This window comes from Vicugna pacos, chromosome 19 (genome assembly GCF_048564905.1).
Source record: "Vicugna pacos chromosome 19, VicPac4, whole genome shotgun sequence".
NCBI classification, from domain to species: Eukaryota; Metazoa; Chordata; class Mammalia; order Artiodactyla; family Camelidae; genus Vicugna; species Vicugna pacos.
This window is the reverse complement of record NC_133005.1, coordinates 33,890,028-34,025,242: the sequence shown is the minus strand read 5'-3', so window position 1 is coordinate 34,025,242 and position 135,215 is coordinate 33,890,028. Positions and strand designations below refer to the sequence as shown.

Here is a 135,215-nt window from a genome sequence, read left to right as displayed (position 1 = left end):
ACTACCAATATTTCCATTTCACAGAGAAGTTAAATCTAAGTGCCCAAGTGTATACATGGGGGTAGAGGAGGGATTCTAACAGTCATTCTGCCTACCTGGTCTGATCTCTTAACCACCACTCTGTACAGCCCTTATTCTACTCTGTTAACATGCTTGTTTACTCCCTAAACTTCATCCTCCTTGAGGACAGGACTGTGGCCTTTTCCCTTTCTCCCCAGCCCCAAATGCACGGTCATTACCTTGCAGATAGTCAGCAATTGCATGGAGTGAATGGAAATAATAATAATCACACCCTCTAACACTTACTGCACTAGTTTCAGAAACCTAGATCGAACTGACTTAAACCAAAAAAGCTTTGTTGGTTCATGACACTGGGAAGCCAAGGAATGAACTAGAGGCCACGGGCTCAAATAGCCATTTCTCAGCTATTTGTCTCTGCTTGGCTTTCTTCCATCTGCAGCTGTTTCTCCACAGCAGCCCAGACTGCCTCTCTCCTCTTTGAGCAACCTAGCAGTAAAATCATTTTACTTTCTCCCAGGGGTTAATTCCAGGGAACACTCTGTATTGGTTGTGAAATACGGTGTAGGTTGAGTCCAAGGTAGGCCATGTGACCATCTGGGGAACCAAACACCATGATCACAGACCACATGGAGAGGCTTCCTAAGGCAGGCAAAGGTACATCCACCCTGGCCAGCATTTATCAGAACCAACTTAGTGTCAGGTTCTAAGCTCTGCGTGTCTCAGACATCTTCCAGCTAGGTGAGTTTTGGTTTGAGAGAGGGTCAGAATCAAACGGAGAGCTTGTTGGGACCCAGAATTTACATTTCTAACAGGTTCCAGATGACAAGTGGAAGGACAACTGCACGAGAACACTGCTCTATACCTTTAACTAGAGTGCAGCAGTAAAGATCAACAGGAAGCTGATGAGAAATGCAGGACCTCAGGCCCCACCCAGACCAACAGAATCAAAATTTGTTTATTTATAAGATCCCAGGCAGATTTACACGCATAGATTGAGCAACACTGGTCTAAGCCCCAAGGAGAGAGCCAACAGCACGCACTGAGATGACGAAACCGACTAGAGGTCATCGATTCCGATCCGAGACCTCACAACTCCAATTCTTTCCACATGTGGCTGCTGGTTGGTGGCAGGGGTGGGGGACATACAGGGCAGGAAAGGTCTAGACTGGCTGGAGTAAGAGTAAGGGGTGGGGGAGAACCTTCCTGATGGCCTCCCTGCCATCTCTGCCCCCTCCCCCAAGGCGTGCACAACCAGCTGCAGGCAGAGCTGACCAGGCTGGGTGAGGTCAAGACCCAGGCCTTGTTGGAGATATGTTTGTTACCTCAGGAGCTTCCTGCAGGACCTGGGCCAGACCCCTCACCTCAGCCGGCCTGGGCTCGGCTGGTCGGCACAGGGGTTTCCCCTCAGGGGCCTAAAGGGCTGTAGCAGGCCAGTGGAAAGAGCCCAAGGGGCTGGGGGCCGTTCACCCTTGGAGTGTGGAGCCATCTAAGGGGAACCTGGGGCCAGAGGGGAGTTGAGAACTCAATCCCTGATGGCTTTCCCTGGCTGTCTCCCCAGACCCTGGCCCTGCTGTAGGGTCACCTGAATGTCCTCTTTCCACTGGTCCCCCCCTACCCCGCCCAATTCCTTCCAACACATGCATGCGTGCCCACACACACACACACACACACACACTTTCTACAGCTCTGGCTGTTTCAGCCTAAGGTCTGGTTCAGCCTGTAACACAGCTGGGACAGCAACTATTATTTGCTAACTTTCCTGGTGCACTACTCCATATAAATTGGCGTTTTGTGACACCTATTTTATAGACTAGGAGACAAATGCAGAGTCATAAAATGACTAAGGTCACAAGGGAACAAATTCTGTCACCCCACTGCTCAGCCTATAGCCTATCAGCTGCTTCTATTCCCTGGAGAGAGGAGCAGGGCAAGAACCCAGATCCTAAACCTGTCAACCTGACCTCTGCCGATCCTGAACACTTTGAAAGCTACAAGACAGCAACTTGTTAAAAAAACCCCAAAATGTATTTATTTAATATATTCATCACAAGGGCTTAACCAGACACTTAATTTAAAAAACAGAAACAAAACAAAAATGACACCACAGGTAAGATACAGAGTCTTATACAGAAATCAAGGAAAGGACAGTCCATCTAAGGGAAAAAATGAGACGACGACACAAGGAGAGAGCTGGACAGCCTGGGTCAGGGCTCTTGGCTGGAGACCTGCTTTGAGTAGGTTTCTTGCAGGTACTTCTTAAAGGCTGGAAGAGAACAGGCAGGCTGGTGAGCAAGGGGACAGGGGTTAAGATTGGCAAGAGGGCTGCAAGGATACAAACAGTGGGAAGAGTTTTGGGGGGTTGGGGAGGGGTTTCCCAGCACAAGGGATTCTCCCTCTGCCGGGATGGGCTCTGCTTCCTTACTAGCAAGCAAGTGAGCAAGTCATTTGCACAAAGTTTTGCCTTCTACTTAAAAAGGCCTCCAACTGACATTCATGTGGAAAGAGTTAATTTTCTGATTTTATAGCAAATAGGCAAACCAGAAACACCAAGGAAGAGGTGGAACTGGGTTACTTGGGTGAACTCCCCCAACCCTGCTGTCAGCAGGACAGATTTCCAAGTCACTGGAATCCTTTTGTTGTTTGAGGGAGCCTCTGAAGATTGGGGAGGGATGGCCTGGTGCCCTGAGGGTAAAGGACCCACCTGTGGGGTTTTTCCAGAGCTCGGCTGCATGTGTGTTCAAAGGGCTATCGATGTTGGGTTCTGCGGGTGGAGAGAAAGAGAATGGTCAGGTGAGGGGAGAGGAAGCTGGCCTGAGGGAGCCCTGACAGGTCCCCAGGTTGCAGGGGAAGGGGCTGGTCTCAGCAGTCACCTCCGAGCAGGCTCTGGATGGAGAGCAGGATGGTCCTGACGTCGTACAAGGCGGACCACTTGTCCTTCAGAATGTCCAGGCAGATGTTACCCTGCGTGTCCACGTTGGGGTGGTAGCAGGGCGTGAGGAACTTCACTGTGGGTGCGTTGTAAGGGTAGCCACTGGGGAACTCCAGGGACAGCTTATACCTCAGGTCTTCGTATACCTTGAGAAGCAGATCGGGAGTAAGCCTCCCAACTCCCACCTGAGTTCTCAGTCCAAGCCCCAAGTAAGGGGCTTGCCGGGACTCCTGAGTTTGTCTGGGACTTGACAGAAGACAGAGCATTAAACTGGTCTGGTGCTTTCTCTCCTTTCTGGCGGGGACATCAGTGATCCTTTGGTCTAAGGCCCACAGGCCTAAGTCCTTGACTATCCTTCATTCTCTTCCTTGCTATCTGACCCCCTGTAGCCATCTTAAGATGGAGAGCCCTGCCTTAAACCCACCCTCTCACTCTGCAGAGGGAGATCAGGGCTACAGGCTCAGGGCACAGACATGGGGCAAAGACTTGGAAGCAGACCCAGCACTTGGGTGTCACCTCCCACCTCTTCCTAGACTTAGCCAAATCACACTTCCCGTCCCACCCACACTTACCGTGCCAGCTGCTCCATGGATGGTCCCCACCCACTTGAAAAGGTTGTCTGACTCGGGGAAGGCAGAAATCCCTTTGTCACCAGACATCTGGGGAGGAAACACAACACTGCTGGGCTGTGTTCTTGGGGGTCAGTGGGTTGAACACCCTCCTCTTAACCTCGTCACATTTTGACCCAAAATAAAGCCACCAGACCGAGTTGACAGGCTTTTCTGAGGGAGTGGCTAGATCCTAGCTGCTGAATATGCCCCTCTGGGGAATATTGGGATTAAGAGATCCATCGCCAGGCTAAGGAGGGAGGAGTGTGCAGGGACGCAGAGGGCAGCTCTGTACCCACAATTTTGCTGGTTGCTGGGAATTCAACAGGACATTTTTTTTACTCCCAATTTATCTCTCCCCCTATCCCCTAACATACTATTGAGTGCTGGTTATATACAAAAACCAGAGACTATTCACAGACCGGGAAGATAAACAATATGGGCATTGAAGGATGTGAGTTGAAATCCAGGGTTAAGGTATAAAGGGAAAAATTTATGTAAAAAGGGAACAGGATTAGAAATATTAAGAAGAGTGGAGTGTTGGGTGTGGATAAATCTCAGGGCAGGGAAGTAGGGCCAGGCAGGAAAGGAAGAAGGCCTTGAATGGCTTCTGGGAGCTGTATTTTATGGGTAACTTCATTGTGTGGGGATGGCACCTGGAGTAGACTGCTAGGAGAAAAGGTGTGTAGGTGGGGTGTATTAACTTCTTCCTAGCAGAGAGCAAACGGGACTCATCCTTTTACCTCCATGTCTATCAAAGACCCTGACAGAGGAAAGGAGGCTACTGATAAGTGACCAAGAGGTAGGAGGGCGGACCAGTTGGTTGGGGATCTGGGATTAGTCACTCACCATGAGGGTCATCAGCTCCTGCTGTAGCCTGCAAAAAGAGCATTCGGGGTCACCTGGGAGCCTAGATGGGCCAGGGCTCCTGGTGGTACACCTCCTCCCACCCCAATCTCTCTGGAGCAGCTGTCATGAGGCCTTCCCTTCACCCTAAGGTCGGACTTAGCTGGGGGCACGGTCACCCCCATTTCCACAGGAGAGTCCTAGTGAGTCCTCACTCTCCCCTAATTCCAGGTTCCCGTCCCGCAGGACAGCTCTGGCTTGTTCTTAACCCTCTCTTCTCTGGCGTTCTGTGCCGGATCTCAGCTTCTCTCCTCTCCCCCGCCACCGCCTTCCAGCCAAACCACTGAGGGTTCCCAGCGAATTCTCATCTTGGCTTACCCTCAGAGGATCCTGGCAGCGTCCCTACCAACCTTCTTCGGGGGGGGGGGTCCTCTAAGAGCAGACGAGCTCCTAGTGTGTCCCTCCACCTCCCATATCTTACCGCTCCAGGAGGAGGTGGGGGTCCCAGAAGTCTTCACTCTCTTCCTCAATGCCTAGGGCGTGCCAAGCTCGGAGAGTTTTACCTTCACACTACTCACCTCTTGCCCACGGGGCCCCGGGCGGCGCCCCCACTGGGCTCAGCTCCTTTACGGGCGGCGGCGACACTGGCAGCGGCTGGGTCACGGTTCTGGGAAGCCATCCGGACGGCGCTGGGAGAGAGACGGGAAACTCAGACTGTGACCACGGCTGCAACTGCGGGGCTGCGGGGACGCCCGCCCGCGTTTGAATTGTAACCCTCCTGCAGCGCTAGCCAGTCAGCGTCTCGCTTGGGTTTGATCCAGCCAATAGGACGAGCCAGAGCGCTCTGTCACCACGCATCTGCTAGACCCACCCACCAGTGCATCACTATTGGGCGGCGGGATCCTGCTTCTGAAGAATGATTGGCAAGAGACGCTGTCTTTAATTAACGGATCTGTAACGGATTGGTGGCCTTTGGAAAACGCCGACCATTAAAGGGTCCAGGAAAAGTCCACGTGGGATGAATCCCTTTAGGTCGAACTTCCGGCTAGGATGCCTACTCCCAAGGGAAGGGAAGGGTTCCAATCTTGTGGCCCTGTCACTCTTCCCTCAAACCAGAACCTGACCTCCCCAGCGTATTATTAATGTCCTGGACACTCTGGTTAGTGTCTGAAAATTCAGGCAATGGGAAAAACTAGGGGCTGATGGCCAGAGCAGGAGACTCCCTATTGGAAAACAGGTTGAAAGGCTGCGTCTCCAACGGTTTGCTGTGTTACCTGGGCACATATTTAGTGTTTTAACCTGCAAAATGGGGGTGATAAAAGTCACTCTACATTTTTATTCTGGTTTGTCATCAACCTCCCATGGTGCCAGCCATCACATTCTGCTACTTCCATACCTTAGTTGGGTGAGGAAATAAAAAACAGAGGGACTGGGAAAGCTGGCAAGGTACACGGTGTTCCCAGCTTCCTCACAAAACAGACATGCATGAGGCACTAGGCTTCCTGGGGCTAAGCAGGGATGGGGGAGGGGTGCCTCGTCATTTTTGCCTACACCCACTTCCTCCAGAGCCCTTGATGTTCTGTCAGCCCCCACAGGCAGACCGCACAGCAGGCTCACCATCTGTGTTTATTACAAACTGTTTAATTGCTTCTTATCCCAATAACTTTAAAAATATAGAACCACATGCCAGTCTGGGGGTGCTCTGCAGTGAGTCACTACAAACTAGCCCAGGCATAGCTTAATGCCGCTGAAATCCAATGGAGCAGTCCCAGCATTGACCTCAGCCATGTGGGTAAGAGGGACTTGGAGGAGGGCTGCCAAGAGTAGCTGGGGATGTGGGTTCAGGTCTGCGGAGGTGCTTCAACAGTGCGATGCTCATTTTCTGTCCGTAGTGTCTCCATGTACTTTCGCATCTTCTCAACCATCCAGGAGGGTAGGACAAAGGATTTCAGTTCATCTAACTTCAAGTCCAGGCATCCTCTGGAACAGACAGTGAGGAGGAGAGTTGGAGCAAGGGAGGATGCAGGTCCAGGTTCATCCCAGGGGCTACTGTGGGGCAGGGGGAGGGTAACGGACAGATCACTGGTTTTACCTATAGTCATCACTGGCAGCAAGGTCCCGGATGTCCTCCTCAATGAGAAGGTAAGCCTGGGCAGGAGCAAAGGAGAGTCATCATTGCTTGATTCATTTCAGTCCAATTCAACACTTTATCAAACATTTGCTTAATGTAAGGGCTGGAAGTGAGGGGGTGTAGTCATAGTTTATAATTTAGCAAGGGAGAGTAAGTAGGGGGAGACTGGGGAATAGTTCCCTGAGACAATCTTCCACTCAAGTAGAAATTTTATGGGTGGGAGAATGGGGAGTGGTGACTAATTTATTTATAGCCACTGCCTCTGTTGAAAAAGGACCCTGAGGTGGCTTAAAATGAAAGGGCCAGAGAACTAGCAAAATATACATGGAAACAGGAAATCAGGAGGAAACCATATGTGAACTCTCGAACTACTTTGGTTTTGAACTTTGTGGCAAAAGGGAAAACATGATAAATTGCACTGCTGTCTAGTAACTGGGCTGTGTTGTCCTGGGACCCACAGAACTGCTCTAGCACAATACCATGGTTTGCAGTGGGAGAACCCTCTTGTGACCTTACCATAGGGGGAGTGTGGTTCATCACAGGAGAGTCTTCTGTGTGAGAGACTTCTTTCCAGTGTTAGGGTCAGGAATCACTGTGTGTCCCTCGAGTCATCTGACTCTTCATCTTAGGGGCACTGTGAACTATGTAGCTGATTAGGTATTCCTGAGTAGGCCCTGGAGCTGAATTTGTGAAAACCTATAGGAGTGCATAGGTCTCCCAGGTCGGGAATTTAAAATAAAACTCGTTTTAAAACAAGTCTTGCTTGTGGCTTAATTTTAGATCCTGCTTTTCCTTTTTTCCCTGTTTCTTATTTATGTTATGTGTCAATGGTAAACTCCCTGAAATCTTTTTTGAAAGAGTATAGCATAGAGTAGAAAATACAATAAAAGCAGGGAGGGGTAGCTCAGCGGTGGAGTGCATGCCTAGCATGCACAAGGTCCTGGGCTTGCCATTGAAAAATAAATAAATAAATAAGCAAACCTAATTACCTCCCCCCAACAACAACAAGAAAAGATGGCTTTCATTGCCAGAAAGGAGATGGCACTCTGGCTTGCAAGGCCATGAATTCTAATAGGAGCAGTCCCAGTGGAGAGACTAAGTGAGTCTTCAGGTGGGGGACACTGCATGTGATGGACAAAGCCCTCCATGATAGTCCTGGAACACAGGCAACCATGATTTTCCTAAGGTTGTTGCTTGATATGGGCTGAGAACTCTTTAAGCAGAGATAGGTGATTCTGGAAGGAGCTGCCAAGTGTGGAAAATAAGTTCCATCACATGTGCTAACTCCTTCCGAAAAGGGGTGCTGCCTGAAGTGCTGTGCTGACAAGGGTTCCACAGCTGCGTCTGGGGAAGAGTGCTGTGATCCATGAGTGGAATCTGCCAGTGGGCAGCAAAGTGAGGGAAAAGTAGTGCTGTGTCTTGTACCTGCTATCCTTGTATACAGATAATATAGTATGACTATGAGGGGGTGAAGTGGGAGGGTGAGGGGCAGTGTGCGGGAGACTGAGGGGCAGGGAAGGGAAGCGGGGATTACAGTCTGGTCTTCAGCATGAAGGAAGGGATGGGTCCTCTCTACCGTTACAATGCTCTCTTTCCATATTCGTTGGGCCTGGAGAGTCTCTCATATTTGGAGGTAAGCTGTCACCAGTAGCCCAAACCCTGGTCCCTGGGCTGGGTGGCTCTGTGGCAGTGGCATGTGAGAACAATGCTTACCATCTTCCCCCCTGTTGCCCGCATGTGATGCTGCTCGGCCAGCCAGTGCTTGTCCTGGGGGTCAGCTGCATACTGTGAGGAAGTCATGGGGGAGACATTAGCCTGGTGTGATGGGCTTCTCGCACTTGATCCCAGAGCATACTCTCAGCCCTTGAGCAGTTCCTGCCAACAGGATCTCGTCTAGCCTGCTGGATGCAGAGTGCTCACCAGCCTCTGCAGAGCAAGTGGAGCTGAGCCCAGGCAGCCAGGGCATGGGACCCAGTTTCCAGACATGAGTATATTTCTAATTCCTGCCTCTTTCCCTTCTGAAAACACAGCATCTCTGGCAAACTGGTGAGCACTGGTGACTATTATTTTAGAGCTCCACTCCTCTTTGCAGAAACGAAGTAACTTACAACACATGTGACTACTATGGAGACCGTATTTTCTAAAACAAAAATCATACTTCATGCTCTGGGGGAGGCAGAACTTAGTTTTTGGGTTCAGAGCTCAGTCTACATGGAACGTGCATGGCGGGCAAGGGTTGTAGGCAGGTCGCATACTCCGCATGCGCGGGCAGCCAATCCAGCCTGGTGGGCTTCTAGAGGGTGGTGTGTAAAAAAAAAAGAAAAGAAAAGAAAAAAACTTGGTTCAGAAATTCTGGTTTCTGCTACTTATTGAATGGCGTAAATCTGGGCAATAATTTCCTCGAGATACAGTTTCCTTATTTGTAAAACAGAGAGTATTAACACTTAGAGGGTTGTTGTCAAGAGTAAACAAGACAGTGCATAGAAGGTGGTAAATAAAGTAACTGACACGTAACTTACTCAGTAAAGGTAGGTTTTACAAAATAAGCAGAACATCTGAAATGGAGACCAAACTGGGAAATCTATATAGTTACTACCTTTTGAGTTCAATTATTTCACTTCCCACGTAATATAAATATTAATGAAAAAATTTTTAAGTATGTACTTTCTGACTCAGGAATCCCATTTACAGAGATTTATCCTTCAGAATCACCCATACGTGTACACAAGGATGTTTGGTGTAGCATTCTTTCCAAAAGCAAAATTGTTGGAAAAACCTTAAAATGTCCATAAACAGGGGAGCAATGTAATAAATGATAAAGTATCTATTCTATGAATTCTACACAGCTGTTAGAAGTAAAATGAGGGAGACTTAATAACATGGACAAATCTCTAAGATATTATCCACTAGATTTACAGTGGTCAGCACACTTTCTGTAAAGGGCCAGTTAGTAAATATTTTAGGCTTTGCTGGCTGGCCATAACATCTTTGTCACATATCCTTCATTTAAAAAAAAAAACAACCCTTTAAAAATGAAAAAACCCTGAGTTGGACAAAAACAGGCAACAGGGTGGATCTGGCCCACAGCCCATAGCTTGTGCATTACAATGTAAGCTCTGTGAGGGCAAGGAGTTGTATGTGTCTGTTTCGTTCATTGCTGTATCTCTGGCACTTTGAGAATGCTTGGTACTCGATAAATATTTATTCAATCAATGAATGAATCTTGGGGGTGAAAAAAAAGTCAGAAAATCAGAGAAATACATATATCATATGAGCCCAATAACATGAACAAAATATCACTAAAGGACCAAGAAACACACATACGCACACGTAGGGAGGGGTCTGAAGGATGCTACCATGTTGTGGGGGAGAGGGGAAGTGATCTCTAAGAGCGGAGAGTCAGAGTCAAGAGTGAAAGGAAACTTTGTGTTTTGCTATTAGCTTCTGTGTATTGTCTGACTCTTTTTATAACAAGAATGGATTTGTATGTTATTTCTATAACTTAAAAAAATTAAAAAGGAAAATAAAAAATTGAATAATGCCTTTAGAAGGATAGAAAAATGGGCAGAAGTTATAATAGGCAATTTACAGAAGGAATACAAATATTGATTTTAAATGGATGAAAAGATGCTTATCTTCACTAATAGAGAATTAAAAATAAAACAGTAAAAAACATTTTCCCCCACTTAGTAGACTGGAAAGATTAAAATGAGAGGTAGCGTCCCCTGCTAGTGAGAGTGTGGGCTGGGAGTGTATTACAAACGATGGGTCTAAGACCTGGGGACGTATGCTGCTAATAATGATGGCCGCTTGCTGAGCCCTTGCTATGCCAGGCGCTGTGCGCGGTGCTTTACTGCCCTGTCTTAATTCTGCTAACCCTAAAGGTTGGTTTACATCATTCTCCCTTTATAGATGACAAGACAGGCTCAGAAATGTGCAGCCACTTGCCCACTATCACACAGCTAGTACCAGGACTGAAAGGATACTCTTAACCATCGTGCAACAGGAAGTGAAAGTGGGCCGAGGAGCATATCCATATGGGGGATGATGCAAGCAAGGGTCTTGAAGGCACGCATCTTACAGAATGTCAGGCAGAGAAAAGGGTGAGGGAGGAAGGTCATCAAAGGGAACCACAGGAGTGAAGACACTAAGAGAGAAAAATGAAGTAGCAGCAAGCAGGCCAAACTGGGTGTTGGGAATCCCAAAATTTAAGACCAAAAAATTAGAGGAAGTATGTCTGCCCTTCAAAGAACTTGAACTTGCACAGAATGTAGCAGACAAAGCTCATGATTCTGGGACCCCAAGGAGCTGTGTAGTTCTGGCAAGGGGCACCAAATCTGGAGTACAGGGGCAAAAAAACATGTCGTGAACACATGCACATTACTATTTTTCTAGTATGCTTGGACTGATAAAATATAAAAACTTTGAATTCATGCTCCCCCCACCTCCATTATTTTCTCAAATAGCGGCGACCAGAGCACAGCTCAGGAGAGGTGTCTTCTCTGAATAAGGTTAGGACTGCTGCCTTGCTCCAAGCTACTTTATAGACAACTGAATAAGGCCGTGGTTAAGAGCTCGGGCTTTGCTGAACACAGACCCGGATTAGAATCCTGACTCACCACTTATTAGCTGAGTAATTTTGGGCAAGTAACTTAGACTTTCTCAACATTTGTTTTGTTTCATTTTGTTTTAAATTTGTAAAATAAGGATAACAATACCTATCTTAAAGGACAGTTCCCTGAGATAATGTTAGTGGAGCACTGAAACCCTGTCTGGTACACAATAAACACACAAGGAAGGTAGCTGCCATCATGGAGGCACAGAGGCATTGAGTAAATTACAAAAGGCAAACGTTAAGGGCACAGGGGCAGCTAGACCCCAGGTGTCCTGACTCCTAGATCAGTGTTTATTCCAAGCTTCTCTGTGCCACTACAGCTCCCAGTGCCACCGACTCCACTGCAATGGCTTGCCTAGCTCCCGGCACGGCACTCACCTACCTTAAAGAGGTGTGGGTGCTTGATGTAGATTCTTCCTCTGGTGCCCCCCATTCCCAGGGCCCTGAAAAGTAAGAGATGAGTGGTAAGCATTCCAGCAGCTGCCATCCTAGTGGTGGACCCCTAAGCTTCCCCCTCCCTCAGCACCAAAGCTCTTTAGACTTACTTGTTGGCTCGAGATCCCAACACAAAGGTGGTCGATTCATTCAGCCGAGCTGGGTCCCACTATGCAAAAAATAGAGAGGCTCGAGGTTGAGGTTAACCTGGTGGGCAGGATAGAAACACTCCTCCCCTGCCCTCTCCGACAACGACCCTTGTCCATTATTTAACAAACAGTTGATTCAAGAAACTGAGTACTTCCAATATACGAAGCCCTGTGCTACATACTTAGGGTAAAGGAATGAGTAAGAGACAGTCTCTGTTCTCCAGGAGGCCTCAGACGTACATAAAGATAATCTACCATCCTGAGATGGGCAATGACACGAGGCGGGTGCAAGGTGTGAGGGGAGTCAAAGAGGCAGTAACAGGAAGAATTCCTTGAAAGGCTAATTCCTAAGTTGATTCTGAAAGGGTGAGCACCAGCTGGACAGGCTAGAGGGGAAAAGAGGGGGCAGCGTGAACAAAGGCTGGTAAGAGTTGGTTGGCTTGCTGGAAAAGCCACAGTGAGTCTGTGTTGCTGAAAGAGGGTGCAGATTAGGGAGTGGCGACTGATGAGGCTGGAGAGGGAAGCACAGAGAGGCTGGGGCCCTACTACACTACGTGGATGGGTTTTATTTATTCTGTAGGCAACTCTCCCTCTAAACAGGGGGAGCCAGATGTGTGTTAAAGAGAGCTCATTCTTCCGCAATGAGGCTATTGGACGAGAAAGCGCAAGACTGCAGGCAGGGTGAGTGGTTCAGAGACTATCATCATAGAGCAGTTTTGAAAGATGGGGGCCTGAGCTGGGACAGCAGTAGGACAAAAAGGGGACAAGAACTGTGACCACGAGGTAGGGCAGAATGCTCCTGAATCACAGAAGGGAAACAGAATCTATCTCATAGGGTTGTTATAAAGTTTAAATGAGATAATCCACACGAAAGATTTCGGGCAGTGCCTGTGCCGTATTAATACTGAGTAAATATTAATGACAACTAGCTTTTACAGGGAGAATGCATCAGCAAAGACCACTCCCTCTCTGTTTTGCTCCTAATTCCATTCCCTACTTAGGATCCTTCTGGAAGGCCAGCGTTGGCAGGTGGGGTGGGAAGGGAAAAATGGGACTGGATTGGTGTGCACACACCGTTCACCAGCCCCGGCCCCTTTCCCTCACGGTGGAGCCCACAGCCTGGGAGAGCGGTCACCGCCATGCTCACATGATCGTACCTTAGGGCCCTCCCGGCGAATTGGTTCACAGGATTTTGGCTTCCATCTGATTGGAAGGAAAGAAGAAGGGTGAATTTTCCAAGGTCAGGTTGAGGCCTGGAAGAAAGCCTGCTGCTGGTGGGAGTCCCTCCTACTCCCTCAGTCTGGCCCTGGGCGTACTGCCTCCTGGTTCCCATTAGAGGAGGTCCAAAGGGAAGAAAGCATGGCACTAGAAGCCATTAGGACTTGCTCTGACATCGCCTAGCTGTGTGCGCAAGTCCAGGAACCAATCTGGGCTGCAGTTTTTGCATCTGTCAAAAGGCGGTAACAGCAACTCCTTATCTTATCTAAGTTAGGAATGAACTTGCTTCAAGGAGGGGACAAATCTAAGGTATGAAGATTACTACAAGTCCATCTCCATCCCTCTTAACCAGACCAGTGTGGCTTTATCCGCTTTATATATTGGGCTTCCACATAAAGATCTGTTTGAAAAAAAAGATTCTGTTGCTTCAAAAATCTTCGAAAATGACCATCCTGGAGGCAATGTAGTACATTTTGCCCCTTATTAGCTGTGTGACTTTGGGAAGTAATTCTAAGTCTGTTTCTTTATCTGCAAAATTAATTATACCTTCATTAGAGAGTGGCTGTAAGGATTAAAAGGTAAAATACCTAAGGTGTTGAGCCAGTTACGGCACATTTATAAGCATTCAATACACACTACTAATAAAAAAACAAAAAATAAACCTCTGGTGTTTAATGAAGCTGGGCTGAACTGTTCTGGGGCAAAACCAGGATAAGACAACCTCCTCCTCACTGCCTTCTTTCCCCGCCACTCAAACCAGAGTAACTCTCCTCCACAGGGACCGAACCAGACGGATCTGATTTCACCAGACACAGAACTCTGGCCTCTTCCTCCAGGCCCACTCCCTCCCCACTCCTCTCTCTGGCTTTGCTGGCCTGTACTCACACCATGCCTGCGGCTGCCCGGTCATTTGACAGGATGTGTCCAGGAGGCCGTCCCTTCCTCTGCCACAAAGAACAGCTGTCAGAGGCCTGACCCTGTGGGAAGCCCCCACGCCACTGGCAGGTCCAGGGTCACTCGGTGGAAATGGTTTTCCAATGAGACCAAATGACACTTGCAAGTGAACGGGGAGGGTGACGGTTCCCAAGGTTCCTGCCTCTCATGCTACTTAGGCCCAAAGGTGCCCTGAGGAAGCCCACCCCTTCGGGAGCTGCAGGGCCTTTTCCCAGCCAGAAAACAAGGAGATGGTCTACCTTTTTGGGAACAGGGCTTCCTCGATGGGCACATTCTTCTTCTGTCTGCCGGCCACGCTGGAGGAAGAGGGGAGGGAGTCAGTGGGAGGCCAGTGCCCTGGAGCTGCGGGTCCCCTGGGGTTGCATAAGGCAGAGCCCCTGGACCACACCGTCTAGCCCTTCCGTGAGCCGGGACACAGATACCCTCCCAGCATGATGCTATTTGGACCTGATCCCACAAATGGGCAGTTCGTGGAGCCTCCCCAGAACCACGGACTTCACCTGTCTCCCAGTCTAATCAGTCTCCCCCGCCAAGACCCTAGGACCCAGTGACTCTGACCTTTATCCCTGGAAGCTCATGGGTCAATCTGGGTATTACTTTTTCTCCATCTGAAAACAGTAGTTTAGCCTGAAGAGGAGAGACCAAGTGTTAACAGTCGTTAGCTTGGTGCGTGAGCCTCTCTGCATCCATTTTTATAGACACAACTTCAGATTGGGTTAAAACTCTTTCGTGGTCAGTATAAAGGCACTCTGAGATATGCATATAAATAGGTATCTATTTTTAAAAAAGACATGAGTGATTAATGATCATTGTTGAAAAATTAGAAAAAGTAAGCATTAGAAAAAACTCAAGCCAGTTCTTGTGGCTATGGTTATGAAGAAATTTCCACCTCTGACATCTAATGGTTTCACAGTCAAGTACAGAATCTGGGTGATGCTGACAATTCCTATTAATAACAGCAGCTGACACATGAAAACAGGTTCACTACTATCTTGAGAACACAGCCATTTCTAGACCTGATGTCATGCCTCCTGACCACACCTTGAGAGGCAGGGAGGCAGAAAGGCTGCTAGTTCTCGTGATACCAAAAGGGGTTGTGACTACTTGGAGGATCAAGTCACCAAGCACTTGCAGAGGTGAGCCAGACCTTAGCTACTCTGCCTCTTGCTTGTTCTAAGCCACAAACTAGGCTTAGAAATTAGGGATGAAAACACGCCTTCTGCACCGGGTTTCTTCTGAGATGTAAATGAACTAATGCAGCCGAAAGCATCTACCACAGTACTTGGAGTTGCCACTTCCGTCCCCTTCTGGCAACAGCTCCAAGCCTGATCTAGATGTAAGAAGCTTGCTGGGCCTCCCCCCACAACATCACTGATGATGGGATCCCATTTCTTAGCTGAGCCCTGAGGGCCAAGCCTTGTGCCTACATCTCTTCTCTTCGGTCTCACCTGCTCCAGGCAGCTCCGACAGGCCTCCTGGATCAGCTGCTCTGTGTCCACTTCTTCCCCGATGTTGTCTCGTACGTTCAGTGCTGCTTTCTGGAAGAACTAGGGAGAAGTACGATAGAGGACAAGGTCAGAAGTCCTGCTGATTAGCATCAACTTGAAGGGAAGTGAATAAGAAAGAGAAGCTTTTATCCTACCCGAGCAAAGAGGGGAAAGGTAGTTATGAGCATGGCTTTGAGGTCAGCCAGACCAGGTTCATATCCCAGGCTCTACTTCCTCACTCGAGCCTCTCTTAAGGAGAATCATCACGGATGTGCCCAAAGGAGGGTCGTTACAGTGTTAATGTGTAGACAGTATAAAACTCAAAAGATAACCTAAATGTTCAAGCACAACTCAGGTAAATTATGGAATACCCACACCATGAAGAAATATAAAAATATTGGAAATCACAGTAAAGATGGTATAGGAGAATATATTTTTGACATGAAAAGGTATGCACGATATATCGCCAAGTAGATGAAAGTTATAAAATAGTCTGAGATAGTGTGAGCCTATTTATGTAAAATAGCAAAAAGCAAACACAGAGAGACAAAATAACTCTAAGAACATACTATATGAGAATAAAACAGGTGATACAGTGACTGTTTCCTTTTTTTTTCTTTTGCTTATCCATATCTACTCAATTTCTATACCGTATTTCTATAATGTCTTACTTCCATAGAAGAAAAATAAAGAATGGCAGTGCCCAAGATGAACACGTCAGGGTAGGCCAGAAAAGATCCAGAGAGTAGAAAAGCCTAATAGAATTCTGATTTTGCCCAATCTGAAAGAAACATCTGCAGGGTGGGAGGAGTATGACTTGGCCAGGGCCCCAGGATATCAGCAACCCCCACTGGCCAGGGATAGGGAAGGCAGAAGGTTCCTCCACTGGGTAAGAGGGAGAACTTGAGCCTGCAAACACCAATGGACAAGGTGATGTGAGGCCCCAAACCGAGATAATGGGAACACACTCATAATGCGAGTTCATGTCTCTAGAAGAAAGTGTCGGTTCTCTCTGGTGAACAGAAAAATCCTGGAACCTATAACCAGTGCTTCTCCTGCGAGAGACAACTATGGGGAAGTACTATCATTTTATATTTAGCAAGGTCAGACACCTTTGTTGTTGACATCAAACCAAGGAGAAGAGTGTGAAAGCACTGGATTGGAGATCTCAAGAATTCAGGAAGAAAATTCTGCAGGCAAAATTAAATGGAAACATCAGATGAGTTTGACTTCAAAACAAAAAACTAGAAACTGGAGATTAATACTGGTATTCAATGTTGACTACTGGCTAAGTGACAGCTAGTTAAAATAATTTGGATATTTTACAACCAACCAATGAGGTGGGCAGTGCAATGAATATACATGGGTGAGTGTAAGTTACTTCTGGACCTGAGGATGAAATCCAGTCATGAATAAGAAATTCTCAAACGCTACTGGCAGAAATGCAAAATGGCACCACCTTTCTGGAGAGAAATTTTCTTGAGGGAAGAATACCCCGACTCCATCTCCAGAAATTTATCCCCCAGAAGAATTCTCACAGGTTAACAAAGATATACATTCAAAGTGTTCAATGTAGCATTGTCCGTAACAGAGAAAAATTGTAAACAATCTGAATGTTCTAGGGGCTAGCTAATTAAACTGTGGTATAGCCATACAACAGATTACTTTGCAACTATTACTAAAGAATCAGGGTCAGCTATCATGTGCTGACCTTCAAATGGGACCATAATATACATATATATTTATGTACATATATACACACATATAAATATATATATTAGTATTTTTGCCCCCAGGGTAACGGACATGACAGGTCAGGCATTGCTGGTAGACTGTTTCTGGCATTCTACAGAAATCTTCCTGCCAATGTCTATTTACAATTGGAGTCATCTTAAACACACTATGGTGGGTGAAGGAATGCAAGGAGGTAAAAAGAAGTGAGGTTTATCAGGGAGCCAGGGGAAACTAAGACCAAGCAGCCTCTCGGGCCATGTCTCGGGTTTCCCAGAGCCCCGACTGTTTGTTTAATGGACAGAATGGACTTGAGCCATGGGTGCCATCATCTTTCAAGAGGATGCTGTGGCTGCCGTTGCATGTAAGTCAGTTAGGGCATCTTGCTGATACTCGGTTCAGTCCCCATTTTGATGACAGACAACACTTTACGCCAGGGCAGAGACTATCCCATCATTTCTGGAACACTTAGCATACATACCTGTACAGACACAAGCTAAAGAAGGGCTTCATGTTCCCTCTTATTTGACACACTTACCATGTCATTGAACCTACCAAACACCTACTTAGTTTTATCTCTCTCTTTTTAATGAGAGAGAACACATTTTTGAGCTATTTCAGGGCCCCCCTCATCCTATATCGTATCTCAAAGTGAGTTCTAAGTCAAAAAGACTTTACCTGTCGTTCAATTTTTTGGCAAGTTTGTCAAAAATATCAAAAAGATTATAAAGCTCTTAGTCATACAGGCCACTGTGAAACAATGCCTCACTAGCCACAAAATATATTGTTAAATGTAAAAATCGAATTGCAGAACAGTGTGTGTAAAATGACCCAATATATTTTTTAAACATGTGTGCCTGTGCACACACAAATAAATACAGGAGACTATGGTCACTGTTAACAGTTTGGTATCTATGGGAGGTAAGTATTAGTGACTTTTGGTTTTTACTTTTCAAATATTTGTATTATTTTTTTCCCAATATTTTATGAAAAATTTCAAACATATAGAAAAGTTGGAAGAATTATTCAGTCAGTGACTACTAATACCTACCTCCTTAGAGTCTATAAATAATATTTTGCTATATCTGCTATCAGATATCCATTTGCCCATCCCATTTATCCACCCATCAATCCATTTTATAAGCTACCTTACTAGACCGCTTTTTAAAAAGGGCATGTACTTAGTAATAACAGAAATAAGTCAATAAAATTAACAATGTCTTGGATAAGAACAGTTATTTCTAGAAGTTATTATTCTAAGGACTTTTAAGAAAATGGGTAGCTGGGATTTGGAAACATCATTAAACAAAGTCATCCGATGAGGTCAACCAAGAGTGCGGACTTATCCGAAGCTGTGATGTAAGCAAGTCATTTATCTCTTGTCTAAAAACAAGTGCGGCAAGTCGGTATCTTCACAGACTATGTGAAGCCACAAACTGTTTATCCAGCATTTGTCCAGGAGAGAAAGTTCCAGAATTGTGGTATCCACTACTGGGACAAGCAATAAGGAAGTGCTCAGAGGCAGACAACCCCAGACTGGATCCTGGTCTAGCCTTTTCCCAGTGGCTTAACCTCTTTATTGCTGCATATGTAAAGGTACAGAGGCATGAGAATACATGGTGCATCCTGAGATGTGCAAAAATCAGGGGTAGGAATAACTAGGGTATACAGTTGGGTGTGGCTGGGGTCTGATCACAGTGGGCCATATACGCCACGTTAAGGAATTTGGATCTCACCCAGAAGATAACGGAAAGCCATGGAGGGATTTTCAGTAGGGAAGCGGCACTGTTGGATTTACATTTTCGAGCTGACTGGTAGCCGTGTGGAGGGTGGGCCGAAAGAGGGGAAGAACAAGAGGCAGTGAGGGATTAGAGGGAGACTGAATGAGAAACCACGAAGGCCTGAACCAAGGCAGAGACAAGGAAGAAGGCACGCTGGACAGCGTGTGAGGCAGGATGTACAGGACCCCACGACTGGATATGGAATACGGAGGAGAGGGCAGAGCCGCTGGCTTCTGGTTTCTAAGTGAACAGTCATCCCATTCAAACTTGTTCAAAACCGAGCTCCTGATTTCCCTGCTCGTTCCCACCTTTCTCATATCAAGTCAGCGGCAATTCTATTTTTACTGTTGCCCCTGGCAAATAACTGGGGAGTTGTTTACCTCTTTTTCTTTTATTCTGCATAACTGAATCATTAACAAATCCTGTTGTCACCTTTAAAATACACAGACTCTGACTCTTTCCCATTATCTTTACTGCTAACACCCAATCCACTACCATCAAGCCTCCTCACTGGTCCTCTTGAAGACTATTCTCTATGTAACAGTGACTTGTTAAAAATGTTCAGCTCATGAACTCTGCTCAAAACTCTCTAAGAGCCTCTATTTTACTTGTAATGAAATCCAAAGTCCTTACCATGGCTTCAAAGTTCTGCCTGAGCTGAGCCCGTTACCTGCCTCATCATCTAGCCTACAGCTCTTCTTCTGGTTTCGTAAGCTCCAGCCACACTGGCCACTGTGCTGCTCTGCAATGTGGCAAGCACACCTGCCTCAAGGCCTTTGCCCTTGTTCCCTCTGCCTGACTGCTTCCCCTCTCCAAGTATCTGTATGGCTTGTTCTTTCCTCGTTCAAATGTCCTCTTACCAGCGGGCTTTCCTAGCCACAGCCTATGAAATAGCACCTCTGTTCCCTGTGGATCACTCTCATGCCCTTTGCTCTGGTATTCCCTGACAAAGTACACATCTGCTTAACGAGGGCAAGGACATTATCCATTTTATTCACTGCTACATCCTAGTGCCTAAAATAGTGCCTGCATTATTGTACACGCTCCCTAAATACTTCTGGAATGAATGAATAAACACAAGAGGAAGAGATTTTGGAAGAAAAACAGAGTTCAGTTCTGAATGTGTTCGGTTTGAAGCATCCACATGGGACATTCAGGGAGAGCCACAGAAGTTTATTTATAGGTCTTGAAAAGAATTTTAAATAGTAACGATGGTGATATTATTAAACAAGTAATAAAAACACTTGTTATGTTTCAAGCACAGTGCTCAGTACATTAAAGTCATTTCATTTTCGTAAGAGCTTGGCAAAAGAGGTATTCAAATTACTGCCAACAAGGGAAAAACGTTCTCAAGGGTTCAAGATTGGAAAACTTTACACAACATTGTAAAATGACTATAACTCAATAAAAAAGTTAAAAAAAAAAGATTGGAAAACTTTAGACATCCATGTGCACTCGAGTCAGGGAGACTGTGCTACAGGAAAGGACTACCCATGAATCTTTCTCCCTGTTAATTTTTTACCTTTTCTTCCTTCTCACCTTCATGTACTTGTTGAAGACAGTCTGGATCTCCTCATTGATGCTAGGCTGCAGGACAGCTCGGAGGAGATCCATGGAGATGGCAGGATCTGTGAAGCTGCATTCAGGAGGGAGACACAGGTCAGGAGGCATGTCCCAAACTTATCCTTTCCTAGTCTGTCCAGCCAACTATAGACATAGGATCCCTGAACAACAATAACAGACAGCTTTTACTGAAAACTACCTATTGTCCAGGTTCTGTGCAAACCACACAGATGCACCACTTCATTTCATTCTCATAACTCTAGGAAATGGGTATTATTTTAAAAGTGCTCTATGAAGTATATTAGTCATGCAGATAAAGTCTATATGCTTTAACAGTTTTAGTGAACATTCACTTAATCACTACCCAGGTCAAGAAATATATATAATCAGCATCCCAAAGACCCATCCTGTGCCCTCTCTTCTCCCTGAGATGAATATTATTAGCCCCCACATTTTTCTTGTTTTCTTTTTTAATTGCAGTATAGTGGATTTACAATGTGTGAGTTTCTGGTGTATAGCACAGTGATTCAGTTATACATATATTCTTTTTCAATATAGGTTATCATAAGATATTGAATATTGTTTGCTGTCCTATACAGTAGGACCTTGTTTATCTCAGCCCCACATTTTTCTTAACTTCCATGCTATTCTGACTCTTTGAAGCTTTCAAACACAGAGCCAGTGAATGTTAGGGATCTTAGGCATTGTTTAATCAACCTGCCCCCTCATTCTGTACATGAGTTCAGAGTGGGAAGTGACTTGCTCAAGGTCACACATAGAATTACAGAATCTGGGTCACGTCTTTCCTAGTCCGGTGCTCTTTCTACTGGCGGACGATCTCTTCTCAGCACTGCGCAGAGGAGACCTAAAAGCTGCCTTCCATGTCAGTGCCTGGGAGGGAAGTCCCAACCAAGGCCAGACTTACCTTGTCGTCATCTGTGAGCGGCGGCCCCTTCGCTGCACCTGCCGGTGCTTTATCATTATGTTCCAAGGGTTCTGTGGGGACCAAGGGGTCAGATGTCATAGAGGTCTGTGACACTGGGGTGAAGGTGGAGGGTGGGGATTATGTTAAACCCAGACATCCCCGCCTCTCAGGTTCTGTCACTACCTCTCCCACCTTGGGGAGAGGGCGTTGGTGGGCAGCGGTTGGAAAGCCCTGACAGAGAAGAGGAACTAAGGAAAAGTTTCCTCCCTCCAAAGTCCCAACCCCACCTTCTCAGGAACCTCTGGAGGAAGGGAACCAGTGTTTACCGAGGACCGACTCAGCGCCAGATGATGTGCTGGGCGCTTTACCGGCAGTTATATCCCTCCCCACAACAACTTTACGAGGCAGGCACTAAGCATCTCCATTTTCGAGAAGAGGAAACTGGAGCTCAGGGGCTCGACAGGACCGGCCCACGTCACCTAGCTAGGAGGGCGGCACCAGAATTTGAAGCCAGGTCGTCGGACTGAGACAACGCCAACCCCCTCGGCAGCACCAGCCACCACGTTCTCTCGCCCGCGGGCCAGGGTCCCCGGGAGCCCGAGGCCCTGCCCCGCCCGAGCCCAGGCCTGGCCGGGGCCTCCTCGGGGGCACCCTCACCGTGAGAACCAGCTGCCCAGCTGAGCCCGCGTCTCCCAGCTCGGGATCGCCCCGCTCTGCCCCGCCGGGTCCCCGCGGCTGCTCGGCGTCGCCAGTGGCCCCCATGGCGCCCCCGGCCCCCACAACTTCGGCGCGACTCTGCCACCGGCCGGAAAGTGGCCCTGTGACGTCATTGGAGCGCGCCGCCCGCCGGCCCCGGAAGCGCGATGCGGCGAGCAGCTGGGTTACCAGGGGAACCCAACCGCCGCGCCTCGCCTTGTCCCAGACGCTTAAAAGCCTTGAATGTCTAGGTGGCCGGGCTGTCTCCCGGGAGCGGCCGCGCCTCGGGTGTGGACTGTTGGGTGTTCAGTCAAGAAGTGTTCTCTGGCCCGGCTGCCCGTGGAGAAGCGCGGGGCAGGAGGAGGAGAGCAGGTTTCCACCGGCTGGGGTTGGGGAACAGAGGGCAGCGTTTCGTACCGTGGCGCCTGCATTTGTCTTTGAAAACGAGATTTTAATATGCCTGGCACTCAGGCCCCGGAATTGGATGGGCGTAACGCGGGGACCCGGAAACCCAACAAGAGGAGGTCTGGCCCATGCCATCCCAAACACTCACCCACCGGTCTCTCCAGGCCTTGACCCCAGCAGTTGCCTCTTGGCGTCTGAAGACATTAGAATGAAGGTTGAAACTTGGACCATGTACCCCCTCAATCCTCAGGGAGCTGAGTTTCATTCCCCAGACGGGTGATTCTGGGATGGGCTGAGAATGCAGGGGTTTAACAGCTGTGGAGTTCCCCAGAACCCCTTTAGCTCTGCGGTAGAGGTAAGACGTCCGTGAATAGAATTGGATCCGACTTATTGATGGTAGAGAAAGCTACTTTTATCAGGTCACAATTGGGAGTAGTAGAAAGTGCATGAATTTTGCAGTTAGAAAGATGAGTTCAAATCCAATGTGATATGGCGATTAAGACCATTGACTATCAGATTGGGCTGCCTATCTTTGTTCTACCACTCATTAGCTGTGTGATCCACTTTTCCTTCTGTGCCTCAGTTTCCCTATCAATGGAATGGGGATAACAGTACCTAACTCATAGGGTGCAGTGAGGATTAAGTGAGTTAATTCATGTAAAGTACTTAGAACTGCGGCACAAGTCAACCTCCAAACAGTGCTATGTCTCATTTACTATTATTAAATTCCAACAGCCACTACTTACTAGCTTAAAGACCTCAGGCACTTTCCCTTCTGAACCAGTTTTCTTACTTCTGGAAGATTATTATGCAGAATAGAATAAATAATGTACATAAAGCACATATTAGGTCATCAAGAAATGTTAATTATCTCTATGCTCCAATATCAGCCTTAAAACAATAAGACAACTTCCTGGGACCAAACTCTTTGGCCCTGTTAAGGAGGTTTTTTACCCTGAGTCTTGAATGTCCCCTGCTCTCTAACCTCATTAGGCAAAGCAATGCCAGTGGACACTATTTGGTATCATGGCTGACCGAAGTCATATGCAGGACAGATAAAGAAAAATTAAAAGAAATGTAGGAGGAAGCGATAAAGAAAGGGAGTAAGCGATAAAGAAAGGGAGTACATATGGTCTACATTACTACTTGAGTCATAGCCGCTATTCTTTTGGGTTTTGTCAACTAGCCTTCATACAGTCCAAGAATGACCTGTGTGGGCTAGAGGAACCAAGGTGTAGGTTTTTGGTACATTCGTATTAGTTCTGAACAAACTCAAATACTGCCTTTCTGTAGTTTTTGGATAGTTTCTAAGTAGTCTGTTCCATCTTCTCTCTTCTAGGTTGCTAGGATGGACAGGGGCCACAGTGCGTTTTATTATCTTTGGCTGTTTTCTTTAGTCATATCTCTAGTCCTTCCCTCTGTCGTTTTAGCTGTACCTGTGTCCTTACAAATCCCTTTAGGGCTCTCTTTGATCCTTTATCTGATGCCCATCCCCCCATTTTCCCAGCCTCCCACTAGATTCCTTATCTTTGTCCAGGGGTGTTGTGTATATTACAGAGTCTGATCATTTCCATCACATGTGTCTCTTGGTAGTGCCAGGAATTTTCCCACACACCAGCAACCAATCACTTTTCTTCTTGTCAGAAGAAGCCATCCTTGGGACTATTGTGAAAGGGAAGACTTTAAGGCTGGATTGAAGCTTAGCCTTTCCATTCCCTTGCTTGATACTCTGGGCAAGATGTACATGTCTGACCTGAACTGAATTCTCATCTCAACTCTCAGCATCATCACCATGTTGAGCTGCCTCTTCCTCCTGAAGGCATTTCTTGCTCTTGGGTCCCTGGCATTCTGGGCAGCAGGAGAGCATGGTGAGCTATCATTTGGGATCCCTGGCTAACAGTGACAGAAAATGACTTGAGCAGAAGTCATCCCTTCCCTCCTCCCAGAGTGAGGATCTTCATGTAGGGAGATGTTCTCTGTAGGACAGAACTGGATGCATAGATTCTCAGGGCAGTCAGGATAGGTCTTCCTGGCTTTCTTTATCTTCTCTGGATAAGGAGACAGGACTTCCACTCTGGCTTACTAGAGGTTCTGGTTTTTCCCTAGGGCTCTCACTATGGGTGAGAACAGGATCACCCCATCCTTTCTGCCTGTATCTGCAGAATGGTTGGTCCTTTAATGGTGCTGGGTGCCTGTTAGGACTTGTGTGGGAGGAGGGAAAAGTGGTTGCAGAAATATTATAGATAGGAATGTTGGAGTCAAAGTGCATTTGACTTCCATTCCCCATCTCTCGAAGCCTTGCCAGTTACCCTAACCTTTCATGATATCTTTTGCAGTGAAAGAAGGAGAATGCCCTCCGGATAAGAACCCATGCAAAGAGCTGTGCCAGGGGGATGAATCCTGTCCGGCCGGGCAGAAGTGCTGTAGCACAGGCTGTGGTCAGCTCTGCCAAGGAGGCATCCCTGAGGGTACGTTGGCTTGAGTGGGCAAAATCCAAGTGTGCCTTCTGATCTGGCCTATAGATTAGCTACACACAGTGAGCTTCCTGTCTCCTGGGTTGGCTCCTGAAATAGCTCACCTAGAGCACCTCTTCTTTCCCCTTTGGGGGTCTCTGCTCCCTTAATCACTGTGTTGTGTCCTCAGTTCTTTGCCTTCTAGCAGGAAAGGACTCACCATTGATTATCTGTGTCTTTTACTTCTGAACTCAGGGTTACTGTGAAAGGCTGGAGGGCAAAGTTGTAAAGGGAAGCCCGTTTCAGGGAGTGATGAGAAGAGTAGATCTTAGAGCCAGATAGACCTTTTTGAGCCTGAAATCAGCCTCAAGTGGCTCTTTTTAAGTGTTATGCTTTTAAAATGAGGATCATTGTTTGTACCTCATAGGTTTGTTGTGAGGACCAAACAAAAGGTTCCCGGTACAAGGGAAACGTCCGTGAATTGCTGTAAGTGTGAGATGTTACCATTGTGGTGGTTGTTGTCTCTTGGCTTTAGAACCAGGATCCAGAGTCTTAAATGGAGCCTAGGGCTTCCTTCCTCCGATTTTTCCCCTTTGCCAGGCCTATGAGTGTCACCAGGCACCCTTACCTCTTTTTTTTGTGGCTGTTTCCCTTTTTGCTGCAGGGAGGAAAGGAGACTGTCCCAGGGTTGCTCAGAAACAATCCTGTGTTAAAAGGTGCGTCACTGATGAGATGTGTCCAGGTGTAAAGAAATGCTGTGCATTTGGCTGCAGCAGGATCTGCGTCATCCCAATCCCTAAACAGAAGCTGGGTAAGAACCTCCCCCCGTACCCCACACTCTGTTTGCCCTGCTTGTTTCTTTCTCACTGATGCACGCACCATCTTACTGTTGGTCTTACTTTACTTCGAAAAACAATAATTAAGTGACTGCCATATTCTGAGAACTTTTCTTAAAAAAAAAAAAAGGTATAAAAGGGGTACCCAAGCTGTAATGATTTGTGATCTATGGTCTAGGCTGGCAATTTGAGAGCTGTTGGATAATTCCCAATTCCCATCATCTGTTCCAGTGTTCTCTATTCTGGTCTTAGCTCGAGGGTCTGCAAAGAGATAGCAAAATAGATTCTTCCTACTCATCTGCTCTGAGACTGTGTTCCCTCTGTCCACACATAGGACAGCCATCTTCTGTTGGAAATGTGTCCTATTTTATTCTGGTTCTGGTAGAGAAGTATTTGATAGAGATTTCTTCTCCCTCTTATAAGGTCCCCATGACCAAATTCTCCATTTATATATACTTTCTTCAACAAATACTTACTGAATGTTGACTCTTTGCCAAATTCAGCGATGGACTCTGGGTATATTGCAGTGAACAAAGTGGATCCCATCCTGATCTTCATGGAGCGCCAGTCTAGTGGGAGAGAAAGAGGTTTAACCAATAAGCATGCAGATAAATATGTAATTTCAAATATGATAGGGACACAAGCAAGAATTAAAGGATGCTGAGAGATAGGGTAACGGGGGACTTGCTTTAGATTTGGGTGGTCACGGAAGGCCTATCTGAGGTAGTGACATTTACCCTGCAACCTGGTGTTGAGGTCAGCCAGGCAAAAGGTGTGGTGAACATTCCAGGAAAAGGGGGAAGCAAATGCAAAAGGCTTAAGATGAGAAGGAGTTTTACCATGTTTGGGAAACAGCAAGAAAGCCAGTATGGTTAGAGTAGAGATAGGGAGGAAGAGAATGAGTCCAGGAGAGGCAGAGAATGAGTCCAGGCGAGGCAGGAGTCCAGTTAGACTAGGGAGGTGGCGATAGGGAGGGAGAAAACGTGGCACAGTTGAGAATTCGGAGGTAAAAATGGCAGAACTTTGTGCTTGATTCCTTGCCTCCTCCCTCGTCCCTGTGAGAGGCCCCCAAAGGTACTCATTTTTCTTTTGTTTCAGAATTTTCATGGCTACTTTTGCTTGTTTGTGTTTCCAAATATATTTTAGTATCATGTTGTGCGCCTGCCCCTCCAATACTGAGGCTACTTTTATTGGAGCGTGTTGGATGTATAAATTAAGTTAAAGGAGAACTGACATTTTTAACGTGTGGAACCTTTATATCTTCCCATTGTTCAAGGGTATTTGGTGTATTTCAGGGTGTTTTATACTATTAAATTATTTCTTGATAAGTTAATACTTGGGTTATTTTAGTTTTTTCTTTGTTATCTTAAATGGGATCTGTTTTTCTTTTTTTTTGTTTGTTTATTTTTAATTGAAATATAGTCAGTTTACAATGTGTCATTTTCTGGTGTACAGCATAATGTTTCAGTCATACACATGCCTATATTCCTTTTCATATTCTTTTTCATTATAGGTTACTATAAAATATTAAATATAGTTCCCTGTATAGTAGAAACCTGTTGTTTATCTATTTTATATACAGTAGTTAGTATCTGCAAATCTCAAACCTCCAATTTATCCCTTCCCACCCCCTTTGCCCTTGGTAACTGTAAGTTTATTTTCTACGTCTGTGAGTCTGTTTTGTAAATAATTAAACGGGGCCTTACATTCTTTCTTCCATTCCATTTCCTAAAGGAAGTGGAACCATTCTCTCATCTGAGTGCATGTGGCAACATGTTACAGGGGGAGAGCCTAGGTTTGATTGTCAGAGACCTGGGTTCAGGCCTGAGGCTCACCAGTTACTGGCCTGTGGGTCCCTGGTCAAGTTTCTTCTGCTTCTCTGAGCCTCAGTTACTTTGTCTGCAAAGTAGAAAGAATAAACCTTGGAGGCTGTTGTAATGACTCAAAGTAGGTACAGTGTTTGGCCCTGAGAGTACATTTGCTCCTCTCCCCTGGCCTCCTAGGGTGGGCTTCGTCAGGAGTAATTTCTAACCAGCCCCCTTTTTTATCGAGGACCAAGATTGTTTCTTCCTCCCCTGGTCGCTTCCTCTCTGAGATCCTGAAACTCCACGGCACATGATAACCTTCTCCTTCCAGCCAAACCTGCCCAGGTAGCCGGCCCCTTCCCTGTACCCAGTGAGGCTGTCTGTGCCTCGCCTAGGCAGCTCCCTTGGGCAACCTGCCCATAAAAGAGAATAGAGGATTGTAGTCTGTGCCAGGACTCTTGAGGCCCCACTTTGGAACCAGAGCCTGGGAATCTGTCTCACGCGGGTCACTCACTCTCAGCTTGTAGGGCCTGGTACAATCTTCCCAGTGTTTGAAGGCAGTGGCTGAATTGCAGGGGCTGAGGGTGAGGCTGGCAGCCAGGCAAGGCACCTTTGTGAGCTGCTCTGGGCCCTGGCCAGCCCAGATGGGGCTTCCCCTTTCCTTGGAGCTAGGCAGGCTGGAATAGTGATCTCCCTGCATGTCTCCCAGAGCCCACTAGCTGAGTAGGGTCCCTAGTCTGGTGGGAAGTGATATTGGCTGCTGTGCTATGAGTTAACCACTTTTCTGCAGTTCCAGTCCTAGAGGAAGGCTGGGCCACTTACCCCATGGGACTGGCCGCTCCACCTTCTGCAGAGGAAGCTCTCCTTCCCGGGCTATGAGCAATTTCCGCTTTCCTGAAGCTCTGATTTGCCAGAGGTTTACCATCACCTGTCCTGGTCTGTTTGGTCAGTTTCTCAAGGGCACAGAGCAGACACTGGGACCTGCTCCCCTGAGGCAGTTCTGGTCTGAGTTGGGGACTGAATCCCGGCTCCTTTGTTGGCTTGCTATGTGGCCTTGGGCAGGCCCTTTCCTTTCTCTGAACCTCATTTTTGTCATCCCTAAAATGGAAATAAGGATGTTTATCTTGTAGAGTGATAATGCAGTATCTGTCCACTTGGGCTGCGATAACAGAATACTAGGCTTGGTTGGCTTCTAAACCACAGAAACTCATTTCTCCCAGTTCTGGAGGCTGGGACGTCCGAGCTCAGGGTGCCACAGAATCGGTGTCTGATGAGGGCCCGCTTCAGGGCTCAGAGGGCCCTTCGTGGTGTAAGAAGTTTGAAATTTCACTCTTCTGCCAGCAGCTGGTGTCTTCCCCTCAGATATAGTGGAGAGTTGAGCTGGGCAAACAGTAAGGACTCTATGTGAGTATTTCCTAGGCTTCGGGTTTTTTATTCCACTTTTTCCTTGGTAGCTCGGAGTCTTGGGATGGGCGCATGTCTGGAGGCTAAGGATGACCATCTCCATTCTGGCCCTTATTCCTATTTCTCATCCTGATTCCTGCTGAGATAACTGAGATGACTGGAAGCCACGTGATATGAGGAACTGAGCTTACTTAGCCTGGCAAAGCCAAGACAGTGAAGGGCAGAGGATCCTGCCTAAAGGGATGACTCGGGCCACATATTTACAAGGGCCCTGGGGATAGGAAAAGGACCAATGGATAGAAGCAGATTTCAGTTGAGTATAAAGAAGGACTTCCTTACACGTAAGGCTGTTTAGCTTAAGGGTAAGGATGGCGTAGTCTGGCTTAGAGGCAGTGAGGCAACATCAATTCCAGATGTTCAGGCTGAGGATTGGGGATGGTTTGGCAGGGGTTCAAGCATCTGACAGGGTGTCGGACTGTGTGGCCCTCCTGGGCACTGGTCAGATGAGATGTGCTGTGACCCTCAGGGCATTAGCCTCTCCTCCAAGGGTCCCATCATTGCTTCTGATACTTGACAGAACCCCGGGAACTTCAAGAAAGCTCGGCCTTTGGTCTCTATGCCTGGTTCTGGGGGCAAAGGTAGCAGAGTGCTCCTGGCATTGCTTATGTCAGAGTCAGACCCAGCAAAATGGTGGAATTTGGGAAGTGTGGTACTCTAGGCCTCCACTTTTAGGGTGCAAGGTAGAACTCCATGAGAGGTTTATGTGGCTGGTTATTTTCCCCCTACCGGGGAGATTTTGTTTTTAATGCCCAGCCTTCTCAACGGTGGAATAAAAGGCTTTGTTCTTTGTTAGATGGATTTGAGTGTTTGTCAAGCAGGTGGGGAGGTGCAGGGTGGTACATCTGGTGGTTACAGGGACCATATTTTCTGAATTAAAAAAAAAAATCAAGACACGTAGTTTAGACAGGGGCATAAAATATTTGTAGTAGGGGCTGTTCAGGGAAATCCTAGGATGCCAGGTTATTGTACCTTTTTTTTTGAAAAAATATTTTGTTTATTTATTATTATATTTTAATTTTTTTTTATTTTGGGGGAGGAGGTAATTAGGTAATTATTTTTAGGGGAGGTACTGGGGATTGAACCCAGGACCTCGTGCATGCTAAGCATGTGCTCTATCACTTGAGCTATACCCTCCCCCCAGGTTATTGTACTTTGATTGTTTAGCTGTGTGTGTTCTCCTTGGAGTCCAATACTTGTTTTTTCCATCACGGCAGACTGCCCGGAGCCAGCTGTGTACAATTGGATGTTCCTTCTCAGAGGCACTGGGCCAGTCCCGCTTTGGTTTTCTACAAAGCCTTTAATTGCCTGTCATTACCCCTTCCATTTAAAAAATTTGACATAAACACTGTGAGGAATGAGTCACGGTGACTGGGTTGGTTTGGTTATGACTTCTTGGATGTGCCTGCTCCCTCGGACCTGGCCTGTCGCCCACGTGTTTTAAGGATGGTGTAGTAGAAACAGTGCTTCATTGCAAACCAAGAGGTTAAATTTTGTCCGGCTTCGCTGCTGACTCACTCGGCAGTTCTGGGCCAACCCCTTTTCTTCTCTGAGTTTCATTATCTTCGTGGGGGCCACAAGGGGCACATCAAGAATGTGTTCAGCTACCTGTAGCAGAAAGTGAACTAAACAGGGGTTCTTCTTTCTCACATAAGAAGAAGTCCTGATGGAGGCACCAGGGGTGGTGTGGTGGATCCACAGTGAGGCTATTTTTCTTTCTGCTTTGCAGTTCTTGACTTTGTCCTCATACTAGTTGCCTCCTGCTTGAAAGAAGGCTGCTCTGATGCCCTTTGATATGTCTGTCTTGGGACTGGAAGAAGAAAGAAGCAAGGGGGCAGTTTGGCAGGTGTATTCCCTGACTCAACAATGCATAAGTTTCCCCAATTTATGTCCTAGTTCCCTAGTTATAAGGGAATATGAGGGACACAAGTCACTTTAGCAAGCTGAGCTCATTGCCTCTCAGAACAAGCCTGAGGTTCTGTTAACAAGTGTTTCAGTTATCTTTTTGCCACATGACGAACCATTCCAAAACTTAGTGGCTTGACAGAACAACAGTTCATTCTTTCTCACAGTGTGTGGGTTGGCTAGGCTTAGCCGGGCAGTTCTCATACCCAGTGGCACAGCTGAGTTCCCTCCTGCTGCTGGGAGCTCAGTGGTGAGCTCCACTGTAGCTGGGATGTCCAGGATGGCCTCTCCTCCTCCAGGTTCTCTCTCCAGGGGGCATCTCATCATTTCGCAGCCCAGCCCAAGCTGCTTTCCAGCATGGCGGCTGGTTTCCAAGAGGGAGTGTTCTAAGAGGACAAGCCCTGGTAAGCAAGTGTTGATCAAGCCTCTGCTTGCATCACACTTGCTGATATCCTGTTGGTCAAGACAAGTCACACAGTCAAGCCCAGAGACAGTATGGGCAGGGGCCACCCCAGGGCGTGAATTCCAGCAGCCACCAGTGTTGATGTCCACTACAGTAAGCAAGGAGGGAGGATGAATATGGGGGTGGCAACTAGTATGTTTGCTGCAATGGATTGGATCTCAAAGATACTTTTTAAACTGTGAGTCTGGAAATCAATTTAGTAAAGTAAATAAAATTATGGCCAGCATTAAAAAAAGAAAAAAATAGAATATAAAGTATCAGCATTGCATATACATATGTACATAAATATGTACCTTTTAAACCTAAGTGTATATTAAATACACATAGGAAGCAATGGGAAATGTATTTTGTACTTGGAGTCCCAATAGAAATAACTGGAAGCACTGGGCTTGAGCACCTCTGGACCCCAGTGCACTGATTCTGTCGCAGAGTTTGAAGGTGAATGTCCTGCTGACCCACTTCCGTGTGAAGAGCTGTGTGATGGAGACGCATCCTGTCCCCAGGGGCATAAATGCTGCAGCACCGGCTGTGGCCACGCCTGCCGTGGTGACATTAAGGGAGGTATGTCAAGCTGTTTGAGGAGGACATCCTTGAGTGCTCCCTGGGTCCCAGAGTTGGTTTGGGAGGGAGCCATCTGTGGCCTTCTCTTCCTGGGAGGAATCAGAGTTCTCACTCTTCCTGCCCTCCCAGCCCCCTAATCCAAAGCAAACCTCTTCCTAGGGCCAAGGGGCCCTGTGTTGGCATTAAAAGAACTAGGGGAGAGCTGTGTGGGGTAGCAGGAAACCCAAGCATATGGGGAGAGGGTGGTGGTCTGGGAGCCTTGCTCCTTCTTCACCCCACCCAGTCCCATCCCCAAACTCACAGAGGTATCAAACTCCTAGGTATCTCTAGGGAACTCCCTGTGGAGTTTGGAAACCGTTAGCCCACATGTCCTCTTGGGGTCCTACAGGTGCTTAAATCTTCCAGTTTCAAGGTTTCCCAGCCAGATCTTTGGTTGAGATCTAAAGTCAAGGGTTGATTCATCTGGAGCCTCCCTGTCTAAGTTCCAGATGGGAACCTGGAGTCATTGGAGCTGACCGTCCTGTCTCTATACCTGTGCCTGTTTACCCTGCAGGGCGGGGTGGCGACTGTCCAAACATCTTGGTGGGCCTGTGTATTGTCAGCTGCAGGGTGGATGAGAACTGCCAAGCTGGGGAGAAGTGCTGCAAGTCAGGCTGTGGCCGCTTCTGTGTCCCGCCAGTCCTGCCACCCCAACTGGCCCTGAACCCCAACTGGACCATCCGGTCTGATTCTGAATTAGGTGAGCACAGTCCATCGTTACCTGTAACAATGGACTTAACTGCTGTGTACAAAGCCCTGGCTTAGGTGCTAGGTGGGGACTCCGGAAGGTCAAGGCAAAGTCTGTGCCCTGGAGAGAAGAAAGATCAGATGTCACAGATCAGAATCCTTGTATAGACAGTCCGGGCTTTCGGAGTAAGTGTAGCTTCTTGGGAAGATCCTTCTGCTAGAAGTAGGATTTGACCTGGACCCTAAAGGCTAGGCAGGATGTGACAAAGGGAGGAGAGCAGAGAGAACCTGCTGGGCAGATGGTCTGGTGGCTGTTAGCAAAGGCACAGAGGGTGGAAGGTGTGTGACATGCTTGGGGAGCTGGGACGGGGGTGGTGTGAGAGTGGGTAAGGGAACAGACAGGCTGTTTTTATAACAGGAAATAGAAGGTTGATAACTGAATGATAAGAATCTTCCATGCCAGTTTGGACTGGATTATCTAAGAAGCAGGGAGCCATTTAAGGCCATGAGATCAGTATATGGCAAACTTCTCCAGGGTGGAAGGGGAAAAAAACCATGTTGGGGAGCTGGAGCCAGGAGGGCACAGTGTGACTTGATGTTTCTTCTTCTTGCAGAGATCCCAGGGCCCTCGCTGTCCTGATATGTCCTGAGCTTCTTTGGTGACTCCAGGGAGCTTGTCCTGCCAGCCAGGAGAGGATGCTGTCCTGGGGCTTGTGACCCTCCCAGGGGCTTTCACTGCCCTCTCTGCTCTGCTTCTGTTCCTGCCGCTGCTCTGAGCATGGGAAACACAGCCCTGGGCTTGGGCACTGGGGGTGTGGTGCTTCTTTTCCCTAATAAAGGCTGGTGCTGACCCCCTGGTCTGTGCTGTTGGAAGGCTAAGACGAGGAAAGAGAGTAAGGGGTTCTGACCATGGCTGTGGGATTATGGGACTGACTTCTTTAGGAAGGAGAGGGGACCTGAGAACATCGAAAATGGGCTGGTTGGGTGTGGCCAGAGAGGAGATGGGTGGAAGCCAAACCCAGGGTGACTTGCCACAGATGTCTAGTTCAGGCTCCAGGAGTGGGATAGTCAGGCCTCTTTTGAGACCTGCTGACCTTTCTTTTGTTGGAGAATGTGGGCTGGGGATGGAACTGGGCTAGTTTTTGTGTTTTTTTTGGTAGTCTCTTGGATGTTCCCACCCTGGGCCATCTTCCTTGAGGGGCCAGCCCTTGGCTCCAAGATAGGTGGTTTGTCCTCTCCAGGTAGCTTTGCTATAAGGAGGGGATGTCTTTTGGCTCTCGAGACCAAGATAATTTTTAAAAATTGTATTTTTTTATGTATACAAAATGGATCATATTCTGTCTTGGAGCTCTTTTATGTCATCACATACTTTCTTTTAATAGAACTCGATGAAAATAACCAACTAGTTATCTCTTGTTGGGCATTAATATCCTTGAACATGTAAAAATCTTGGCCTACTTTTGCAGGTAAATCTGGGTAAAGTCTTAGTAGTAGAATTCTAGTTTCTTAAATAGAGCCTGGCAAAAAGCCAGGCTCTCAGTAAATATTGGTTGAGTAAATGAAAAATGAATGTAATTCCCAAGTCTAGCCCATGAGGAATTTGTTGCTGTGCAATTCATTGAAAACCCAACTGACAGTGGCGTAGCCAACAGAGACATTTAATTTTCTCATGTCTGAGTCTGGAGAGGCAGTGAGGCTGGTTCAGCAGCTCAACCACAACACTCAAGGCCAGACTCATTCCTTCCTTCACCATCCTCAGTGTGCAAAAGCCAGTGTGCTGGCTTTTGTCCTTGTGCTGGTCACCTCACAGGTGTGAGAAGGTTCCTCTTGATGTCACAGCAGGAAGAGGGTGTGTGAAGAGCACAGTGGCGAAAAGACCTTGACCCCAAATGTGCTCTCCGTTTAATGATGAAGGCTGTCTTCCCCAGAAACCCACCCTCCACACACTTCCCTTGTCATTGCAATGGCCAGAACTCTTGCTGCAAGGGAGGCGTGGAAAGAAAGTGTCTGCCAACACCAATGGGAAAGTGACCATCTTAGAGGAACCTTGCATCATCCCTGAAGCTGAGGGAGGTGCCCACATGGCTGTAAATTTCAAGGTTCTGTTAGGAAGAAGGAAGGGAATGTTTGGGGGATAGGTAGGTAATATACTGGGTCAAAGGATATAATGCATTTATTTTTTATTTTAGTATTTTTCCTGGGCAAATTTTTAAACAACTTTATTATATAATTTCTGTAAAGTACACATATTTCAGATGTACAACTTGACGAATTTTAATAGATGTATACACCTATGAAACCACCACCACAACCAAGATACCTAACATTTCCATCGCTTCCCAAGAGGTGGAAATTTTAAACTCCCAATTTATCCCTTCCCACCCCCTTGACTCCCGGGTAACCGTAAGTCTGCACATATGCATTTAAGATTCGAACAGAAATTGCTAAGGAGGCAGAGCAAAAAAGATATCACTGCTCACAATGAATGCTGCAAAATATTTTTGTAATTCCCAACTTTAATGGAAAAAGGTGAAGTATAAATTTTAAAAAATTTCTCACCACTGCTGGGGTTTTGTGTCCCCTTTCCCGCCTGTTTTTCTGCTGGCATGTGGTATTCTGGTTTCTGCTGGTCTAGAACATTCACCTCTGTGTAGAGGAGACATTTTCCAGCATTTCCTGATTTGAAAAAAAGCAGCTGGCACGAGCCTCGCGGTGGTTGTTCAAGGGACACCCACACCTCCAGGCTCACGTTGCAGGGAGCTGGGAAGGATGGGGGACCATGTGATCGGCTGCTGAGCATTTTGGCAGCCCCGCCCCGCCCCGCCCCTCCCCTCCCATTGTTTTGCTTATTGTTTATTTGATAATGTTTAGGTATTTTTTAAAATTAAAATCAAAATAATACATGTACTTAACTCGGAACATAAGAGCTTTTAATGAAAGAACAGTCTGGGGAATCTTAAAATACTGTAGGATGATTTTCTGCTGGATGGGGAGTTGAACTTGAGAGGGAGGTGCAGCTCAGGCTGAGCACGGGGAGAGGAATCCCTTCCAGATTTTTCCTTCTCATCTGGAGCAGCCTGTCTGCCTTGGAGCTGCTGACTTGCCTAGTTGCAGCCGTGAAATGAGAGAGAGAAAGAGAGAGGACATGAGCTGAAAGGCTGAATTTGAACTTGGAATTGTGTTAGAGCAGGAGGTCAAGGGCTGAGACGGGGCCAGATTCTGTGCTTTCCCTCACCCCTCGCTGCCTTCAGGCCTTTCTAGACAGCTTTTCCCACTGTTGTACTGTTGCGGAAAAATGTGTTACAGCTCAGTTGTGACAGCAACCTGCATCCAGCAAGAGACCAGGACTGGGAGAGTTGGAGAATTCAGGTTTATTACGCCAGCAGGCACAAAAGAATCAACACTTCAGGCTCTTGACCCCATCTGTATGGTTACACAGGCCTTTATAGGCTGCCACTTTTACCCTTTGCAACATCGTATGCAAATAAAGTATAACAGAAGTTGACCAACCAGGAACAAGCTTTGTAGAAATAGGCCAATCAGGAGTGAGCTCCATGCAAATGAAGTACTACAAATGGACCAATCAGAAGTTAGGGAAGTAGACCAATCAGAAGTAAGAGTAATAACCAATCAGGAGTGAGAGTAATAACCAATCAGGAGTAAAGGAAATAACCAATCAGAAGTGAGCTCAGGGAACCAATAGAATTCTAGGTGTAAGTTAGCTGCTTTAGAGGCAAAAAGTGAGATTAAAGCCTCTGGGCCAGGGAACTGGACGGTGCTCGGAGGAGTGCAGCGGCCCTGCGTAGGGGGACTGCCGGTCTTTTTATGGGGCTTCCCACCTCAGTACCCTAAACCAAAGAAGCCACCTGAGCCTTTTCTCTCAGAGTTTAAGGCCTCAGTGGACCCTGGTCCTACTCCCTAACCTTGCACCCTGAAATTAGCTTCTTATCATGTAGAAAAGCCACACACCTCCCCGTCTCTGATCCCAGCTTCCCGTTGGTTGACCTTGGGAGCTTCCCCGGGTGAAATCTGAAACCAGCCTCTCATTCCAGAGGGCACACAGAGGGCAGGGAGAGGAAGAAGAAAGAGGCAGACCACTCTCCTCGGCAGGTGGCAGTTTTAATAAGCAAAGGAACTGACACACGATGTTTATTTTGGGCAGCCCAAAGATGAGCGGATTTCTGCACCTGCCTCCAGGAGCTGAAAATGTTATAGAAATGCCTTAACTGGGTTCAGATGTGCACACCGTGCACAAAGTCTCAACAACATTTTTCTCTCAAGGCTACGTCCTTGGAACAGTTCCCACTGTGAAACTGGTGGGCAGAAGGTACATTCCAAGGACTAGGGAAGGGGTGGGGAGCCTCCCGTAGCCGAGGTCCAGCTCACGGGTCAACCAGCGGTCACATCCTCTCGATGACCTCTTTTAATCGCTCCTTGCGGTGGGCAGGAATTTCTGGGGCTCCGAAACTTGCTGTCCTCAAGTGTAGGTCAACCAAGGCCTGTTCTTTGACGAGAGCCAGAGGGGTCTCAGCTCCTCCCTTCTCCGTCCCTTTCCCGGCCATCTGGCAGTAGAAATCTCTGGTGCCCTCAGCCCCAGTGGCACCATGGACCCGTGCATCCTCTCCCCGTTGCTGTTCTGGATTTCACTGCTCTCCGGTGGGGCACAACGTCATTGGTAAGTGGGGTATGTGGATGAGAGGGGCAGGAGGCTCAGCCCATGTCCCTGGCAAGGGGCCCTCTTGTCCAGGGGATCAGTGCACAGAATGCCAGCCCAATTTAGATTCACAAGCATAAGTAAAGAAGGAAGCCCCCATAAAAGTTATCAGTGGACACTTAACTGCGCACCATGTCCCAGGTGCCGAGCTAAGGACTTTCCATGCACTATCTCATTTAATCCTGAGCGGCCCTGTGATGTTCCTGCGTGTTTCAGCTGAGGAAACAGAGTCAGCAAGTTTAAATAACTTGCTCGAGGCCCTGGAGTAAGTGGCAGGGCTAGCTTGAACCTTGGTCTGTTTGACCTCAGAATTCTTCTAACTTTGATATTCTTTCTCTCCCTATAAAGTTGTGGTAGGCTAGTGGTTTGGGGTCAGCTGACAGTTTGGTAAGTAAGAAAAAGACAGACAGGCAGGGGTAACTCTGGGGTCTCGTCAGGATTGGCTGCATCATACTCTCCCTTTCACAGTTTCCCATTCATACTCTGTCATCATGTTCCTACATACTGCCCATCAGATAACAGCTCTTGAGTTGTTTTCTTCCAACAACGACCTGGACCCCAGCTCCAGCCTGGACCAGGATGCCAGTGCACCCAGGACAGGAAAATGAAATGGAATTTGTGAGGGTAGGGGCAGAGCCCAGATACTGAAGACGAGGTGAGGGTGTTCAGTGAGAGCTCAAGACCTATTGGAGTTGGTGGGGGGCTCAGGTGCGTCTCCTCTGGGACCCCAGACCCCAAGATTTTGGGGCTGGGACTTTTGAGTGTATTCTTTGCTGGTGCTTTTATGCTCAGAAGCACCAGAGGGCAGCAGAGGCCTGTCAAGAGAACATTTCCAGACAAGAGAAGTGATGTTCTAGAAGCCTAGTTAAGACCAAAGTCTGAGTTCCTCCCAACTTTTTCAATCCACTTTGAGAAAAAGTTACCTAGCTGGCTACACCCTAGATCCCTATGGAATTACACGTAATGAAGTAAGACCTAACATTATGCTCTTCCTTTTCATGTGATGTGGAATGCTTCTGCACTTTTGGTGACATTTATCCACAGTGTTGTATCAGTGTTTCTTGTACAAAGCCATGGGGCATAGTCCTTGTGGAGCTGGAGATCAGGGCAGTTTCCCTCTCATGATGAGCTGTTATGATTCGGGCAGGGAAAGAACTTGTTGGACGTCACTTACGTTGCCGGCCCCTGTGATAGGTTCTGTCTAGAGGTGGTGTTTCATTTTGGTTACCAGGAAGCCAAGAACTTGGGTTGTGGAGTGGGGTCTGGGTTTGAACTTAGACTCTGATGCTTACTATCTTGGTGCAAAATGAATAAGGATAATAAAATTATCACATTGCCTACCTCAGAGGATTGCTGGAAAGAGTCAGTATATAAAGAAATGCTGAGCACAGAGCCTGACAAAATGCACGCTCAATAAATGTTAGCTATTGTTACTTGATTTCTTTAACAAAATTAATCTCTTCCTGTGACTCTCTTTTATTACTTGTCTCTGCTGGTTTTTTTTTTTTCTTTACTCTTGGTTCAGTGATTTTCAGTTTCAGGCAATCAGTTTTACGGTATTAAGTTCCTCAAATCCTGTTTGAAAGAAAGTGGGGTATACATAAGTGAGAGGTTTTTAGGCAGAAATATCTGGAGCAGCACTCTCCAATAGAAATACCATATGAGCTACATATATAATTTCAAGTTTTCTAGTAGTCACATTAAAAAGTAAAAAGTTTGGTGGTTCCTCAAAAAGTTAAACATAGAATCACCCTATGACCTAACAATTCCACTCGCTGGCACATACCTAAAGGAATGGAAGACAAGGGTTCAAATAAAAACTTGTATATGAATGTTCATTGAAACATTATTTGTAATAGCCAACAAGTGGAAGCAACCCAAATGTCCATCAGTGGATAAATGGGTAAGCCAAATGTAGCATAGCCATCTAATGGAATATTATTTGGCCTTAAAAGGAGTGAAATAGTGATATATGCTACAATATGGATGAACCTGGAAGACATTATGCTCAGTGAACGAAGCCAGACACAAAAGGCCGCATATTCTATGATTCTATTCATGTGCAATACGTAGAATAGGCAAGTCCATGGAGACAGAAAGCCCATTAGTGGTTGCCTAGTCTGGTTTTAGAACAGAATTACTGTTGACCCTTGAACCACATGGGTTTGAACTGCGCGGGTCCGCTTATACGTGGATTTTTTTCGGATGGGAAACTCTATAGTGCTGGCTGGTTGAATCAGACCATAGGGACAGAGGAAATGCGGAGACAGAGGAACTGTATATGGGGAGGGCCGACTACAAGTTATATTTGAATTTTTGACTGCTGCGGAGGGTTAATGGAGGAGACAGTTAGGCTTATTTATTTAATGGAGGTACTGGGAATTGAACCCAGGACCTCATACATGCTAGGCATGCTCTCTACCACTGAACTGTACCCTTCCTTCTTCGAGTGAGCTCTTTAATATGCAGATTCCCAATCCCTTCCATTCCAGGTATTTTGATTCAGTAGGTCACAGCTGGGGCAGGCCCAAGAAGCTGCTTGTTTCTTTATTAGTAGCTATTTTGTTTTTAAACGCTCCTCAGGGGATTCTAACAGGTGATCTGGTTTGGGATCTCTGAATTAGAATTGTATCAGGATTGGGAACTGATGGCGCCCTGCAGGGTCAGGGGGGCGGAAAGCATCATGTAGGCAGGAAGGTCATCTAGGCTGGGTCCTGGTGGTACTGTTGTGGGCAGTCTGCTGGGCGTGGCTGGCCCTGCTCTGGTTGGTTGCCAGGCCCTGCCTTGTGTGGAGGCTGCCAGCCCGTTGGTGGGTGGGGCTGGGTCTCAAGGCAGTTGGCTGTCCGGTCCAGGGGATCTCAGGGCTGGTGCCAGCCTGCTGGTGGGTGGGTAGCCCCTGGAGAGATGGGGGATTCTGAAATGGTGCTTGCCTCCTGGTAGACTGAGCTCCAAATTGTAGCTGCTGACAGTGTCTGTATCCCTACAGGGAGTCCCAGTTGCCTCCTGCCTTCTCTCCAGGAGGCTCTCCAAGACCAGCAAGTGGGTCTGACCCCGGCTCCTTTCAAATGACTGCTTCTGAGCTAGGACTCAGAGCATGTGAGATTGTGTGTGTGCTCTTTAAGAATGGAGTCTCTGTTTCCTGCGGCCCTCTGGCTCTCCCGTGGGTGCGCAAGCCCTGCTGGTCTTTAAAGCCAGACATTCTCGGTGCTCATCTTTCTGATGCAGGACCCCCCCAGGCTAAGAAGCCTGATGTGGGGCTCAGACTCCTCACTTCTGGGGGAGAACCTCTGTACTTGTGACTATCCTCCTGTTTGGGAGTCGCCTACCTGGGAGTGGGGGTCTTGACTCTCCTGTGACTCCGCCCCTCCTACCCACCTCATTGTGGCTCCTCCTTTACATCTTTAGTTGCGGAAAATCTTTTCTGCTAGTATTCTGGTCTTTCTCATCAATAGTTGCTCCATGAATAGTTGTAATTTTGGTGTGCAACATGGGAGGAGGTAAACTCAGGGTCTTCCTATTTTGCCATCTTGGCCACACCCTCCCCAAACCTTCACCCTCATTTGTGACAACCAAACATGTCTCCGGATGTTGACACATGTCCTCTGGTGGAGAAATGGCCCTTGGTGGAGAACTTAGGTCTTTAAAAAATTTAAAAAAATTTTTTTGTTGGAGTATAGTCAGTTTACAGTGTTGTGTCAATTTCTGGTTTACAGCACAATATTTCCGTCGTATAGGACCATACATATATTTGTTTTCATATTCTTTTTTTACCATAAGTTACTACAAGATATTGAATATAGTTCCCTTTGCTATACAGTATAAACTTGTTGTTTATCTATTTTATGTAGAGAACTTAGGTCTTAACTCATGTGCCGCCCCTTCGTGGTGAGATGTATAGACAAAAAGTTCTGGTTCCTTGCCTTCTGACATCTGTTGTGATTAGCAGACACCACATGAGACATTGTAGAATGGAGGAAGAGAATTCCCCGGAAGGAAATGGGCTGCTAATGGGAAAGAGAAAGGGCTACGAAGCAGCTTGCTCTTAGCCCTTAGGGGCATAGCGGTCCCTGTTAAGAGTCTTTCACTTTTTATGGGTGGAAGTCATAGACAGCTGATGCAGAAGAAAGCTTCATTCTAAGAGGCTGTGTCAGGTAGACCTCCTTTTCCGACAGCCTCGTGGTCTTTCATAGGCTAATGCTTGTGACAGGAGAATACACCTCACCAAGGGGTCTTGTTAAAATGCAAATTCTGGTTCAACAGTAGTCAGATGGGCCCAAGAGCCTGCATTTCTAACCAGCTCCCAGGGAGTGCAGATGCTACTGGTTTTCTATTTTTAAATCATTTTCCTTCTTAGGTTATAGTCTTCTCCCCCCCCCCCCCATGTAGTTAAAAATAATTCACAGAAGTAATTCTTTGGAATACCAGAGTATAGTTCTGAAAAACTTCCAAGGAAATTATGCTTGAGTCGTGTTTCTATAACACTGTGTTTCACAATAGTTGGAGGGAGGAAAATCTTCTGAATCCATGAGTGGGCGCCAGGTAGGTTATACCCATGATGTCAGGCCTAGAACAGTGTTTTATATGGACTCAGAATGGTTGGGAAACTAGACTCTGACTCAACAGAGGCTACTTTCCTGTTTCATTTGTCCCTTTTTGCACAGGAGTGATTCCTGGGTGAGGGGCTAGGATGACATCTCTAACCTATGCTTTTTGCCAGGTCCAACTTGGATTTCTTCAAGGCTGTGCCTATAGTCCAGAGGCAGGGGTTGCCATTGAGGGAACTGAACTAGAATGTTCACATCCACTGGGGCTTTACCCTAATACAGTTTCCTCTACTGTTTATGGTCCTTAGAATATTGGCCTAGTTTGCTCATATCTCTGAACTCATTCGTGAGGCCGAGTCCTTGATAAGAATATGCATCAGGCCGTTAGGGCAAAGGGGAATGATCCTCTCTACTCTGACTGTAGAGGTTCAGCTTGGTTTAAGACTTGTATCTCCCAGCTGTAAAGTCACAATTTCTGTATTACTGGCACTTGGGGCACTGGGGACATTCCCCTAGAATATGAGCATTACTGGGAGTTGAATGGTCATTGATTTGGGGCAGATGAAATAATTCAACGATGATTGTTTTAGTGCCACTTCCATGGGAATCCACTAGGGTCAGTGACAAAATACAGAAACAAAGTCCTCAGTTTTGGAAGGTCAAGCCAAGGAGATAGCAACACTGATTGCCTTTACACAGACTGACTAATTACATGGGTAGGTTGGTGCCTTCAGAGAGGTCATTTGTAGTTTATGTTGGTGGATTCTAGGATGGAAGAGAGGAATGAATTTAGGCCAGAGCTGACATACAGAAATTTTTCAGTTAAAATTTTCTCTCTCTAATCAGTGTGAAAGGCAAATCTGGACAAGGAAATAAGGAAGAATTTGAATTCAAAAAACTTCTGGCAATAGTCTAATTTATTTACTCAGAATAATTTGGGCATACTTTTTTTCATAAAGAACATTTCTTTCTCCTTGTTGCTTCTCTCTGTCATATGAAGAACGGTTAACCATCAACTCTGTCCCTGTTAACAAATAAACAAATTTAGTGATTCATAAGGTCATTGGAAGAATCAATGGGTCTTTTATGTGTCCACAGGGCTTCAATACTAATAGCTCTCCGATCCACACATCCATCTATTAAACATTAGTGAGCAGATATAGTACTGGACCCTGAGGATAGTCAAATTAATAAAGTGATGTCTCTGCTCTTGAGCATAAGTCCATTGTTTAGACATTCACTATGGATACTGGACCATGATGCTAGATTTCCCCTGCTCTCCTGACACTTCCAAAGCTTCTCTTTTAACTGCGCAACAATAAGGTGTTGGGCAGGCTCTCCAAGACCTGAGGCCATCGTGGTAGTAGTGAGATGCTGATTGGAGAGCTAAGAGGGTCTGGATCAAAGTCCTTCTTCTAAATGAGCTTGGCAAGTCATCAGCCTCTCTGGTCTTCTATTTTCACAATTTTAAAAGAGTTGCATTGGACTGAGTGACTTGAGACATTGAAATTTGTGCTTATAAACGTCCCCAACCCAAGTATAAGTTCTGGTCCCCTTGCTCAATTTCCCCTGACCTCTCATTTGATTCTTCTTGAAAGACCATGGTTCCTAGTATTTGGTGTCATTGGAGGTGAAGGAGGGAATTGTTGAGAGATTTACCTTTTAGAAATACAAAATTTTTCACAGATATATTTGTATTTAAAGTTGTTTCTGTTGCCTCCACAGCCAGAGAAGATGAAGGGCTCACACAAAAAAGTCAAGGTGTTGTAGTAGAATCTGGTCAACTTTAAATGGCAGACACCCATCTTTGGAGGATAGTTACAGATTTCTGCACACGAAAATGTCAGAGTCAGGTGATCTTTCCACAGCCAAGTTGGCATTTTTCTCTTCATTGACTCTGGCTATTCACACTCATCAACCCATGCGACTCTGTCTGATCCTTTAACCCTGGGAGAGTCCCTTGAGCATAAATTTCACTGTATATGTGATATGGGGCAATGATTCCAGACTCCATCTTGGGTCCGTGACTCCAATACACAGCTGGAGGACAGCAAGGTAGCTTCATCACTTTAGAGATGAAAGCAGGAAAGACCTGGGGGAGGGTGTATAGCTCAGTGGTAGGGTGCCTGCTTAGCAAGCATGAGGTCCTGGGTTCAATTCCCAGTACCTTCATTGAACAAAAATAAATTAAATAAAAATAAACTTAAACACCCCTCCCCCCAAACAGAGACAATGTGAAAAAAAATCTTAAAAAAAAAAAGCAGGAAAGACCTGAGGCTGCTTCCATTCATTACAGTATTCCTTCTGGATATGAAGTCTGTCACATTTCCTGATTCTCCACATGCTTTCCCAAGTCACCAGAGGTGAACATCTCATCTGTTCCCCCAAGGACAGAGGTCAGAGCCCTTGCTTCACCTCCGCAGAGTCTGCAAACACATAAGCTAAAACGGCCTTTGACTCTCTCCATCTACTGCTGAGGGATAGGCTTAAAATGTCTAGTCTGGCAGAAGAGCTTCCTTTCTTCCACCAGAATCTGTGTCCTCTTCCATCCAGCCCCCCTTTTGAACTACCCATTCAGACTCACCTTGTCTCACTGAGACCATGGAGATAGGTGGTTAGAGCAGGAGCGATGGTGACCACATTGGAGACAAAGAAGGAGTTCTTGTCAGTCTTCTTGAAGTTCAACTACAGCCCTTATCCACAACTGGGAATTTGCTGTTTACCCTGAATTTGCTCTGTTCATCCATGTCCGTTATAATGTGAAAGGAGCAAATTAATTTAAATTAATAGAGTGTGAGTGTCCTAAGCATGTGAATGGTGGCCTCTGCTTCTCTGTGTCTGTAGAATGTAACACAGTGGTCCTGTGTATATGTGATAAATAGAACTGAAACTCATCTAATACACACACTCACTCACTCACTCACTCACTTACTCACTCACTCACACACATACATATCCACACCAAATAAAAGAACTTCCTGGACACTCCTGACATCAATCCAATTTTCATAATCCCCACTCCTCTGACACCAGAATCCCTTGGAAAAAACATAAATAGATTCTACTTTCTGTCTTCCTCCTTCTTGCATCTGTAGGCGGAACTCAATGTAACTCCTGAAATCAGATGCTCTAGGACCATACGGATTGAGATAGAAGAAGGACTTGATTCCTGCTTATTGACAGCAACTGTTCCCCCGGCTGCCTAGACCCCCCTTCCCCTTCACCATGCCCTCCCAAGTTGCCCCTCCTACTTTGCCTTACTTCCAAGATGTCCACTATCACACGTTTGTTCCTTGAAAGTTTTAGGAAACAGGACACCTGAAAGTGTATGGAGGGGCATGGAAAAGAGGAGGCACAGAGAAAAGTAGGTCCATTCAGACTTCATGGTGTTGCAGATAGCAGATAAGGAGAGTCCTGGACTGGGCTGATATTGTATCTTAGGGGTGGAGCACGTATTCTTGAGAGGAGTTGAACCCATCTCTGATTTCATCTCCCCAGGGCCCAAGCCTGGGCAAGATTTTGGTGCATCTAGAATCAGCCTAGTGAGCAGGACAGTAAGTACCTGGGTACCCAGCCATGGAGCTTGCCAGGTCACAGTTTGTCAAAGCTCTGTGGTGAACCTCAGCCTGCCTTCTCTCCACATCCAGGGATCATGACAACTCATGGCTCAGAACATCAGCAATCACATCAGCATCTCAATAATGAATAGTTGTAAATGAATTATTATCAGCACTTTAATATATAAATGGAAACATTGGAAAGTAAGTTAACGTAGCCTTGAACTTAAACTGGAACAGAAACAGCAAAATAAATATAAAAGAAAGTAGACAAAAGATACTGATGAGGATAGTTAAAATGAATTAGAAAAAAGAAACAGTAAAATTGCCAAATGAAAATTTGTACTTTAAAAACACATTTAAAATGACAAAACACGATGGGAGGTATAGCTCAAGTGGTAGAGCACATGCTTATCATGCATAAGGTCCTGGGTTCAATCCCCAGTACCTCCTCTAAAAAATGAATAAACCTAATTACCTTCCCTACCTACAAAAAAAAAAAGTCAAAAGTAACAAAACGTTAGCAAGAATGGCCAAGAAAAACAGAAGAAATAAATATCTTCAATAATAAGAATGTGAAAAGGCTAGAACTCTACCGTGGAGGAGATGAAAAATTCGCTAGGAAATAGTTTGTGTGGCTTTTTTATGGTTAAAAGTATAAAAATCTCTATAAAATGAAATTACTTGAAAGGACTCAGTAGCAGGATGCCTGAGTTCATTAATAAACATACATGCAATTTAAATAAATGCTGATTTTACTGGTGTGATGATTATACTGTTAAGTTCTATCAGACGTCTGTTAATAATTTTCTGTCTTTAAAACCTTACAAGAAAAATATTTAAAATTACAGGAGAACAAAAATGTATCTATCCCTATCAATTTCTTTATTGAATTTGAGAAAGTAAAGAAAGTCACTTCTCTCAGTCCCTTCATCCAATCTCCAAATTTTTTCCACGTGCTCAGAAACCTTATTTCCAGGTGACAGTGTTCTTTGCTCCTCCAAATGCTAGAATCATACTTTTGAGGATTAATTTTGTTTTAGCCATCTACTACCCATGCCTCTCAAGGTGGGAACAATATATTTTGTATAGGAAATGGAATGCCAATTAATTCATATATCAGTTTGTTTCTGATAATCACAAATAATACTGTAGTGAATATTCTTATACATGGGTCTTTATGTACAATTATTTCTGTAACATAAATTTTTAGAGGTGGGCTTCTAGGTCAAAAGCATATACATTATAAAATTCAGCATATTACCCAATTCACCACAGCCTTGCTGACACTTACTTATTTGTAAATTTAATGGGTAAAAAGTGACAGGTCATTAATTTGTATTTCCCTGACTACTGGTGGGGGTGAGAATATTTTAGCATGGTTATTGACATTGTGAATTTTTCACTTGCCTTACCTCTTCTTACACTTTGGTTATTTTTATCTTGGGTTATGTTTTTCTCATTGATTTACAGGAGTACTCTATAAATTATGAGTCTCAAACAAACATACGGGCTTCTGAGTTTTCTGTCTTTCTCAGAAAGTCCTCCATCACCCCAAATTTAGAAAAATGTTTTCTTATATTTTCTTCTATTAGTTCATCATTTTATTTTTTTATGTTAATAACTTTAATGTGTTTGAAATTTATTTTTATTGAATAGGGATCTAATTTGACTACCATATCAAATGAATAGCAAATTTCCTATCATTTATTGAAGAATATAAAATTTCCCTTGATTTGAAATGCTACTTCATCATATTCTTTGTTATACTTGGCTCTATTTCTGGATTTTCTATTTGATTTATTTATGAATATTTCTATTCCTGTATAGGTACCACACAATTTATTTTTAAAATTGAGATATAATTTAAAATTCACAAATCTAAAGTGGTTTTCAAGATAGTCACAAAATTGTGCAACCATCACCACTATCTAATTTCAGAACATTTTTACCACCTCAAAAATAAAACTCATATCCCATTCTCTCACTGCTTCAGCCCCTGACAACCAGTAATCTACTTTCTGTGTCTATAAATTTGCCTTCTCTGTACATTTCATATGAAAGTAATCATTCAATTTGGAGTCTTTTGTGTCTGGATCCTTTCACTTAATCTTTTCTTCTCTTCCCCTCCCTTCCCTTCTTTCCTTCTTTCCTTTCCTTCTCTCTCTCTCCCTCTCTCCCTTCCATTTTTTTTTTTTAGAAATTTGTAATAAAACTATTCTGATTCTAAATGAAAAGGAATGGGAATGGTAGTAACAAGATTTCATCACTGAATATCATGATGTGATGGTAGCAGTTTATATCTGAAACTAAAGGAGTAAACAGCGGCGTTCTAAAAGACCTAAATATGCAGCTTCAAAAAATGAAGCCTTTTTTTTTTTTTTTTAAAACTCCACATTCACTCTGAAGCCTGTTCCTAGTCCTCATTGTTGGGCCAGGAGACTAGAGGTGGCTTGCTCCACGGTTCCAACAGAGGTAACATTTTTGTTTAACATGCTAACTAGCCCAGCTCCTGATAAGGAGAAGCCTGGGTGATGGCAAAACTGAATGGGAAGTGGGTCAGGAGGATATAGCTCAGTGGTAGAGCATGTGCTTAGCATGCGTGAGATACTGGATTCAATCCCCAGTACCTCCATTTAAAAAAAAATAAACCTAATTACCTCTCCCCAAAATTAAAAAAGAAAAGCTGAATGGGAGAGGGCCTAGGCTATAATGAGCTAAATAAACATCTCCCAGGATGCTGGATACCTTAGTGTTTTGCATGAAGTGTCTCTCTACTGTCATGTATAAATATGGCAGTGGAACTCCTGCACTGCAAGTCTCTGGGGGGAGAAAGTGAGATATTCTATTTCAGTGGGAGGCATACACTGTAAAACTTAAAATGAAAGAAAAATGAGACAGAAAGCAATGAGGGTCATTAACTTTCCTTTATTCTTTTTTTTTTTTTTGGAATTGCGTTTTCTGCTCTGTCTGGTAGAAAACTAATAGTTGAAGTTCTTGAGAAATGCTTGAGGCACCCATGTACCCAGTAGCATTCCAATAGAGAGAAGAAGGGGTTTATATTGGACTAGGAAATTTCATTGTAGGTGTATTTCACTTCCGGCTATTCCTGTTTTTGCTGTGTTGTCACAGCTTTCTTAATCCACATGGATAGCCTCAGTGGGAATTCTCATGTACCTGGTAAAGCAGGAAAAGAGGGGTAGTGTTTTTACCTAAAGTGAATGAGCCTGACTGTGAAGGGGGATATGGTTAATGCTTCACTGAAGGAACCCTGAAGCCCTAAAGCATGTATTGTACATCATTCTTAGTGATCAAGTTTCATGGAAGCTAGAAAGCATGAAAGCCTGAAAGATGAAAAGATTAAAAGCTACCCAGGAAATCCCACAATGAGCTCATATTTCTTCTGTCTAGAATGTTAATTTGGGTTACCCAAGATGAAAAGAGCCCTGTTAAAGAGAGGTTCTGGCCAAAGATGGGGTGTTATTAAAACTAGCTAGAACCTTATAAGATATAGCACAAAGATGCTACCTATTTTCCTTTGCTTGTATTACAGAATTAAGTGAAATTCTCTCTTTTGTTCCATTTAACCTACTGTTTTATTAAAGACATGTTGGTTGATACTGAAACTTGTCATTTGATATAGTGGTTGCACAATTTCCTGGCAGGATTCAGACTGTGCTAAAAGAGAAGGGACTTTATCCTTAAGACCCTAGGCCTGAAGTTAGTTGAGGTAGTGAATGGGATTTTGATGGTCTCTTTGGTTGTGGGTAAATGCTTTTGGCTGTGTTAATCATAAACTTTAAAAAAGCTTATGAATGGAAAGCAGAGCATATGAGTTGAAGAGTCAAGGGGTGGACTGTAGTATGTTTGGTTTTGTCTACTATCCTCCATCTGGTAGTAGCACCCCAATTTTTCTTTGTAGAACTTTTCCCTTCACATATTGGGCTCTAACTCATGATGTCTTTTCTTTCTGGTAAGTGTGGGCAGGAACAACTCATGACTGAGAGAATTGGGAGCAGTGAGTATTTGGGGAAGAGTCAGGGAATCTAGGGTTTTAATGTTCAGGAATTTTGGTTCATATTGGGCAAATCTTCATTTTATTATCTCATTGGTGCCAGGATATTTTCTCTTTTCTAAGGTAATAAATTATAATTTTGTACCTGGACATTGTAAATGGGAAAGGATTAAAACACTTCAGCTTGTAATGCATAAACTATATGAATTCTGTTATATATTATGACTCCACATGTCCATATGATTAATAATATATATTTTATGTGGCAACAAATCTAACCTCAATATCGATATAGGTAGAAAATTATTTTTGAAAAATGTTAAACTTACATATTAAAATTTCTGGTAACCTTTAAATGCCTTGCATATTTGATTTCTATTGTGTAGTTATGATCCAGGCTTGTGTTGATAATGTAATCAACATACAATAATACATAATTACTTATTTCTCTGCTGTGCAAGGTCATTTATTGTTAGAGGAAGCCAAATGGGACATCGTTCTTTTTTTTAAGGCTTTCATAATGAAATTGTGTAAAGGACTTGGAACGTGATTTAATAGTTAATAGGTAGAGGCTAGGTGTCTTGTGTTGGCTGGAGTACATTCTCCACACCATGGAGAGAGATCAGGGCCAAAGGCTGGAGTAAAGGGAATCTGAAGGTTCTGGTTCCGTGTTTCCCAATAAGGTCTACATCTTTGCTTCTGATCACAAGCTCCATTGTCCCTATTAGGACAAGGCTGAATAGTGGCAGGGCTGAGTGGGAGAGGCCCTAGGCTATGAAAGAGGAATAAATATGTTCCAGAGTGCTAAATGCCTTGCATTTTCCCCCATGTGTTCAGAAGAAGAGCTACCGGATGACACTATTATTTAAATATTGGGTTCCTGAAGTTCCCGTATGGTCATGCACGTGGGAGTGAATGTTCTGAACTGCAGGCCCTCAGGGAGAGAAGATGAAATGTTCCATCCCAGTGTGTGGGGTCAAAGACATTGAGTGAAAATGTTATGGGGTGGAAAACAGTGAGGGTCATTAACTTTCCGCTTTGTCTGGAAAAAGCTTATGATAGAAGGATGCTTGAGAAAAGCTTAGAGTTCTTAGTAAACTTATTAAAAGTCCATCTAAATAAGGAAGGAATCTACATTAGACCAGTTATGAGATGGCCCCAAAGGCACAAGTACATTTTATGAGCAGGCAAATTACACTGTCAGCCCATGAAATGTACTATTTTTTTTGATGGAGGTACTAGGGATTGAACCCAGGTCCTTGTGTATGCTAAGCATGCACCCTACCACTCACCAAAATACACTCTTCTTGTTGTGTTGTGTTGTCACAGAATTTGAAATCCACACTTATGGCTTCTTCAGGAATTCTCAAAGACCAGATGACTAATGGTGAAAAAACTGTCTCATTTGCACAGTCCTTCTCTGTATGTGTGTTAGGACCAACTGGAAACAACTGCTTCAACATTTATAGCTCCATTACCCTGAAGGACAGTGAGGAATGGACGTTTTCCCAGTAAGCAGAACTTGAAGAAATATCTCTTTGTCCACTTTACCTGGAAGCAAAGACAGCCTAATTCATGGATTTATGGGCAGTTGTAATGATCTGCCTGTATTGCAAGAGCAGTGAAATAAGTAACATTAAAAGTACGTGAGAACTAGATTTAGAGAAGGAAATAAAAATGAAACTTTCATTTTGACACATAGTTGCCTGTCAAGAGTAATTTATTGAATAAATGGATCCATAACATGAGACTACTCCTGTCCATTAGAGATCCTCAACACAGAAGGTATTCCTAATAGTCTAATGGACCCGATATGTCACTTTGTAAATGTCATGATCTTCTGCTTGAGCAGCCCATCACTTGGTCAATAGACGTAATAATCATAGCCATAGTCTTTTATGTGGAAACTATGCATAAATTTAACCAAAGAGACTTCCAACCTCCAAGTGTCCTGTTTGCTATGTATTATTTTATTATGATTCTACAATAGGACCAAATACTAGATCATTTGGGACATATGTTATATACATACTGTTATAATGAGCTTGGGTTTTTATTGTGGTAAAACATACATATCATAAAATTTCCCATTTTAACCCATTTTACATGTACAGTTCAGTGAATTAAGTACATTCACATTGTTGTGCAACCATCACCAGTTTCCTTCTCCAGAACTGTTTCATCATGCCATTTTGGTCCATTATATCTTTGTTAATACCAACCTTAATGGACTTAATGAATGCCTTATAGTCTTCCTAGTAAAGAGTATTATATTGTTCCTGACTATTTAGGAATTTATTTCCCAACACAAGAAGTAAGAAAATATAATAATGCCTGTAAATTCACTTACTTTATGTTTTCCCATCTCTAGAGTCATCTTGTCTTCTCAAAACTTCCTCCTACTCTTCTTTCCCCTACCTTGTGGAGCTTAATTTAGTTTCTTATACCCATCACTTTCTCTTCAACCACAGGGTTTTTGTAGATGGTGTTCTCTCTGCTTGGACTGTTCTTCCATATCTCATTACTTCTCTGCTTCATCCATCAGGTTTTAGCTCAATTGTCCTTTCTTCCATTAACCCTTTCATGGCTTCCCTGATCAGATCAAGCCCTCTTTTCTATAAATTTATAGCATTGTGTCTATCATTGGTAACACTTATGAAAGTTGTACTTTTATTTATATTGTATTCATTTATAGACTGCTTGATTGTCTAATTAATTATTTGATTATTTGATTCTGTCTCATCTACTAGAATAAAACTGAAAAATTATGATGATATCACTAGCTAAAAGACTTTGCAACTAAGGATATTTTCCCTTATTTTTTTTATCAGCCTCAGAACATGGAGGGATTCCTTCCAGATGTATCAATTCTTCTGATTTAATCTCTGATGGGCTAGGTATGTCCTAGGTTTAGAGGAATGGAGAGTGGGTAGAGGAACACCGAAGACTTAGATGACATGGTCTCATCACTCATGGACCCCAAATTTGGCTATGGAGGATATATTTATATTTATATTTAATCTATAAGTATACAATGCTAGAAAAACATTCTATTAAAATTGCTTAATAAATTCATCTTTGGTGCAATTCCTCTATTCTAAATACATAACAATAACAGATAAAATATTAAAAAGAATGTTGGAAGGATTGTAAGTGTCTCTGTGGACCACAGATGGGATAGAGATACAAGGAAATACAAACAGGGTGTGTGTCCCTGGCTTAAAGGCCCTGGGTCTGCAAACAGGTAGTGGGGCCAGAATTGGGTTTTTTTGAAGGTAATAGGGCCAAAAATACTCCCACCTTACACCGGGCATCAGTCCTGTGAACATTGATTGGATCCAGGGTCTTGGATAGGGTTTCTTTCCATGAAAGAAAACTCTAAAACTACTCAAAGATAGTTGACCAGGGCTGACAGGGAAAATACTAAGACAGAGACTCAGGACGAGAAAATAAACAGACGCCTGCTTGATCATCATTGCCTCCAGGCTGTTGTTTAAACTCTGGATGGTTCCAGGAGGGCACCACTGAGCCACTAGTCAAGAAGGAGGTAAGAACAGAGGAAAAGCTAAAACATACCACAAACTACCAACTCAAAAAAACTTGGGATCAAAACTCCAAAATACATAAAGATACCTGATGCTAATAGCAGCCAGTAAAATCAACCAGAGAAATGTAAATTCATGTCAGATGAATTATAATTTTTTCAGAACAGTCTAAATATTAAGCATTTTAGGAGGCTTAAAGTGATAAATGAAGGAATAGAGTTATGTAAGAGGAATAGAAATTATAGGAACGGACTCCCAGCCAGATATGAAAAAAAAATTACAAAATCTCAGAAATAATAAATGACACTGAAATAAAGTAAAAACAACCTAGTCATCGGAAACCAAAAAATGTTCACAGTCAAAAAGATGATTGAATTAGAGGAATTTATCCAGATTTCTAGAGGGAGAGAGAAAAAGAAAAAAAATTAGAGTAGTTAGGATACGTGCAGTATATGCTGAAAATCCAAGACATGGTCATAGTTCCTAAAAAAGAGGATGGAGCGAACTACAGAGAAATGATATTTGAAGTGACAGTAGCTGAGACTTACCTGAAAATATCTGTTCTTTCACTTATTAGTGAATGACACATTCACCTAGTTGACCAAGATCAGCTAGGAGTCATCCGTACTTCTCTCCATAATCCTGGGGGATTACAAATCCTTTAAATTTTATCCTGAAATTTGTCTCCCCTGTGTTCAAGTCTCCCCTCTCTGCTGCCCCTCTGTAGCCCATGCTATGGTTATTCAGCATTTGGATGTCTACCAGAGCTCTCAACTGGTATCCCTCATTCCAGTCTTGATCTGCTTTAGTTTACTCTCCATATAGAAGCCAAAGTGATGAAAAAAATAACATTTTTTTTTTACACTCGCAGAAGCATTATAAGCATTGTATGGAGAATTCTCTTATGCCCTGTGTCTGGAGGACAATTTGCCAGTTGTCCCAGGATCCTCCTTTTTAACAGAAAGGATCAATCCAGGATCATGAATTTCATCTAGTTGTCACGTCACTCTAGTCCTTTTCAATCTAAATCCATTTCTTGATGTTTCTGGACTTTCATGACCTTGAAGTTTTATAGACTATATAGGCCAGGTGTTTTGTACAATGTTCCTCAATTTGAGTTTTTCCAATGTTTCCTCATGACTGGACCTAGGTTAAATATTTTGACCAGAATATTACAGATGCTATGTTCTTGTCATTGCATCATATTAGGTGGTTGACAATGTCCATTTGCCCTATAATTGGTGCTAATAATTTTGGTCACTTAATTCAGATTGTGCCTGCCAGGTTTCTCTTCTGTAAAATTGCTCTTTCCTTTTGTTATTAATAAATATTTTGTGGGGGAGATATTTAGAGATTATGCAAAAATTAAATTTCTCATTGCACTTGTGCTGACAATAATATTTTTTCTCCATTACCTTGTCAATCAGATTTTGGCCTGTATCCAAATGTGAGAGTGTAGATGTAACAAGGGTAGTTTGGGTGACAGCTAGATTTTGTGTAATGTTGCATGACCCTAGCCCTATCCAATCCTTTCCCTTGGGGGATCTTGGAAATATCATCATTCTTTTTTTTAATATTGAGATATAATTGACATATAACATTGTGCAAGTTTAAGGTGTACAACTTGTTGATTAGATACATTTATATATTGCAATATGACTACCACTGTGCTGTTAGCTAACATCTTTATCATGTCACATAATTACCATGTCTTTTTTGTGGAGAGGACAATTAAGATCCAGTCTCTTAGCAACTTTGAAGTTCATAATACAGTGTTGTTGACTGTAATCACTATGCTGTGCATTAAATCTCCAGGACTTATTTATCTACTGGTTTCAAGTTTATACCCTTGAGCAGTATCTCCCCAGTTCCCCAACTCCTCAGCCCCTGATAACCACCATTCTACTGTCTGTTTTTGAGTTCAGTTTTTTTAGATTCCACATGTAAGTGATATCATACAGTATTTGTCTTTCTCTGTCTGACTTATCTCACTTAGCATAATGCCCTCCAAGTCCAGCCACATTGTTGCAAAAGGTGGGATTTCCTTCTTTCTCATGGCTGAATCATATTCCATTGTGTGTGTATGTATATTTGTGCATGTATATGATATATATATTTATATTATATATAACCTCACATCTTCTTTAGTCATTTATTTTTGACAGATTTGTGTTGTTTCCATATCTTGGGTCCTATGAATAATGCTACAGTAAACACGTGAATGCAGGTATCTCGTTGATATCCCGTTTTCATTCCATTTGGATGTATACCCAGGGGTGGAATCGTAGACTACAGGGAGATGGTAGGGGAGGTGTCCACTGGTTTCCCTGGTCTCTGGGGAGGATCATGGCCAGCCCCTCGATGTGTGCTAAATTATAAGCCTACCATTCAGACAGTGGTTTTCAATGTACGCAGATGGACACCTTTCAGGGAAAGACTGGGAGGAAGCGATTTTGCCTGCTCCCTCTGCTCTGAGCACTGGAGGGATAGTCCCAGTGAAATGCGCCCATGAACAGCTGCGTTTTTGTTTGCTTTGGTCCTGTGGGTCTCAGGGATACAAGCTTCACTGGCTTTCAGAGCTACAAGTTCTGGGGGCCTATCCCTCAGGTGGGAGTCTTAGAAGCTGGGGCACTAAATTTGAGTTCTAAGCACTTTGCTCCTCAAGGGGAAGCTGGGAGTTGGGAGTTCCTTCCAGATTGTATGGCCCTGTGCTGGGGATGGGGTTTATGAGAGTGTGTCTCAGGCTTTTCTGCCTGCTTCAATATGGGTATTTCCTCGTTCATGCAGTGTGTAAGTCACTCAGCTAGTCTTGGGGTTTCTTTCAGAGGTAATCGTTCCACGTGCAGTTGTACTTTCAGTGTGTTTGCAGGAAGAGGGGAATTCAGGAGCCTCCTATGTTGCCATCTTGGTAGATTCCCCTCCTCCCTCACTTTTGAAAGACAGTTTTTCCAGATATAGGATACTCAGTTGAAAGGTTTTTTGTTGTTGTTTTTTTTTAAATTCCTAGCATTTTGACTATATTGACCCACTGCCTACTTACTTCTAACGTTTCTGATGAGAAATCTGCTGTTACCTTATTGACAATCCCTTGTATGTGAGATGTTGCTTCTCTCTTGCTGCTTTCAAGATCATCTTTGTCTTTAGCTTTTGACAGTTTGATTATAATGTCTCAGTGTGCATCTCTTAGAGTACATCTTGCAGTTTATTGAACTTCTTGGGTATTTATATTTATGTCTTTCACCAAATTTAGGAAGTTTTCAGTCATATTTCTTTATATATTCTCTCCCCCTCTCTCTGTCACTCACCTCTCCTTCTGGGACCCCCACAATGAGTATGTTAATATAGTTTGTTGATGTCCCACAGGTCTTTTTTCCTTCTGTTCTTCAGACTTGATAATTTCCATTGTCCCATGTTCAAGTTCACTGCTTTTTTTTCTTCTTACTTAAATTTGCCTTTGAATCCCTCTAATGAATTTTTCATTTCAGTTATTGTACTTTTTAGCTCCAGAATTTCTTTTCTGTTTTTATTTAGTTAAAAAAATCTCTTTATTGATATTTCCATTTTGTTCAAACATTTTCTTGACTTTCTTCATGTTAGTTCTTTGAGCATCTTTAAGACAGTAGTTTAAAAATCTTTGTCTAGCAGATCTGCTATCATATCTTTTTCAGAGACAGTTTCTATTATTTTATTTATTTGAATGGGCCATACTTTTATATTTCTTTGCATGCCTTGTGATTTTTTTTTTTGATGAAAACTGGACACTTAAATCTAGTAATGTGGTAATTCTGGAAGTCAGATTCTCCCCAAGGTATTCTCTTTTATTTTGTTACAGTTTTTGTGAGTTTTGTTTTCTGTTTGCTTTCAATTGCTTTAGACTGTTCCTGTGCTGAGGGTCAGCCTGAAATGGAAACTTAAGGTATTCTCACATGTTTTCTGAGCCCTTTCCTGATCATGCATGCTCACTTTCTAATTTTCCATACATATACAGTTGTTTTTTTGAATGTCCTAGTCTTTAATGTCTGGCTCCCAAAAAGAGGAAAAGAGAAAAATGAAGGGTAGGGAAAAGGGCACTGGCCCTTTAAATTCCTGGAAGTCACTTTGGCCTGAAGGGGAGGTGCTTATAACAATGAGAGGAGGTGCTTCTTTATGTGATCAGAAGCAGTGGTCAGCAGTCAGAGCATAGATCCCTGATATGTGGAGAATAGAATTCTTTTTGCCCAAGTTGGCTGTCACAGCATGTCTCCCGCAGCTGACGGGGCTAAAGAATGATTATAATTCTAGGGCCTTCACCAAAGTTGGAATATACACATGTTCAGAGTAAACTCTATCTGGACAATGATCTGATCTGGAAGTAAGCAGAGTTTTTGCAGAAAATCATCTCAGTTTAGGGGATTGGTTTTCTTATTTTTAAAACTGAGTGGAGACCAGGCTTGCAGGACTTGCTGTAGGATCTCGCTGGTTCACGAGGCCTCTGATGCTGGCCCTGGCTGCCAGTAGTCCAGAATGTGATTCACAGGTGAGAGGCTGAATTTTGTCAATAAGATGGACAAGGAATGTGTGCAGAGAAGGGATGCCTGAAAACATTCAGACATGAAGTGATCAAGCTGAGTATCCTACAGCTGAGAAGATCATGGCCATGTCGAACCATGTCGAACCAAGCATTATATTCAGAAGACTTGGCAGACAGTTTTAGAATGATCATTCTCTTGGTAGCTAAGACACTGTCACTGAACTGAAGTTGAGGGTTCATTTCCCAGAAGGACTGAGAATAGCCAAGTCCAATGTCAATGACTGAGGTACTAAAAATATGTCCAAATAATTACGATAAATAGAGATTACACCAGCAGGTTAATTAAACTAGTTGTGACTCATGGCTTGGTGAACATGAATCAGGAACCACCACAAAGAAAAAATTATTATGAGTGCAAGAACATTTCATTTGAATGGGAATTTCTTCTCGGTTTCATTTCAAGGACAAAGAGTAGCACAGATTTGGTGCTTTGGTTCTACTTAATAGCTCAACCTAAGAGGGGAGGTGATTCAAACCTGTATAGATTTGGCTTGTCACACCTGTAACAGTGAAAGCATCGACTGCATGCATGAGGAATGGTTCAGGAGGGAGTGGGGAGTAATGGATAGGGTCAGCTGAGATTCCAGCCCTGGATAAAGTTGAGGAGGGGAGGCAGCGAGATACTCAGAGAGGATGAAGGGCTGACTTGTAAAGTTCTTTCATTTTAATGGCCGTACAGATATTTTTCAGCAAAGACAAAACTAAAGTCAGGAAAATAGAGAACGGATGAAAATTTCAAGGATTATCAAAATATTTATTACAAAGATCTTAAAATTGGTCTGATTTTTCCTACATCTATGTTTCAGATGGTGTATCAAGTAGATCCAGTTTTTGCTGTTCCTGTTCAAACAAAAAAACCACAGATCTGTGTTAAAGGTTTTGGAAAAATCTCCCTGGACTAATTTAAGTCATTTTGATCTCAGGGGAAGCCCAGACAATGCCATCTCTTTCACTGTCCCTCCTGTTACATCGATTAATCTCTCATTCTTTCATTCTCTCAAAACTTAGTTATTGTCTTCTATGTGACAGGTACTGCCAAGAGTAACGAGGAAGATTAAATAAATAAAATAAAATTTCTGCTTTTGGGTTACTCCCAAGGCCACTCTCCATCTCGCTCTGCTGGAAATCAGCCACACCATAGCCCTGTTACTTCCATGGATCTTCTTCTATTTCCTATGACTGGGAAATGGTGAAGTGCAGGCTGGGAGCTTAGTTGTAGAAAACAGCATGTTGCTATGGAAAGTTCACAGGCCTAGCAGTTAAGGATTGGGTCTGGGGGATTTTGTGCATGTGAGATGATCCAGCCCTTGGTGACCAGATTTAGTTAGAAATCTTGCCATGCCATTTAATTATGTGACCTTGGGCCGACTGGTTACCACTACTGGGTTTGTTTTCCTTATCTGCCACATAAAAATAATGGTGCATATCTATCTTAGGGTGATTTTAATTTAAAATTCTATCAACATATGTAAATTACTTAGGGTAGTACCTGGCACATGGTAATTGCACAATAAATGATGGCTTTTTCTCTCACGGCTTTTGATTTCCTAACTGCAAAATGACAAGTGATTCTGAGATCCAACCCAATTATTAAACCCTCGATTTTGACATTCCTCCCTCTTCCCATCCCAGGGTTTGTCCTGGAGTCTCAGAGCCTCTCCTTTTCCTCTCCCCAAGGATCAAGGACAAAATTGAATTCCTTACGTGTTTTGTATGTTTTGTCGCAGGCTACTTGACATTCTATTTTAAGCTTGTAGTTGTTAAGGTTGCCATCACAGCCAGAGTAGATAAAATATTCACAACGTTTGGAGGTTTTGTTGTAGAAAAATCTAAAGTGAATTTCAAAGCAGCTGCCGTATTTGATGTCCAAAATGCAGGGATCTGCAGGAAAGGTTTCCATTGAGTTAGGGGGGAATTGAAGATCTTGTCTTCATGGGCCCTTAAAAATTTCTCACATTAGTCTAGAAATAATCCCATATTCAAAGTCACTGAAAGACTTTTGGTTTTCTCTTGGATTTAGGATCACTTGGCAAGATTGCCTTTGGGCATGCAAACTGATTAAACTCCAGGTTCTAGCAGTGACTTGCAGAGATAGTGAGCAGTGAAAAAGGAGATTCTACTGGTATCTTTTACAGAGTGATGAGGTTCACCTTACACGTCTTACGTATTATTAAAGCACAGCCTCCTGCTTCTCCATGCTTTCCTCTTTTTCTCCTCTTAACTGCCCGCATAGGACATACAATGCAGAATGCTCACGCCCCAGTTTTCATAGACTCATTGTACTATCTGTGCCCCCCAAATTCAGGTGACTGTGACTGCTGCTCTCCTCAAAGGAGGATACATGCCAAGATGCATAACCCTGAGGGTGATACTCTTTTACCCTCATCTGCTGTCATCCCCCGCTCTGTCCCCTTCCCAGAGGCAAACAGGGACCATGTGTTCAAGGGTTCAAATGTTCTCTACTCACCGAGAGCCCAGATATTGAAAATGCCTCAGTTTTCTCAGTTTTCCTCTTTTTCTCTCATCTTAGTAGATGTGCTTGAATGGCCTGGGATCTTTGAAATTTGCTGTGAAACCCTAATTCAGAATACTTCTAGGTCTCTGCATCTCCTACAAAAGAGACTCCTATCTAGAAAGGAGTTCTTTGCATCATAGTTTGTTTTTTTCCCATCAGACATCCACAGGATGCCTAGTAAGTAACACCCCAAGCCAGGGAACTAAGAGTTTATGGGTACTGACATAAAAGGAGAGCCTTCCTGGACCACCTGGATATCAAATTTTTTCTTCCTCCGTCATTCATAATTGGTCTTTGGATTTATTTTCTGCTTCAAGTTCATACCTTTTAATGCTCCACATATCATGTCAGCAAGTTTAGAAACCCCACCCATCAATGGGGTCGTCAGCACGAAGAAGACGAAGAGCCCCAGGAGAACTCCCAGCTCAGGAGACTTCATGGTACAGCCAGCAGCAAGGAGGAGAGTCTTGGTATCAACTGATTCTATATTTTGGGTCTGATACTTGAGAGGGCTGAGCCCACTTACCCCAAGGGCCAGGATTGGGCATTTCTAGGTATTGAGTTGGACAGAGAGTGCTTGAGTATTCAGCCATGAAACTGAAGGTCCCGGGCTGATTCAACCCTTGATAGTGAGTTCCATGTTTATCTAGAATGCAGAGCTTCTGTGTATGTTTAACCACGGAGGGTAGAGCCATCAGAGCATTGAATTAAAAAGGGATTGCTTCTTTTCCTCACTTCCACCTTCTACAGCAAGGAAGAGACTGATCCTGGTACAATAGAAAGAATGTAATAAACACAACAGTAATGACAGTAACTAACCTCTATAGTAATTCCTTCAAGTAAAGTACTATTTAAAGAGATTCTCTCTCTCCTTCACTGAATTATCACAAATACCCCATGAGTTAGGTGCAATTGTTATCATCATTTACAGATGAAAAAAACTGAGGCTGAGGTTAAGTTATATGTACAAGGTTACACATCTATTATGTTGTGGAAGCAAGATTTGAACTCATGACACTGCATTACCTAGGAATGTGGGACAACTTGATTCTGCCTTCTTGTAAGACTTTTGAAATTTTGACTTTCACATTTGCACCTTTAAACCACCTGAAGTTGATTGTTTTTTGGTAACGTATAAAATAAAGGTAAAATTACATTTTTTCAATGGTTCCAAACCCATGTATTGATGAGTTCCTCTTTTATCCTATTTCTGAACGCTTTATTTCACTCCACTGTATATTCCTGTTCCAAAGTCATTCTTAATTGCTTGAATTTTATATTATTTTAGGATTTTGCATTTTCATATACATTTTAGAGTCAATCTGTATCTTTTCAAATTAGAGTTCCCTCCGGATATACGCCCAGGAGTGGGACTGTAGGATCATACATTAACTCTATTTTTAGTTTTTAAAGGAATCTCCATACTGTTTTCCATAGTGGCTGCACCAACTTACATTCCCACCAACAGTGTAGGAGAGTTTCCTTTTTTCCACACCTTCTCCAGCATTTATCATTTATGGACTTTTTTTTCATTTTTCAGCTTTATTAGGTAGAATTGTTACAGTTTGACTGCACATATACAATATATTGCATGTAACTACATATACACAATATACTGCACATATTTTAAAAAATTTACATACATGTACTGTTCATTGTTTTTAAGAATATTTAGAGCTTTAGCTTTTTATTATTTTTTTCTTTTGGAGGGGGTGGTAACTAGGCTTATTTATTTTTAATGGAGGCACTCGGGATTGAACCCAGGACCTCATGCATGCTAAGCACACATTCTGCCACTGAGCTATACCCCAGAGCTTTAACTTTTTAAACTTACATAGTTACCAGAGGGATAAAGCCAAACACAAAATAAGAATTAATTCAAAAAGATACATACACCACGCTATTAACAGCAACATTATTTATAATTGCCAAGATATGGAAGCATTCTAAGTGCATGTCAATAGATGAATGGATAAAGAAGATGCAGCATATATATGTAAAGGAATACAACTCACCCATAAAAAGGGTATTTTGCCATTTGTGGCCCTTCATTCACTTTTTTTTTCACTTCAAAAACCAGAATTTTATAATTGGCATAAACATTTCCATTGCATCAAAAACAACAAAACACTAAGAAATAAACTTAGTCAAGGAGGTTACCTATACTCTGAAAACTGTAAGACATTGATGAAGGATGATACAAAGAAATGGAAAGATATCTTGTGCTCTTGGATTGGAAGAATCAACATTTCCAAAATGGCCATACTACCCAAAGCAACCCACAGATCCAATGCAACCCCTGTCAAAATACTCACGACATTCTCCACAGAACTAGAGCAAACAATTCCAAAATTTATGTGGAACCATTAAAGCCCCTAAACTGCCAAAACAGTCTTTTATAGGTCTTTTTTTCCCCTCTTTCTTCTTTTTTGTTCTCTTTTCTTATGATTTGATGACTAGAGAAGTTCCTTTAACATTTATTATAAAGCTGGTTTGATGGTGCTGAATTCTTTTAGCTTTTGTTTATCTGTGAAGCTTTTGATTTCTCCATCAAATCTGAACAAGAGCCCTGTTGGATAGAGTATTCTTTGTTGTAAGTTTTTCCCTATTATCACTTTAAATATATCGGGCCACTCCTTTCTGGCCTGTAGAGTTTCTGCTGAAAAACCCTTGTATGTTATTTGTTGCTTTTCTTTCACTGATTTTAATATTTTCTCCTTATGCTTAACTTTTGTCAATTTGATTACAGTGTGCCTTGGTGTGTTCCTCTTTGGGTTGATCCTGTGTGGAGCTTTCTGTGCTTCCTGGACTTGGGTGACTGTTTCCTTTCCCAAGTTAGGGAAGTTTTCAGTTATTATCTCTTCAAATTTTTTCTCAGGTCCTTTTTCTGTCCTCTTTCTGGGACCCCTATAATGTGAATATTAGTGAACTTCATGTTGTTCCAGAGTTCTCTTAAACTATCCTCATGTCTTTTCATTCTTTTTTCTTTTTTCTGTTCTACAGTAGTGATTTCCACTAATCTGTTTTCTAGCTCACTGATCTGCTCTTCTACCTCATTTAGTCTATTCTTAATTCCTTCTATTGTGTTATTCATTTCAGTGACTTTTTTCTTCAACTCTGGGTGTTCTTTATATTTTCCAACTCTTCGCTAAAGACTTCACTCCATGCATCTGTACCCCTCTTGAGTTCTCTGAACATCTTCACTATCATTACTCTAAACCTTGTAGCTTATTTTATACATAATAAATGCATTGCAAGCCTCCTGTGTTTTGATGCTCTATTGTTAGGTGCATACACATTAAGGATTGTTATGCCTTCTTGGAGTATTGACTCCTTTATATGTAATGTCTCCCTTTATCCCTAATAGCTTTCCTTGATGTGAGATCTACTCTGTCTGAAATTAATATAGCTACTCCTATTTTCTTTTTTTGAAGTTGGAATATAATTGACAGATAACATTGTGTAAGTTTAAGGTATACAATGTGTTGATATTTATGTATTGCAATATGATTACCACAATTAACATTAGCTATCACCTCCAAAACATCACATAATTATCATTTCCTTTTTTGTAGTGAGAACATTTAAGATCTAGTCTCTTGCTTTCTTTTGAGTAGTGTCAACGTGATAAATCTTTCTCCATGTATTTACTTTTAATCTTTATGTATCTTTATATTTAAAATGGTTTCTTGCAGACAACAGGTTGGGTCTTGCTTTCAGTCCACTCTGATAATCTCTGGCTTTTAACTAGTGTATATAGTCCATTTACATTTAAAGTGATTACTGATATATTGGATTAATATCTACTATATATATTTATTGTTTTCTACTTGTTTTCCTTGTTCTTTTTTCTTATTTTTTCTTTCACTTTTTTGTTTTAATCAAGTATATTATATAATTCCATTTTCTCTACTTTCCTTAACATATCAGTTGTACTTTTTTTTTAACCTTTTTTAAGTGATTGTCCTAAAGTTTGCAATATACATTTACAACAATCCAAATCCACTTTCAAATAACACTATAGTAATTCACAGGTAGTGTGAGTACTTTATAATAACAAAATAATCTTACATCCTCCCTCTTATCCCTGGTATCGTTGCTGTCATTGATTATACTTATTATATAATTACATGTTGAATACATGTATAAATTGAATGCGTTGTTGCTGTTATTATTTTGAACAAAGTGTTTTCTGTTAGCTCATTTTAGAGTAAGGAAAAGAAAAGTTTTTGTTTGACCTTAACTTAGTCCTTCTCAGATACTGTTCTTTGTGTAAAACCAAGTTTCTGACTTACATAATTTTCCTTCTCTCTTGAGAACTTCTTTTGCCATTCTTGCAAGGCAGAGCAAATTCCTTCAATTTTTTCTTTATCTTAGAAAGTCTTTATTTCTTCTTCATTTTTGAAGGGTAATTTCACAAGGCACAGAATTCTAACTTGGTGGGTTTCTTTTTCTTAACAACTTCCTCCCAGGTGACAGGGAAAAAAAAAAGTCTCTTCATTCACTCTGTCCCTCAAGTCTCATGACTGACTTGAGATAGCCCCCCTGAGAACTGAGGGTGTGTTGATCTTTCACTGTCTCTGCTGGCGTGGACTGGGAAGAGAACTCCCAGGAGTAATCTACAATATATTCATAAGCATCATTGTCTTTCTTGGCCCATTTTATTCTGGCCATTATTTTAGCCAAACTCTTGTCCCCCAGCTTCCCAACCTATCTTCTTCTTCTCCGTCTTCTCCCAGATTCCCCATTCTTGCACTGGTTCTTTAACAAATTAAATAAACTCAGGCTTGGGTGAAACATCCCTTCAAGAGACTCCATCCCGGAAGTTTAGTCCATTTTTGGTGGTATATGTGCCAGGTGCTTTCCAGTCCAGTCTTGTCCTCCTCAAAGCAAGTCATGGTGCTCAGACTGTATTCATTGAGGGAGGGGATGATAATCCATTTTCCTTCTTCCTTAAAGCCATTCTTTGTATCCCATCCTTTTCCATAAATTCTCAAGTTTTTAATTTTGATGATAATCATAACAACTCATATTTCTTTCACAGTCAGTAGTATACAATGTATTTTTATGCTTATTAATTTATTTGCTCTTTCTCTTTGCTTAATCCTGTGGAAGAGGAAGAACAGAACTGCTCATGCCATTTTCTTAAAGATGACACAGAACTCAAAGAGACAAAGTTGGAAGTGATGGAGCCAAGCAGAGAAAAGAACCCTATTTTAGAAAAACAATGTAAAACTACAAATACAAAATTAGGTATATAAGTGAATATTTATTTGGAATGAGAAATGACAACAAATCACAAATGTACAAAAGCTTACAAATGCATCAAACATCATGAATCTCAAAAAATAACATCATTATTACTATTTAAGACATCTTTACAATACCCTTTCCCCACATTTTGTGGCTGATTATTCTTTGATCGCTTCGTCTTATGAAAGTGATTTTTACACCTCTCTTCTAGAACTGAAAGAGAATTCAGTCTTTGCTCTAGCATGGTTGAGCAAAATTTTAGTTATAGTTCTGGAGAGCTAATGCACAGCATAGTGATTATAGTCAACAATACTCTTATAATCTCCAAGTTGCTAAGAGACTAGATCTTAATCACTCTCACCACAAAAGAGGAATGATGACTATGTGACTTGATGGCAGTGTTAGCTAACATTATGGTGGTAATATTGCAATATTTAAATGTATCAAAACATGTTGTATAACTTAAATTTATACCATGTTATAGGTCAATTATATCTCAATAAAAATTAAGTTATTGATTGTTTAGAAAAGATTCTTTCTGGGCTCATAAGATTGGTAATTCCATATCTGTAGCTTTCTCCATAGTTTCTGTCTCAGGTGGTGCTACATGCCTGGGGTAAGACCTTGGAGAATTATATAGCGCTTTAGTCTGGACCTAATAGACCAAATAGCCACTGATCCAGCTCTACCAAATCTTCCCCACCCCCATTCTGCCTGTCCTTGGTTCATGGAGAGGCAATGTCCATGAAGCCTTGAAGGCTGGCCCCAAGCAGGTTGCAATGTAGCATCTGATTCATATTTCTCCCTGAGGTCAAATATGGGGTCAGTTTGCTCCATGAGTGCAACCAAGGGCAGAGTGTCAGTCAGGGTTGTCCAGACGTGAGCACAGTAGTACCTTAAAGCCACCATTAGGACATGCAGCATACCCCCAGGGTTGGGGTAATGCTGCCTGCCTCCATTGCTCCTTCCCTACCTCACTGGGAGGCACTGAGCCTTGAGAGGAGCAAGGGAGGGGCCTGATGCTTAAGCTTCCTTAGTTTCATGGTAAATTAGCCTTTACAGCCAAGTTCAAAATCTATTTGCTAACCAGATCTTGTTGGGGAGAGTGGTCTCAAATTTATTGCGTCTCAATACCTTCCTAAAAATGGACTATGAAAAACAATATTGTGGAAACCTATGGGAAAAGGGGGATTAGTAACCAATTTTTTCTTCTGGATTCTTTAAACACATTCATGGATTATACCATGTAGGGTGTCCCAAGAACTATTGAATTGTGTGTTGTCAGCCTGTGTCACTGGATTGTGTGTTGTCAGCCTATGCTTAATAACCTTTAAAGAAGTAGCCACAGGAAATTCTTTCTGGAATCTAAGGGAGTCTGTCTTGGAGAGTGGGGTTCACCTTACCACGCAGCGCTTCCTCTTGTAGAACATGTAGAAGAGCTTGTCTCTTTCACCATTTATTATCATAAACATTTCTACTTTTCTTGAATGTCTTCTTAAGTGAACTCGCGCTTACTCTTCACTTTGTAACAGGTGGTTCTCCCCTTATTGTGCAGTTGTTGTAAAAGCTTAGAGCCAATTTTATGACATCTCATAGCTAGTGTAACTTGCATTCACTGTGCTAGTCTCCTTCATGGTTCTACCCTACTCCATTATCCTTATATCTCCTTAGTTCTATCTTTTTTATATAGGCTAAATTTATTTTTAAAAAATATGATGTGTTATGAATCTTGGTAAACTGTCATAAATCCTTCTGAAACAAGATTGAATATCAGTGAGTAAATGAATAAACCCAGAAACTGACTTGAACCCAGGTCTTCATATTGAATTAAATGATTCTTTTACTAGGACACCATGCTGCTTTGGAGGTGGAAACGGTGAGAAGGGGCTTTGGGAACACAAGGTCTTTGGTTCATTAGCTTCATGGCTGGGTACCTGGCACATCCTGTCTTGCCCCAGTGGCGGAAAGGTAGTGAGGTGGGGGACGATGAGAACTAAATGCAAGCGGAGCTACCAAGGATTTAGATCACAACTTAAAAGAATAGTCTCATCAGAGACGATATCTCCCTCCTCCCAATATCATCAAGCAGGAGGTTCATCTGAACCCTTCTTTGTGCTTTACTTGCTGCTCCAGATGACTAGGAAAGATGGTAAGAGCAGTAGTGAGACACTAGGAGGGGCTATCTTCCTGCCTTGTTCTTTACCCTGAAAGAGAATTAGAATACTACAAGGCTAGACTCCAGGTGAGGGTGTCCTAATGCCCTAGGAGGTTTACTCTTCCTGAAGTCAAAACCCACCATTGTGTTCCCAGTTCAGGAGGGAGCACCTAAATGATGAGAAAAGATTATGGGACCTATCTCTGAATCTACTGAGTTTTCTCTGAGTTTCTACTGAGCATAGTTTTCTACAGAATGGTCCAGGGGAGTAAGTAGGTACTTTGCGTTTGATTAGAGCTTAATAAACTGGCACTAGTCGATGGCAAGAACAGAGACGCCAACGGCACAGACAAATCCACCTGAGTCAGGAAACGTGTGCCTGGAAAGGACCACTGTGAAGCAAAAGCTGTTAGAACTTCATGGAATCCCATCTGCTGCCCTGCCCACTGCTCCTGATACATCATCTCTCTTTCAGCATAAGAGTTCCCTGATAAGTCTTGAAAGCTGGGCTATGGGCAAAGTGGTCAGGTGACATTTTAAAACAGGATTGTGCTGTGAGTACATGCCAGAGATGGAGGAGCTCTGCCTGTTAGAGTACGGACACTGTGTGATAATAGCAAGGGGAGTGAACTACACGCTTCTGTGTTAAATGCTGTGCCAGGCCCATCAAGCTCATTAGAACAAAACAAGACCCAAGATGTACTTTTTTTTTTGGTAAATTAAAGTGTGGTTGATTTACAATGTTAGTTTCAGGTGTACAGTAAAGTGACTCAGTTATACATATATATGTATATGTATATGTGTGTGTATATATATATATATGTATTCTTTTTCAGATTCTTTTCCACTATAGGTTATTACAAGATACTGAATTTAGTTCCCTGTAAGCATAAAATTGTCACTATATGCAGATGACATGATACTCTATATAGAAAATTCTAAAAACTCCACACAAAACCCACTAGAACTCACAACTGAATTCAGCAAAGTGGTGAGATACAAGATTGCTGTACAGGACTGTGTGTGCTGCATCCCATAGATTTTTGTATGGTTGTGTTTTCATTGGCATTTGTCTCACGGCATTTTTCAATTTCCTTTGATTTCATCATCAACCCATTGGTTTGCTTGTTTGTTTTTTATGCTGGCAATATCTTTTACCCATTGGCTTTCTTAGTAGCATACTGTTTAGCCTCCATATAATCAAGATGCTATAGTTTGAGTCTACCAATGCTCCTTTTTTTTTCTAAGTGGCCTTGAATCCATCCTTTCCCCTGGACTTTAATTATTGTAACTGTAAAATGCAGGGATTAGACTAGATGATTGCACAGAATCCTTCTGATTCTAAAACTGGGGGAAGAAGGGGTGTGAATTGTGTCTGTGTCCGACTACAAGTTTGAGAGTGAAAAAGAAAATAAATCTGGTATGGTGGGTAATAAAGGCAAAAAAAAAAAAAAGAATAGAACAGTAGGCAAGTGGGTTTAGAGGAATATCTCGGCTGTTTGGCATTGTTATGCTGGAGATTAAGGGCCCAGATACGGATAAGACTGACCATGAAAATCCTGATGCCAGTTTGTTGGCTGCATCAGGAGAGATGGGGATACAGATTTGGCTTTAGGTGGAATCATGAATTCTTTATAGTCAAGGGGTCTGAGGCCAGCTTCGGGCTGTTGTGGGCCTGGTCTCCTTCTCAGACCCTGGTACATGTATCTCCTCTTCTTTGGCAAATCCCAGGCCCTTGGAGTTGGCTGATAACGTGTACAATATCTGACCCAAAGTTAGCATTTAATATCTTAGTTGTCGGGATTTTGCTTGTTTTATTGTGGGTTCTTTTCTGAGTCTTTTAGAGAAAGGGACCCTTTGGGTTCCAGCTTCTTCCCCACCAAAATAATACTTCCCGGCTTTCTTCCTGTAGTACAATGTGCTGAACCCAAGGAGACTGGCCATTTCTCTGAACAGCTATCCAGATGCTACTTCGAACTTGATATCCTCAACTTCTGGAACTTCACAAAGGAGGATGTGGTGGTTATAACTACAGCTTTTTCACCAAAGAGGTATGTGAGGACACCTGTGCATTTCCTAAGTAGGAATCTCATGATATACAGGAATTCAGAGGCTGAGAATCACCTAATGTCCCACCTCTGGGCTGTTAGGTTATAAGAGCTGTGAGTAAATAAGCCAAAAGATATGGGTTTGATAGGGGGAGGGACTTAACATGAGTGACGGCCCTTTGATTTCTAAGTGAACAGGGACATCTAGTGCCAATTGTTTGTAAAATTTTGGCAAACTCATGAGTATAATTCCATGTCTCTCTTCATATCTCTTCCTATTAAGGCTGCTTGAGTTGTGTTGCTGTCCTTGTAACTGCTGAGATTTCCAAGCGCAGGAGTTCATCCTCAGATCCTTAATTCACTGTTTACCCCACAACTCATCCCTTGTGCCACCATATATTATATGACTACAGTGAATGAGGGAATTCCAAGCAGACATCCATGAACCCAGGGAGATTTCAGCATTTGAGCTTCAGAACGAAGCTCCTTGATTTTCTGTGGACAGGTCTAACTTTCAGGAATATTCTTAGCTCACAACTGCACCCATATTGTATACACCCTATATATTTCTCCCTTAGGACTGTGTCCCTGGGCTTCTCTCCTTCTTCCATCAAATGTCATCTGGAAACTTTCCAGGCGGGGTCACTAGAAGCAGAGCACACAAGGCTAATTGGGAAGGGATCTAAGTTCATAAACTCCATACAGAGTTTCCTCCCCATCTCACTGTGACTTCTTTCCGCCCCCTTGCAGATGCAAGATATTTTATTTATTAATTTTATCTATGAGCCTAATACTGCTTACTGACTTCAGGTTAAATAGCTCTCTCCAGCACTGCTCCAAAGATTCCCTGAATTTGTCAAATGAAGTTTCAGCCATCAGCTCCTTCCTTGGACATCCACCTTCCGGGACCAGGTTCCCTGATTGGTTACTGCATTAGCGTTTTCTTAAGCAACGCAGCCATACAAATACACTACTTTACTCATCTATCTTGAATCAATACATGTTTTTCAAAATCTTCAAGTTATTTCACAGTTTTATTATATGACATTCCTGTACAGTATTCAACCTCCCATCTAGGACCTTTAACTGAAGTAGTTCTTTGTACACAAGCAGTTATTCACTTAGCTCTGGCTGCACTGAAGTAGGAAGTTTGTTCCCATAAGGATGTGCTGATGGGACATGAAAGGACTTAGTGAATGTTCCCATCAGGAGAGTCCCAGATTCTAGCCAGGGCTAAGACTCTGACCCCTCTTTTTGGTTTCACCACCTTCCCTTTACTCTTAGTTTTGCTCTTTTCAACTATAATTTCTTTCATATTCCACCACTACTCACCATCTCTACACAGAATACCTTGTCAGCTTTCTTCTTTGTCGTTATTTCAATGGTGGTTATAAGAAGTACAACCTTCTTCCTTGTCTTCCTGCTTCAGTCTTCCTCACTCCCCTCCATCCTACCCATTGCTTCTGGTATAATGTTCATAAACACTGTTTCGACTATCATAATTTTCTGGCATGTTCAGAGTCATTCAAAAGGGACATTTCTCAGTTTTGAAAAGAAAATGTGAGGACATTGGATGCATTATGCTTCTGTAGTATTTAAGTTACTCTATTTATTTTTAAACCTGATCACATTGATATTATTATACATCTGCTTTCTTACAATGACCACTAGGTGGACAGACTGTACTTCCTCTGTACTTCGTGTCTTCTTGACTTTGGACTTGGTCCTGTTACTTGCTTTGGTCAAGTCTGAAATGGCCTTGCAGGGTTAGATTTCCTCTTTTCTGACTTCTGCATTTTGCCATGAGAAGAGTGTTTCTTGAGAAACCACTGGTCGAAGAAGAATGAGAGACACGTGGATCAAAGTGAACCCTACCCTCAGCCTGCTTCTAAGCTCAGCCAAATCCAACTTAGATTAGTTGGATCTCTGCTTTTCTGCTGATGTGTGAGAGAGAAATAGATGTTTACTGTTGCCTGCCACTGCGATTTTATTGGTGAGGGATTGTTACTCATGCTGACTAAAATGCTGACAAAAACACTCATAAAAAAACTATGATTTCAACATTACATACACCCATATATAATAGGAGGTAGAAAAGAACCAAAGTAAATACACCCCTACATCACATGAATGACAATTACATACATCCATGACACAGGAAGGAGGAGAATGTTATGGTCCTGTTTTCTGACCAGAAAGTTGTGACTGTTATTTATGATTTTTCTCCTCAAACTATTCATCCACATTCCTTTTGCTTCCAGCCAGCAATGGATCAGCTGTTGTTGTTGTTTTAAACTTAGTAGAATGTTTCAAATTCTCCTCTGAGGCGTGTGAGCTCTTCATGGTCCTGTCTTTATTGGTTACTCTAATCTATTACACTAGACTAGAAGGTTCCTATGTTCTAGGTCTGATTCCTGTTTTCATTGTTTGTAGCAGTCCAATTTCTCCTTTGTTTGTTTCTGTTTCTTTTTGAGGGGGTGAGGGAGTTAACTGAGCTTATTTATTTATTTATTTATTTTTTAATGGAGGTGCTGGGGAATTGAACCCAGGACCTCCTGCATGCTAAGCATGCACTCTACCATTAGAGCTATACCCTCTCCTCCACCATTTTTCCTTTGTAATGGCAATTTATCACTACAGCCAGCAGGGAAACCCCTCTTGATTTGTTCAGTAAAATGAGGAGTATGAAACGGCCATTTGGCCGTCTTACCCCATAATCCAGGGATAGTTTTTGTGATACTTCCTGGAGGAAGTGCATCCTGAGATACTAAAAAAACAAAACAAAACAAAACCGCAAAACAAACAAACAAAAAACCCCATACTGGTAGATCACAATTGCTATTGCTGGGGACATTCTTGGGGCTTTGAAAGAAAGATCTGTGTTAAAACAGAAGGGGAACAGGGCATCTTGGTTGATGAGTTTTTGGAAGCCATTCAGTCTGTCCTTCCTCAAGGCATGTTCATATCCAATCCCCATCAGTCAAAGGGACATTTTTCATTTTCAGACTGTAGCCTTCCCTGTATGGCCACCCATGTTGTTGTAAATAGCAAGATTTCATTTTTTATGGTTGAGTAATATTCTATTAGATAGATAGATAGATAAAGAAGATGTGGTACACATATACATGTACGTATACATATGTATAGATATGTATAGATAAAGAAGATGTGGTTTTGCATTTCCCTGAAGATTAGTGAAGTTGAGCATCTTTTCATATGCCTCTTGGGCATTTGCATTTCCTCTTTGGAAAAATGTCTGTTCAGGTCTTCTGCCCTTTAAGAACTGGCTCTTTAAAAAAATGTTGAACGGTATGAGTCTTTGTATATTTTGGATATTAACCCCTTATTGGATTTTTTGTTTGCATATATCTCCTCCCATTCAGTAGGTTGTCTTTTTGTTTTGTTGGTAGTTTCCTTTGCTGTGCAAAAGCTTTTTACTTTGCTGTAGTCCCATTTGTTTATTTTTGCTTTTGTTTCCCTTGTTTGAGGAGACCTATTCGAAAAGATACTGCTAAGACTGACATCAAAGAGAGTACTGCTTGTGTTTCCTTCTAGCAGTTTTATGGTTTCAGGTCTTACATTTAAGTCTTTAATCAATTTTGAGTTTATTTTTTTATATGATATGAGAAAGTAGTCCAGTTTGATTCTTTTGCATGTAGCTGTCCAGTTTTCCCAACATCATTTATTAAAGAGGCTCTCTTTTCCCCAGTGTATATTCTTGCCTCCTTTATCATAGATTAAGTGACCAACTAAGTGTGAGTTTATTTCTGGGCTCTCTATTCTGCTCCGTTAATCTGTGTGTCTGTTTCTGCACCGGTACCATACGATTTTGAATAACTATAGCTTTGTAGTATTGTATAAGTCAGGGAGTGTGATACCTCCAGCTTTGAACTTCTTTTTCAAGATTGTTCTGGCTATTTGAAGTCATTTGTGTTTCCGTACAGATTTTAGAATTATTTGTTCTAGTTCTGTGAAAACGCCATTGGTATTTTGATAGGGATTGCATTGAATCTGTAGATTGCCTTGGGTAGTATGGACATTTTAACAATATTAATTCTTCCAAGCCATGAGCACATCGTATCTATCCATTTGTTTATGTCATCTTCAGTTTCTTTCATTGAAGTCTTATGGTTTTCTGACTGTATGTCTTTTATCTTTTTAATTAGATTTATTCCCAAGTATTTTATTCTTTTTGATGCAATTGTAAATGGGATTGTTATATTAATTTCTCTTTCTGATAGCTATTGTTACTGTATAGAAATGAAACAGATTTCTTTTTATTTTATTTTACTAATTTTTTTTATTTTTTAAATTAAAAAAATTTTTTTATGCAACAGATTTCTTTACATCAATTTTGTATCCTGCAGCTTTACCTAGTACATGGCTGCTTTTTATGAAGTTTTTTTGGTGGCATCTTTAGGATTTTCTATGTATAGTATTATGTCATCTGCAAACAGTGACAGTTTTACTTCTTCCTTTCCGATTTGGATCCCTTTTATTTCTTTTCCATGTCTGATTGCTATGGCCAGGACTTCCAATACTGTATTGAATAGAAGTGGGGGGAATGGAGATACTTGTCTTTTTCCTAATCATAGAAGAAATGCTTCCAGCTTTCCACCATTGAGTATGTTATCTGTGGACTTATATATAGTCTTGATTATGTTGTGGTATGTTCCCTGTATACCGACTTTGTTGAGAATTTTTTTTTAATCATAAATGGATGTTGAATTTTGTCAAAGGCTTTTCTTGCGTCTATTGAGACAACCATTTTCATCATTCCATCTGTTAATGTGTTGTATCACATTGATTGATGTGGATATTGAACCATCCTGGCATCCCTACAATAAATCCCACTGGATTATGGTCTACAATTGTTTTAATGTATTGTTAAATTCAGTTTGCTAATATTTTGTTAAGGATTTTTGCATCTATGTTCATCAGTGATATTGGCCTGTAGTTTTCTTTGTCTTTGTCAAGTTTTGGTATCAGGGTGAGGCTGGCTTCATGGAATGAGTTTGGAACACTGATGATTATCTTTAGCTATGAAATCTCAGCTAAGATCTATGAGATGACGGAAAAAGTCCCATCTGTAGCCTATCGTAAGTATGTTTGTTTCACACCAGGGATCTACTATGATTTTCCTAAGTAGTCTCCTACTGTTGAATATTAAAGTTGATTCAAATATTTTATATTCATAAGTAATATTGATGAACATCTTTGCCCACATCATTATTTCATTAGTGTATCTTTTAGTTATGATCTTCACTTGATGTGACTCCTGTGGGTCCTCCAGTCCAACACCCACCTAATCCTTCAAATATATGGGTCCATTCCTGTATCATCTCCAATTCCTTCAGTTGAAAAAACCCATATCGTAGGTGCCTGTGAAGCAAGAGATCTCCAATTCCCCAGGTCCCTTCACTGCCTGTTCCTGCCTCAGGCTCTGTTCATATCACACTCGTATTATACCCTGTGTAAAAAATTCAGATACATGCTTCGACAATTAGTACATATCTTGAAATTTTATTCCTTTACAAATAATTGGAATTAAATAAATTTATCTTGAGAAAAGTCCAGTTGGAGAGGATGGAGGATGTGATTGGAGGAAAGTGGAATCACGGGACTAGGTGACCACAAATTTCAAGTTGGTAACGTTCACATGCGACTTGCAGAGGGAAGCAACATCTTCTGTAGTTTCTGGCAGTTTAGTTGAGGAATCAGAATCATTGTTAAATTAGCTGATCATTCACCATTTGATTTAATCACATGATGTTTCAGGGATGGAGTACTTTCTGCAACTATGCCTAGTTCCATCTTAGAAGACATCTCAAAGATCAGAGACGGGATGCTTGTCTTCTTTGGGAGCTAATTTAAATGGAACCTAGAGAAAAATTTTAAAACATAGAGTTTAAGCTGGTATGTACACCTTGTTTATTTTATAAAACAAGAATTTTGGATAAAAGAAGGATTGGGAAGACATGAATAATAATAGTAACATTTTCCTTGGGCTCTCTGCCAGGCACTTTGGTATGTATTTTCTCTCTCCCGTTTCATTTTGTCTCATGACACAACTGGGAGTAGCTGTTATTCAGCTCCATTTACAGATGAAGAGGCTGGGGCCCTGAGGACTTGGGGATACCCAGCATCCCCAGGCCAGCAAGGGCAGAGCTAGACTGAGTCCCAGAGCAGACAGGACCCTTAGCACGTACTCTGTCCTAATCCCTCTTGTGAATAGGATATTCCCAAGCTGCTTTTTTGTTTGTTTTTCAGTCTAAGTTTTCAAAATCAAATATAAGTTAGTCTTCAAGAAACATAATTTGTAAAACCCCTGAGTCCAGCAGACCAACTTGAAGCAGGCAGCTGATACCTGACGGGTTCTGGCCTAGCCAGTGAAGATTTTCTTTGTGAGAACAATTCATCAAATGTTAGAAGCAGTCTCCTTGCCAGCCTCCTTCTCATCCCCTTTGAAAAGTCAGAATTTTGTCCTCACTGCGTGCAAGGCATAATGTTAGGTTCTAGGGTGCTGTGGTAAAGGGGTCAGACCCCGTTCCTGCTTTTGTGGGACTCATGTTCTACACAGAGAAGATGCTAAGTCAAACAATTACAGTATAGTGTGATAAGGTTTAAAGTAGAGCCAAGAGAAGGTTCTGTGAAGAGACAGAGACAGCGAACCGGTCTGTCTGCTGTGGAACAGTGAAGCTTCCGCGGAAATTTGTGTTTAACATGTGACTTGAAGCGTGAGTGGAAGCTCACAGACAAAAGGGGGAGAAAGACCCTCAGGGCAGAGAGAAGAGCTCGAGTCAGAGGACAGAGGAGAAAGCCCAGGTTCAGTGAGGCGGGTCTCTAAGTGTGGAAGGGAATGAGGAGTTCCAAAGCCTGATCTGAACGCAGGAGGAAGAGCATCAGTAGAAAAATTCAGGGGAAAGAGGGAATGTGAGAATGTGCTCAGCAGAAGGCGGCGAGCCTTTGGGACTCAGGCATCCTGAACCTTGGGTTTATACTCTAACCCCACCATTGACCAGTTGGCTAACGCTGGGCATCTTCCTTTAACTCTTTGCTTCTCAGTTTCCTTGTCTGTAGACTGGGTATTGTGGTTGCTGGGAGAGCCCAATGAGATGAGGCACGTCCCGGCTAAAACAGCTCACGTCGACAAAGTCGGACGCCCTTGACGACACCCTAGTGTCGTTCCTGGAAGGCTGTGGTAGCATCTGCCTGGACACCTCCATGCTCGGCCGCCACAGGAAGTTGGACGCTGCACTTTCTGGCAATAAGATCAGCATTTTTTTCCCAGGCTCTCACTGGCACTGCCACCTCCTAGCTCATCGGACCTTCCCAGCCAACACCGGGGTCTCCAGAGCAGTAATGGCCAGTTGAGGGGAACCATCTGCAGAGGACAGCCTGCAGGGTCAGGGCAAGCAAACGCTGTGACACGTGGACCTAACAGCTATTACAGTCAAAGCTGCACGGGCCCGGGATCTAGGTAGCGATGCTGATGCATTGATTGATGGCCAGTGTGTGACCTGGACAGTTAGTTAGTTATTCTCAGGTGCAGAGGAAGTTAGCATGGCTGACTCATCAGGGCCCAAGCAAGGGTGCAAGTGGTACCCAGGCACTTAAACACCTCCACTAGCTTCCGCTTGCTACCATTTATTGAATTCTTTTGTACAGGGTTTCTAAACTGAAATACCAGGGTTCTAATTCAGACACTCTGGTGACTTCACAAATTGAACAGTTGAAACAAATCCTACCAAGATATGAATAGCAGCTTTGCTTTGGTGGTGGAGTTACAGAAGGCTGCATTTTGCCCACCTTTCTTGTAACATTGGTAACATAATAAAGATAACCCCTCCCCCCCCTTTTTTAAGAGGAAAAATCTGGAACCCGGAAAGAGCAAGTTCCTGGCAACTTCTAGCCTTTTGCAGTCTTTGCAACGACCGAGTTCTTCCATTCCACATGGCCTCATGTAATCCTCACAAAATGCAAAGTATAGATGTCCACTTCATCTTTCCCGTGAGGAAGCTGACGGTCTCAGAGACACAGAGTGAGCTGACCAAGGCCACACAGTGTGAAGGGCTCAGCTCGACTCTCTGCCCAGGGCGCTGTCCACCGGGAGGCTGGCAGACCCTGTTCCCTGGCAAAGGCTCAGATCTAAGTGTTCTGTGCTCCCCCTGGGCCATGACTCTTCCTCCTTAGGTTGCTCTGTGTTGCAGAACTCACCCTGGACCACATCCTCCCCCAGGGAGCGAGGACATAGCCCCAGGAGGGAAGCCACGGTGCAATCAATGATGGAAGGCTCTTTGGGCCTTGTGGGAATACTTGTGTCCTTAGGTTGGAGAAGGAAAACTGCGGAAACCTCACCTGGGACTGTAACCCTAAGAGTTACAAAATGCTCCGGAAAACATGCTTCAGTTGCCAGCCATGATGTTTTTCAAGACCTTGTTTTTGGGTCTGTAGAAGAGAAATATTTTCAAATACTATGTGGTGAAGTTTTGTTCTTAGAGATATAATTGTTAAACAAATTTTCCATTATTTCCATCATTAAAACTAGACCATGAAGCTAAGTCCTCACGCCACAGGGAAAGTAGGACCTCAAAGAACCCAGGGACAAGAACAAATCAGACTTCTGCTGGGCCTTCCAATGTGGAGCCTTGGAAGATGCGGAGTTGAATTGCAAGGGCCAGTCTTAAGAGAGAAGTGGTTACCTAATTGCTAAAATTTACTGAGTAGTTACCATGTGGCAAGCAGTGTTTTTAGTGATTGCATGGGTTATCTAATTTAAGCTCACTCATGTTGTTCCAGCCTCAAAGATGAGGAAGCTGATGCCCAGAGAGAGGCTGATTAGCTTGTTGCTCAGCTAAGAAGCGGGAGAATCAGGATTTGAGTCCAGTATCTGGTTCTGGGCCCCTACTTCATCACTCAGTTCCTTGTCTCATACGTTGGCTGCCAGAGCAGGAAATATAGCAGAGAACGAGACAGCTTAGAAGCTCACTGGTTGAGTCTCCTGCCTTGTGGGTCTTTTGAGACCTCATTTGGGCCTTACTAACAATCTTGCAAGGCTGGAAAAGAGTCCTCATTTTATTCATGAGAAAATAAAAGACAAAAAAGGGGAATTGTCTTACTCAAGGTCATAGAAAGACATTGTTACAAGATAGGATTGGAAACCAGACATTTCATCAGCACTGGAACGCCCTTTCTCTGCTCTGAGAGTTCGCCCCATTCAGCAGAGTGGGGACCAGTTGGGTAAGTCACCAAAGCGTCTCTTGGGCTGGAGGATCTCCAGGGTCCAGGAACACTGGGGCGCAAAGGACGGTGTTTGGTGAAAGAGGGCCAAAAACAGAGAACAAATTTGCTTTGGGATTCTGGTGATGTGGCTTCAAATAAAGTGTCCCAGACCGTGGATTAAGGTGGATTCTGAAACAGGACAGGGTGTGTGGATGGAGTAGCTTATCGGTGTATTCAGAGAGGCACATTCAGAGATTGAGAGATGCGGTGATGAAGAGAGAATGATTAGGTAGTTTGGGAGTGGAGGAAGGAGGCTCTTTTAATCAGAACACTTATAGAAATTGTACTTTGTAAAGAGAAGGATGTTAGAGAGAAAAAGAGATCCATTGTAGTGGCTGGTAAGAGACTCTTCTGTTGAGCTCCCACTGGCAGCCCTAAGGCCAGGGACTGGGCACGAGGGGCCCCTTACCTTTTGCGGCTTGTATTTTTGTTCAGTGTACAGACTATCCCACAGAAGGCAGAACAGCACTGAAACCCGCGGTGGCAATCTTCCTGCAATGTGCAGAAATGAGTACAGTTTTCAGGGTCCGATCTGCAGGGTGGAGGTTCCAAGATATATCCTGAAACACAGAACAGGAAACAGAAGGGCTTAAACCACCGGCTGGAGTGACATTCAAAACTCCCAAAGCCCAAGGAACTCCAGCAACGCAGCCACTCACATCCCCCGTGTGTGGACCCCAGGTGGTGGAAAAAGATTTGGTCCTTAGCTCTTGCTTTCCTCTGAGTTCTCTGCAGGGAAAACCAGGGCTTGGATATTTGATCAGTTTGGCAGAACCCTGCGCCCACTGGTCATTCATCAGCCTTGCAGATCAGATACCAAGTCCCCACAGACCCTGCTTGGGTACAGTTCAAGGGAACGAACAGGGTGTGAGCAATAGAGGGGTGTGGACGTCTGTTTGCGCTGACTCACGTGTAGTCTCAGGCAAGACAGCCTCTCACTAACAATACAGTTTATCCCAGGGTTTGACCTAACGTGTGTTATTTATGTATAGGAAGAATGAGTGAAAGGGATGATTTTTCGCTTTGTTCTACACGTGAAACTAACATTGTAAATTGACTACACTTCAATTTAAGAAAAAAAGAATTAAAAAAAAAGAAAGGGATGATTTTGGGAAAGGATGAAGACTGCACGCTACATTAAAGTTACAGGCATCAGAATGCTAGAACCCACATCACAAATGAGTTCTGGGGGTAACAGCAAATAGCACTGGAGACGGGGTGAGAGAAGCCAAGCTGTTGACAATTTGGCAGAGGTCAGTCCTCAGCTCTCACCCAGGGCCGCCCAGTCACCCCGTGGCTCACTGGGTCAGTGCAAGATGTTGGAGAGCTTGGGGCTCAATAGAACAGTGTGGTGAAGGAGTCCATGAGCCAGGAATCTCAAAGAGGTTGACCTTCTCAAGTTTTGCCTCTTCTTCTGGGTATCTGGTCCCAGTCTCACCATGGTACTTACAAGTCTTTCATAAAACCTCTTGTGTCTCTCTTCAATTTTTAGCCCTTGGTCCTCTAATGAAGTCTACCCTGGATACCCCCGTTCTCTGGCAGCTTGTTCAGCCTTCCTCAGTCAAACCTGCGTGCCCTCTCTGAGATCCCTAAAACAAGACCTTGCCTCCCTCCACACATGAGATACCAGGCATAGCCCTCTCCTGAGCTGCCAATATTCTGAAGATGCTCTCTCCCCAGAAGAGTGCGGATGTGGTAAATAATAGCTCATTTTCCACTTGGTTATTGTTGTCAACGTAACTGTGGCCAGAGCTCTGGCTGGGGGGGGGGTGCTGGGCAATGGTGGCCGCCGAGACGAACTTTGCACCATCCTGTTGATGCTCGTGACTGATAATTGTGCCGATACCTCTGAATTTTTAACACTTGAAGTGAAATGCAAAACTTGGTTTCCTTGCCTCCCCAGACGTCCTCCAAGGCTGAGATTATGTAGGTTCCAGTTTGAGTTCTACCAATTTAATTTTTCTCTCTGTTTTAACGCATGAAAAGTTGACCCAAGCATCTGTGAAGGAGCCAAGGGTAGCAGGTATAAGCTGGATGATGAAGCTGATAACATTTGCAGTAGTTAATACTTACTGAGCTTTTACTGTGGTCCAGGAAGAACACGCTGTCTGCAAGCATTATCTGAGTTTCTCCTCCCAACTACCCCACTGTTGTTATATCCATCACAAAGATAAAAGCCAAGGTCCAGACACTTTGCCCAAGATCACTCAGTAAGCGACTGAGCAGGGATTCAAACCTAGATCTTGTTGACAATAAAATTTGGACTCTTGAACAAGATGCTGTATTATTTTTTTTTTCCATGAGATGCACCCAGGCTGTCAGCTCTCAGATTTTCTCATCTCTACAGATGCTTCGTCCCTCCCCTGGGCCCAGACCCAGCACCTACTCATAAAATGTTGCTTGGGACTCCCAGACACCAGCAGCTGTGGTGCTAAGTGAGTCAACAACAGGAGCTGGAGAAGCAGCGCGGGCTTCATGCTGCTTGTGGGACAGGTGGGTAGGTCCTGGTTGAAGCTGTGACCAGGCACAGCTTAGAGGAGGAGGCAAAGTGAAGGCCTTTCACTGTGTACTCTGATCAGGAGGGGTTGGCAGAACCCCAAGCACCTCCCAGCGATGCCCGCTCCAGGCCCAGGCAGTGTTTTCAAATCCACACCCCTATCATCTCCCTAATCTTGACCTTGTTAATGTCTCTCATCTTTCTAGGTCTTGTTAATATAAGACCCTTTCACAAAATTTTAATAATTGTTTCCATGTAGAGTTCTGGCATGTCTTTGCTATATTTATTCCTAGAGGTTTGACTTTTTTAAATAAAATTGTAAATAGTAGCGTAACTTTTTAATTATTTCTTTTCGTTGGTTGCTCATGTAGATAGATAAATTTTGTGCATTGATCTGTAGCTAGTTACCTTACCAGACGCTCCCAGTGTTTATCATAATTTCTTGGTGTGTCCTTTTCGGTGTTCTTTGTAGTCAGTCATCATCTGCAAATAATGACACTTGTATTTTTCCTCTTTGAACTTGATGCCACTTATAATGCCACGTGGTGCAGCCCAGGACCTCCAAACATGGTTGTGCAGGCATGGTAACAGTGTGTGTTTTCATCTGATTTCTGATTTAAAGTGAAAGCTTCTTAAATCTCCCCTTTTAAGATGGTGTCTGTTTTATGTTTCTCACAAACGTCTTTCATCGGATTTAGAAAGTTCTCTTTCTTCCCTGACGTGGAAAGAAAATTTTCATTAATTTGTGCAAAATTATATCTGTTCTTTCCTACGTCTGTTGAGATGATAGTATGATTTTTCTCCTTGAATCTGTTCATGTATTGAATTACATTTCAGATTGTCTAACATGGAATCGTTCTTGCATTTCTCCAGGAATCTGCTTTGATCGTTGCATATTACCATTTTTATATTTGTTTGGTTCAGTTTGCTATTTTTATGAAATTTTACATCCATATTCATAAGGGAGCTGGGCCTATAAACTTTCTTATACTGTCCTTGCCTGGTTTTGTAGCAAATTTACATCGACCTAGAATGTGTTGAGTAGTAACCCTTCTTTATCAATTATTTGAAAAGTTTTATATAAGATAAAGATAATTAGTTACTTAAATCCTTAATTTTGCTTTTTTCTTGTACAAATATGCTCATTTACACCTTGTTGTTTTCATTTAACAATATATCCTGAAAATTACTTTAAGGCAATTCATATATTTCCCCTTTATTACAGCTGTATTCTACACCACCATATGCACACACCTTAGTCAGGCAACCAGTCTCCTAAAAATGGGCATTTTCTTTTTGGATTGTTCATTGCTGGTGTACAGAGACATAACTGATTTTTGTGTGTTGATTTTGTACTCTGCAACTTTGCTGAATTCATTTATTAGCTTCACTAAGTTGTTTTGAGGATTGCTTGGAAATTTCTTTGTATGGGATCATGTCATTTGCAAATAGAGGTAGTTTTATTTCTTCCTTTCCAATTTGGATGTCTTTCATCTCTTTTCCTTGCTTAATTGTTTTGGTTAAAACGTCTAGTACAGTGTTGATGAGCAGTGATCAAAGTTGCATCCTTGTCTTATTCTTGATCTTGGGGGAAAGCTTTCACTCCTTCACTGCTAAAATTTATGGTAGTTGTGTATTTTTCATAGGTATCCTTAATTGTGTTGGGTAAGTCCCTTCTATTCCCAGCTTTGTGAAGGTGGAGGGTTTTGTGAAATGGTTTTTCTATATCAATTGAAATAATCTTGTGATTTTTTCCCCCTTTATTCTATTAAAGAGGTGTATTTCATTATGTTCTAATACATATTTTCATGTTTAACCACCCTTGCTTTTCTGGTATAAATCCCACTTTGTCGTGGTGTATCATTGTTTTAATATTGTGTGGGACTCAGTTTGCTAGCATTTTATTGAGAATTTTTGCATCTATATATTCATAAGAGATACTGACCTGTAGTTTTATTTTCTTGTGATGCCTTTGTTTGGCTTGGTATCAGGATAATGCTGGTATCACAGAATGACTCAGGAAGTGTTCCCTCTTCTTCTATTTTTTAGACTTAAAAAAAATGTGAACAATAATAGCTTTATTTTATATAACTTTTTTATCTATATAAAACAATATAAGTAAAGAAAACGTGAGATTACATAGCTGATTATATTACAAAGGGGGAAAAGATTAATGTTAATTCTTCAAACATTTGGTTAATGATCACTTCCTCCTGGAGAATCCGCCCTGAGCCCTTAGCTAACAGGTCCCTTTGAGCTCTAAGAATTGACTGTACACCCCTATTCTTCCCGTGTCCTCCTCTAGTGTTTCTTTCTTTGATATATTAATTAATAATACAGAAATTATATTTGATGCATTAATTAATAATAAAACTTATATAGTATTAATTAACCAATCACATCATATGCATTACATTATATTAACAAAGCTGGAAAATATGTATGTGTAATATATACATAATTATATAGGTAATATATTAAGTTTTCTAGCTTTATTAAGATACAGTTGACACAGAGCATTGCGTAAGTATAAGGTGTATAACGTGTGGTTTGATACACTTATATATTGCAAAATGATTACCAACGTAGCATTATTGAACACCTCCATCACAGCACATAATTATCATTTCTTTTTAATGGTGAGAATATTTAAGATCTACTCTCGTCACCACTTTCAAGTATATGATACACTATTATTAGCTGTAATCACCATGCTGTACATTACATCCCCAGAATCTATTCATCTTATAACTAGAAGTTTGTACCATTTCCCCAACATCTCCTCTTGTCCCCCAGACTCCAGTAAACCACAACTCTGCTCTGTTTCTCTGTGTTCCGCTTTTTTAGATTACACATATGTGACATCATACAGTATTTGTCTTTTTCTGTCAGCACTTATCATAATGGCTTAGGTTTCATCCAAGTTGTCATAAAGGCCAGGATTTCCTCCTTTCTCATGGCTAAATAGTATTGCATTGTATGTGGATATACCACATCTTTTTTAAAATTAAAAATTTTTTTTATTGAGTTATAGTCATCTTACAATGTTGGGTCAAATTCCAGTGTAGAGCACAATTTTTCAGTTATACATGAACATACATATATTCATTGCCACAATTCTTTTTCGCTGTGAGTACCACAAGATCTTGTATATATTTCCCTGTGCTATACAGTATAATCTTGTTTGTCTATTCTACATTTCGAACTCCCAGTCTGTCCCTTCATACCCTCCTTCCCCTTGGCAACCACAAGTTTGTATTCTATGTCTATGAGTCTGCTTCTGTTTTATATTTATGTTTTTGTTTTTAGATTCCACATATGAGCGATCTCATATGGTATTTTTCTTTCTCTTTTTGGCTTACTTCACTTAGAATGACATTCTCTAGGAACATCCATGTTGCTGCAAATGGCATTATGTTGTCAGTTTTTATGGCTGAGTAGTATTCCATTGTATAAATATACCACCTCTTCTTTATCCAGTCCTCTGTTGTTGGACATTTAAGCTGTTTCCATGTCTTGGCTGTTGTAAATATTGCTGCTATGAACATTGGGGTGCAGGTGTCATTTTGAAGTAGGGTTCCTTCTGGATATAAGCCCAGGAATGGGATTCCTGGGTCATATGGTTAAGCCTATTCCTAGTCTTTTGAGAAATCTCCATACTGTTTTCCACAGTGGCTGCCCCAAACTGCAATCCCCCCAGCAGTGTAGGAGGGTTCCCTTTTCTCCACAGCGTCTCCAGCATTTGTCATTGATATACCACATCTTTTTTATCCATAGATCTATTGATGGACTTAGGTTGTTTCCATGTCTTTTAAAAAATGTTTCTTTCTTTAATTTTTCTATAAATTTTTTTATCATTATAATATAGAAATGTTGTTTCCTTCAGGAAAATACTCTGTTTGCAAAAGGAGAGGGTTGGCTATGTGACAGGAGGAGTCATCTCTGCAGAAGCCCAGGTCCCACATGAACACGCCACGGTGCAGGGCAGGCAAGGGGAAAAAACAAGGACTCCTTGCTCTTCCCTGGCTTGGCCAGCAGAGACAGGGAGGAGCCCAGGAAAACCTCTTCCTTCTTTCCTGCTCTGTCCACACGCAGCTCGCCAGGGGAGTCCGGGCAGACTGAGAGTTCACTACTCTGGTCAGAGCCATGCGAGCCCAGGCTCTGCTACCCACCCTGCTTCTCTGTGTTCTGCTGTTGCAGGCCCAGGGAGGGCACCGTAACCTGAACAGGAATCAGAGTAGGTGATGGATGAGGGATAGGGATGGGGAACAGGGAAGAGCGGGCTGCGTCCAATCTCAGGAGAACCTGGGAATCGGAAACTTTCAGCACACTGTGCTCCGACCACAGCACTGTCAACATGCTGGTTCCTCCCAGACCATGGTCCTCCAGCCCCTTTATCTGGCCTTGGAAATAGTGATGATGATGGAAAGGAAACTGACATCTTTTTATTCTCCATCCCTCAAATCCAGAGACAGATGGTACCTACAGTAGTGAAAGAGACACTGGAGCTGAGAATCAGGAGGGAAAACAAAACAATTCTTTGATTTATGCCCACATGTGGTGGGTGAACATCCAGAGATGTTCACCAGAGTAGGCACAGAATGAAAGGACATTGGGAGAGCAAAGTTGGGGGTACACAAGTCAAGTTAAAATTCTCTCAGAGGGCGCAGGACAGTGGCAGTGAAAGGGAAATATTGCAAGTGGTATTTTCTGGGAAGGGCCAGGGATACTGCAGACAGTGACAGTATGAGAGGAGAGAGAGGGTGAGGAGGCATGTTCATCTACCTCTCCTGTCCCTGCAGATCCTGGAGAGTTGGCAGGATGTCCTAGACTTCGTTGAGTTCTCAAGGTCAGGGTGTAGATGGATGTGGGGAGTGGGTGGAATTCACCAAGGCCATGATTGATGGGGGAGACCGGGTCCTGGTGGCAGGGATATGGAGGGTCTGGGAAGTCCAGGCATTGAGGTCTACTGGGGGAGGAGGAGGAATAGGATTTAAGATATAACAGATCACCAGGATTTGGTGAAGGACAGAGGGCGAGTTCCCTGAAAAGTCCTAGAGTGTCATGAGTGGGACCTGAGTTCTCAGGTCTTTGAGGAGGCTTTAAACTTGAGAAGACTGCTCTGTTGAACCTGGTTCCCTTGACCCTCCTCCTTCTCCTGCTCCTTTCAGATATGAGAGCCTGTATGAAGCGACCCGACCAATATCTTTGCAGCAAACACTGTTCATATTTCCTAAAGTGTCCAACCAATACCACGTGCTGTGCCACCTTCTGCGGGAACGTCTGCATGAACATCCTGTGAGTCAGGACGCAGGCTGGGCTGTGCATCCTGCTCCCCGAGCCCTCCATCCAGAGACTGTGCCTGTGATGGAAGCACAAGGACCTCACACCCGGGCACGAGGATGTCAGTAGGAATGCCACCCTCCCCACCGCCTGAACTGCTTGTTCCTGTTTAATAAACCACAACAAATGCGCAGGGACCTGCCTGTTTCTTTCCCAGTGCTTGGGATCATTGAGCACCTGGCGCAGACCCCAGAGCGCACCCCCCCAACCCAGGTCCAGGTCTCTGATCTCTCCCCTTGTCATGCTTCCCTGCTCTCGCTCCCTTCGGCCTCCCTCCGGGCCCCTGCGGGCTCAGCTCCCTTGTTGCTCTGCTCACTGAACCAGTACTCCAAGGGAGAAACTGCTCATGGGTGGCATCTCCCAGTGCCAAGGAGAACATTCCTCACCCTGGAGCCACAAGCACAAGTTCAATGTGAGGTGGGTGGAGGTTGAGACCCTGGAGCCCAGGGTGGGAGGCCCCTGAGGAGGACTCTTTTTAAACTTGGTCCACCCCCATCCCACTCTCCTCATCCTCCTTGGGAGTTCCGGTTACTGTCTCTTTCCAGTGAAGGAAATGAATCCCAGGGAAGTTAAGCGGCAGGTCCAAGGCCAAAGGAGAGTGAGAAGTCATGACATGGCCAGAGGAGGATGTTTCCTCTGCCCTCCCTGCTTGCTTACTTCCTCTCCATTACGGTGAGACCATGGACATGGAAGCGAGTGCCTGTGCTCGCCCTAGATACCCCTCAACTCCATCACCCACCAGTGTGGTCACCCTCATAATGGGGTGGTGCCTTCCTTTAACTCAGTGGTCCCTACCTTTCCCCTTTCCTTACAGTCACATTCTCTCTCTCTCTGTTTTTAATCCAGAGGGAAGCCATAGAGTGGAGGTACAGGTGGTTCATGGTGAGGTGGCTAAGGATGAATTGGCACAGGCTGGCTGTGGGATTTCCTGTGGTTTCATGATGGGTCAGTGGGAATTAATCACTGGGGTTCAGGGCCCCCACTACTCTGTGCAACCATAACTTCCCTGAAATGGTCCTGGGACTAAATCCAGAGACCGGGTCACATGTGGCCAGTGGGGACCTGGAGTCAAGTGTGAAGATCTCAGGCAGGCAAGCAATGCTGGATGTGCAGTGTTTTGCTCCAGGCCAGTGCTTCCTGCCGAGCATCAGTGAAGGAGACACCAGAGGCTGAAGATGCCTCCGTCAGGCCCCTCTGACCCACCTCAGAAGCATCACAGGGCTCCTGGTGTTGGAGAATCTCCTCCACTTCTGCTAAGAGCTACAATTGGACAAGGGGCCTTAGGAAAGAGACCATGACCCACCACCAAAACAGATATTATTAGAGGCAGTTGAGTGGTAAGGGCCTGCTCTATGGGAACTCTTTATTTGCTTCACACTTCAAGCATCTTCCCAACCCTTGGCCATGTCCCAAACACCCCGGGAGAGACTGTTAAGAGAAGCAATCTGCCAGGGGCCACATGGGGAATGACCTCCCACAACCTAGTCTGGTACTCCCTACCGTGTGTGCGTATCATAGGTGCCAGGCTGACCTATTCCTTGCCACTGGTAGGAGCACCAAGGACCATGAATTTTACTAGAAGCAGTGACCCTTCTCCCATGTGGTAACTGGTACCCTGACACTCTCTGGACACTCCACTCTGCCTTCAAGAACTGAGGCTACACCTAGAATGCTATGGCTAGGAACAGTGCTTGTCTGGACATCAGTGCATGTTCTGTTTATTAGAATAACTCTGTGCTTCCATGTTACATAAAGGAGAGGAGTGGGGACCCCCAGAAAACCTTGAAACTAATGGTGGTGAAGGGGAAGCAAATGCAGATTCTGCCATGATCTGGGCCTCTGAAATGTCAAGTCCCAGCCTGCAGAGAATCACAGATCGGGGCTGGTCTGTCCATGACCAAACACAGCCTCATGATTGCTGTGGCTTTGCATGATTTGTTGTTTTCTCAAGCTCCTGACCTGTTCCTAACAAGTATTTTTCTTCCTATTCCTATCAACCAAGATAATCAGAAGTAGCTTTCTCATGTATATAGATCTAGCAATGTACCTTCATTGCCTTCCCTCAGGACTAAGTCTTCTCTTTGGTTCTTTGACTTAATAGCCTGAAGAGACTTTGATCACTGCTACCCTGGAGAACATCATGCTCTTTCATCACGTTTATTACGTTATGCTCACTGGCCCTAGGGAGTGGAATTAGCAGGTAGCCTAGGTGCTTAACCACATGCGTGCCAGAGGGTGGGAGATACGCCTGCTACTAGTCCAGGACTTGTTAGATTGGTGACATTTCCAGAGATCCAGTCATCCGGGACATATAGGGATAGTCCCTCAGAGGCAGGCGACAAGTGGCTGCACCCTATACTGCCCACCATGAAGAAGGACACAACGTTTGGTGGGGCTCTTTGGAGTTTGGAGACAACAAAAGGCCCCTTTGGGGCATTCCCCTCTTAGCTATTTCCTGCTGGTTTTGTGTGGAATCCAGATTAAGAAAAAATTCTGCAACAGGTCCAGGATGGTTTGAAAGTTGCCTGCCCATTCCATTGAGACTTAATTTGCGGTTTAAAATATGGTCTCTCATAGAAAATGTCCCTTGTGCCCTTGAGAAGAACGTGTGTGCTGTTATCGTTGGGTTGGGTGATCTGTACGTGTCTGTTGGATCTTGCTGTTTTACTGTGTTACTTAAGTCCTCTATTTTCTAACTTACCTCCTGCCTAGTTGTTCTGCTACTGAGAGTGGGGGATTGAAGTCTCCAATTGTTATTGTAGAACTGTCTCTATTTCTCACCTCAATTCTGTCAGTTTTTGCTTCATGTATTTTGATGATTACTAGGTACATGAAAGTTTATAATCATTACAGCTTTGTGCTGTATTGAACCTTTTATTAATGCAGAGCGTCCTTCTTTGTCTCTTGTAACCTTTTTTGATTTAGGCTCTATTTTGTCTGCTTTTAGTATAGCTACCCCTGCTCTCGGTTTCTATTTGCATGGAACATCTTTTCCTACCCTTTCACCTTCAATCTGTTTGTGTTTTTGGCTCTGAAGTGACTAGATCATGTGCTTTTTTTAAGTCTATTCTGCCAATCTCTATGTTTTGATTGGAGAGTTTAATCTGTTTATATTTTAAGTAATTAATGATAAAGAGGGGCTTATGTCTGTCATTTTGTGTTTTTTATTTGCCTTATAGCTTTTTGGTCATATATATGTAATACTTATATACGTATATACACAAATATGTGTGTATATATAATATATGGATATACACAAAAATGTTAGCACAGTGTGACAAAATTAAAATTTTAAAATTTCTTTGTCATTTGCATAGATTTGCAAGAGTTATGCACTAATCTATGGCTTGCTCTTTTAATAGCACGAAAGCAACAAATGATACTCTGGAAAGAAACCATCTTTTTCTATAGAGAGAAGTATATGGGATGAAGTGATAAGGGGCCCCGTGAAGAGGTTGAAGCCAAGGATTTGTTGTAAAGTGGGAAGAGGCCAGGAAACAGACCCAGAGAAGAAGATGTTTAGGCAATCCATAAAACTTTGCTTCCCTCTTGCTCTGCATCCTTCCCATTCTAGCCACGCAACTCTGGGAACACACCGAGACACAATCAGAACTCACACAGAGGTATCCACAGTTGGCTTGGCCCCTGGACTTCCTCTTCCCATTGTGCTCCTTGCTAGTGTTATAAAGGCAAGTGGAGAGAGTGATGTTGGTGATGGGAAATGGGTCCAAGGAGCATCATGGCTCCCAGTCCCAAGAGATCTGGGGGCTGCACCGTCTGGCTCACATGGCTCTAGATTCACTTCTTTTAAATCCTGTACCTGGCATTTACTAGCTGTGTGGCCTTGGGAAAGTTGCTTAACTCCTCTGTGCCTCAGTTTCTGCATCTGTAAAATAGGAAGTAGACTAGTATGAAACTCATAGGGTCATTGAGAGTATTAGTTAATACATGTTAAATATCTGACGCATAGTGAATTTGGTATTAAACTGGGTGATGCTTGACGCTTCACTGGGTAAATGTTTCATTTGTTTATTTAATAAATCTTATAGTACTGCCTGTATGCCAGACATTAGCTCTAAGTGCTTAACAAATAATCATTCATGGAACCCTCACAACAACCCTCTGAGGGAAGTACTGTTATATCCCCACTTTGCAAAAGAAGAACTGACACCCAGGGAGGGTTAGTGACTCGCCCAAAGTAAGTGGGAGTTGGATTTGAATCCAGGTTAAGTTGTGTTTTAAATCTCCTCAAATGGCCTTTCTAAGCTGTCTTGACAGAGCCCTCTCATTTCATCAGCTCAAAAACCACAAGGCACTGGTGATAAGGTAGAGTTAGGCTGATGCTAGCAATGGAGAAATTAATATAGAGATAGACGGGACCTTACAAAAGTCATCGCACAAATGTTAGAGAAAAATAGCCCTACAGATCCCCCCACCTCCGCAGTCACCCAGACACCCAAGAATGGGGAGAGGGGAACCCAGACACCCAGGAAATGTGTGTGCTGGGGGAGGGGAGGCTCCTGCAGTTCTACAGTGTTCTGCTTCTGCCTATATTAACTGCAGCAAAAAGCAAAACAGAAAGTACTCCTTGCATAGGAATTCAGTGATAATATTCTGTGTGTACCCAAGTTATGGCTTGGGGCAGAACCCACAGATCTGCCACAACCAGAATCGTGATTACATTTTGAGTCTTTGAACTCGCTTCTGCTCATCAGCTTGCCCCTGTGCAGAGGCTCTGCGGTCCGCAGAGACCAGGAAGAAGGGTCACCAAACAAATAACCGGCACTTCCAACTTAACATCTTCTGAGGTAGGTGGAGATCAGAGTTCTGGGGCTGGAAGAGCGAGCTTGAAAAATGGCTTGATAGGGTGACTTCCCTGTGCAGATCATGCTTCCAGATCATGCCAACACCATCCCTCTATAAAAGAGATGATTGTCCTTGTTGTTCGAATGGAGAAACTGAAACAGAGAAAAATGACGCGGATGGACACCGGGTCCATTTTACAAGTGATACCCCGAGGACACTATGTGTTGCCTACAGAGTATTCCCACTGAGAATGCCTGACCTGAGTGTAATCATGAAGAAATTTCAGACAAGCCCCAGATGATGAATGTTTATTTGGAACAAAAAGTTGGCTGTGTTCTTCAAAAGTTTCAATGTCATAAAAGACAAAGGGCATTATTGGGTGAATTTATAAAATGGGAAACTCATGGTTGATTGGATAAAAGTATATTTTATAAATGTTAAGCTTAATGAAGTTGATAGTTGTGATCATATAAGAGAATGTCCCTATTGTTAATACTCACTGAAGTATTATTCCTTACTAAGGACCGTGATATATAACACTTACTGTCAAATGGTTTAGAAAATATGTATATATATGTATATGTGAAAGAGAGAGGAAGCAATAATTAGGGGTCAGTTCCTAACATAGGTGGATCTGAGCAAATGGTATACAGCTGCTCTTTGTACTGTGCTTACTCTTGTAACTTTGAAATTATTTCCAAATAATAGTTTTTTAAAAGTTAAAGGCGACCCATCTAATGGTCCACATGCCTCAAATTTTGTTTTCCTATTTTATAATCTTTTACATAAACCAAGAGGAGAACAAGCTAGAGAGTTTTGCAAATATTAAAATGTCTCAGGGTGTCATGCCTGCTTTTGAGCATTTGAGAGAATTTTAACCGATGCATGTGGGTTTTCTTTTGCTTGGTTGAAAATGCTGAAGCGAGAATAAAGACTTTGATGGAAACTTGGTTATTGGCAGGGAAAGAGACAATTACTCCACTGTGACTGTTTAATTCACAATTACCAGACTTCTCCTTTGATTTTGCTTCTTGTAGCTTCCTTTCTGTTTGGCTTCAGGAGCGTGAAGCACCAGGTTGGGAGTGAGAGAGGAGTGGGCAAAGGGCTGGGAATTTTTTTGAATGGTACTTAACCTCTTCTTTCAGAATCCCAAATCTCACTACCATGATAAAATAATAATAAAATAAAATAATAGCCTAAAATAATAGCCAGAACTATTTTGGCATATTCTGTGTTCCAGGGGCTGAGACCTCCTCTTATCTTCTCTCCTACGCGTTGAGCACCATCTGTTGTTACGCATTTCTTTCATGTATCTTGTTTATTGTCGGAACCCTCTACTAGGATTAAGCTTTATGAGGGCAGGGGTTTTGCCAGCTTTGTTCAGGACTATATTCTCGGTACTTAGAAAGGTGCCTGGCTTATAGTAGTCACTTAATATAAATCTTTGCAGGACAAATAAATTTAAGACAGATGAATGAAGGATAGAACCTCATCCACTCACCAGAATTAATTCCAAATAGGTTAAATAGTTTAAAAAAATTAAAAAGACCACAACAAAGTTAATAAAATTAAATAAAATTTGAACCTAGAGATTATTATATTGAGTGAATTAAATCAGACAAAGACAAGTATCATATGATATTACTTATATGTGAAATCTTAAAAAAGTGATACAAATTCTACTTATAAACCAAAAACAGACTCATGGATGTAGAAAACAAACTATGGTTACAAAAGGGGAAAGGGTGGGGAGGGATAAATTAGGGTTTGGGGGTTAACAGACACACATTATTATATAAAAAATAGATGAACAACAAGGACCTACTGTATAGCACAGGGAACTATATTCTATTTCTTGTAATAACATATAATGGAAAAGAATTTGAAAAGAAAAAATACATGTGTATGTATGTGTGTAACTGAATCACTTTGCTATACACCTGAAACTAACATTGTAAATCAACTACATTTCAATAAAATTGTTTTAAAAATTCAATAACTCCCTTTGGAGAGGAAAAGAGAGTCTGGGCATCATCATCATCATCATCATCATCATCACAATAATAATAATAACCAACATTTATTTTGCACTTTCTGTGTGCCAGTGTGTTATATAGTCAACATTTGTTATGAAGCTGCTGTCACCCCATATTATAGGTAGGGAAACTGAGGTTTTGAGAAGTTAGGTGATTGACCAATCACATAGCTAATATTAAGCTAGATGTGTTGGGGTTGGTTTCAAGCCCAGGTCTCTCTGACTCCAGTGCCCATGTTTTGTTCACTGTCTTCAGTGTGGTAGCAAGTGGGAGAGAGTTTCCCTCTTACGGTTAAGACCACATGTGTAGCCTGTTGGTAGAATAAACCAGTCTTAATGGAGGAAAAACTGACAACAACCCTACCTAGGGTTTGAAGTAGGTAGTATCTTTGCCTAGGACCTCTAGATCTACAAATTTGTGCTCTGAAGCTAATAATGGATTTAATCACATTTTAGTTGCAAGGAGGTTTCCAAAGACATTTTTCCCCTCTAAGGAAGAGAAATCAGATGTCTTATGATCCATGGGGAAATAATGATATGTGTAACTAGTATGTTGGGGAAATATTCATGGGGAGAGTTACTGTTAATATGTTGAAAGGCTAGTCCTTTGTCTCATTTAAATTTATTCGAAAGAGCTAGTTCTTTCCCTGACTCTGTATGAGGGCTTGGGTATAGAACTTGACTTTTTTAGTCACTGCCTAAATTTAGATAACAATATTTTATATTATTAATTGATAGAATATAATAAATTTAGAAAAAAAAGTCGAAACCCATGTAATAGTCAAAACACTAGGCTTGAATTTAAATTGTGGCTTCCTCCGCACCCAGAAACCTGCAGTTGGGGAAGAGAATGGTCGATTTCCTTGCTCTTTCCTCTCCTGCAGTTGGCTATGTGCCACTTTACAGGTGGAGGAGGGAGACAAGACAAAGGGGTCAGGACAGCTCTTTCTGGCAGGCAGTGTTGTAGCTTTGAACTTGGTACTTTCTGGGCTTGATATTGCTTAAAGTTGACTCTGTTGTGATTTCATAAGTTGAGTCTCCCCCAGTCCAACTGATGGAAGTTTCTCACCTGTGGTTCTCTTGATCTGGCCGAATCCATCTCCTTTCTGGCTGGTTTATTGTGACACCTTTCCCTGGCCACTCACTTTCTACTTTCTTCTGTTGAGTTTCCATAGCTTTTCCAAGCAGCCTGTCTGGAATGAATCTGGCACAAACCCACATCGGCTCTTTCCTGCATCCTTTGCCCTATCAAATTCTGTCGTGCAGCCGGTAGCCCCTCTCTTGTGGCTGTAGGTCACTTCAGAGAGCCTCCTTCCCTTTTGTGCTCTTGGATGTGACTTAGACACTAGCCTCCTGTGTCTCCACAAACATGTAGGGACACATAGGGAGCTCCATGGGAGGTCTCCTTGAAGCCTTTCCAGTGACTTGGAATTAAGAGAGCTCAGTATTCTTTAAAGAAAATCTGCTAAAAAATCTCCTCCCTCAAATATGTTAAATCCTTGACCATTTTTCACCTTTAAAACAAGTGAGGATATTAAGGGTCATTTAACCACTTTGGGGCCATCTTTCTTTCTCTTTTGAAAAAGTCCTACAAGTTGATCTGTCACAAGCTCACTTTAGGATCTATCCAAAGGTCTTGGCTACTTTTATTTTAATATCATGTTACAAATTTTTAAATAAAAAGTCATGATATACAACAATAAGCCTAATGATTTCAATTTTATAAAAACAATTGATTTCCATATATCTGCACCTATAGAAGACAAAATAACTACACCCATATAGTGGGGTTACTAAAAGTACTTCATTGCCTGCTTTGTACTTTATATGTCTTAAGAATTTTGCATGGTGACAGATGGAAATTAAACTTTTGGTGGCGAGCATGCTGTAGTGTATATGGAAGTCAAAATATGATGTTGTACACGTGAAACTTATATAATGTTATAACCCAAGGTTATGTCAAAGAACGAGTAATTTAAACAATTTTGTAATCTGAATTTGAATTATTTTAAAAAATTAATTTATTAGTTTTTAATTGAAGTACTGTCGGTTACAATGTGTCAATTTCTGGTGTACAGCACAATGTCCCAGTCATGCACATACATACATATATTCATTTTCATTAAAGGTTGTTACAAGATATTGAACATAGTTCCCTGTGCTATACAGCAGAAATTTTTTAGTCTATTTTTTGAATTACTTTTTAATCAAGGGAAGTAATACATTCAAAAAAGTTTTTCCTGCAAAAGGAAGGCATACAGCATGAGATGGAGAGATACCTTTTAGTGAAGTCAACATCCAGCTTTGGTGTGTGCATGTTGTTGGGTGGGTGGAGGGCAAGGAAGAATAATTAGAAGACCAAGTGTAAAGAAATTCTGTAAGAATTTCATCTTGCTTCACAATCTCTTTATTTATGTCTTTTGATCTCTAGCAGCAACTGGGAAAGAAAAAAAAAATCCTGACAACATCTATTCAAACGTGTATGGTCAGCATCATGAAGCTCTGGACACCTCTCCTCGTAACGCTCGTGTGTACGGTGCTCCTGTCTGTGCTGGGAGGAATGAAGGAAAAGCATACCCACGGGTGATGCGGCTGGACTGGGGAGCAAAAGGGGTGATGAGGCTGTGCTTGTTTCTGGACAAATGAAGGGGTCTCATGCCTACACATCTGACTCAGGACCCACCTTCTCTGGATCACCTATTGGAGAATCAGATAAATTTCTATACCCAGAGATCCAAGAATTTCCCTTCAATGCTTCTTCTTCTAACCTTGAGAGTAGCAATGAGTATCTGTTAGCTTTTAGATACAGTCTGTAAGTTATAAGGATCTAATATTTTCCCATGTCAGGCTATCTTTGGTGGAGGGTGGGGCACCAGTATAGAGCTGCCATATTTTCCTGTTCTTCCAGAAGCTCTGTGTCCTATGTGCAAAATGGACATTTCTTTTTGGTTTTTGTTTGTTTGGTTGGTTGGTTGATTTGGTTTTTTTTTTAAATGGGTGGAGGGGAGGTAATTAGGTTTATTTATTTAGTTAGTTATTTTAATGAAAGTACTGGGGATTGAACCCAGGACCTCGTGCCTGTTAAGCATAAACTCTAACCACTGTGCTATACCCTCCCTCCCGTTTCTTCATGTATACCCTTAATTTAGTGTTGGATATTTAAGAATGTGAAAAGATAGAAAAGAGACATGAAGTGGGGGTCCTTCCTGGGGCAATGTTGGGGGCCATATAATGAGAAAATGGAATCAATGGAGGGGGCCAAGAAAATAAGGTGAGAGAGATAAGAATTTGGAGAGAGACTGAGTTATTAAAGGTAGGGTCAGCAATGAGTGGAAGACAAGGGGAGGGAATCCATTCCTTACTCACCCTGGTCTAGCTTCCCGCACTATCAAATAGGTGTGATAATGAGGCTAGAGGATATCTCAGGCTCTGAGATCTCCCATTATAAAAATGTAAACTTCATAGGGGGGCACATGAATGCTGGGAGCATACAGAGCCCTGCCTCTAGGATGCTCAAAGAGGACCCAGAGGCCTGCAACACTGTAGGACTTGGGGAGCAGTGAAGGCAAAGAGATCAGTGAAGATGTGACGGGGGTCAGTGAAAACTTGGTGAGGAGGCTTAGGAAGGGAATTTTTCACAGAAGGCAGATAGATACCTTGGTGGGGACTTGGGGCTGGAATTCTAGGAGGGGCTTTTAAGATTATGAAGGGCCCCTGTCAGCTTCTTACCATCTCGTCTCAATTGCAGGGAGGAAATGTTACTTGCAGAGTGCTGGGGGGAGCCAAAGATCCATGAATGTGCCAAGAAGTGTACCAGAACCTTTAAGTGCCTAGAAAGAAATCACACGTGCTGCTGGACCTACTGTGGAAACATCTGCTGGGAAAATGCAGTGAGTTTGGAGATGGGTGCTTGAGTGTGTGTCTTCACTGATTCTCACCTTCTTCTCAGATGCTGTATCCCTAAACAGAGGACTGGGGTACCCCAAATCCTAGGCACAAAAGTAGCAGAAGACAATGTCCTCTAAACCTGGAAGGCAATTCACCGGCAAATAGACCAAGATACCAGCTTGGGGGCCCCTTACTTCTTTCATTGTACAACAAATGCCTGTGCTGTCTTCATTGTATTTTTCAACAATTTGCTCTTTTCCTATTTTTTTGTCCAGATTACTAGCCATTACTTCCACAGTCAGACTTTTCCTTGAGTCCTTTTAGCTCAGCCAGGACCCAAATCTCTACATTTCTTCGTTCAATGACCCAATACTCCCCCTTGTCAGAAGTGGACAATGCATGTTGTTACATGAAGTATTTCTGTTCTAGTGAGGTTGAGTAATATTAAGCTTGGGAATGAATTCTTGTTTTTCAGACTTCCATAGCCTCTAAGCATCTCACCTTTTTCTCTTGTAGGTAATCAATGAAAGACTGCTAAACCCCTAACCTCCCACTGGGATACCCATCTATTCTCATTGAGGGCTGGGCAGGAGTAAATCCTTGGCAAATAAACTCATTTGCCAACAGTGGCCTTTGGGTTTTTTCCACTCCATTCCACCACCTTTGAATGCCCTTATCACAACCTTCTATATTCCTATCCTGTAGTGTACATAAGTTTCCAACTTTTGCTTCCATCTCTTCCTTCCGTATTTGATTATCTTAGAACTGATAGACTAACTCATGGGCTTCACAGAATAGATGTTTACTTCTCTCATGCCATTTTAATGTGTGCAATTGGCAAGCAGCCTTTCATTCTGTTTTTCACAGAGAGGTCTCTGGTAAGTTTGTTTCTCACAGGGTATCGGCAAATGGTTCTAAAACTACTTTACATGTATAAAAGATTGAAAAACAAGTAAATAATTTGTAGGCAGGAGGCAGGTTTCTGCTAGAGAAGAGGAGTTACAAATAAGCAAAAGGAAAATGCTAGAATGAGCTCTGGGGTACTGGATTAGAGTCAGAGATATCAACATGAACTCATGTTCAGCTTAATATATATATAGAGAGAGACAGACAGATGCAGAAATATTTATAGACACATGTGTACACATAAATATAAATTAACATATCTTTCCTAGATATGCCTGCTAAGAGGGCTTAGAAGTAGTGACAGCACAGTAGCAACAAGCACACAGAGCCCAGATCTTGGTTTCTAAATACCATTCTCCAGTACATGGGCCAAAGCTTCGTAGAGGAATGACTGATCCTAGAACTGGGCTTGGAAAATACAAGATGAGACTGGGACATCTTTTAGGATTAGAAAGTAAGGAAGAGCCAAAACCCCAAATAATGGGGAATAGGAACCAACCTGAAGAGCTTCCAGTGGCCAAAGCCAAAAATAATTTGAGCACAGAGCTGTTACTGCTGGTCTATTAAAATAAAATGTTACAAAGGTAATGGAAAAATAGTAAACAACTTCAATGTAAACTACTATTAAAGAAAACAAAAAATGAAATTTGAAACATTTCTGTGGAAAAGAAATTCTCCCACTAGAACAACCCTGAGTCAGCAAAAAAGGTAATACAGCACTGCAACTTTAATTAAATATCTCTGAACAATCATTTTAACATATGGAAAAAATACATTTAGCCAGAAATTTTAAAAGTCAGCACATAAGTAGACAAAAAAAAATCAGGAAGACTTGAAATAAGAGGTTGACAGAATGTAAAAAATTGAAAGAAAAACATACAAGTTACCTTAGAAAGATTGTTCAAGATATTCAGGACAGAATAAATTAAAATAACTATAATAGGCATTGAGGAAAAAGAATGAAAGAAGCCAAAAGACTAAAAATATAATGCAAAAAGTAAAAACAGTAAGAGAGAAAAAGTTTGAGTTTTAGAGATTTTCAAAAAGAAAATCTGAATCAACAACAACAAAAAGGACCATTATATACCCAGGAATAATGACCCAGAACACCCTCAGTTATCAGATGTTTGATCTGATCACCATGAACCACCTGTTCTCCACCCTGTGGCTTCCCTCTGGATTAAAAACAGAGAGAGAATGTGACTGTAAGGAAAGGGGAAAGGTAGGGACCACTGAGTTAAAGGAAGGCACCACCCCATTATGAGGGTGACCACACTGGTGGGTGATGGAGTTGAGGGGTATCTAGGGCGAGCACAGGCACTCGCTTCCATGTCCATGGTCTCACCGTAATGGAGAGGAAGTAAGCAAGCAGGGAGGGCAGAGGAAACATCCTCCTCTGGCCATGTCATGACTTCTCACTCTCCTTTGGCCTTGGACCTGCCGCTTAACTTCCCTGGGATTCATTTCCTTCACTGGAAAGAGACAGTAACCAGAACTCCCAAGGAGGATGAGGAGAGTGGGATGGGGGTGGACCAAGTTTAAAAAGAGTCCTCCTCAGGGGCCTCCCACCCTGGGCCCCAGGGTCTCAACCTCCACCCACCTCACATTGAACTTGCCCTTGTGGCTCCAGGGTGAGGAATGTTCTCCTTGGCACTGGGAGATGCCACCCATGAGCAGTTTCTCCCTTGGAGTACTGGTTCAGTGAGCAGAGCAACAAGGGAGCTGAGCCCGCAGGGGCCCGGAGGGAGGCCGAAGGGAGCGAGAGCAGGGAAGCATGACAAGGGGAGAGATCAGAGACCTGGACCTGGGGGGGGGTGCGCTCTGGGGTCTGCGCCAGGTGCTCAATGATCCCAAGCACTGGGAAAGAAACAGGCAGGTCCCTGCGCATTTGTTGTGGTTTATTAAACAGGAACAAGCAGTTCAGACGGTGGGGAGGGTGGCATTCCTACTGACATCCTCGTGCCCGGGTGTGAGGTCCTTGTGCTTCTGCCGCAGGCACAGTCTCTGGATGGAGGGCTCGGGGAGCAGGACGCACAGCCCAGCCTGTGCCCTGACTCACAGGATGTTCATGCAGACGTTCCCGCAGAAGGTGGCACAGCATACGTTGTTTGCTTGGCACTCCTGGTGATGTGTACAGGGGCGCTTGCACATCTCTATTTTGGTCCTCTTCTTACATTCATTGATTTCTGAGGATGCCTGCACTCCTGAAACAGAGCAGGAGTGGGGGCAATGGAACCAGACCCCTAGAGAACACCTCTCTAAAGCTTAGAGCCTCCTCCAAGACCCCAGACACAGTCCCATTCATAACACTTTTGGACTTTTCAGGGAACTCGCCCTCTGCCCTTCACCAAATCCTGGTGATCTGTAATATCTTAAATTCTATTCCTCCCTCCTCCCCCCGTAGACCTCAATGCCTGGACTTCCCAGACCCTCTCCATATCCCTGCCACCAGGACCCGGTCTCCCCCATCAGTCATGGCCTTGGTGAATTCCACCCACTCCCCACATCCATCTACACCCTGACCTTGAGAACTCAGCGAAGTCTAGGACATCCTGCCAACTCTCCAGAATCTGCAGGGACAGGAGAGGTAGATGAACATGCCTCCTCACCCTCTCTCTCCTCTCATACTGTCACTGTCTGCAGTATCCCTGGCCCTTCCCAGAAAATACCACTTGCAATATTTCCCTTTCACTGCCACTGTCCTGCGCCCTCTGAGAGAATTTTAACTTGACTTGTGTACCCCCAACTTTGCTCTCCCAATGTCCTTTCATTCTGTGCCTACTCTGGTGAACATCTCTGGATGTTCACCCACCACATGTGGGCATAAATCAAAGAATTGTTTTGTTTTCCCTCCTGATTCTCAGCTCCAGTGTCTCTTTCACTACTGTAGGTACCATCTGTCTCTGGATTTGAGGGATGGAGAATAAAAAGATGTCAGTTTCCTTTCCATCATCATCACTATTTCCAAGGCCAGATAAAGGGGCTGGAGGACCATGGTCTGGGAGGAACCAGCGTGTTGATAGTGCTGTGGTTGGAGCACAGTGTGCTGAAAGTTTCCGATTCCCAGGTTCTCCTGAGACTGGACGCAGCCCGCTCCTCCCTGATCCCCATCCCTGTCCCCTGGTCCATCACCTACTATGTCTCCTGTTCAGGTTACGGTGCCCTCCCTGGGCCTGCAGCAGCAGAACACAGAGAAGCAGGGTGGGCAGCAGAGCCTGGGCTCGCATGGCTCTGACCAGAGTAGTTTAACTCTCAGTCTGCCCGGACTCCCCTGGAGAGCTGCGTGTGGACAGAGCAGGAAAGAAGGAAGAGGTTATCCTGGGCTCCTCCCTGTCTCTGCTGGCCAAGCCAGGGAAGAGCAAGGAGTCCTTGTTTTTTCCCCTTGCCTGCCCTGCACCGTGGCGTGTTCATGTGGGACCTGGGCTTCTGCAGAGATGACTCCTTCTATCACATAGCCAGCCCTCTCCTTTTGCAAACAGAATTTTAATTTTTGCTTTGATGTAATCAATTTCTATTTTCTAATTACCAAATAATTTAGGGGTATGGAAAAGAGAAAAATAATATGAAAAAAGATGGTAATCTCTCTGCATAGAATTAACATGAACCTCATTGTATTCTCTTCCTGGTTTCTTTGCATATTTAATAGATAAAATGTTTGGTTTTCTCACATTTTGAATCACTCACCTTTTGTTATGCGTCTTGTCCACCCTCATTTAATCGTGTAACTATTTCACAGAATAGGGTTTCTCAAAATTGCACAGCTCTCACTTAAATATCTGCTGTCAAGCATCTGTAGTATACTAATTACTGATTACCTAGACAGTATCCTTGCAAGCATTTTCATTCATAAATCCTTGATTTTTTTAGATTAAAGAGAGGTGGAATTTGTGGCTGAAAAAGTAAGTAGATAATTTAAGTATGTATACACACACACACACACAGAGCTATCCCCAGAAGTCAAGGACTGTGAGAGAAAATATCTGTATCTCTATCCATATCTGTATCCGTCTCTCTAGCTATCTACATCTTTCTCCCTCTCTATATGTACACACATATAGATATTATATATATAGGTTATATGCATACCGATGTCTTGGGAATGCATAATTCAATCATTTTAGGTTGGACACCATTTGCAGTCCCCATCAAAGTTCCCTCCAGTTTGCTCCCACATCTTCGTATCCAAGTCCCCAAATTCTGCCTTTTGTCTCTGTACTGGTTCACCGTCCTCAGCCAAGTCCCCAGAATCTTGGCATATATTCTCCACTGCTCGGTGCACCCACCATATCCTGGGGGAAATCACTTGTACACGGACATCTCCTGTGGCTGTATGGAACACTCCTGTAGCCAGGGCTTGGGAGGTGGAGGTCTATTACTTGGGAGTTCCTGGCCCCTGGCCCTTGCCTGCATGATTCTTCTTTTTTCTAATGAGCCCCAAATCATGTGTGTGTGTGCCCGGTATAACGCCCGCCTCTGATATTTGTGAACAAATATCCCAACCTCTCAACTCAACAAACCTGTGCCAAGATCTCAGTGCTAGGTTTGATCACCTCAAATCTATCTTTTCTAAAGTGGTCATCTAATCTTTTCTAAAGGTTTTCTTATTCAGTCTCTTTTTATCCACATAAAAGCCATAGGGCATTTGGTGGGAGACAATGTTATGCGTTAATTAGCAGAGGAGAATCCATACAGGGAAGGGTGGGACCTTAAATAGCACACACAACAAGTCAAAGGAAAATGAAGACTGTCCTCCACTCCTTACCTGTTGATGAACGCGGGTGCATCAGATAAAGACTCTAGACTTGGGTCTGTTGAGGGTGGCCAGAGCTGCAACCCAGGCACACAATGTCCCTCCTAGCTTAGCAGGAGATACTGGTCACATCAAAGAAAGTCCAGGACTTCTGGCCGAGTGAGTATCAAAGGAAGGTCTGTAATGTGACTGGTACGTTCCTGAGTGGAAATTAAGGATTGGCCACAACCAAAAATCACTATTAAGTTCTAGGGCTTTGAACTTTGTTTTTCTCCTCTTCTGTCCCCTGTTTCAGGCCACACCCCCTGTCCCCCCACCTCCCCAAGAAGAGACCAGATAAAAGAGCTGTCAGCCTGTTACTGCAGACACTCAACTCAGACACCTCCAGAGGTAGGTCGGGGTGGGGGTCATGAGGCGTGAGCTATTACTTGTGGCTTGACTGGATGAGTTCCCTGCCCGGGTGGTGTGAGTATTATTCCCATGAGATAAGGATTATTGCCTGTTTCTCAAAGAAGAAAACAGAGAGAGAGATGGCATGAATTGTCTGAAGTGTCATAGGTAAAAAGGGGTAAAAGATATCAGCGTTCCCCAAAAAAGAGATACCAGCATTCCTGAGTCTAAATCCCCCACTCTCTCCTTTATCATCTGGAAAGCCCAGGATCCTGAATTTGGGAGAGAGGGGCAGTTCTTCCATGTCTTTGTGATGCCTGGCGACCTCTTCATTGTCCCACACCCTGTCTCAGGATGGCCAAAGAATTCACCCAGAAGTCTGTACGTGAGCGGTACCCAGCCTGGGCACGATGAGGTTTTTCTTTCCTAGGATCATTTAGGACACCAGAGGTGTGCAAAGAAGGGGGTGGGGCATCCCCAGGATCCTGAACACCCTTTAGGGGCAAGTCAGAATCTCTGAAACTGGACTAAGAGTGAGGCCTTTTAAATGAATAGATCTCCAAGCTCTGGAAAACTTGGGCCTAGAGTGCTATTTTTAAATACAAATAGACAACTTCATAGAACCCATATGCTTTGGATTTATTGTGTTTCTGTCCCTGAGTGCCAGTCTTCCTCCTTCTTTGTGCAAAAGGCAGGTGTCAGGAATCCAGAGGCCCATCTGGGCCTGTGCCCGCCTTCACCGTTACCTTACTCCCCACCTGTAAGTGGAGAGCAGAGTATCGCCTGCGTTACACTTCTGTCTTGCTATGTGCTGCTCCCTGCAGGGGATCAGAAGAACACTCTGAGCCAGGCTCCAGGACTGACTCCTACCGCTGCTGGCTGGCTTTCCTGCGCAAAAAGTGTGAGTGATTTCCAGGATTCCTGGAAGCCCACTGCGCTCAAAGACAGTTCTCCTTTGGCTTGGAGCTTCACCAATTAAGTTGTATCCTTTGGTATAAACGTTGCCCATCGGTCAATGAGTCTCAATATGTTAACTTAGCAATTTTCCTTCACCAAGCCTGGCTGAAGCAAGCTGGTAAGGATGTCGGTTCTGACTAGAGAAGGTTGGAGACCAGACATAAGCATCCAAGAGGGAATCCCCACCCCCACCAAATATCTGATCTTCTACATTTCAAGGGCTTCTCTCCTCCTTTTCTGTCTCCCCATAATCTCCGTCTCTTACTCTTGTTTCTCCTCAAAGTCTCCTAAATCCAGTTTGCCTCAAGGTCAGTGTATCTAGTGACTGACATGCCTACAACTTGCATTTTTCCAACTTCCAAATCGCACATCTTCTGAGAGGAGAATGACTTTTCAAAGATCCCTTTGAAAAAATTCTATACCTTTTAAATTATCTCTAGTGCTACACTTGCTTTTGAGCAAAGGGATTCTGTGTGATTCATTTTAGAGGAGAGTTGTTCAGTGGAGTTTACTGTGATGATGGAAGTATTCTATGTCTGGCCTGTCCAATAGGATAGCCAATAGCTACATGTGACTATTGAATGCTTGAGATAAATAGAAACTAAACTTTTTAATATTTTAATTGAAGTATAGTTGATTTATAACACTGTGTTGGTTTCAGGGGTACAGCATAGTTTTTTTTTGCAGATTATATTCCATTATAGGTTATTACAAGATATTGAGTATAATTCCCTGTGCTGTACAGTAAATCCTTCTTGCTTATCTTGAACTTTAAGTTAACTAATTTAAATAGTCGCATGTGCCTAGTGGCTACCATATTGGACTGTGTAGAGGAGTCTCTTCTGCTGGACTGAAAACTTTTGAACACATAAAAACTTTCAGGGAGAGAGACAATTCTCTACCTTGTTGCTATGCAATTCATAATATCAGAATTTTACCCTTTCTTGGGCTTTTTTATTTGTCTTCCAGTTTGGTTTCAGGAGGGGAAGGCAGCAGATAAAGGACGAAGGAGGCAGAGAGGGCCCGGACTTCTTGAGGGTAATTAAGGTTCCTCCTCCCATGCCCCAGCTCCCCTCATCCCTCAATTGCCAGTTGTCAGCAGGCTATTTCATCCTTTTTCTGCTTCATTGTTTCCTCCTGGGTAGTAGAGGGAGGAAGGACCAACAAGAGAGGGTGGGGAAGTTCTTACACAGTAGATATTATCATAAACTGGCCTTGTGCTTCGGGTCCTCCTTCATGGGGGGCTTTCAGGATTCATTGGAGACACAAAATGGCATCAGGCCATTTATGACTGAGATACTTCTCAAACTGTAGCCCTCTTCTCTGCTACTCCAGGTCACTCTAGCCCAATTCCACACCCTTAAGAGTCTTCTCAAACACAAGTCTACGGTGCCCCCAGAAACTTCCGGGGACACACAGTAAGCTCTGAGTAGTAGCTGCAGAGTAGTATCTCCCGACTGGGAAATGGAAGACAGCATCTCTACCTCCCCAGGCAAAGATTTTGCCCAAGATCTCCTTCAAAATCCTCTCTTATGACTCCTTCAACTTTGGAGCATCTATGGAGGTGAAAGTTTTAAAAGTCTTCTGAAGTTGTTGGTCGACAACTTTTCTCAAGTCCTGCTGAGTAATCTGTCTCATCCACTCCCTCTGGAATCACTCTGGTACTCCTTGTCTTCAGGTCTCTACAGAAACTTCCATTATAGCATCCTGTTACCTATGTTCTAAAATAAAAAATCAGGGCACTTCATGTGTTCTGTTATTCCAACTCATAAAAATAATGATTACAACATAGAAGTATGCACATCTGCTGGTTATCTCTGGATAGTGGAATTACTAATGCTTATCTGTCTCCTCTTTGGATTTTTTTTTTAATGATGCAACCTGAAGATTTATTGCTTTTTGATCAGAAAAAGCAATGCGTTTTTAAAAGAAAGAATTTTGTGAAGGAAGGGGTACCTAGTGTGAGGTGGGGAAGAAGCCGGGGAAGCCAATGGCTAGCTTGATGTGTTGTTAGGTGCCAGCAGGTAGAAAGGAAAAGTAGGAGGAAGAATAACGCAGTATTCACAAGCACTGTCTCTTTCTGTCCTACCCTATTCTCCTTAATTCGTATTCTGCCTCTAGCAGCATCGGGAAGACCTGCCTTCTGCCAAAACTTAACCCAAACACACGTAGAAACTACCATGAAGCGCTGGGCTCTCCTACTCATTGTGCTCATCTATGGGCTTCAGATGCTCCTGCCTGTGCTGGGAGGCGTCAGGCACAGACCCTTCTGTAGGTGGTGTGGTAAGGGAGGAGGGTACTCAGCCCAGGCCTGGGTTGTCTGGCATAACCGATTCAGGGCCCCCATTTCTAGGATGACCCTTTAAAGAACCAGAACCCTCCTTAAAGCAGAGACATCCAAGAAAGGTCAGGTTGGATGTTCCCGATCTGGCGTCTCTTTAAGTTTCCTCTCCCAGCTCAGAAAGCAATAGTGTATACCCACTATATAAAGGGAGGGTTGCTTTTGCCCACATTCCGTAGGCTAGCAGGAAATATTTGGCGATGTCAGACCACCTTGGGTAGAGGAAACACCAACCCAGAGCTTCCCTCTGAACCCGTATTTTCAGAATCTCTGTGCCTGATCTGAGTGAGCCTTCATTGACTATCAAAAGGGTAGTATTTAACACATTCATTTAGTTTGAGGGGAAGAATCTTTCAGAATCTGAAAAAATGGAAAAGACAAAAAAAGGGTCCTTATGAGTCAAAGTTTGGGGTCATATGATAAGACAATGGGATAACGAAGGGGCCTCAAGGGAGGGTTCTGGGCCAGTGAAGGACATGGAATCTGGGGAGAGGCTGAGTGCTTAGGTGGTATCATCAGGGAGGTGAATGGAGAGAGGGAAAAGTAGGTTCCTGTTCTTCCATGACTCAGTTTTCCATAGGAAAATTGGGTGTGGACTTTGGGGCTGAAGAATCTTGTAGGCCCTGAAATCTAAAGTTATATGGGAAGAGACTTGGTGAAGCAGTGTCATACATGATGAGGTTGTCCTAGGTCCTAGCTTTAGGGGATTTGGAGAGAACCCATGTGGAGAGAGGGAAGTCACATCATATAAGGATGGTCTTCAGTGAAAAGCCACTGGCTAGAATTCACAGAAGGGATTCCCTTGAAAAGCAGAGAAAGACTTTGTGGCTGAGAGCTCAGGCTAGAGAGCTCAGGGATTTTTCAGCTTGAGGAGGGTTTCTCCTCCAAGTTGTGGGTAGATGGACACTGCCAACTTCTACCATCTCAATTCCAGCTGAACTAAGAGATACTGAGCAGTGCTGGATACAGCCTCCATCATTAAAGTATTGTGTAAAAAGATGCACTAAATTACAGGCCTGTTCCTTTCCAAATCATACATGCTGCTGGACCTTCTGTGGAGACATCTGCTTGGACAATGAGTGAGTTGGTTGGGGTGGGAAGGTTGGGCCTGTGTATGCTTCCTCATTCCTCCTCATCCTCATTCAGAAGCTATGACCTAGAACAGAAGACGTAATCGCCCAAATCCTGGTCAAAGAAATAGGCACCCTCCTACCTCCACACCTAGGCTGCCACTCACTGCAAAATAAGCCAAGTTACCAGCATGGGGGCCTCCACATTTTTTTTCACTTTCATTCAGTTCCCCCCAAACATCATGCATCAGTTGGTTCATCCCTCCCTTGTCCAAGGCCCTAGTTATTGCCTCCTCAGTCTGGCCTCCCCACTGGCCCCTTATCTCAGCCGGGTCCAAGGAGACCTGGTCTCTACCTGTCTGCTCAGTTGGCAAACCTCTCAGAAGAAATTGCTTAGAAGTGGTAAATCCTGATCTTGCAGGAAGAGTCTCTGTTCCTATTAACTGGGGCTAAGGGTTCTCTTAAGTTCGGGAATGGATGCCCCGCCAGGGCTCCCTAACTTTTAACCACTTAAATTTTCTCTTCCAGAGAACCCTTTAAATTCATGCTAAAACCCTAGATTCTAGCTGACCCACCACTAGCGTGGGCTGGAGGTTGAGTCTGTGGTCTAAGAAGAGTGCTGCCCGGTTCCCTGTTGGGATATCCACTTGCTCCAGCTGAGACCTCTCTGTTTGTGCCTTGACCTCTCTATCCTGAGAAGGCTCAAGTCTTTGCCAAATAAACTGATCTGCCAACCTGAGGGCTCTGTATTTTTTGGCCCTTCATCCCTGTGACTTCATTCCTCCCATTACAATTCCCAGTAGCCCACACAGGTGTTCCCATCCCACCATGGGCACAGGCACCCAACTCCGCCTTCAGGTTAGACTTCTGTATTAGGTACGCTAATGGCTGTAGCAAAAAATACAGAGATTTATTTAAAAAAAAAACTCATGGGGTTAGCATGATGAGGGTTTATCCTTATTCACAATACATTTCCTCACAATACATTTCAGTGAACAGCCACCCATACATTGAGTCAAGGACCCTGGCTCCTTCTGTTTACAGCTCCACCATCTCCCAGGGCCTCCTCTGAATCCAGCCAGCAGATGGAAGAAGAAGGGTATATGGAGACTTGTATAGAAGGTTTTTAAGGGCCAGGCCTGGAAGTGGAGTTTATTATTTCTCTCCACATCCTATTTGCCATAATGTAGTCATTGGTCCTACCTACTTGCAAAGAAGACTAAGAAATACAGCCTAGCTGAATGTCCGATAAGAACAGAAAAAAAGGATTTGGTGAACACACGGAAGACTCTGCCCTGCCTATTTATGCAAATCCAGACTTCTTAAGTAAGATCCAAGACCCTGGTCTCCATATCACTCTGTCCCAGGGAACAAGAAGCTGAAACTCTTGTCATCAGAGAAAGCGTTCCTGCCCTCCCTCAGGGTGGCTACTCCGAGCTTCAGAATATTCCTCATTCTGCCATCCCTAGTGTCCTCTTATTCCTGCCAGGTCAGTTTTGCCCGCCTGGCAGTTTTACCTGGGTAACATTCCTCACATCCTGAGATTTCAGGTAACACAAGGCAGGCTTTCCTGCCCCTATTGTTGCCCTAAATTATATCTGAATTTCCAGCATTTGTCATCAGTATCTTGAAGATCATTCAGAACATATAACTCCTCCTGGATGAGGAGTACCTGCTATATATTAAGCCTTGTGCCTCTTCCCAGCCCAGGGGACAAGGTATTCCCACTTAGATGGATGAGTCAGTTTAACTGGATAGGTGAGTCACACCTGTCACCTTAGAGCCCGAGGAAAGGCTCGGGAATGTGAAATAGCATAGACCAGGGTCAGGCGAGGGACTAAGTCTTAATGGAACTGGTTAGTACCCAAGAGCCCAGAGTAATGAAAAGGGACAATGTTTCAGGAGTTTAGGTAAACATCCTTCCTGAGTGAGGCTTTGTCTTGACCTTTAGGGGCTTGGAGCTCTTTAGAATGAAAGTAATTATTTCTCTCTAACAAAGAAGTAGAGAAGAATAAAAGGTTAGGGACCTTTAAAGGAAGAACCAGGGAAGGAAAAAGGTGTCTTCTTGGGTATCCTATTTTGAGATTGTATCTCATCCATGCCTTCATCTGCCAAACCTCGATCACGAGAGGCAGAAAGGAGAGATGCTGCTTGGTCAATCTTAGAAAAAAGTAACTGACACAGAGAAGTGGAAGGACATCAAAGGGGTTAGAAAAATGTGGACATACACACACAGCACTGCTGCTCCACCAGCCACACAGATGCATACACAAAGGGTTTGGATTGTGTAGACTGACTGTCAACTGAGCATTGACACATTGTAATTATACTTCACATTGACTATACTTCAATTTTAAAAAAAGATAAATAAAAAATAATAGAAAAAATTAAGTATGCTTAAACAATAAAATGTGCTGGCATCATTTAGGAGTTAAGTAGAGTGAAAAAAATTGTTGGGAAATTCAGACTTAGAGTTGTTTCACTTCATAGTTTATGGTTGATTTTTAAAAACCTCTGATGATGTTTTAAATTTTAATTTACTTATATTTACTGATATTTTTAAATGGCTGTTAAAATACAGCAATGCACTTATATAATAAATATGTCTTACATTTTTTATTTGGGAGTTTAAAGTTATCTTTTCAAAAAGATAAATGACTCTAATCTCTATCTAGTTAATGGATAACTGATAATACCTCATGACTTTTCTTTGTACTTTTCTGTGTTTTTCAGATTGAGAAAATAGAAAATGATAAAGTTACAGAGTTCATTTCTGCAATGAGAGGAATATAAAGTATAAAAGAAGGAATCCTTTCATGTCACCCACAAGACGTCAATGCCCAGCCAAGGAGTGTGGACAGAGGAGAGGAGTAAGAACCAGATAGGGCAGTGAGACACCAGTCATATGTTCTCCCAGCTCCTTAACCTGAACCCCTTCTCTACCTTCAGCAGAAACTGGCCAAATCCTGGGTCTCCTGCCAGTCTTACCTTCAGATACCCAGGGTCAACTTCATGAAGTGGATGGGTCCCCAGTTAATGAGGCTCTCCTGCATGGCAATCCTGCTAGTTTCAGGAAGCTGGAAGGAAAGAATTGATTCTTCCACTGAATTTCCAACTAACAGTAAGTATTGTGGCTGGGCTTCAAAATGAAGAGGAGTAGACAACAGGAGGACTTTTCCCTTTCCCAGTTGCAGACAGAAAACAGGGAATGGCATATAGGAAAGCATTGGCTCCTCTTTAAAGCCAGGATGGAAGCTGAGAAAAGCTGAATGTTTCGTTCTCAAGCTTGAGGGGCTCCCGAAGCTACAAGTAATGCATGTTTTTTATGTGTTTATATGGTGTTTTTGTCCAGGAGGACACTTAGCGGTGCAAAGCTCCACAGGATCCAGAGCCTGGCTTCAGCTACCAGGAGTCTATGTCCTTAGGAGTTCCAAGGACCAGCACTAAACTGGAAAAGGGCTATTAATTATTTCTTGAAATATGTCCTTTGATTAGGGACCTGAGTATTTCAGAATATTGGACATAGAGTGCAGAAATAAAATGCATGCTTGATGGGTAGAAGTTTGGAACCATTGACATAAAACAATGGACTGCTGGAGGGTGGGGGTGGGTATAGCTCAGTGGTAGAGTGCATGCATGAAGTCCTGGGTTCAAACCCCAAAAACTCCATTAAAAAAAATTGAAATTGGCAGAATTCAGGGAAGAATAGTGAATGAATAACTAGTGATAAAGGTTTCTAGGGAAGAACTAGGCGTTGAGGGCCATTTCAGCCAGGGATGGAACAGTGGAGGACCCTGCTCTGGGACTCCGTACCTCTCACCCCATAAAATGAGAGTTGGGGACTAGAAGATCTCTTGGCCCTCTTTGTTCTGAGAACTGGGGTTCTGTGAGCTGAAATTTCACGGGGGTGACTTCCCGTTGACGATTTCCCGGTGGCTGCGTTCATTAGGGGGAGGTGGGAGGAGGATCTTGACTCCAGATCCCTGTGCAGGGAGAAAAAGAAGGGAAATCAGCGGAGTGAATTCTGGGGGCTTGGAGGGGCTGATAATAGTGAAGAAAACTCTTCTTCTGGGAGGCAGTGCTCATGTACTCCTTCTAAGTTGTACCTAAGCCAGGACTGAAACCTGCACCGAGATTCCCACCCATGAGCGGTGTGCTGTTGACGGCAAGCTTCGCAGAGAGTGTCAGCCCGGCCATCACTGCTGCGGTGCCTTCTGCGGAAAGATCTGTGTGCTTCTCAAGGGAAGTGGTAGGATCGAAGAAGCACCTTTTCCCTTGTCATTCAGTTCGCCAAGACTTGAACTCCCGAAATGTGGGAAGACAGAGAACAGGAGACGAAGCCCCGCCAGTCCCAATATCCAATCCACCCGAGGAACCCCTGCCTCTTCACCTGTCTCAGAGACCTCACTCTCCATATATAGACCTACCTGATTTACCCAAACTTCAGGGGGTCTGACATTCATGTCTCTTTGCTCATTGGACTTCAGATATCCTGGGAGAAGCCTTGTGTGGGGATTCCCTACACCACAGAAAACATCCTTGCCCCCAGGGTTTGGGGGGATCTGCTACACTTGAAAGAAATGTTTCTCTAGACTGTGTGGCTGCTGAGCACCTATATCTTCTCTCTTCCAGTGAGCAGCAGTCCTCACCACAAAATCAGCAACAAGGCCACTGCTGAGCCCACAAAGCACCAGTGGGAGCGGAGGGTACCTGGGAGACTTGGGAAGACTGCCACGTGACCCCCAGTAGGATGATCTTCTTGCCCCAGCTGTGGGCTCAAGGCATTGTCTCTCCTACCTGCCAACCCTCTTCCCTAAGCTATGCCATTATCGGTTTTAATTCCTTGGCAAATAAGTTGTGAAAGTAAGCCAGAGTGCTGTTTCTTCTTCTAAACTCAAGTACAGAGGCGTTTGGAGAAAGGGGTCTATATAATCATTTGTCATCAACTTGCTGAGTAAATTTGGGTAAGTTCAGTCACGTGTCTGTGCCGGTTTGTTCTCCTTTGCTAATTTTGGCAAACTATACTTATTTTTTTGCAAGTTTTAATGGATAGTGGTATACACAGACCAAAATGAAAAAGTTAGCAAATTAGAACATGCTAGGATCATAGAGCTTGATACCAAATTCATGATCTAACCTCTTCTGCAACTTCATCTGTTGCTGTTGGGGGCAAGGGGAGGATAGGGTATTAGCTTCCTGAAATACATCTGTGTCAGGGGCCAGAGATATGCTTAAAGGAGGGGGTCTGGTGGGGAATAGAGTTTGGGAGGGGCACTGTGCAGAAAGAGCATTAAGTGAGATGGACGATGGTGGACAGGTCCTTAGAGTTCCCCTGGACCAGCAGGGGATGATTGCCTAAGGCAGAAACGAAGAACTATCCCCTCCTGAACAATAAGAAAAAAGAAGCAGTTGAGAAAAATTTCTGGAACCACTTGGCAGATAGGACACTCTCATTCACCCCCAGGTGTTCTGGGAACACACTGGGACTTTGCACTTGATTGTCTTTCTTCACAGCCTGGAGTTAACCCACTCTGGAAGTGGGAGGTGATTAGCATTCAAAGGTGTGGGCTGGGAGTCCCCTGGGGGATCTCATTTTGGCTTTACTGGAAGTATTGGTCCAGGTAAACTGGCCAGTTTCATGGCCACAAGCATGATTGACCAGCAGACAATTTTAGCATACTTCTCCTGGTAACTGATAAAATAAGAAGACCAAAAAAAAAAATCAACAAGGATATAGAATATTTGAACAACATAAATAAAAAAGTGACTAATCAACTATCAAAAAGAATTCTTCATCGCTGCGGAATATGCTTTCTTTCCCAGAGCACGTGGAACACCTAAAAATGTCTCAACGAATGTCAGTACATTGGAATCAGACTGACCACAGTGGAAATTCAAACTGACCACAGAAGTAAATAAAACAAAATAGCTAGAAAATTTTCCATGTGATTAAAAATTAAGCAAGGCAATTCTAAGAAACTGTGGACCAAAACGAAATCATGATAGGAAATAGAAAATATTTTGAACTGAAAAATGAAAACATGTCATATCAAAACATACAGATATAGAATGATATCAATAAAATAGTGCACTGTCCTCTGTCCCCCCAACAAGGAACAGCAATTAGATGGCTATCCGTGAAAAAAAAACAGCTCTGGAGCCCACTTAAAAAACTTCAGCAACACAGTGTAACAAAAAACCCTGAGAATAACCATCTAAGAAGAGAAGGAAGAATCATCCCACCCCCCAGGCTGGCATTGCTCAGCACCCCTCCCAGCTGGAAAGAGCTCCCATCCCCGGGAAGGGAAGAGCAGGGTGAACGACCACCTTCCCCAGCCCTTTGGGGCAACATACAAAGGTCCAGTTGGTTTCACCCCACTCAGACTGACAAAGCTGAGACACACAGAGACAGCTAGGAACAAAGAAGAACGCAGGGGCTGCCAAGAGCAGCCACATAGTCAGAGCGATCTTGGTAAATGGTGACCTCTCTGCAGACAAACCTAGCAGATTTCGCCAACAAAGAAACCAACGGCCAGCATGGCCACCACAGACCCCTGCAGGTGTCACTAGCTTTTGTCCTACAGCTATTCACATTCACTGGCACCAGCCACCTAAGTCCCTCCCTACTCCTTGCCTCCTGGCCCTCCCACCAGAGCCCAGAAACCACACGGGTAGCCAGTTCAAGGCTCTGTGGCTTCAAGGACTGCAGGATGCCAACCTAGACCCCCATGGCTGATGCCCACAGCAATGTGCACGCTTGTGGCTGGCTCCTCCAGCTGTGTACTTCCATGCCACCGGCCTGATGCTGCCCATCACAGGCCTCCACTGCAGGGTGCACACCCTAGGAGAAACCCTGAAGCCACAGGAGAATGTGCCCCTGCAGCTTCTTGTCATCCTAGATCAGGCTCTGTCTTCAGTCACAGACCTGCACCACTGCATGCACCTGCAGATAGCCCCTCCAGCTGTGCAACTGCACACCCTCCAGCCTGACCCCCATTACAGGCCTCCACTGCCATTGTTACCAAGGCTGTCACCCCAGAATCATGCCCCTGCCTTGCCCTCAGATACAAACCAATTACTCTTATCTAAGTTTCAGGAGGATGCTGCAATGAAAAAACAAACAAGAACTGGTTAAAACCAAACATGCCCTATATGGTAGAAGATTTGACTTCCAGTAGACCTTGAGCTTCATTATATGCTCATTGTAATACATTAGCATGCTAAATGGCACACCCACCAGCATCATGACAGTTGGCAATTGCTACGGCAACAACCAGAAAAGCTCATACAAGACTGAAAAGGAGAACCGTGTCTGTTCTTGGTCCAAACCACACCCCTGTTCTCAGAGAACTCATGGACGTCCCTCCCACTCTTTCCAATTCCCTCTCTATTACCTTGACCCTCTTATATATTTAGTGTCTCTGCCTGACTTGGGTTGAGAAGTTGATTTGAAAACCAGATTCCTGGTTCTCCATTCTTTGGCCATTGAATAAAGTTTGTGCTGTTTCAGTCTCAGCATAAGTTTTTTTATTGGCTGCATGAAACTGATCAGAAATAGAACCTCCCTGGCTGAGACCAGGGGTCTCAGCCTGGACTTGGACCCCAGTGCAGGTCCAGTCGACAAGTTCGGTAACACCATGTGCCTGTGGTAAGACCCAGCAGCCATGATAGTGCGTGCTGACAACCAGGACCCCTGCAGCTACCAGTGAGCCTAGAATTGGCCCCAGCCCTTGCTGCACGCTCTGGTCCCCACCACGACGTGTGTGTCTGCGACCAGCCCCTGCTCCTGCACAGACACCTGCAGCTGGCGCCTGAAGCCAAGTGTGTGCACACCAGCAGCTCTGGCTATCACCACTGCCTGCCCTGGTCCTTAACTGCTGGACCTGGAGGTCCAGCATTTACTTCATCTTGGAATTGGAGTCTGTACATAGTCTTTTCCTACATGAGTTAATATTTTCCTTTTCCTTCATATGCTACGTAATTTTGGATTATATTTTGAACATTTTGAAAATTGTTTTATGAGACTCTGGGTCTTGTTTATATCCAATTGAGATGGTTGAGATTTTGTTTTCAAAGGTCATTGAAATGGTTAGGTTCAGACTAAAAAGTTCAGTCTATCTTCTGTGCGTTGTGGTTCCAAGGTCAGTTCAGTTTCTAAAGCTTTGCAGTTCATTCAGTAACTTCCCTGCATAGGCACCATCTAGTGGCTAGTCTGGGACTTAGATGGTGGTGTGTCAGTTTATTTCTCAAAGTATGTCAAGTAGTATTACCTACATGCACACACAGCTTGGAGGTGAACCTAGAAGTAAATAAACAACTTTATGGGTTTGCTTTCCTGAGTTCCTTTCCCTGTAGTCTCCCCAGTACCTTCTGTTTCTCCAAGGCTCCAAAAAGCTGGGGCTTTGGTTACTCTGCTCTGCTTAGCACTTTTACAACCTCATCCACATGCAGGGCCAAGTGATAGAAGAACAAAGAGAGAAAAGAAATAGGAGGCAATGGAGGTCTACCCGCTCTCCTAGAATTACAGCTGCACCGGACAGAGGAAGGTTTCCCCTCCTCAGTGTTTTGGCTCCTTCCAACTCCCATACCAGTGGCAGCCATCACTACCATAGAATTTCTTAGGGGCCAAGGTGCAGAGTAACAAAGAAAAGAAAGAGAAAAACAACCCAGGGGATTTCTGCACCCCTTCTGAACATTACACGTTCCCTTTCCCAGGCATCAAGCCAAAACCAGTGGGTTTCTTCTGAAGCTTCGTCTGCACCCTAGTGTTATTTCCAGGTTGGCCTGCTATTACTTACTTCCCAGTTTGTACAGCTGTATTCAGTGGGTGAGAAGAGGAACCAGAACCAGGAAATAGTTTTTAAGCCCTGGAAATGTGCTCATCTTTCCTTCTAGTCGGCTTTTAGCTGTTAATCTAATTTGGAGCGGGGCTGAGCGTGCAGTCTTGCAGTTATTGATTTGTTGTCACTGTGGTTAACTTGCTGCACCCCAAACTTCAAATTCCATCCTCAGAACAGAAATAGTACCTTTGTTTAGGATGGAGCTGGGTTTACCAGAAGATTTATTCCCCCCCCCCCCAAGGACTGCTCCAATTTCAGCTTTGTGCTCTGTCTCTGAGAATGACTTTCTTGAAAGTTACTTATTACTCAGTGATTTTAGGCAGGTGGGGCAGAAGGGGACATGGTTGGGGTCCATTCTCTGTTGTTCTGATTGAGCCTCAGTCTTAGATGCAATGTCCCTGGGTCTCAGGGAAGGGGTCTTCCCACCCTTAGGACAAAGTTCTGAATCTGGCGAGTGTTTCTGCACCTCCCGCAGCTTGCAATGAGAGTTCACTTGTACCCTACGGCAACAGTGCTGCTCCTCGCTCCCAAGATTAAAGCTTTTGCTCAGTAAGAAAGAAAGGAAAGACTCCAGGTGGAATTTCTTGCCCCTTCCACGGTGGCTGCTGCCTTCTCTCCCCTCTCCAGTTCTGCCTCACAGAAGAGACTTTATCAGAACTCTGAAAACCTTTTCTATGAGGACCCAGTGGGATTCCTGGAGAAAAAGTCTACAAGAGGGTGTGGATTCTCCTGTTTTTGCCGCTCCAGGGACTTCGCTATCTTCAGCCAATGCACTCTCAGCCTCCAGCCATGTGCCAAACCCATAGCTGAACCCTTCTTACTGGTGCCTGGCTGCCTGCCTCCCAGGTAATCAATGCTCGCTACCTGTCTCTCCCTGCAGGTGCCTGTCTTTCCTTAGATTCTGGACTGGTTGATTGCCCTGTGATCTCAGCACTCTGGTGAGTTCAAGAAAAGTTGTCCAGCTTTTTTTCCATGTAAGTTTGGGAGGTTAATTCGTCTCTTTACATTTCTGAGCAGAAACCAAAAGTCACTTTCCTTTTATTATTATTGTTTACAATTGTGGTAAAATACACTTATAAAGTGTATCTACGCATACACAAACATGAAGTTTACCATCCTAACTATTCTTAACTACACAGTTCAGTGGTTTTAAGTACATTCATCTTGTACAACTCTCACCATCACTTGTCTCCGTAACTCTTTCATCTTGCAAAACTGAAACTCTCTACCGGTTAATCATTGACTTCCCATTCCCCCCTCCCTCTGCTCCTGGACACCACCATTCTACTTTCTGACTCTATGAATTTGACTACTCTAGATAGCTCATGTCAGTGGAATCTTAGAATATTTGTCTTTTTGTGACTGGCTTATTTCACTTGGCATAAGGATTATCCATGTTACAGCATGTGTCAGGATTTCCTTCCTTTTAAAGGCTGAATTGTGTTCCAAATGAGATGACAGACAAGGGGTTAATATCAAAAATAAATAAACAGCTCATTCAACTCAATATCAAGCAAACAAACAAACAACACAATCAAAAATTGGGCAGAAAACCCAAATAGATAGTTTTTCCAAACAAAGAGACATGCAAATGCTCAAGACAGACAAAAAGATGCTCAAGATTGTTATTTATGAGAGAAATGCAAATCAAAACAACAATGAGGTTTCACCTCACATCTGTCAGTATGACTATCATCCAAATGTCTACAAATAACAAATGTTGGCTAAGATGTGGAGAAAAGGGAACCCTTGTACGTTGCTGGTGGGAATTTAAATTTGATGCAGCCACTATGGAAAACAGTATGGAGGTTCCTCAAAAACTTAAACTAGAACTACCATATGATCCAGAAACTCCACTCCTGGGTATATGTCTGAAGAAAATAAAAATGCTAATTCAGAAAGATATGTGCACTCCATAGAGTATTATTTACAATAGCCAAGGTGGAAGCAACCCAAGGGACCATCAGCAGATGAATGGGAAAGAATATGTGATACACACACACACACACACACACACACACACACACACACACACACACGGTGGAATACTACTCAGCCATAAAAAAGAATGAAAATGTTTTCCATCTGCAACAACATGGATGGACCTGGAGGGTATTATGCTTAGCAAAATAAGTCAGACAGAGAAAGACAAATATTGTATGTTATCACTTATATGTGGAATCTGAAAAATAAAACGAATTAGTGAATATAAAGAAAAGATACAGACTCACAGGTATGGAGAACAAACTAGTGGTTATCAGTGGAGAGAGGGAGGGACAAGGGGCAATATAGGGGTAGTGGATTAGGAGGTACAAATTACTATATATAAAATTAATAAACTACAAGGATAATATTGTACAGCAAGGGAATATAGCCAATATTTTATAACAGCCACAAATGGAGTGGAATCTATAAACTTTTTGAATTACTATGTTGTACACCTGAAACTAACATAATGTTATAAAGTAGCAATATCTGAATTTTAAAAAAAAGTGCATGGGAAGGTTGAAAGCAGAAAGATGGAAAAAAGTCTAGGCAATTGCAAACCAAAAAGAAAAAGGTATAGTTAGATTAATATCAAGCAATAGAGAATTCTAAGATGAATATTTTAGGGACAGAGAGGAAGTCACTATAAAAGATTCAGTTCACCAGGAATGTAGTTATATTTCTTCAAATCAACAGAATCAGGATATATTAAACAAACATTGATGGAATTACAGGCATGAATTGAGAAATCTATGGCTTATTGAGAGCCATTAACATACCTTTCTCAATTATTGATAGGTTGAAGAGACAAACAATTAGAAAGATTTAAGATATTTAAGCCACACACTGTGGAGATATGCAGTGCTCTGCACTCCACCGTTACAGACTACATTTCCTCAGTATCAGGATGAAGATCACTGAGTAAAAGTTATTTAGAAGGCCATGTCTTTGGAAGAGGCATCTACTTACTCAGCCTGAGCTTAGATCAAGGTGTATTAAAGAGATCCTCAGAACTCATTGCCTTCCTCAAGGTCTCCTGCCGAGGGGCTGAGCCTCAAGGGACGTTCCTGATTGAGTAGCCATGCAGGAGACACACCATGCCATTGAGATAAGGAAGATGTGAGCAAGAAGCTCTGAGCCATGAAAACAGGGCCGGTTGCTCCCAGTTGGAAAGCAATAGGGTAGTGGGATATAATGGAGTCATCGTGGGGCCTTTACCCGTAGTTCCCAAAAGTTGTAATCTGGAAATTCACGCTGTTCCCCCAGCTCCTGGTCATCTAGGCCTTTCAATTGCAAAATGCTCTTCAGTTTACTGCAAAGAGCAGCTTCTGCCACGTGGGGAAACTGGACAAAGAGGTAGGTTCAATGATGGGATTCTGGGGAAACTCCTAACCAACCGAGCTCAGGAACCAATAGGCCTACTAGGTTTGAAACTGTCCTCAGGAAAGTTGGGAAATAGGAAAAATCTCCCTGCCATTATTCTGGGTGACTTAGATTGCTATGGTTCCAGAAATTTAGGCTGATTAATCTCTTAAAATATCTTGCAATCTTACTACTATGCATCTATTAGAATGATTAAAATAAAAACATTTACAATACCAAGTGCTAGCAAGTATGCGGAGCAAGTAGAATGCTCACCCACTACTAGTGGAAATGCAAAATGGTACAGCCACTTTGGAAACCATTTTGGCAGTTTCTTATGAACATATACTTCTCATAGCACCCAGCAATCCCAGTCACTAGCATTTCCTGAAGAGAAATGATAGCTTATGTTCATGCAAAAGCCTGTATGCAGATGTCTGCAGGGGGTTTATTCATAATCGCCCCAAACTGGAAACAACCCAATTGCCCATTAACTAGTGAATGGATAAACAACCTGTAGATCTCATATCATGGACTCAGCAATAAGATGGTCCAAGCAACACATGACACAAATGAATATCAAATGCATTATGCAAAGATGTTGTGAATATTAATACTTTTTAAATATTAAAAATACAAAAACCTGCTACATAACTTGACTGAATGAATCAATTGAGGTTAAAATATGATACTAATTTGATACCTATAGTCATTCACTTAAAAAATACATAAAAAGCACTTTAACAGTTGGAAGTTTAAAAATACTTCTTCTCCTTGAACTCCTATTTCCATTCCTCCTACCCCACAGACTTTTAATCTGATGAAACATAATCTTACGCTCAAAAGCTTTTTTATTCATGACCTTTTCCTATTGCTATGCAATAAGAACATGTGTATAAATTAAAATTTAACTTTTTCACTTACTGGGACTATAAGACTCTAGGAATAAAATATTTCCTTCTGGATTGACTTTTTCATTCCATTTGTTATTTAAATAATGTAATAATGATGAATGTATAAATAAATACAGTGAAACTACTGATAAATAAAATTTTATCGATAAACAAAATTCTGTATGTAATGCATCTCTTAATGATACATAAGTACAGTGGAACAAAAGGAGTTTTGTTACAGGTATGTCACTTGGTTCTTTGAACTTTTAGTTCAAAAATCACATAATACTATATAATCAAAAATTATTTAAATGATTTAATTAAATATTAAGAAGCAGTGTAATTAAACCCTCTTCCAATTTTTATTAAGGTATAGAATTAGAAGTCTTATACTTGAAAATGCTTTGTCTCCTGGTAGTTAGAATACTGATCACAAGCCACAGGTGCTTTTCTTAATTTCTGGAAAGTTACCAAAAAGACTTCACCAGCATTTACCAAATGATCAAGAATATTATTGATTATACCCATTACTCTTTTATTTAGACACTTTATGTAATCTGATACATTCCATAAATATTGGAAAGTTCGAATACTATTAACTTGATAGAGCTTTGATAATATACATTTCATAAAATGTGTTATTCTTACTGCATTCTCTAAATATATATTTAAAAAATCTTTGATGCCTCAGATTTATCTCACTATATTTGTGGAAAAATGTTAACCAACTCAACTAATTGGCAAAGTCAGTCCTCAGTCAGCCAAATCACATGACTTTCTCCTACAAAAAGACTGAACTCATTTTTCAATTGAAATGAATGTTTTAATACACATCCCTGTGGCAGCCATCACCCTTCTGAATTTTAATTCTATTGCCCAAACAAATCCCTTCCAATCAAAATGGATTCATTCTGTTTTAAAGTTGCCAGGTACCTAAAAATACATGATAACCAATTCAATTTGAATGTCAGGTAAACAATTAATAATTTTTAGTGTAACTACTGTCCTTATAGTACATGGGATATACTTAGACTAAAAATCATGACTGTGCATCCTGTTATATTTGGCCATCCTATTCATCTGCGTCTCTCTCTTCACCCACCTCAGGAGCTCTGCTTCCTACTGAGTACAGGCTAATCTGATTAACTAATTTTCAAGAATAGGTTATTAGGTGTCACTAGATTAAGTGGTAAAATTTCAAACCCAAAAGGTGACTTGATCATAGAATTTAAGGTACCATAGGGCCTTTTGGCTAATCTTTTGGGGGAGTCTGACTAGCAGATTCAAAAGCTAAAAAAGTATTAGCACTAAACTGGAAAGGGGAAGTCATCCCCATGGAATTTCAGCTCACAGAACCTGGGTCCTGAAACCCAATTCTCAGAACAATAGGCCCAAGAGACCACACATTATATGCCAGTCATCATGCTTTACACAATTGTTCAATTAATTCTCATGTCTACAGAGTAGGCATTATTTCCTTTAAGAAAAAATGGGGCTCAGTGAGGTTAAGTGACTGAGCCAAGACCACATAAGTGAAGGATCCAGGAAACGAAGTCAGGTCCAACTCCAAACACTCGACTTTTGACCATTCTATACTACTTCATGAATAACCTTCACACCATCTCATTTAATGGTCACAATGACAACAAAGCTGCGAGGTAGACTGTATCATTCCCATTTTCTAGATGAGGAAACTGAGGATCCAAGACACAGCTATAGCTGTAGGTGACCAAGCCAAGACCAAAGTCAAGATCACTGTGTTTGGAGCCGTAATTCCTGTTACTGAACAGTCTAGGCACTGTTGTAAAATTTAGGGGGGATGCAGGATTAGAATTCTGAAAAACAAAAGGAAGGGAATGGGTAAATTGCCACAAGTCTTTACTTTTAGGCAGCCACATAGTATGGCTTCAGGAGATCTGGAAAAGACTGCCTCTTTCTCAGTGTCTGAAGTCCCCTCAAAAATACAGATGCACACTTTGGTGTCAAGACTCTCTCCCCACCCCCCCTTCCTTTCTCCCTCCCTCTGTTTCTTCCTTCCTCTTTCTCTTGCTGTTTTTTAAAACGCATTTATTCCAAGAGAGATCATACAGTAAGATATTATCAGCTCTTCACATCCTAAAATTAAGAAAGATACATAAGGGCCAGGAAGGACATAGAGAAAATGGAGGTTATGTGGTTGTCTGGGAGTGTCATTAGCTCCCAGGCTTGGATAACACCAGGTGGAAGAAGGGTCCCTTTGCCCCCAGTTGACCTTGGGATCTTTTTTGCTCTCGGGGCACTAAAACCCAGTGGTATGTGGAAAATCTCATACCATCAGTGGAGCAAAGAAAAGTTCTCACCAGTGCCTGGGGTTGTCCCAGGAGAGACTGTGCAGAAACCAGCCCTGAAGCTGTTCCAGACAAATCCCTGTGATCATTCACATGTGGCCTCTCACTGAGGATTAAGACAATGGGCAAGTGTCTGGGTGGATTATGCACAGCGCCATGGCAACGAGGCTGCTCAGAGAGTCCTGGGACTCAAGGTCCTGCCCTAGTTGCCACATGACTCAGACAAACCCCCTTCCCCATTACGCGTCTTGGTTTTCTCATCTGTAAACTAAGGGAATTGTGGGTCAGCTCTAAGGTTCCTTTGCAAAAGCTCGTGTCTCTCTCTGGCTGTGTCTAATCCCTGCCTTCTCCCCATCCCACACAGGCGCCTTCCTCTCCACAGCCCCGCCTTCTCCTGGAGGAATTTGCCTCTCCTGCTGCTTCTCTCTCTTTCTTTAGAGCAGACATCTGCATCGCTAAGCCACAGAATCAAACGTGAGTTGAGAGGCCCTTCAGCTGCTCTTCTTTACGAGGTATTCTTGGGGACTCAGGGTTAGACTGAAGTCAGGGACTCCTGTCAGATGAGGCCACTCCTGTTGTGGCTTCAGGGAACCAGCCCTCCTCATCCACCCTGGGACCTTCAAGTCCTTCCCTCACCTGCTCCCCCCACAAATTATTTCCCTAAACTCTTCCTGATACGTGTCTTTTCCAAGGTTAATTTTTAAAAATTAATCCATCACTAGACAGGAGACTGAGGGCAGAGAACCAGTGAGGAGGCTGTTGCAATAGTTTGGGGGAGAGATGGGAGGAGGTCAGGTGCTGACCTGAGGAGGTGGTAGCAAAGAGGGAGAAGAGATGAGGTTTGGAAAGAGATTTAGGAGATAGAATTGACCCAAGTCCATGATTGATAGGATGCTGGGGTGATGGAGAGGTGGGGTGGGGGGTGAATCTCTGGGTTCTTATAACAGGTTAAGGGGCTGTTGATGCCAAATATCAAGATGGGAACAGAGAGAAGGTGCTGCTTTGTCAACGGGAGATGCTAGTTCCATGTTAAACGTGGGAACAGAGGTGTTTATGAGATACCCAGATGGTGTTTCCCAGGTGGTTGGATGTGTCTTTAGTTTGGAGGAGAGGATGGGTCTGCAGGGAGCTTTGGGAATCATGGCTGGGATTGTGGGAAGGAATATGATCACCCAGAAAGTATGAGCCAGAAGAATGACAGGAGAGGGCTGAGACCAGAACTCTGAGGAGTGTCCCCTGAGATGGCAGAAGAACCCCTGGGGTGTGTGTGTTCCAGGGAGGAGACTGTACATACAAGGTAAGTGGCTGAGAAGGACTGACAGTGAGGAAGGAGGATTCCAAGTGAGAGTTCAAGCTGACAGTGTGGAAAGGAGCTGCAGTGCCTGAAACTCACACAAAGGTTTAAACTGCCCCGGAAGCAGGAGTGAGGCGGAACTGGCAGGAGTCAATGGTGAGAGGGGAACTTTGTCTTAATCATCCCAGGGTTTCTATGCCTCTGTAACCTCTTTGGAGGTGTCCAAATTTGATTGGCTTAACTCTTTCTGTGCCCAAGCCTGGACAGTGGTCCCCAAGTTGTGGCTTACAGATGCCCAACTGCCCATTCCAGATCACCTGAGGGGCTTTTAATACTCAGAGTCCCTAACTTTCTAGAGATTCTGATTCAATCCATGATCTATATTTTCTAAATGATGCACAGATGATTTCAAGTTACACCCCAGGTTAAGAACCATATACTCTTCTTCAGTTCAGGCCATCCTTGGGGAGTGCGTTAAAAGTGGTATGAAGGGCAGGAAGTATGGTTGGAAAATACCAGAAGTTTCAGTGGCTGGTCCTCAGGGAAGACATGGGGCTTCTTGAGTGAGTCATGGATTGAAAAATTATCAGACCTGCCCCCAATTCACTATATTATCCTATTTGACCTCTTTTTTTTTTTAACCTACGAGATTGGGAAATTGACACTAATGATAAATATAGTCTTTCTAATTCTAGAGTTTCAAAATTCCAGGATTCAGTAGTATCCAAAAGGATCATGCCTCTCTGGCCAGATTCCACCAGAGAGATGCTCAGTTTAGAGCCACAGAGCCGTATTAAGCGTTGTATCGGCTGTCAGTTGCTGCGTTGTAACAAATGACCTGTAGGTCAGAGGTCTGGCATGGTGTGTCAAGGTTCTCTGCTCAGGTTCTCAGTAGGCTGAAATCAAGGTGCCCATCAAGGCTGCCATTCTCATATGGGACTCGGGCTTCTCTTCCCAGCTCATGGGTCATTAGCAGAATCATTCTTTGCAGCTCTAGCACTGAGGTTTCCTTACTGGCTGTCGGCTTCCTAGAGGCCACCTTCATTCCAGGGCCATTAGCCTTCTCCATCGTCAAAGCTCTGAAGAGCAGGTTGGATTCCTTTTATACTTTGAATCTCTCTGGACTCAATAGATTGAGTCAGGCCTTCCAGATAATCTCTGCATTTTAAGACCAACTGATTTGGGGGACTTTAATTTCATTTACAAAATCCCTTCGCAGCAGTACCTAATGACTGTTGTATTCCAACCAGAGAATGGAAATCTTGGGAGTACAACTTTAGAATTCTGCCTACTGTAAGAGCTGAAATCAGGGAGCCATATCCAACCCTACAAAGGAAGGAAGCAAGCTCATATCTACCAAGCTCTTACCATGTGCTGGGCACTGTGAAAAGTGCCCCTGGGTACCATCCTACTTAATTGTTTTATTTTCCTTGCAGTGTTATTGAGGTATTGCCATATATGTATATGTCATGACTGTATAAGCATAATGATTTGACTTACATACATCAATGGTGTCAGCCTGCGGGTGGGTGGGCCTGAAGCCTAGAGGTTTGTGGGCCTACCGTCGGCTCACTAGTGGGTGGAGCTGGGTTCCAGGGTCCTGGTCCAGGGAACAGGGCCCTTGGGGTTTTAGGGTTAGTGCTAATGCACCAGTGTGGGGGGCTGGGCCCTGGGCCCTCTGGTGAACAGGGCCAGGACTGAGTTGGCTTAGCCTCAGGTGTCCCAGTGCTGGTGCCGACAGGCTGGTGGGCAGAGCTGTGTCCCAGCGCTAAGTAACTAGAGGGAGAATTCCAAAATAGCGCTTGCTGGTACAGATGTCCTCATGGTAGGACAAGCTCCCCAAAATGGCTGCCACCAGGGTCTGTGTCCTCAGGTGAGCTCCAGTTGCCTCTGGCCTCTCCTGGAGGCTCTCCAAGAGCGGGTGGTTCTGACCCAGGCTCCTTTCAAATGAATGCTTCTGCCCTGGGTCCCAGAGCATGTGAGATTTTGTGTGTGCCCTTTAACAGTGGAATCTCTATTTCTCACAGCCCTCTGGCTCTCCTGAAAGTAAGCCCCACTGGCCTTCAAAGCCAAATATTCTAAGGCTCGTCTTTCCGGTGTAGTCCTCCTCACTCCTTGGTGAGAATCTCTGTAACTGTACTCATCCTCCCATTTGTGGCTTGCCCACCTGGGGGTGTAAGTCTTGAGTATGTATCTCTGTCCCTCCTACCCATCTTGTTGTGGTTCCTTCTTTATATCTTTAGTTGTAGAAGATCTTTTCTGCTCATCTTCTGGACTTTCTCATCCCCAGTTGCTCTGTAGAGTTGTAATTTGGGTGTGCCCGTGGGAGAAAGTGAGCTCGGTGTCTTCCTACTCTACCACCTTAAATCCTCCCACTTAATTTTTATAAATAGCCTGTAATGTAGAGGTTGTAAATCTCATTTTACAGATGGGAAACGGAAACTTACACTCAGACAAAGGAAGACATTTTCCCCAAAATTATTTAGCTGTTGTGTTGGAGCCAGGCTCCCAAGCCAGAGCTGTCTTATTTATAGTGCTCCTTCCACTCCACCATTTCATCCCCCTTAGAGATGACTGCAAAGTCATAGAGTGGAACTCAGATTGGCCTTGAGCTCACAAGGAATCAGGAACCAAAATTAGGCCTTCTGACTCCTATATCCATGGTATTTCTACCACTCCTCACTAATAAATTTCCCCTGCCAACTATATTACAGAAGGCAGAGGAATTAGGCATTAAAATAATAAGTTTCAAGAGGAGGGAAGAGCTCCTGAATTTAAGGCAACAGTCTTGGTCCCTGTATAACTCCCTGCCCTGGAATCCAAGATGCTTCCCCTTTGATTTTACCTGGGCACACATTCCTGATTCAGATCTACCTAAATGGGCTAAGAGTGGTAAGAGGCAGACATAGTCCCTAAATGTAAGCAGAGTGAGAACTGAGAATTGAAGATAGGGGACAAGGAAGAGAGAATTTCACTATTCCCTTTATCTATTGGGGGAGAAGAGCTGAAAGCCTCAAAAGATGTGAATTTGGACATTTCTTTCTTACAGAGAAACCAGGAGTGTGTCCCCAAGAAAGGCTCACCTGTAGAGCTAAACTCCCAGACTCATGCAAAACAGATTTCGACTGCAATGAATACATGAAGTGCTGCTCTTTTGCCTGTGAGAAGAAGTGCATGGACCCACACGCAGGTACTGACATCCAGCCTGAGGGCAGAGGTGCCTTGTGAGGCACCCTACTTCCTGCTCTGCCCGGAAGTGGCTGAACAGTTCCCTTGGATGGTAGGACAAGGAGGCCAGGATACATGCTCTTCTACTTCTCTGATGGACCCCCAGCCCTCAAGCACAGACAAGGAGTCTAGGCATGGTGTACATCAACTGCATACTATTGGTCTTAGTCTTCTTTGGTCCGACATTCAATTGTTCACAAACAACTAATACTTGCTGCACGTTCACTTTGTCTCAAGAAACGATTATTGGCACTGTGACAAATATAAACTTCAGGCAGCTCAGAGGCTGGGGTTGTTTTCTGATTCTTGGGTCTTCAGGGAGGTTTTCTGGTAACTCAAATTATCTAATAATAGGGAACTGTGCACTTCGTATAGGTTCACTCATTCGTTCATTCATTCATTCATTCATTCATTCAGCAAGTAACTATTATCAATGCCCTTTGGCCAAAGACCACCGGGAACAGACTTGTAGTTGAACAAGGTGAGTTCAGTACTTGTCGCAGTGAGGGAGACTGTGCACAGCGCAGTCTGAGGCAGCTCAGTAAGAAGCTGTTAGGACTGAGGCTTTGATTGGGTGATTTGGGAGAGGGTCTAAGGAAGCAGGGGTTTGCTCTCGATTGGGTGCTGTCAGAAAGCGGGGGTAATTTCTGCGATTGAGTATCCTGGTGAATCTTAAAAGCTGTAATTTGTAGAGAAGCGTAAATCACTCATAGGTTTTTGACATTTTGTGGGTTTCACAGTGATCTTTTTTTGATTTTACTATGTCACAGTCTCAAAGTGACTTGGTTTGCTGTGGATGCCCTGTGGAATTATGTCCAAAAGGAGAACAGTGTGCCTTAGCTATGAGCATCAGATCAATTTCCAGACATGAAGGGCTGGTTTTTTTCTTTCTCAGTATCTCACTCCTTCTATGTACCAGGCACTTTGTTAGGCACATTGGATATCGTTCCTGAACAAGTGTTGCTCTCTCATAGCTCAGAGCGGTGGAGAAGAAAGATCAGCTCCAAATCATTCTTACATGCTCTTCACTGTATCCCTTGCAAGGTAGAAATGATGCTTGGAGTTGTTACGCAACATAGCGTAATCAGAGTAAGGCTAGGACCAGAACTTTCACTGACCATGGCACTTTCTACGATGGTAACACTGTGGTTACCACAGTGGATGGTAACACTGTGAACTATACAAAAGCTGAGGGCCTGACCCTTTCCCTTATTGCTACCCTTTGTGTTCTTTCCTCTTTGCTTCTTGCCCTCAGAACCCTGCATGCTACCCTTAAACCAAGGCAACTGTAAGAATTCTGCCGAGCGCTACTATTTTGACGTTGAACATCAAGTCTGCATGTCCTTTACATATGGAGGCTGCCTGGGGAATGCCAACAACTTCCGCTGGAAGGAAGACTGTGAGAGGGCTTGCTCATTAACTGGTAAGGCTCACACCCTTGGCAATCTGAGGGCTTAGTCTGATTATAAATAGTATACCAGCCCAGTTGTAGACTCAGGCTTTGAGGTTAAACTGCCTTGGTTCAGATCTTAGCTCTGTCATTGACTGGCTGGGTAGTCTTAGATCAGTTGCCTGCCTTTTATGAGTTTCAGTTTTCTTGTCTATAAAATGGGGATAATAATAGTATTTACCTGATGGAGTTATTGTGCTAAAAAATGAAATAGGGAACGTCAACTGTCAGTAAACTTTGGCCAGTGGGACCTGAGAGCCAGATCCACCCTTTGGAAACAGGTATTTCCTCATCACGTCGACCTGCTGAATGTTCCCTGAGGATTCACCCAAGAATGAAGACAGGTCAGCTCTGGAACCCCATGGAATAGGGCTTGAGCATGGAGAAGGTGAAGAGTAGAGTGGGGTGAAGGCCAAGGTGGTGGACTAATTCCTTAGTGCAGAGATGGTCATCACCAGTAATGTTGGGTGACAGTGTGCTATGGAGCTTAGGAGCTAAATGACCTGGATAAAAATTCTACTTTTCCCACTTACTGCAAATTTCTTCACCTCTTTGAGTTTCAGTTCCCTCCCCTGTAATACCGGAATAATAGCAAATACCTTATTGAGTTGTTGGTAGGATTATCTGTGATCAGTGACACAAAGATTTGATATGGTGGTCAGTAGTGTGGGATTACTAGGTGATAACAATTGGGATGGTGACCATTGACCTTAAAACACAGCACTGTGTGATTTATAAGGCAGCATTAGAGCTTTGACCTCAGATTCGGTGAGGCAGGTTGAGAAGTGTACCATCACTGCCATTTTTACAGATGCAGAAACAGAGTCAGAGAGGTAAAGTTTGTTGCCCAAGGATTCATAGTGGGTCAGGAGTAGAGCTGGAATTTTAATTCCATGGGCCCAGAGAGCCTGAATGGCCAAGGAAACCCTGTGTTCTGACCTCATGAAATGAGGACTACAAGCTTCCCTTTGGTGCTGTGGACAAGACCTCAGCTTTCTCTCAGGAGCCAGCAGGGAGAAGGGGCCAGGGAAATGAGCTTGGGCTGGTTGGTGGGAAATTTAGGTTTGGGGCAAGAAGAAGGAGGAGGAGGAGGGAGGAGGAGAGAAGAAACACTTCCTGCCCTCATAGAATTTGCAGTTAGATGAGGACAGTGGGGGACATGCACAGAATCCTGAAGAATTGACATAAATACTATCTGTGTCCTAGTGACCCATGAAGTTGTATGTCCAGCCCAAATCTGACTCCCATATTGCAACTGCCTCCTCCATCTGGATCTCATAAACACCTCAAACTTAACTTGTCTAAAATGGAACCCCTTATCTTTGCTCTCCCATGTCAGACCTGTTCTATCCGTAGTTCTCTCTGTCTTGGTTGGAAAAAAACTTCTAAATCCCCTTTGATGCCTCTCTTCCTCAGTCAACATCTGTTGTTAGGAAATCTCTGTAGATCTACCTGGAAAATAGATCCAGAATCTGACCACTTCTTCTCATCTTTACAGCTGCCACCTTAACCTGCAATGCCCCTTTCTAACTTGGGTTGCTGCCCCAGCCTCTTCTGGCTTCTAGCCTTCCCTTTTTACTGTCTGTTATGAACACAGAAGTCACAATGGTTATCTCAAAATGTGAGTCAGATCATGACACTCTTCATTCAAAGTAAAGGACATCCCCTGAAATAGCTTCCATTGATTTGTATGGATTTCACATAATTACTCCTATCTTATAGAGAAGGAAACTGAAGTCACTCATTAAGTGGCAGGACAGGGACTTTCCTTTGGGGCTTCAAACACCCAGTGGAACCCTCTTTCTCTTGCATCTCATGATGTGGGGAGGCATTTCATTGCTCCACAGCCAACTAGAGGTGAGCGTGGACTGGGTAGAATGAACCATGTCGCAGAGAGAGATGCTTGTTTTGAAGAGAAGAGAAAGCTGTTTGAAGGGTGGTGGGATGGGCTGGGATTTGAAGGAGCTCACATCTTCTCTTGTTTTAGTTAAGGAGGGACAGTGCCCCCTCTTCCCTTTCACCACTCGTAAGGAGTGTTCAGCTTCGTGTAAGAGTGACATCGATTGCCCTGAAAATGAAAAATGTTGTGAATCCACGTGTGGCTTTGTTTGCGCCAAGGCCTGGAAAGGTGAGGACTGGGGATATACCTCCCAAAGTCTACTGGGCATAGGCCAGGAATGAATGCCATGCTGTCCGCGGAGTGGGGGTTGCCCCTTAGAGGTCTCTTGGGAACCCTTCCCCATTTAGTGTCCAACCAGTGCTCTCCGGTGGCCTTCCTGATCTTGGGAGACTGTTGTGCTATTCTTCCAAACCAGTCAGGCATGGTAATCCTCCTCATTTTTCTCAATGAAAACTTATTTATTCCCAGTCTCATTCTTCAGTGGTCTATGAGGCGACAATATCCACTTAATCATACAAAAAAAAATCATAACCATTAGGTATAAGCCTAGTAAGTTCTTACGTCTGCACAGAACTTCGTGTAAGGTGTGCTGGGGATAAGATGGGTAGCAAGATGAGGTAGAAGTGACCTCCCCAGCCTCTAAGGCTGGTAGTCATTCCCCCATGTTGTGCTGAGACACTCTGGTCTTGTTCCAGGGGTTGTCCATGTTTTGAGGAACAGCATGGTATGGTGGAAGGAGTTAAAGGTTTTTCAACTGACTTCAACTTGCCTACTGGTTTTCTGTGTGACCTTAGACCACTCACTTCGCCTTCTATGGTCCTAAGTTTCTGTGGTTTATAAAACAAGGAAGTTCAGGGTGCTCTCTAATACTCCTGCCTCTGGTGCTCTGGGATTAGATAACCCAACTCTATTCATTTTGTAGGGGCAGTCAGAAATCCTATCAGATTTTATAAGTCAGAGGTAACAAGACTTTTTGATGCTCCTCAAATAATTATTAAAATTAGTTATCAAATAGACAGTTGGTACTCGCCTGCTCTACTCTACTGTTACTCTAGGGGGAAGGGTAAGAGGCTTCATCAGAAGAAATCCTTGCTTAAGGTTCCTAAGATTCCCCAAATTTGTCTCAAACTATGGTTGAGTATTTCAAGGTCAAGTGTCTTTGTTTTACCCCATCAAGTCAAAGCAGGTTTCTGCACGATGACGCCATCAATATGTGTCAGGATTGATAAGCCCCAGTGCCTGCAGGATCATGACTGCCCACTGACAATGAAGTGCTGTTCACTCTGTGGAATGAAGTGCCTGGAACCCCTGAAATAAATAGTAAGTTTAAAGTGTTATCATCAAAGTAATTAATTATGAATAGTGTAATAAAAGGTTATCAATTTTGTCTTGCATCCAACTACTTTGCCAAATTGTCTTATTAAGTATAACAATATTTAATGGGGCTACTTTGATTTTATATGTAATCATATCGTCTGAAAACAATGATAAACTTGACTCTTTTCCAGCTTCATGATTTACTTTTTTTGGGTGATTTTTTGATATTATGTAGTACTTCTGAAATAATGTTGAAAATAAAGGCAATGGCATGTATCCCTGTCCAGTTCTTTATTTTAAAGTCAGTGTTTCCTGCTGTATAAAATGACATTTGTTGTTGGGTTTTAAGTAGGTTTTATCACCCTTGGGTTGTTTCCTCTTTATCCATTTATAGCTGCTGTTGAAAATCTCTGCTGAATTTTATCAAATATCTTTTAAGTATCTAGTTATGGAATGATTTTTTTCTAATTTGTTGCTATAGTAACATATAAATTTTTCATATGTTGAGCCATCTTCATTATTCCTGGAATGACCTTAATCATGTTGAAGGTGTAGTTGAATTAATATGCTGTTGATTCTTTTCAGCAAGTAGTTTATTTAGAATTTTCACATCTATGGTTAAAAGAAAAATAGGTCTATGATTTTTGTTTGTCTTGCTTTTTGAGTCATATGTCCTCAAAAAACTAGCATGGAAAACTATTTGGGAATCCTACCTACTTTTTTTCCTATGATCTGTAATATTTTAAATACTATATCAATTCTCTGTTCTTTGAAGGCTAGACAAAATTCAACTTCAAAAGCATATTTTGGTTCCTTCTATAATTATATATATATAATTCTAATCATATATATAATATATATGGTTAGATAGAATTTTTATTGAAATATAGTTGATTTATAATGTGTCTGTTTCAGGTGTACAGCAAAGTAATTCTGTTATACACGTATAATCATAATAGTATGCTTTTACTAATTTTTTTCGTACTACATCTTATAGATTGTATAGACTCTCTACCTCCTCTTCTGTAAATTTTGATCTTTTATATTTTGCTAAAATTAGTCAATTTTCTCCCTATTTATAAATGTATTACTTTACAGTAGTATAAATTATTCTCTCTGTAATTATTTTCATATTTTTAGCTAATGTTTTCATTCATGCATTCATGTTTCCACCCCCTCCACTTATCCACCGACTATTCAATCCATTTACTCACCTCTTCATCCACTCACCTTGCCCTCCATTGACATACCTTTCAACTTATGTCTTTGCGCCCATCCTTTCACCCATATATCCATCCACTTATCCTTCTCACTCATCTTCCTTTTTCCTGTCCAGCTGCCTATTTTATATCCAGCCTTTCTTCCATCTACCCATTATCCACCTACTTACCTTTCACACACACTGTCTTCTCTCACACCCATCAACATACTTCTCCCTCACTTCTACACCCATCTTTCCTCCATACACCTACCAATCACTCATATATTTTCCATTCAAACAGCTTCCATCAATATACCCATTCATCACATTGCTAAACACCCTTAGTCCAATCCAATTTACTTCTTCACCCAGCCATTCATCCACCCATCCAAGTCCATGCATTCATACACCCAAAGATTCATGCTACCCTCACCCATTCTTCTTCCTACTCATCCAACCATCTTCCCATTCATCATGAGCTATCTATCCATCCATATATCTATTTACTAACTTCTCCACCTACCTTTCTTATCCAACAGAATGTACTGAGTGCTTATTCTGGGCCTATTTATATTCTAAGCCCTAGGTTCTAGACACAGACCTGTTCAATGGGGCTCAGAGTTTATTTGGGGAAACAAACATGAAATTCAGTAATTAAGTTAGAGGCACAGGGAACAACATAGAAAGCCAGTGGCAGGAAGTCAGCATGTGACAAGTCTTGGTCTGATGAACAATCAGGAACTTCCAGGTGGAAGGCCATCTACCTTGGTGTTTTTTGGAGTCTCTGATTCTGAGCACAGGTGGGTCCTAGAACAGAAGTGTGGCTGAGGCAGAGGCAGAGCACTATGACCATCAGTGGGAGGAGATACTGTGTGGTCCTTGGACCTGCCATATACCCTCCAGGACTTGTGAGTAATAAATCTTGTTCTTCAAAGTTCTGTTAAAAAACGAATTCAACTAAGTACATTTGAAGATTGAATTGACTTTATTAGGTAATTGATGAATCAGGCAGCATCCCATCTAACAACTAGAAGGGTGCTCTGAGGGGTTGCACAAAATGGAAGGTTTTATAGGAAGAAGAGTGGGGCAAGGAAACTATAAGCAAAAGAAAAGAAAGGATTACTTTTAGGCCAGGGCATCTTTTTTTGAAGGGAAGAGAACCAAGGTCTTATCATGCAGACTACTTCTTGGGGTAGTGGTGGTGGGTAGAGAATGGAGAGGGCCCACATGACAGGCTACCGCATTGGTGCCAACCAGAGAATTCCAGACTGAGTGATTAATATTGCATTTCTGATGTAGGTCAAAACTGCAATTAGGTTAGGTATTAAATCTGGGCTTGTTATAATGGGCTTTAGCATAAGTGATGCCATTTGGGGCCTGTGGTTTTTCTCTTTAACAGTCCCCTAATGGTTTTGCAGAGATGAGTCCTTCAGTCATCATAAGAACCCCCAGGGCTGGTCCAGGCGCAACATTGGCCCCTGTGGTGGTGCAAGGCTGTCTGTGGGGCTCTCTATACATAAATAGAAGCTACG

At 43.2% G+C, this 135,215-nt stretch overlaps 8 protein-coding genes and 1 non-coding gene across 17 annotated transcripts; 5 read left to right on the top strand and 4 right to left on the bottom strand.

Moving 5' to 3' along the window:
* Positions 1-2,024: 2,024 nt before the first annotated feature.
* UBE2C (ubiquitin conjugating enzyme E2 C) lies at positions 2,025-5,511 on the bottom strand. Its single transcript, XM_006202490.3, has 6 exons — positions 4,983-5,511; positions 4,408-4,435; positions 3,523-3,609; positions 2,892-3,096; positions 2,723-2,782; positions 2,025-2,284 (listed from the first exon to the last, which is right to left on the bottom strand). Exons 1-6 carry the CDS (start codon positions 5,081-5,083, stop codon positions 2,226-2,228), a joined length of 540 nt encoding a protein of 179 aa, XP_006202552.1. The 5' UTR covers positions 5,084-5,511; the 3' UTR covers positions 2,025-2,225.
* A 514-nt stretch (positions 5,512-6,025) lies between these two features.
* DNTTIP1 (deoxynucleotidyltransferase terminal interacting protein 1) lies at positions 6,026-22,184 on the bottom strand. 3 transcript variants are annotated; one of them, XM_006202493.3, is made up of 13 exons: positions 22,051-22,184; positions 21,394-21,464; positions 20,445-20,541; positions 15,355-15,453; positions 14,465-14,533; positions 14,146-14,202; positions 13,838-13,896; positions 12,892-12,937; positions 11,696-11,754; positions 11,533-11,593; positions 8,249-8,320; positions 6,497-6,552; positions 6,026-6,384 (listed from the first exon to the last, which is right to left on the bottom strand). In XM_006202493.3, the coding sequence occupies exons 1-13, from the start codon at positions 22,153-22,155 to the stop codon at positions 6,246-6,248; spliced, it is 990 nt and encodes a 329-aa protein (XP_006202555.2). In that variant the 5' UTR covers positions 22,156-22,184; the 3' UTR covers positions 6,026-6,245. The 3 variants fall into 3 exon arrangements, with proteins under 3 accessions (XP_006202555.2, XP_072800404.1, XP_072800403.1); XM_072944303.1 differs by lacking the exon at positions 22,051-22,184 and adding an exon at positions 21,873-21,961; XM_072944302.1 differs by lacking the exon at positions 22,051-22,184 and adding an exon at positions 21,720-21,937.
* Positions 22,154-33,554, top strand: WFDC3 (WAP four-disulfide core domain 3). 4 transcript variants are annotated; one of them, XM_015237774.3, is made up of 7 exons: positions 22,395-22,461; positions 24,139-24,362; positions 24,831-24,962; positions 25,612-25,758; positions 31,847-31,978; positions 32,532-32,717; positions 33,319-33,554. In XM_015237774.3, exons 2-7 carry the CDS (start codon positions 24,287-24,289, stop codon positions 33,342-33,344), a joined length of 699 nt encoding a protein of 232 aa, XP_015093260.1. In that variant the 5' UTR covers positions 22,395-22,461; positions 24,139-24,286; the 3' UTR covers positions 33,345-33,554. The 4 variants fall into 4 exon arrangements, with proteins under 4 accessions (XP_072800399.1, XP_072800402.1, XP_072800401.1 ...); XM_072944298.1 differs by lacking the exon at positions 24,139-24,362 and having other exon boundaries at positions 22,154-22,613; XM_072944301.1 differs by lacking the exons at positions 24,139-24,362; positions 25,612-25,758 and having other exon boundaries at positions 22,154-22,613.
* Positions 33,555-36,503: 2,949 nt separating this feature from the next.
* On the top strand, positions 36,504-98,017 carry LOC102537708 (protein WFDC11). 4 transcript variants are annotated; one of them, XM_006202702.3, is made up of 5 exons: positions 36,504-37,379; positions 69,485-69,623; positions 96,015-96,166; positions 97,332-97,473; positions 97,988-98,017. In XM_006202702.3, the coding sequence occupies exons 3-5, from the start codon at positions 96,066-96,068 to the stop codon at positions 98,015-98,017; spliced, it is 273 nt and encodes a 90-aa protein (XP_006202764.1). In that variant the 5' UTR covers positions 36,504-37,379; positions 69,485-69,623; positions 96,015-96,065. The 4 variants fall into 4 exon arrangements, 1 of the variants encoding a protein (XP_006202764.1); XR_012061768.1 differs by lacking the exons at positions 36,504-37,379; positions 96,015-96,166; positions 97,332-97,473; positions 97,988-98,017 and adding exons at positions 57,316-57,595; positions 80,395-80,597; positions 86,571-86,658; XR_012061767.1 differs by lacking the exons at positions 36,504-37,379; positions 96,015-96,166; positions 97,332-97,473; positions 97,988-98,017 and adding exons at positions 57,316-57,595; positions 86,571-86,676.
* On the top strand, positions 45,900-45,972 carry TRNAD-AUC (transfer RNA aspartic acid (anticodon AUC)). Its single transcript has one exon. It is a non-coding gene; the product is annotated as a tRNA-Asp (tRNA).
* On the bottom strand, positions 59,298-60,603 carry SPINT4 (serine peptidase inhibitor, Kunitz type 4). Its single transcript, XM_031687972.2, has 2 exons — positions 60,489-60,603; positions 59,298-59,530 (listed from the first exon to the last, which is right to left on the bottom strand). Exons 1-2 carry the CDS (start codon positions 60,601-60,603, stop codon positions 59,298-59,300), a joined length of 348 nt encoding a protein of 115 aa, XP_031543832.2.
* WFDC13 (WAP four-disulfide core domain 13) lies at positions 78,026-81,379 on the bottom strand. Its single transcript, XM_031687583.2, has 3 exons — positions 81,289-81,379; positions 79,312-79,462; positions 78,026-78,068 (listed from the first exon to the last, which is right to left on the bottom strand). The coding sequence occupies exons 1-3, from the start codon at positions 81,377-81,379 to the stop codon at positions 78,026-78,028; spliced, it is 285 nt and encodes a 94-aa protein (XP_031543443.2).
* An 8,637-nt stretch (positions 98,018-106,654) lies between the features above and the next one.
* On the top strand, positions 106,655-108,444 carry WFDC9 (WAP four-disulfide core domain 9). The gene is made up of 3 exons (XM_072943531.1): positions 106,655-106,745; positions 107,750-107,894; positions 108,414-108,444. The coding sequence occupies exons 1-3, from the start codon at positions 106,655-106,657 to the stop codon at positions 108,442-108,444; spliced, it is 267 nt and encodes an 88-aa protein (XP_072799632.1).
* Positions 108,445-120,008: 11,564 nt separating this feature from the next.
* Positions 120,009-132,612, top strand: WFDC8 (WAP four-disulfide core domain 8). Its single transcript, XM_031687767.2, has 6 exons — positions 120,009-120,067; positions 123,658-123,767; positions 127,637-127,777; positions 129,071-129,238; positions 131,253-131,393; positions 132,343-132,612. The coding sequence occupies exons 1-6, from the start codon at positions 120,009-120,011 to the stop codon at positions 132,480-132,482; spliced, it is 759 nt and encodes a 252-aa protein (XP_031543627.1). The 3' UTR covers positions 132,483-132,612.
* The last annotated feature ends 2,603 nt before the right edge of the window (positions 132,613-135,215 follow it).

Bases quoted from the DNA above. Each gene is read 5' to 3' on its own strand.
- WFDC13 (XM_031687583.2), bottom strand. From the start codon at position 81,379: ATGAAGCCCGCGCTGCTTCTCCAGCTCCTGTTGTTGACTCACTTAGCA. The intron at 79,463-81,288 runs GTAGGTGCTGGG...TCTGTGTTTCAG, and splicing joins TCCCAAGCAACATTTTATGA to GATATATCTTGGAACCTCCA. The intron at 78,069-79,311 runs GTAAGGGGCCCC...TCTCTTCTACAG, and splicing joins AAAAATACAAGCCGCAAAAG to ACCCAAAAACAAGGTCTTGA.
- WFDC8 (XM_031687767.2), top strand. From the start codon at position 120,009: ATGCTCTTCAGTTTACTGCAAAGAGCAGCTTCTGCCACGTGGGGAAAC. The intron at 129,239-131,252 runs GTAAGGCTCACA...CTCTTGTTTTAG, and splicing joins GAGGGCTTGCTCATTAACTG to TTAAGGAGGGACAGTGCCCC. The intron at 131,394-132,342 runs GTGAGGACTGGG...TACCCCATCAAG, and splicing joins TTGCGCCAAGGCCTGGAAAG to TCAAAGCAGGTTTCTGCACG.
- UBE2C (XM_006202490.3), bottom strand. From the start codon at position 5,083: ATGGCTTCCCAGAACCGTGACCCAGCCGCTGCCAGTGTCGCCGCCGCC. The intron at 3,097-3,522 runs GTAAGTGTGGGT...CTGCTTCTCAAG, and splicing joins TCCATGGAGCAGCTGGCACG to GTATACGAAGACCTGAGGTA. The intron at 2,783-2,891 runs GTGACTGCTGAG...CTCCACCCGCAG, and splicing joins CATCCAGAGCCTGCTCGGAG to AACCCAACATCGATAGCCCT.
- WFDC3 (XM_072944298.1), top strand. From the start codon at position 22,154: ATGGCGCCCCCGGCCCCCACAACTTCGGCGCGACTCTGCCACCGGCCG. The intron at 24,963-25,611 runs GTACGTTGGCTT...TTTTTGCTGCAG, and splicing joins CCAAGGAGGCATCCCTGAGG to GGAGGAAAGGAGACTGTCCC. The intron at 25,759-31,846 runs GTAAGAACCTCC...ATTCTGTCGCAG, and splicing joins AATCCCTAAACAGAAGCTGG to AGTTTGAAGGTGAATGTCCT.
- SPINT4 (XM_031687972.2), bottom strand. From the start codon at position 60,603: ATGAAGTCTCCTGAGCTGGGAGTTCTCCTGGGGCTCTTCGTCTTCTTC. The intron at 59,531-60,488 runs GTATGAACTTGA...CCTTTCCTGCAG, and splicing joins GATATGTGGAGCATTAAAAG to ATCCCTGCATTTTGGACATC.
- WFDC9 (XM_072943531.1), top strand. From the start codon at position 106,655: ATGAAGCGCTGGGCTCTCCTACTCATTGTGCTCATCTATGGGCTTCAG. The intron at 106,746-107,749 runs GTAGGTGGTGTG...TCTCAATTCCAG, and splicing joins CGTCAGGCACAGACCCTTCT to CTGAACTAAGAGATACTGAG. The intron at 107,895-108,413 runs GTGAGTTGGTTG...TTTCTCTTCCAG, and splicing joins GACATCTGCTTGGACAATGA to AGAACCCTTTAAATTCATGC.
- DNTTIP1 (XM_006202493.3), bottom strand. From the start codon at position 22,155: ATGGGGGCCACTGGCGACGCCGAGCAGCCGCGGGGACCCGGCGGGGCA. The intron at 20,542-21,393 runs GTAAGTCTGGCC...TCCTGAATGCAG, and splicing joins CGCTCACAGATGACGACAAG to CTTCACAGATCCTGCCATCT. The intron at 14,203-14,464 runs GTCAGAGTCACT...CTCTTCCTCCAG, and splicing joins ATGAGCTTCCAGGGATAAAG to CGTGGCCGGCAGACAGAAGA.
- LOC102537708 (XM_006202702.3), top strand. From the start codon at position 96,066: ATGGTCAGCATCATGAAGCTCTGGACACCTCTCCTCGTAACGCTCGTG. The intron at 96,167-97,331 runs GTGATGCGGCTG...TCTCAATTGCAG, and splicing joins AAGGAAAAGCATACCCACGG to GGAGGAAATGTTACTTGCAG. The intron at 97,474-97,987 runs GTGAGTTTGGAG...TTTCTCTTGTAG, and splicing joins ACATCTGCTGGGAAAATGCA to GTAATCAATGAAAGACTGCT.